General features: G+C 58.7%; 2 protein-coding genes across 3 annotated transcripts; one reads left to right on the top strand and one right to left on the bottom strand.

The window, feature by feature from the left end:
- Positions 1-17,698: 17,698 nt before the first annotated feature.
- Positions 17,699-102,578, top strand: TNRC18 (trinucleotide repeat containing 18). 2 transcript variants are annotated; one of them, XM_047089286.1, is made up of 29 exons: positions 17,699-18,042; positions 37,167-37,322; positions 39,410-39,535; positions 39,993-41,720; positions 47,620-47,722; positions 48,024-48,229; positions 48,650-48,796; positions 49,394-49,584; positions 50,816-51,245; positions 52,477-53,475; positions 58,248-58,423; positions 58,953-59,089; positions 59,327-59,455; positions 61,101-61,272; positions 62,891-63,251; positions 66,666-66,941; positions 71,845-72,093; positions 83,987-84,417; positions 88,616-88,771; positions 89,305-89,446; positions 91,237-91,354; positions 91,805-91,880; positions 91,971-92,079; positions 94,417-94,533; positions 95,237-95,401; positions 95,879-97,206; positions 100,489-100,725; positions 100,855-100,929; positions 101,259-102,578. In XM_047089286.1, exons 1-29 carry the CDS (start codon positions 17,856-17,858, stop codon positions 101,463-101,465), a joined length of 8,934 nt encoding a protein of 2,977 aa, XP_046945242.1. In that variant the 5' UTR covers positions 17,699-17,855; the 3' UTR covers positions 101,466-102,578. The 2 variants fall into 2 exon arrangements, with proteins under 2 accessions (XP_046945242.1, XP_046945243.1); XM_047089287.1 differs by lacking the exon at positions 17,699-18,042 and adding an exon at positions 35,461-35,569.
- Positions 102,579-104,059: 1,481 nt separating this feature from the next.
- Positions 104,060-116,460, bottom strand: SLC29A4 (solute carrier family 29 member 4). Its single transcript, XM_047089288.1, has 10 exons — positions 116,286-116,460; positions 113,151-113,282; positions 112,754-112,867; positions 112,155-112,283; positions 110,374-110,448; positions 108,749-108,996; positions 108,041-108,182; positions 107,639-107,826; positions 106,551-106,791; positions 104,060-105,337 (listed from the first exon to the last, which is right to left on the bottom strand). The coding sequence occupies exons 1-10, from the start codon at positions 116,458-116,460 to the stop codon at positions 105,198-105,200; spliced, it is 1,584 nt and encodes a 527-aa protein (XP_046945244.1). The 3' UTR covers positions 104,060-105,197.
- Positions 116,461-138,183: the final 21,723 nt, after the last annotated feature.

The following is a 138,183-nucleotide window of genomic DNA, read 5'->3' as shown; positions in this document are numbered from 1 at the left end:
GGTGGATACCCCACCTTTCTTTTCTCTTTAAGAGGGCTGCTGAACATCCTTGGGGTTTTTTTTTTTTTTTTTTTATGTTTATTTTTGAGAGAGAGAAAGAGAGACAGAGCACAAGACGGGGAGGGGCAGAGAGAGAGAGAGGAAGACACAGAATCCGAAGCAGGCTCCAGGCTGAGTCATCAGCACAGAGCCCGACGCGGGGCTCGAACTCATGAACCGTGAGGTCATGACCTGAGCCGAAGTCAGACGCTCAACAGACTGAGCCACCCAGGTGCCCTGGAAACCCCGCCTTTCAACGGGAGGGTGTCAAAGGTTCTCAGGGACATGTTCCCACATCACCACCCCCAGGAGGCCAGAGGAGCTGAAGCTGGCGCTTCTGTTTCCATTTCTCATTTCCTTCGGCACCCCTGCCCCTTCCTTAGGCCTCAAAGAGGGCCCCGGCGTGTCACATCGGCCAGGCGAGGGTGACAACACATGTGGAAAGCGACATGGATGGTTCCGTGTGCCAAACACTCACGTCAATACCCATTTTCAAATGGGAAGACTGAGGCCGATATGTTCCTGGGGGAAAGGGACGGAGGTGGGATTTTTTCCATGGTCATCCGCTTGTATCCCTGTCCCCAGTCCTTAGTGACTTTGGGGACTATGAGCCATTCAGGCCCCTGCTGCCTGCATCCAGGCTTGGCTTCTAGACACCGGAGCCTCCGTTGCCTGATGCTTGGGGGCGGCCTCCCATTGACGGTGAATCGAACTGACACATAATTTGTACCTTGCGTACAAAGATGCGGTCATTGCCAGAAGAGAACCGAAACCAGCCATGAATAATTCCTGTGCTTTCAACAAAAACACCCATAAAATACAAGTTTGAATAAGTACTACTCAACCTACCCAGGCGTGAAGGGGAAAAGAGATACCTGAACTCATCCAGGCTGGGCTCCTGTGGACGGAGGTGCTGGGGCCTTGCTCCTTGTGGAGGCTGATGGGTCTTGGCTCATGAGTGGGAGGCCAGTCACCTGGGATGGGGGGACCTTGCCTGGCTCTCCCCCTCCCCCGGGCCCAGCACGACACCTGGGAGCCAGGCAGGCCCTGCTGAGAAGTCTCTAGACCTCAACACAGGCTATTCTTTGGGCCTGGGATGTCTGTCTCTGCCTTCTCCGCCTAGCGAACTTCTATTCATCCTTGAAAACCCTACCCACGTTGCGTCACTTTATGTGTTCATTGGGTGGACGTTCGCTGAGCTCTGCTGGGTTGAACGTGGGGGAGAGAATGATAACAAGGCAGGGGGCCTCTGGTGTGGGCTGTGTTGTGGACTGAATGTGTCCCCCGAAGTTCATCTGTTGGGATCCTAACCCCCAATGTGATGATATCGGGAGGGGAGGCTTTGCGGAGGTGATTCATTCCTGAAGGCGGAGGCCTCAGGAGTGGGATTAGTGTCCTCAAAAAAGAGGCCCCAGAGAGGCCTCTTGTCCCTTCGGCCGTGTGACCACACAGTGAGAAAACAGCCGTCTGTGAACCATGAAGCTGATTCTCCCCAAACACTGAGTCTGCTGAGGCCTTGATCTTGGACTTTCAGCCTCCAGAGCTGTGAGAGATACATGCCTGGTTGGTTGAGTGCTCGGCCTTTGTCACAGCAGCCCGAGCGGACTGACACGGGCCTCTAGGCTCCAAGGGGCGACTGATGAGTAGCAGACAGTTGTAAGAGTGGGGAGGGGGTCCCTGGGAGGAAACAGCGCGGTCAGAAGGATCCGGGTTCGGGGCGCCTGGGTGGCTCAGTCGGTTGAGCGTCCAACTTCGGCTCAGGTCGTGATCTCAGGGTTCGTGGCTTTGAGCCCCGCATCGGGCTCTGTGCTGACAGCTCGGAGCCCAGAGCCTGCTTCGGATTCTGTGCCTCCCTCTCTCTCTGCCCCTCCCCACTTACGCTCTCTCTCTCTCAAAAATAAATAAACATTATAAAAAAAAAAGACCCTTCTCATCACTGTTTCGCCACATAACCTCGGACAAGTCACCTCTCCCTCCTGGGCCTCCGTGTCCGCGTCACGACAAGACCCTCCCGGTCTTGTTGCCCAGCTACCTCGTGGGCAACGGGGGCCCAGCTCTGCTCTGCCAGGGCCCTTGCAGAGTGTGGGACACTCAGGAGGAGGGTTGCTCCTCCTGGCTGAGGGTTGCCTGGGCCCCCCGTGCCTCGCTCGGGGGGGCCCCTGGAGTCACGGCGGCTCTGGGTTGCAACCCCTCAGGTCAGGGCACCCGGAAGGGAATGTGTGCCGAGGGGATGGGGTGGTTTGCCAGCGCTGCCCCTCCAGCACGAGCCCCAGTCTCCCCCTGGCCCCCTCTGCCTCCTGGGGCGCTGGAGGACCCCACTCCTTCTGAGGGAGCGGCCCCCCTTGTGTCCTGGTGATGGGATGGGGCAGGCGGGCAAGGGCCCAAGGTCGGTGCTGCGGGCTGAATCGTGTGCCCCGTGAAGACATCTGGAAGTGCTGACCTCTGGCAGCTCGGGATGTGGCCTTATTTGGAAATAGGGTCATTGCAGGTGTAATCAGTTAGATGCGGTCCCACTGGAGCACGGCAGGCCTTTAATCAAATATGACTGGTGTCCTTATAAGAGGAGAACGCCACGTGAGGACAGACCCAGAGGGAAGGCAGCCGTGTGACTGTGGCAGCAGTGGCTGGGGGGACCCGGACTCACGCCCAGGAGGGCCGAGGGGCTCCGGTCTCCCCCAGACGCGGGAGAGAGGCTTGGGGCAGACTGTCCACCACAGCCCCCAAGAAAGAATCAACCTTGTTGACACCTTGATTTTGAACTCCTGAACCGTAAGAGAATAAGCGTCTGGTGTCTAAAGCCACCCAGTGAGTAGCTATTGGTCGTGACAGCGACAGGAGAGCCGTGCAGCTGGCTTCGGTCCTGTCCTGCTCAAGAAGCATCGGGGCAGTGGCTTGGGGACTGGGCTGGCCACAGCCCAGCTGTGAAGCCATCCTTTCCTGAGCACCTGCTCGGTACCCAGCCATCACCAGCCTCCGGAGGGAGTGAGGTGGCGGTCACCCTGCCGCATGGGCTCCCAGGCCCCCTTGGCTATCAGAACACCTGCCGGTGTTCAGAAAGATGAGGGCATCGGTCACCATCTGCACGCTCAGCATAGGCATGCACCCGCCCTCCCCTCTGATCCCGGGAAAGGAGTACGTTAGCCCCATTTCACAGACAGGCAAACTGAGGCTCAGAGAGGGAAGCGCCTTTGCCAACATCGCAAATGGGTGGCTGGCTCCACAGTCCAGACCGTTTTCTCCTGTGGTCATTCAAGCACCCACCAAGGAGGGCGGCCGGGCGGCGGTGGGGGGGGGGGGGGAATAGAACTGAGTTCCAGTCCCAGCTCAGCCCCCCCGCGCGTGACCTGGGCGGTCACGGAGCTCCCAGGCCTCGCTCACGCAGCTCTGAGGAGGCTCCTTTCTGCTCACACGTGTCGGCAGTGGATGCTGGCTGTGGGCGTGCCCTGAGCAGAGCCTTCTGTCCCCTGGAGAGACTACTGGGGGCCTCAGCATGTGGGTGGAGCTTCCTAAGTGCCTGGTGGCCTCGGGCAGTCCAGCTTCTCACCTGCTGGCTCAGGGTTCCACGTGAGCCTGGTGTCTCCTCTTCTGACCTCGCTCGGAAGTCACGTTGTGTCACTTGCGCGCATCTTGTTAGAGGACCACGCACCGGGAATGGGAGGAATGTCAGGGTCGCGCTGGGGCAGGGAGACTCTGCGTGGCCATTGTCAGAGGTTATAGTGTGTCAGAACGGCCACTCGGGAAGGCCGGGCCCCGTGTCCCATAGTGTGGTATTTGATCATCCGGAACTGGAACGGTGGCCCGGGTGTGCTGGTGCGGGCAGGGTGTCGAGCGCCACAGAGAAAGCGGGGGAGGGGTCAACAGGCAAACTGAGGCTGAGACAGGGAAGTGACTTTGCAAATGTCACTCGTCAAGTAGGCGGCAGAGTCCGGACTTGAACCCAGGAGAGGGGGAGGGGAAGGGGAGGAGAAGGAGCACAAGGTCGGTGGCCGTTGCGAGCGCTGGGGCGACCTTCGGTGACGGTCTGCCTCCGGACCCAGGCCTTGGGATAAATCTGTGCATCGGCCATCCCTCAGGTCTGATTCGTCCTTGCCCCTGGAGGAGAGCTCGATGGGTAGAGGGGGCACTGCATTCTGCGTTCTGCCCGGCTCTAGTCCTGTTTCTGTCAACTCTCACCACATCCCTTTGGGGAACTGCCTCTTTCTTGCTGCAGATCTGAGGTTGGCCATATCCCACCCCACAGACAAAGCCGGTGCTCCAAGGAGAGAGTAAGGCCAATGGCAAGGGAAGGAAAATGGAGGCGTTGGGGGAGAGTGAGGGGAGAGGCAGGGAGGGAGAAGGGGGGGGCGCCTGGTCCATCCACCCCTGCCACTGTTCTATTTCTGGCCTTTCTAGCTGTGGACCCCAGTATTTTACTTAAGATGGTCGGATACTGGGCACCTGGGGATTCAGTTGTTAAGCATCTGTCTGGCTTGGGCTCAGGTCATGATCTCACGGTCCGTGAGTTCCACCCCGCGTCGGGCTCTGTGCTGACAGCTCGGAGCCTGGAGCCTGCTTCGGATTCTGTGTCTCCCTCTCTCTCTGCCCCTCTCCCCACTCACACTCTGTCTCTCTCCCTCTCTCAAAAAATAAATAAACATAAAAAAAAAAAAAAGGTTGGGTACCAAGTACTTACATCTGTTTCCTCCTCTAGACCGAGACCCTATCTGGTCTGGCCCCTGTGCTGCTCCGGGGCCCCCTGTTCCTCCTTGTCCTGTGCTCGCCACACTTAACGGTTCTTTGCTGACCAACTGTCCCACTCCCTGGACTGTGAGCTCCCTGAGGGCAGGACTCTGGGCCACCCTGTTTCCCACTTGACCGGGTGAGTACTTGTTAAACAAACTGGAGTGTGTGGCCCCAGGAAAACATTAACCACTAGAAGTGCAGGGACCGCGTGGGACAATCAGAGCACAATCTCCTTGACGCTGGCAAACCAGGGACCAGCGGGCGGCCTACCAGAGTGTTTCATTTTGGTCAGAACAGTGTTAAAAATAGTGCCAAGGACAGAAACAAAGCAAACAACGATTAAAAACATTTGAAACGGGGGTGGGGGCGGGGGTGGCGCCTGGGTGGCTCAGTCGGTTGAGCATATGACTTCCCCTCAGGTCAGGATCTCGAGGTTCCTGAGTTCGAACCCTGCGTCGGGCTCTGTGCTAACAGCATGGAGCCTGCTTGGGATTCTCTCCCCCCCCCCCCTTTCTCCTCCCCCGCTCGTGCTCTTTCTCGAAATTAATAAACTTTAAAAAAAAAACATTAAAAACAGGCAAACTTGCACGGACATTCCTCTGAAGATCTACAAATGGCTAATGAGCGCACAAAACGATGCTCACCACCCGTAATCATTAGGGAAATGCAAATCCAAACCACAGTGAGATACCACTGCACACCCGTTAGGATGGCGAGTTAAAAACCAAAAACACAACCTGCATATACGACGACAAGCGTTGGCGAGGACGCGAAGAACTCGGAACCCTGTGCGTTGTCGGTGGGAACGTAAGACGGTGCGTTTGCTATGGAAAACGGTACGGAGGTTCCTCCAAATAGCAAACATAAACATACCACATGATCCGTAATTCCTTTTCTGGGTTTACACCCCAAAGAACTAGAAGCGGGGACTCGAAGAGAAATTTGTTTGCAGCAGCACTGTTCGCAGGAGCCAAAAGGTGGAACCCACGTGTCCATCCGCAGATGAACGGATACACAAAATGTGGTCCTAGCCGTACAATGGGGATATTATTCGGCCTTAAAAAGGAAGGCAGTTCTGGGACACGGACGAACCTCGAAGACATTATACTAAGTGAAATAAGCCAGACGCACAGGGACAAATACCGTAGGATTCCGCTTACGTGGGGCATTCAGGGGCGTCAAGTTCACAGAGACACAAAGCCGGAGGGTGGGTGCCAGGGGGGCTGGGGGAGGGGGTGGGAACTGCTTCATGGGGATGGAGTTTCGGTTTGAGATGAAAAAGTTGCGGCGGTGGATGGTGGCGGCGGCTGCAGAGAACGGGAATGGACTTAATGCCACCGAGCTCTGCGCTCATAAATCGTTAAGGTGGCAAACTTCATGTCATGTATATTTTACCACACGTTTTGTGTATTTATTATTTTGAGAGAGAGAGAGACAGAGTAGGAGTGAGGGGGCAGAGAGAGAGGGAGATGCAGACTCCAAAGCAGGCTCCAGGCTCTGAGCTGTCAGCACAGAACCTGAGGCGGGGCTTGAACTCAGGAACTGCAAGCTTATGACCTGAGCCAAAGTTGGACGCCTAACCGACGGAGCCACCCAGGCGCCCCCAAAATAAAATCTTAAAAAAAAAAGTTAACAGATAGGGAGATGTCCCGTTCCAGCTGTGGTGGACATCACCTGTGCTCACCCGTCTTTGGTTTTCCTCTCCTTCCTGGGCACGGGGGACGGTGGAGCCACCTTCCGGCACCATTGAGTTGGGTGTGGTCACGTGGGTGGGAAGCAGCGTGTAACATTTCTGGGCTCTGGCAATAAAACCCCAGTGCGGTGACCCTCCCTTCCCTGTGATTGTCTCAGATCGAGGTGAATTGAATCTAAGTGCTTGGGGGCCACATGGAGGTCAGCTGCCCTGGAGCATCGCCTAGGCTCAGAGCAAACAACCCGTCAGGGAGAACAGATTTGTATGCGTTGCGCTCAGCCTTTGAGATGGTGGGGATTTTTGTCACTGCGGGATAACCTACCTCGTTCTAACGGACACACCGGCTTGCCCCGAACCGCGGAAGATCTGGTACCCTTGGGGACCACTGGCCGGGACTGTGACAGATTGCCCTCTCTAGATGCTTTCTGACTTTTGCTCATTTCTTTCCTGCCTGACTCCTGTGGGCACTTAAACGTGGGATGGTGTATAAGTGCGCTGGGGCCGCCGCGACAAAGGACCACAACGTGGGTGGCTGAAACAACCGAAATTCACGGTCTCTCAGTCCTGGAGGCCAGAAGCCCAAGGTCAAGGTGTGGGCAGAGTGGCTTCCTTTAGGGACTGTGAGGGCGTCTGGTTCAGGCCTCTCCCTTCGTCTCACGGATGGCCGGCCGTCTCTTGTCTTTTTAGCCTTCCCTCTGTATCTGTCTGTGACTCCTTTATATAAGGGCCCAGGGAATACTGGATTAGGGGCCCACCCTACTCCAGGACGACCTCACCTTAACCACTTATATCTGCAAGGACACTGTTTCCAAACAAGGTCACGCTTTGAGGTACTGGGGCTAGGACCCGAACATAGGAATTTGGGGGGTAATCAACCCACAGCAGATGGCCCCCAACAGGAGGGCTGGATGGAGCCGGGCCAGGTGAGCAGGGCTGGAAAGGGGAGTGTGAGGGAGCACCAGGAACTTCCGGCAGAAGGAACTGAGTGAGCAGGCCTTTCTGGCAGGGGTGGCTCTAGAAGATTCTTAAGAGACTCCCTGTGGCCACAGAAGGTGTGGGAGTGCACGCGTGTGTGTTGGGTGCTGCCTCCCACTCATCTCCAGGGTGGAGACAGGCCAAGACACGCGGAGAAAGTGGAGAGAGGCAGGAAGGGGGCGCCTGTCAAGTTTGATCTTCAGGGTTTGTTTTCGACTTTATGCTGACTCTAGAAATGGATCCACATGGGGGTGGGGGCGAGAGAAAGGCAGAGAGGAGAGGGAAGCTTTCAAAGCTGTAGCCATGGGAAATGTTTTTATTTTCTGCTTGAAAGAAAATGCCAAAGAAGAATAAAAAAAAAAAAAAAGGGAGGAGGGAGGTGAAGAGAGACCCAGTGTGTGTGTGTGTGTGTGTGTGTGTGTGCACGCAAGTGCGTGTAAAAAAGAGACAGAGATAGAGGTCCTGGGAGCCACTCCCAGGAGACCTGGGAAGAAGGTGCTGCTGTCCCCTCCCTGGAGATGCCACCAAGGGTCATGGAGCACCAGTGAGGAGCACGGAAGGCCGAGAGCTGGGCAGAAACCTGTCTGGCTTGCTTGTTGCTACCCAGACTGGGTGACCTTAGGAAGATCACCCCATATCTCTGGGTTGCAGGGACCCTTTGGACTAGTGTGTCTCTGACCCGGGCACAGACGCAGAGGACAGATGGCGTGTGCAAGCAGCAGCAAGAACACCTATTGGAGCACTCAGAGATTGGGGGTGTGTATGTGTGTGTCAGAAGCCAGAAGACTCCGAGGGAGATGGGAATGATTTCTCCAGGTGCGTCCTGAGCCAGAATCTACAGCAGGTATGGGGCACCCACGGCCAGCGGCTCTCCTGAACTCCCGACCCGGCCCCCTCCAACCCTGGAATGTGGAATGTGCTCCCTACCCCAGGTCAAAAGGACTCCCACCGACCTCTGACCTCTGTCGCCCGCCCCTGGGGGATTGATGAGGAAGGGCCGTAAAGGGGGCGGCAGGGTGGCTTAGCGTGGTTCCGTTGGTTCTCTGTCCTCGTAGCTGGTCAGTCAGGCCTTGGGCTCCCCATTTGTATCCCATCTCCTTGCCTGGCTTAGATGGCTGCCACTTCTTAGCTGTGGGAGCTCGTCCCTACTCCTTGGGGTTCTCATCTGTTAAATGGGCACTACGGTACCAAAGTCAGAGGGGCTGTCAAAGCTGGCATGACGCAGGGGCCAGTTTGCATCAAAAGAAATCTCCAAACTGGAAAAGAAGCAAACTGGGAGTTTTCTGCCACGGAAGGGGATGGGCGGGCCTGGGTCTGCAGGGGCAGAGCGGGTCAGGGTAGCAGGAGGGGACAGAGGTACCTCTGGGGTCAGGGCTGCGGTGGAAATTTGCTCCTGAGATCTGGACGCACACAGGCCCGCCGGGGAGGTGCCCGGGGCGGGCTTCAGAGGCCCCAACACAGCTGGAGACTGGCAACCGAAGTGAACCCCTAAAGACCAGGCAGGAGGCAGCCCCCCCCCCCCAGGGCTCTGACTCCCCTCCACACGCGCTGCCAAGCCCTCCATTAGTCACCCTGGCACTGACATACATAAATCCATTAGTCACACCCGCACAAACTTGCCTGCAGACTACACCCAGGCACACCCAGACAAAGGAGGCCCCCAAAGATGCCTTGTTCATCCTAGAACAGTGCCTAAAACAGTGTGGGCGCCCACGCAATTAATGGGCAGGCGGTCAGCCTCCCCCAAAGCAACCAGCACCCACAATAACCCCTGCCAACCAGGCGCTTCCAGCCCCCCCAGATAACCACCGCCCCCCAATTCCAAACCTTCCCCCTACCCTCTGAGCACACAAGTACCACAATAACCGCCCACAAATGCCCTTGGCCATCCCTCTTCCGCCTCTCTCTGGGGGGGGGGGGCGGCGCGGCTGCTCCCGTGGCCCTCTCCCCACCGCTGTCCTCGGAGGGGTCTGAGCAGGAAAACCACTCCCCAAGGTCAGCAGAGCTCTTCAGCAGGCGGCCCCGGGAGCTGATTTATTGGCGGTTTATTTGGAGAAACGCTATCGCTCTCGGATTCCGGAGGGGGGGAAAAACACGCTCGTGGTGGACTTTAACCTTGGGCTGAAACCGCAGAGCTTTGTTTTCGGAGACGCTTCCTGGGGCGCCGCGGCGGGGGCCGGGGCCGAGGCGGGGAGGCACGGCCGGAATGCGGCTGGGCAGCCTCATCCGCTCCCGGGCGGCGGGGAGAGCGCTCGCATTCCTCTGGGCCCTGCCGAAGCCCTTGCGATCCTTCCGAATGTGCTTCTAGAAATTCTAGGAAGGAGCGAAGCTCCCACAGTAAGATCGTTTTGGGCCGAGGTTTCCAAACCTTCCACCTCCGGCATCTGCCCCGGGGCCGTTGCAGTTGTGTCACTGGCACGGTGAGGGGGAGGTGCCTACGAGGGGGTGAAGGCCTCCCCCTTTCTCGGCTGTCCCCACTGAAGTCCTGAGCAAAGAGCAAAGACCATTTGGAGGTGATTGTCCCTGATCTGGCGCGCGGCCTGCTCTGCTCGGCTGATGCGAGGTACCCGCCAGAAGGCTTGTTCCCCGCCCCTCTGGCAAAGAGACAAACAATGCTGGTGACATTAAGTTATTATCGTAAATTCACCTTCTCTGGGTCTGCCCTCCGGGTGCTCCGTGACTGCTCAGGTAGAAAGACCACCACCCCTACCAGGCTGCCACCAGCGCTCCACCAATTCCTGCTTTCCCGATGGTTCGGCTATAGACGCCAAAGCTGGTGGCGGATAGGGGTGCCGACTGGGAGGCGAAAAGTCCAGGGTATCCCTCGCATAAAGGGAGAAATGGGCTGGCGCGGGGTGGGGAGGTACACGAGCCCCCCTCCGGGCCCGGCTACCGCAGACACCCTGCTTGGTCCTCATCCTGCGTGCACACACACACACACACACACAAGCCCACCTCCCCTAAATCGTGCGCCTGCAGAGGACTCTTGAGGGCAGAACGATGGCGTGGGATTAAAGCAGGGTCTTCGGAGAGGAGCAGCTGGCTGAGATCTGAAAAGGCACTCTGATCCTAACCCTGGCGTCACCCCTTAACGGTGCGGGAGTTGGGCTCAAGCAGGTGGCCGTGTGCCCATTCCAGCCTCAACGAACCTTCCTAGGAGTAAGTGCCTGGCCCCGGTACCCCTACCCCAGGCGGAGATCCAGTGAGGCCCGGGCAGCCTCAGGGTCCAGCAACCGCGGGGATGGAAGGCGGTGGCACAGAACGGGGCGAGGCTGTTCCCTCTCTTTGGCGAATGGGGACGCTCCGGCCTTGACTCCCCGCGCCGCTCCAGGGAACCCCAGGCCATGGCGGGGAAAGCAGGGCGCCCAGTGCAGCCCGGGATGCCAGGGCGGCCAGGAGCACCGGCGTGTGAGCGACGGGAAGGAGGTCCCGCATGAAGATTTATGGCCGTATCCGGCCCCCTGTGCACCGAGCACGTCTCCGACCTCTCCGAGACAAACAGTGGAATGGAAGACCCGACCCGGGCCGGGGAAAGCGGCCAGGGCCGGAGGCGGAGCCGAGACGCGCCGGGATCCTCCGGGCCGAGCCTGCTGCTTCAGCCCTGGCTCTGCCCACCCAGCGCTCTTGTCCCTGCCGCGTTCGGGCTTGGGCGCCGCGTCCTTGGTCTTCCTGGAGGGTCGGGACCCCTCTTGGCTGGGCTGGCTGAACCTCCGCTCGGCGCCGAATCGTGGCTGAGCCAGTCGCAGCACCAGAGGGATGGCGAGAATGGATGTCCCGGGCGCAGCCTCTCCGGGTTTTCGCGGTGCCCGGGCCGGGAGCTCCCTGGTTGCCAGACCCGGGACCTGGAAAACTGGCGCTTTTAAGCCCCAGATCCGGCCAGGGCTTCCCGAGCCGGTGGCAGAGGCCGGCGAACGCTCGAGGTCCCTTTCACCAAGAAGCTGGCACAGCGAGGGAACTGAGGTCCCCACCGGGAAGGCGGTTTGGGGAGACGGGTGGTGGTGGCTCATATGTCTTCGCCTACGAAAGCATGCCCATTTTCTTCCCGGGAAGGGTAAGGGGAGAATGTATTCAGGCGGCCAGCAACACCAGGGTTCCAGAAAGAGTCGGGTTCAGCCCTGAAAAGAACAGAGTTGACCAAGGCGCGGGGCTGTGCCTCCACGACAAAGGCGCGGCCGAGGAGACCCGGACTCTAAGTTGGCCTGTCCTTTGGTTTTAAAACAAAGGGGAATAATTTTGTCAGTGGGGCCTCGTGCACGGAGCCGGAGGCCTAGAACACACAAAAGGCCTCGGCTCCGGCGGCCCAGGCTGGCCGTGGACAAGAGCGCGGGCCTGGGCAGGCTCTCCGGGAACTGAGGTTCAAGTTGCGAGGAGGTCCCCCCTCCAGCCGATTTTCCGCCCAGTCAGTACAAAACACACACACACACACACACACACACACACACACACACACACACACACTGCGTCAACACACTTTTTGGCCAAGGATCCCGCCGGGTAAACACAAGTATGTGGCGGGGGGGTGGGGGGAGAAGGGGGAGGCGGAAGATGGCGGCCAGACCCGGGCGGACCGCGGACCGGGCGCCTCCTACCCGCCCCGCGCAGGGCGCCCGGCCGGGCTTTGACGTCTCAGTGTGGTCCGCCGGAGCGGGCAGGGTGCTTCCGCAGACCCCGAAGCTTGGCAAGGGATTCCCCAGAGGTGCCCGACGACCGGCGGCGGGGGGTCTGCGAAGGAGCCCGGCTGCGCCCACCCCTCGGCCTGGGATCCGTCCCCACCCCACCCCCCGCCCCAAGATGGCTCCCGGCCGCTGTTTACCCAGCGACTGCGGGGGCGCCGGGGCGCGGGGCCCGGCGGGCGGGGGCGAGGGGGCGGCAAAGACTAGGGCGCGCACTGATCGGCCGGGGCGGGCGGCTCCTCGGCGGGGCCCGCTGCGCCCCCACGAACGCCGCGCTCGGAGAGCCGGCGCTGGCAGGCCGTCCTGCGCACCCCGCGGCCAGGACCCGGGAGCAGCTGCCTCCGTGTCCCCAGGCCCGGCGCCCGGCCGGGCTCCGGAGGCGACCCGCGCGGCCGCGGGTGTGAGTGTGTGCCGGGAGGGCGGCGCGACGAGGGGGCTGGGGCCCACAAAGGCCCAGGAGGAGGGGGCAGGCGGAGGGGGGGGGGTCTCGCCTGCCCCGAACCTCGACCCTAATGAAATGCAGGCTCGGATCGCCACGCAGAGAAAGGCACATACTTGGAAAATGCAAACGCCATTGGCAAATGCAGGGCAAACAGGCAGAATTTTTATTAGCAACTAAATGATTTATGGCACACATACCCCGCCATCACAATTACGGCGTCTTGGAGCATCCAGGGGTGAAAACATTAAACATTTATAAAAATCGGCTTTGTTTTTTTCCGCCCCTCAAGTCCTTTGTATTCCCCACCTCAACTTTCTCAAGATATATTTTGCTTGAGCTCTACGAAGATTAAAACAAAACAAAACATTCCAGATCAAGGGCGGGGATAATGGGGTGGGGATCAAGGTCTGGGCTCCGAATATTGGAGGGCAACCAGGGGGGTGGGGAAACGATGGGGGCTCAGGCGTGGGAGGGCTTATTAGGGACCCACAAAGGCTTTCGGATAAGGTTCAAGGATGCTAGGCGCCTACCCGGGCTGCGCCCCCACGCACAGCCCCTTCCCCCTGCCTTGGCTTCTAGCAGCCCCGCGCAGCTCAACTGCATTTATTTCTGCAGTCAACCCCCTCCCCCAAGGCACACAAGACACAATACCTCCTTTCTCTAACCCCCCTCTCCTCTCCGTCTTTGCTCCTGGCCGTTCCGGGGCCGCACCGGGAACCTCCCGCCGCCCCGGCCGCCACTGAGACCTTCGCGCGGACACCGCCGCTGTTCCCCTCGGCTCCGGCTATTTTCGTTCCTTTCTTTACTTCTCACTCCTCCCTCCTCCCCCTGCGGAGCTCCAGCTTCCAAAAGAGGGCAGCCTCGAAACCAGCGCAGAGGCTCCTGCAGGGCAACTTGAAACTGCCCTCAAGAGGCTGAACTTTTTTCCTCAAATTTATACTGGAATTAAATTAGACACCCCCAGTTCGCTTTCTCCAAGCCTACCCCTCCCCGTCCGTTTTCTTCTAAAAGTGGAGAAAAGAAAATAGAACGGACGGGCGCCAACTAGCTCATTTTCCCCCCTCCAGAAAAGTTGCTTAAAAATGGATTAAAAAAAAAAAAAAAAAACCAGCGATGCGAAAACGCTGAGTCCGCAGCGCAGGGCGAAAGAGCGGGCTTCTCTTGTTTTAATTAAAATCTAATCACCGCGGTCGCTCTCCGAGGCAGGATCGGCAAGGATTTCTGCCCCTCCAAGCTTCCATTTGAGGGTACGTAATGCCCAGCCGGGCATGGGTCCCTGCGGGGCTGCAGAGAGAGGGTGCGGGGCCCCCAGGGCGGCCCCTCCGACCGCGTCCGCAGTCCTTGCGCCCGCAGCCAAGTAGGTTGCCGCGGGCAGCTCCCGGCGACTCCACTCAGAAAGGATTTTGCTGAAAGCGCAAAATAAAAGTACAAAGTCTGGGGGATTGGTGCTCCCCTCCCCCTTTAGCCGCCGCGGCCAGCCAAGCACTTTTTGGGCTTGGCTTCTGCTTCCTCTGAGCTCAACAGATTTTTTTTTTCCCGGTCTCGCCCTCCCTGGAGGGGGCGCGGCGGATGGAAGGCGAGAGAGGCCCCCAGCCAAGAGGTTTTTAATATTACACTTTAATAGGTTTCAGAAGGCCCCGTGGAGAAATGCTAATAGGCTGAAATGTCAGAATCGAGAGGGAGTCAGTTCGCGCTCAGCCGATCTAATCCTTTTTTCTGCTCTGATTTTTTTTGGGGGGGAGGGGTGGGGAGAGCCCACGCAAAGAAAGGCTTTGGGGAAGGGCGCGCGGTGCAAAGCGCCACAGCCCCGGCCGGGGCCGAGCGGGGGGTGCGCCCTGGCCCGCGTTTCTATAGGAACCCCTTTTAGAAGATTAGAGACTCACCCGCTACCCGCCGCCGCGGCCTCTCCAAAATATTAATCAGTAACCATCTGACACAGGGTTTCAGGGAGGGACCCGCAGGCCGGGGCTAGGAAAACGGCCTTCACGCCTGCCCATCCCACCCAACCGCGCTGCTGGGGGAAAAGGAATGAATCGCTGCTTTGTTTTAAAAGGGGGAGTAAAAAAGGGAAAAAGCAGCCCTTGTCTGTTTTGGCGTCTCCACCGCGCATTCTAGAAGGCGCGCCCCAGGGGAGGTAGGGGGCCGGGGCCCGGGCGCGGGGTGCTGCCCGCCGGGCCCCAGACCCTTCCCGGCTCGCTCGGCTTGTCACCTCCTCCTGCGAGCAGGAAGCTGACAGGCGGCCCATTAAACCGCGCCTTGCAAAGCCCTGGATTGCGGCGACAACCATCTTCCTCTATTTTGATCACTCAGCCTAGACGCCGGGGGAGGGGGTAGGAAGAGGGAGGAGAGGGAGGAAGGGGGGGTTCGAGCTGGTGGAGGGGGAGGGCTGCCTAGAAACGGCCGGGAAAAATTCTCACCACCAGTTTTGATCATTCAGCCCCGCCGTGGGGAGCCTGGAAACTGCTGGAGCCCCTAGGTCCGTAATTGGTTTTATAGGAATGGCTGAGGGCCAAGGTGTTTACATGCGTGTGATTGGCGGTACGCGCGGCCAATGGATGGCGGCCGGGGGCTGGCCTGGGGGGGGAGGCGGGCGCCCGGGAACAATGCGTGTTTCTTCGCTGGAGAGTACTCCCCTCCCCCAGCTGCCCCCTCCCCCTCCCCCCTCCCTCTGGCTTTTTTTTTTTTTTTTTTTTTTTTTTTTTTTTTTTTTTTAGATCCAGCGAGAGGAACTTGAAAGGGGGGTTGTGTAATGTACCTTTTCCAATCCCGGGCTGTATATGGAGATTTGGGATTCTTTAAACCGGCGCTACCTGGATTTTATTAAAAAGCGGGGAGCTCGGCGGGAGGAAAGCTGGCTTTTCCGGGGGCTGCGGGAGCCGGGCCGCGGGAGGGCGGAGGAGTTGGCGCGCCGAGCGCTCGGCCCGGGGAGCGGTTTTCTACCAAAAAAAGGAAAGGCGGGCAAAAAGTGTGAGGCGGCTGCGGGTGGCGAAGGGGAGCAGCAGCCGCGGGATGGCGGGCAGCACGGGCGCCTAGCCGCGCCGGGAGCCGGGGCCACCACCGGAGTCGCCGTCGCCGGAGCCCAGAGCCGGGAGCCCCGCCGCGCCAGGTACGCTGCCGGGCCGCCCGTCCGTCCCTGGCCGGGCGCGAAGGTCTCCAAACTTCTTCATCTGACCCCCCACCCCGCCTCACCCTCGGGGTGCTCGGGAGGATCCCCGCAGCTCTGCGGTCCCCGATTACGGGATCGGGGACCGGCATCGGCGAGGTGGGGGCGCCCTGGGATGGGTGGGGGCGGGTCGCTGTGCCTCGGGCGCCCACCTGAGCCCTCAGCCCCGTTCCAGCCCGCCCAGCCGGGCTGAGGGGCGTCGGTTCCCTTCTCGGTTCCCGGCAGGCGGCGGGGGAGCCAGGGACGCCGAGACGTTTTCGATTATAGGCTGTTTTTAATTAAAAGCCGGAATTCAGCCATTTTAACTGCATTTAAGTGGGGGAGAAAAGTAGAGAGAACGCAGCGGAGCCCACAGATGGCCGAGCCAGCTTCTTTACCAGAGCGACGGTGTTCCAGGGGCCTGCACCTCGACTTCCCCGAAGTGGGGCGTTGGGGCATGCTCCGAAGCTCTAGCTTTTAAAAGAAAGCTGCACAAAGAGCATTTAAAAAAAAAAAATCACGGAAAGCTCATCGCCTCCTTAAGACATGTATCCTCGGATGTGGCGATCTTAGATTTTTCCAAAGTAAACGCGGATCTGGTAACCAGAGCCTGATGGGAGTGAGCGAGGGAGGGAGGGAAGAGGGTGTTTGTAACCAAAACCGGGTTAAAATAAGCACCCTTAGCAAAGTTGGGGAGGGAGGCTGGAGAAGGAGGCCGGGAGGTCAGCGGCTGAGGGGGTCTGCAGTTCGGGGGGCTGGGCGCCGGTCGCAGGGCGGGCACCCGGGAGCCGGTGGCTTTGGCGTGGATCGGTGGCTCTAGGAAACGCCCGGGCCTCTCGGAATCAGGAATCCGAGCCGCTGCGGGCAGACGGAGAGCGAGGGCAGGGTTGGCTCCAAGACCCCCTCCCGCCCCCATGGGAATCGGCAAACGACAAATCTTTTAAACAAACAGCTTTAAACTGGAACTACAGGGGGATTTACCCAGCGCTGGGGGAGGCGCCCCTTGGTCGGCCCGCGCTGCAAAGGTTTTCTTTGTAGGTTATTTTTGGGTTGGGGGGGGAGCTAGGGTAGGAGCGAGACCCTTCAGCCCCCTGCTTACCCTCTGACCGCCCCCCTCCCCCCAAATCCCCCGCGCCAGGCCACGTCCTAGGGCCGCAGGATTCCCAGGCCAAGGCGCTGGAAAATGAAACCAAAGCTTGTTTTGAAGGATTCTTTCCAGTGCTCGGGCGAGAATGCCACGTCTCGGGTCCTCGGACTCAGACTCTGCGACTCACAGTCGCCCGAGGGGGGCGGCGGGAGGAGGCACGAGCCTCTTTAAAAATAAAAAACCAGCTTTGCATCCTCTCTCCTGGAAAAAAACGAAAAAAACCGAAAAAACAAAAGACAACACTAATTGGCGGCTCAGGGCGAATTTAGGGAAACCAGACTCAAAAAGGCAGGCCAGGGGCCAAAAAGGTTAAATATTAAACTTTCCGGATCAGATAGTGACCCAGTGTTTAGGGAGACATTTCGAACTGCTCATGGAAAGGTTTCACGGTTTGAAACCCCGGAGCATGTGACGCCCAGGAATCAGTCCCACTCGGGAGGTTTGTATTTATGCCGCCCGGGCGCGGCCGAGGGGCCTTCCCCGGTTTCGGGAGGACCCGTAAGCCGCCAAGCCAGTTTAGGCTGGGGCGCAGCGCTCCACCGGCCACTTTCCGAGCCGGGTCCCCGGGAACCGCGGCCGCCGGAGCAAGGAGCATGGATTTTTACTTTTTATGGAGGACGGGTTACCCCCGATTTTATTTCTGGCCACCAGATCCGCATTCCCCGACCCCGAACGGCAAGACGACTTTCTGAAACTTTGTTGTCTTTTTTCCCCCCCTCCCTTTTCCTTTTTCCCCCTTCTGTTTCTTCGGCGGCCCGTGTCCTTTCCCCGCCAAGACGCCGTGTGCGCCGCCTCGCGCAGCTCCGCCTGGCCGCCCGGAGGGGCCCCACCGCCGGCCGCCCGTGCGCCCCGGGCCGCGGGCCCGCAGCCGAGCGCAAACCCCGCTGGCCGCCGCCGCCATGCACGCCGCGGAGCCCCCGCCGCCCGAGGACTCTGGGACTACGCCGAGGCCGAACTTTTAGGTCCCACTGAGCGAGGCCCGCGGGCCGGGTGGGGGGCTGGCTGCGGCACTCCCGCGGAGGATGGATGGCCGAGACTTCGGGCCCCCGCGGTCCGTGCACGGCCCCCCGCCGCCGCTGCTGTCCGGCCTGGCTATGGACAGCCACCGCGTGGGCACTACTGCGGCCGGACGCCTGCCCGCTTCTGGCTTGCCCGGCCCGTTGCCGCCCGGGAAGTACATGGCTGGCCTCAATCTCCACCCGCACCCGGGTAAGTGCCTTGCGCCGTGGCCGCCCCCTCCTGCCCCCCCCTGCCCCCCCCCCCCCGGGATCTTGGGGAGGGAGGCCCGGGAAAAACTGTTCGGCCTGTTCCTTGGCGTTCTTGGGACGCGGCACGTCTCTTTCCCTGGGCGGGTCCACGGGGGTGCGGGCAGGCTCAGCTCCCAGGGCGGGGAGACCCCCGGGCCCGGGACGGAGGCCATTCCCGAGGCCCCGGCGGAGAGGGTGCGCGGCTCGGCTGCTTTCCCCCGTGCGCCATGCCCTCCCGAAGCATATGCGTCTGCCGAAACCGGAGCCTCCGGGGGCTATTCCGACTCCCGGGCCCCTGCTGCTCCGGGCCAGCCTGGGGTTTTCAAAACCTGGGCGAGAAAAGAACAAGCCCGCTCCACACCCTTTGAGACGTCCGTTCCCCGAGCTCGAATCCTTTTCTTGGCAAACGCCCTTGCCCGGCGTCCGTGGGCCGTTCTAGCCCCTCCACTCGCAGCGTGCGGGGTTTCCGTCCCGCCCCGGCGTCGGAGGCTGCGGGGAGAGCGGAGACCACGGCCTCGGGCGGGCGGGGACCGTCTCGCCACCTCTCGGCCCCCGGGAGGAGAGCGGCGGCCCCGGGACTCACACCCCGGTAGGAGGGCAGCGACTGCGGCCCCAGGAGCCCCTTGTTCTCCGGCGGGAAGGCGGGCGCGCGGCGCGGTGGGGCGCAGAGACTGGGCCGCCGCCATCCCGAAGCTCGGGGAAGGAAGCGGCGTGCGAGCGGATCTGGCCGGGCACGAGCGGCGGAGGGAAAACCTTGGGCCTGACATCGAACCTCGGGAGAAGGTGGCCGAGAGGGCCCCGGAGGCCTCTGCCGTTTCCCGAGAGGGGCCGCTGAGGCTCGGTGGGGACGGCCCCCGGGCGGGAGAAGCTCGTCCTGGGCGGGCCGCGGCCGCTGCAGTCCAGCCGGGTGGGAAGGGAGGCGAGGGGCACCTCCAGACCTGCCGCCGGCCGCCGAAGGACACCCGCTCCCTCCTCCCCGGCTGCCTCCAGCTGCTTTGCTTGGCGTCCTACGCTTCACTTGAAAAAAAAAGCCACCTCTCCCACTCCAGAGTGTAGTCTGGGACTCTTGCGATTTCTCGGGGAGCCGCCGACTCTCCCCTCGGCCTTGGAAGGGACTCCTCCGGCCGCAGTGGCCGCCTTGGCCCTGTCCCACCGACCCTGCCCGCTCGACCGAGGCCGCGCTGGCCGGTTTTGCCTGTGTCTTTGATTTTTTTTACGGAACTTTTCAGGAACCGGAGTCCCGGGGCTCAGAGGGACAAAGGGCCTTTGTGAGGCGCCGGGCAGGGGAGGGGCACACGCGGGGGCCGCGAGCCCGGGCATCCCTGCCCGCCGGTGTGCGAGGACTGGGTCTTGGCTTGGGGGCTCATGCCCGTGTCCCCCCTGGAGCTGAGGCCGCATTCTGCCCAGGGGGCCGTGACCAGGGCTATGGTTTTCTCTACCGTGGTGCCAGGATCCCAGGGAGGGGTTAGGGGCTGCCCGCGGTACAAAGGGCAGCGTGGCCATCCCCTTTTGCCCGCCCTGAGGCCAGGGTAATTTTTGTGTTTGCCTCTCTTTTGAGTTCATCCCTTCACTTAGTTCGCCCCAGGGTCGTGGCGGCATCCCTCGGCCTGGCAGTCAGACCCTGGGTCTTCCTGGCTGGGGGTGCCTTCCCTGGTCTCTGTGTCCCCTCCCCCCCCTCCCCCCCCCAGCCAGGGAGAAGGCGTCCCATCTCCAGCCTGGTTCCTGCCTGACAGAGCCATGTGAGAAGCAGTGAAAACAGCTACTACTCAAGGGGGTGCCTCTGGCAGCCTGCAGTGTGCCAGGGCCCAGCGGGCAGACTAGCGCCCATTAGCTAGATGGGGAGGCTGAGGCCGGATAGGTGAAGAACCTTCACAGCGGCAGGCAGGACAAGGAAGTCCAGCTGGAGGTGGCCGCAGAGGCCTGTCTTCTGAGCCTCCTGCTTTAGAAGCCGTCTGCCTCCTGCATGCTTGGCAGCTGAGGTCATGGAGGAAATAGCAAGCAGGCTTGGAAAGCGCTGCTGTGGCCATGCTCACCTGGGAAGGAAGGGTTGGGGTGGGGGGCAGGCTGGCGCTGTCCCTCGCCGCCTCCACCTTGAGTGGCCTCAGGGAGACCCTGGACCCTAGGCCAACGCCCAGAGCCCAACCCAGTGCTAATCCTGTTAGCCAGGAGGTAGAGAGCTGTTTCCCATTCACTGCTCGGGTGGGGTGGATTACAGATTCCTCAACCCAGCCCCCCTCCCCCTCTTTCTTTGCCGGGTGCAGGTGCTAAGTTTTCTCTTTCAGGCGCTTCTCCTACTTGGCTGTCCGCTTCTTAGGTCTGGCCAGCGTTATCAGCCCTATCTTTGTTTGTTTGTTTTTGTTCTGGGAAGCCAGGAGAGGCTGAGCCATTTGCCCTGGGTCACACAGCGAGGCAGTGTGAGACCGGATTACCTCCGACCCCTTCCTAGTCTGCTCTCCAGAGTGGGTAGGGGAGCCTGTGAATCTACCAGAGCTGCTCCTCTGGGAGACTCTGGGAGAACTCCTGGCCGGAGGGGGACCCTGGCTAGGGCTGGGCTGTGGCCACCCCATCAAGGCAGGTGTTGACAGGGCACTGTGGTGAGTGAGGATCCCCGGGGTGGGGGTGGGGGGGGATGCCTTTTTGCCTCCTCGGTCTAGGCTGAGGGCTTTGGCTCTTTCCTGTGCAGAAAAAGAGGCAAATAAAGAATAAATGGGGTTTGGTTGGCCATTACCTTGCGGGTAACCTTGAGTATTGTTATACAGAGTGAGCTCTCAAATGTTCTCAGCAGTCAGTGAAATGGACAAGTAAGTGACAAGCACCTGGTAGGCTCCCCTCTTCAGTTCTGGGGCTGGGAGCCCTGGACCCAGCCCTCCTCGGGCTGCAATTAAAGACCTATTAGCAGGATTTTGTACTGGGATGTTTATTCTCCCTGCCCCCACTCCCTGGGCTGGCTGGGCCCCGCAGGATACATGAATGGGGGGTGGAACCCAAGGATCAGGACCAGGAGGCCATGCACTTTGGACTGGCCAGTGGACAATAGGGGGCCACGGGCCTTCTCCAGGGTCCATCAGCTCTATCTCTGGAATCCAGCCCGTCGGCCTACTGGGATTGATTTAAAGAGATTAATCAGTGGGACTGGCCGGTGGAGCGATACGATCCACAGATAAAGGAGATTTGCTGGGTGCTTCCTCCTCTCTGAGGCCTGGGGCAGGTTCTGGACTCTGGATGGGGGGCGACCGGGGGCTCCTGGGCTCCCTGACTCTCCGAGCCTACTGGTTCCTTAGCTGTCAACCCAAACACTTTCTTTCTTCACTTGTTCATTTACTCGGCAAGCCATTTCCAAGCGTCTCTTGCGCGCCAGGCACTGCTCTGGCTCTGGGAATCCAGCGATGGCCAGACGCAAATCTTTGCCCTCATCGGAGTCCCATTGTAGTGTGGGGGCCAGGCAGTAGTCGCACACACACAGATCGTCGAAGGAAATCGTTTTAAATAGAGATACAGGCTGCGAAGGAAAGAGAATGCCCAGGGTCTGTTTGGGCTGGAGTGAGGGGCTCCCAGGAGTGAGGGACTAGGAGAGGGGAGAGTGACTGCAGCTGTGGGGAGGGGAGAGGGGGACCCTGCAGGTCCCTGAAGGCCAGTAATGAGGTCTTGGAATTTCACACTGAGGAATGAGAAGGCAGTGGAAGGTTTTAAACGGAGAGGGTGATTCAAAGTGAGGGACGTTTTACAGAACTGGTCTGGACTCTCTTTTTCTTTCTTTCTTCTTTTAAATGTTTTTATTTGTTTTTGAGAGAGAGACAGACACAGAAAATGAGAACAAGTTGGGGGGGGTGGTGCAGAGACAGAGGGAGACACAGAATCTGAAGCAGGCCCCAGGGTCTGAGCTGTCAGCACAGAGCTCCATGCAGGGCTCGAACTCATGAGCTTGAACTTCGAGATCATGACCTGAGCCCAAGTCAGAGGCTTAAAGGACTGAGCCACCCAGGTGTCCCGGAACTGGTGTGGACTCTTAAAAAATGTCAATGGCATGCCAAGACAGAGGAAGGCCGAGAACAGTTCCTGATTAAAAGGCTAAAAAAATGTGACCGCAGAAGGCGATGTATGGCCCGCGATTGGATCTTGGATTGGGGAAGAAATTGCTCTAAAGTACATCATGGGTGCAATTGATGAAATTGGAATATGGGCTGTAGATTAGCTGATAGTGTCAAATCAATATTAGGTTTCATGAAGCTGATAACTGGACCGTGGTTATGTAAGAGAATGCCCTTGTGCTTTGGAAGTAAGAACACTGAAATGTCTAGGGACAGGGGACATGATGGCCACAACTTACTCTCAGGAATGGCTCAGGAAGAGACAAATTTATAGACGTATGGGAGACACCCATAAATCGCTGAGCCCGAGTTACATACAGGGTGAGAAAGTTCACAATGGCTGGACCTGGGGAAGGTCATATGGCAGGTCATTGTACTATTTCAAACTTTTCCCCGAGTTTGAAATTATTTCAAAATAAGCATTTAGCAAAATTGGTCCGGGCTGCCAGCTGGAGACCGTGTGGTGGGTAGTCCGTGGCAAGGAGGCTGTTAGGGAGGTGATAGTGACCAGGGAGGGAGGCTGGAGGCGGCCAGGGTTTGGGGCTTTGGTGGAGGTCAGGCTACAACGAAGACGCGTGGAGGGGAAGAGAAGGAGGACGGAAGCTGGCTGGATTTTTGGGAGGTGCTGCTTGTGGAGGAATGGGGAGGAACAGATTTGGGGAGAGTGCGGTGATTGGGCATTCTTGATTTGGATGGGAGCAGCTTGGGGTGCTTTTGTTCCAGCGTGGACCAGTATGGTCTGAGCTGACTTATCTCCCTCCTGGTCATCGTCAGCCCTGGTCTCCACCCAGACTCCAGCCCCGTCACTGTGACCACCCTGTCCTCCGTTACGTCCCAGCCCAGCTTTTGAGGGGACCCATGGGAGCTGGTGTCCGGATAGGTCTTGGGGCTCCCCAGGGGCTCCTGGGAGCCCTGGCCAGCAGTCAGTCTTGGCCCCCAAGGTCAGGGTCCTGACCACACTAGCTGCCCACGGAGGCCTGGCATCCGACTCCGGAGGAGGTCAGGCTATTAGGTGGGAAACACCAAAGCTCTGTGCCACCTTTGCAGGCCCACAGATGCAGCCATCACCTGCATCCGAGTTTCCTTCGTGAGCTAATGAAAGCGAACAAAAAAACCCTCTTCATGCGCTCTCCCAATCTTGCACGTTCTGGGCCTTCACGAGCCAGCTGAAGATTCTACCCTTTGATCTCCGGATAAAGAACTGCTTTATCTGGAGGCAGGTTGGCCTCGGAGCTGAGGTTAGACTGCTGGAGTTTTGGGTCTTGCTCCTCCACTTACTGGGTGTGGGATGTTTCTCTAAGCCTTGATTTTCTCATCTGTAAAATGAGTCCATTAGTGATACTGAATTCATCCGGCTGTTGTGAAGTTCGAATGAGCAAGTGCCAGCCAGATGCCTAGCATAGGGATGGCCCTCGCAAAAGTTCGAGTAAAAGTGATTGCTGGAATTATAGTCATCATTAACCGATGACTCAACAAGTCATCAAGTTAACAAGCTAATCTCTTGTTCTAGTCCCGTCCTCTCCAGGGGACCTCTGGAATTGTGTATTAGGCCCCTCTGAATGGCCCATGGGCTTCTGGGACTCCAGGGTCCCACCCTGAACCCGTCAATTGAATCTCTCTCTTTTTTTTTTTTAATTTAAAAAAAATAAAAAAATTTTTTTTTTTAAATTTAATTTTTTTTTAATTAATTTGGTGTCACAGATATACCGTAAAATGCTTCAGTCGTGAGTGTTTAGAACATGGCATATTTACAACACGAACACGCCCGTCTAACTACCAACCAGCTCGAGATCAGGGCATTGCCAGCGTCCAGAGGGTGCCATCTTGTTCTCTCCTAACCACCCTCTACCCCACCTCCAACATCATTTCTTATTTCTGGTACCTTAGAATCGTTGTGCCTATTTTTGAACTTTCTATATATAAGTGGAATCATACAGCGTGCCCTCTTTTCTTTCTGCTTGCTTTCACTCAGTCGTATGTACGTGAGCTTTATCCGTATTGCAGTGTGAGGCGGTAATTTATTTCTTGGTGCTGTGTAGTATTATACAGAAAAATAGTACTACTTTATCCCCTCCTGTCGATGGACACTGAGGGTTTGCTATGGATAGTGGTGTTAGGAACATGGCTTTTGGTCTACATACGTACACAGTTGTTTGGATATAGTACCTAGGAGCAGACTGTTTGCTCACAGGGTATATGGAGGTTCAAGCTTTAACAGTTGTGCGTTCTCCAGTGGATGTTCCATTGTACCCTCCTGGCAATATCATTCCACCTCTTCCGCGTCTTCACCATTCCTATGAATATTGTCAGTTTCCTTAAATTCTGCTCATGCAGGTGAGTGTGCGTTAGTATCTAATTGTGTGCGCATCTTAAAATCCTTTCCCTCGTTTATTTTTTTTTTAAAGTTTTATTGAGGAATACTCTGCCCGCTGTGAAGTTCACCCTTTAAGAGTGTGCGGTTCTGCTTAATGCTGAATATAAACATTAGAGTAAAAGTTACACATCGTCTTAAAAGTCAGTTAGTGTTAGAAGAAGAATTATGAAGAAAACCAGCCATCCCCTGCTTCCTGTCTCCCTAGTCTTGATTCCTTTAGTTAACTCTTTTGGCTATTTCTTGAAGCCTTTTCATCCATATTTCTATGTAATAACCTGCTTCTCCTGCTAGTTATTTTTCAGTCTTTGCGATTCTCTGTTGACTTCTGTGGAAGATGAGCATTTTGTGTGGACTGTCTGAGTCTGAATCATGACTCTGCTACTTCTTAGTGTGAGACCGTGGGCAAGTTTCTTTACTTTTCTCTGTGCCTTGAAAATGTTTGTCATCTGTAAAACAGGGGAAAATAATAGCGACTGCTTCAGGAGATTATTGTGAGGATTAAATAGTTAATACATGTAAGACACTTAGAACAGTATCTGGAGTATAATAAGCTCTAGTAAGTATTTATTATTGTTGTTATATCATGCCCCATCATGTTTCTTTCCTCTATCCTCCCAATATATGTGAAATAAAGTCTTGTTTAAACCAGGTTTATTATTATGTGTTTGGCTTTGTAAATATTGCCTACATTTGAGCCAAGTAGTATAATAAAATTCCCTTCTTTATTTCCTGGAGTTATTCATTGCCTTTTTTTCCCCCTTTAATTTGCTGGAATTTCTTACAATCTCTGTCTTCCAGTCTCTTGGACTACTGTTTATTTGGTCATATCTACTGGATTCGTGCCTCTTTTCTTGCATATTTCTTTCCTAGAGTTTTCCATCTTTCTGGTCTAGTCTGGTTTGCCTGGTGCTTGGCCCTGTTTTAGAGCCATAATCCTTCAAACTCCCTTTATCTCTCTGCTGTGTTGGATTTCCTGTTTCCTCACTCCCTTGCTTTCCTTTTTTTTTTTTTTGTGCTTTACTTCCTTGTTTTGGTAGAACACATCCTGCTGCAGTTTTCTGTGAAAGAGTCCATGGAAGGCAAGTTTTTTTGAGGCCTAGTGTGCCTGAAAATGCCTCTGTTCTACTGTGATACTTGACAGGCATTTTGGAAATAATTTACCCCTGGTGTTTGAAGGAATTGTAACATCACCTTCCAAATTCCAGTGTTACTTTTGAGTAGTGTGATGCTCTTTTGTTTCTTGATCTTCATGTGTGAACCTTTTCTTTTTTTTTTTTTTTATCCTTTTCCAAATGCTTAACATGTTTTAGAACTACATCAAGAGCATTGGCTCCACAATTCATGCACAAACACGCTTCACCACTCTCTACCCATGTGGTCTCGGACATGCTTCAGTTTTCTTTTTTGTGAATTGAATAATAGTGCCTACCTTTTACCATTTCTATGAAGACTAAATGAGCTTATGTACATAAATGCCCAGGACATTGTTTGGCACAAAGTAAGCCTCGTGGATATTAATACTGTTACTATTCTTTTCATCACTTGTGGTCTGAAATTTCATATCGATGTGTCTTCCTGTGGATTCTTTTGCATTTCCTGTGTTGGGTGCTCCATAGGCCATGGTAATCTGGAAACTGAGGTCCTTCGGGCTGAATTATTATTATTGTTTTGAATTAATGTTAATTTTATTAGTATTTTGTAATCCCCTTCCCTCTAGTACTCCTATTCATTAGATATTGGATCTCCTGGACTGATCATCTACTTTTTTTTATACTTTATTTTTTATTTTCCATCTCTCTTTATTCAGCTTTCTAGGACATGTTCTTAACTGTCTTCTAACCTTTCAATTTCATGTTTGTAATTTCTAGGAGCTCTTATAATTGGATATTCTTCCTTTTTTTTTTTATTTTTAGGTTTATTTATTTATTTTGAGAGAGAGAGAGAGAGTGGGCATGTGTGCGTGCATGAGCAGGGGAGGGGCAGAGAGGGAGAGAAGAGAATCCCAAGCAGGCTCTGTGCTGTCTGCACAGAGCCTGATGGGGAGCTCAAACTCACAAACCCGTGATATCATGACCAAAATCAAAGAGTCGGACATGTAAGTGACTGAGCCACCCTGTTCTTGTTTCATGGATACATTAATTCTCATTACTTGGAGAATGTGTGTATATGTGTATATATATATATATATATATATATATATATATATGTATATATATAAATATATATATATATATATATATATATATATATATATATATTTATTTCTCACTTGTCTTTCACATTGGAGACTTCCATGGGTGTCTGGTGGTTGATTCTCTGGTGTCTCTTCATATTTAAGATGGGAGGCACAACAAAGCTAGGGGGACCCATTGACCCTTGTGGAACTCTCCTGAATGTCTCTATAGATCTTTCCCTTTTGAGTTTGCCAGACTCCCAGGCAGGAGTTCCAGTCTCCTGCCCACAGGGGAGCTAAAGCCTGGCTGTTCCCCTTCCAACAGCTGGAACAGTGGAAGAAGGTTTCTACTGAGATCCATTTTTCATTTCGGTCCCCACCCCAGCCCTGAGGATGTAGCCAAAGACCCTCAGTGGCTCCATCGGCCCCTAGTAAGTAAACAGAGGGCTTGTGGGGGGCTCTCCATTCTTTCTCTGCTCCTCTCTGCACCATGGCCTTTGCAGGTGCTGGGTCCAGGTTCTGCACCTCTCAGGAATTGCTTGTTTCTCGGTAACCTCTGAGGTTCAGTTGCAATTCTCCCAGCTCCCCACCCTGCCTCTTTGGTCCCTGCTTCCTGCTTCCAGAATGTTGTGAGTGTCGTTTCCTTTCCATTCCTGTATTTTGTCGTTTCTCTCCCTGTTAAGCTGCATTGCTGTTGTTGTCGTGGGGTTCTGGCGTTTGGGAAAGGATTTGGCAGGACAGATTCTATGCACCACTTCTGGGATCCAGCCCACTCTCCTTCCCCTGGCCCCTGTGCCTGGGAGGGGAGGCCTGGTTCCTGGGTCCCTGCCTGTCCCACTCACGGGCTTTCTAGCTTTCGGCCCAGGGCTTCTAGAAGGCCCTCCTCCCTCCCTCTCTGCTTCCTCCTCTAGACCTAGACCTAGGTTAGGGAGGAAAGAAAATCCACGGGCAAGTCCTCTAATTGCTTTAGAATTGAGAACGTCTGGAGCCCTGGGGCAAGGCTGGAGTGGAAGCATTTGCATGTCTTTGGCAGGGTTGAGGCCTTGACCCTCTGGGCTGCTGCGGGATTCCCTTTATTTGGACTTGAGCACCTACTTTGTGGGCTGGGCACCTGGTTGGGGCCAGGCAAAGTCCCAGCCCACAGGGGTCCCATATTCGGGGCTGGGAGTAGGACGGGGGTTAAAGCCCCATTGTCCTTCTGTGGTGGGGGTGGGGTCAGCTAAAAGATGTGCTTTGGGATCTGACCCCCTGGGGGGAGCCAGGGTTGCCTCTCAGCGGGAGGGGAGAGGCCTGGTAGCTAGCACGAGGCTGAGTGACGGAGCTGGAGGAACAAAACCCAGCGGCCGTAGCTGGAGAGGCGGGATGGGGAGGGGAGGCTGGGGCCGCCCAGCGGGTCTCCTCCCCTCCTGGCAGGGCAGGGCCGGGCAGGGCAGGGCAGCAGCTGGTCGATCTGGCCTGGTGGCTCCTCTCTGCTTGGCTTGGAGGAACCCCTGCAGCTCGACTCACCGCTGTCTCTGCCGCGCTGATGGGAGCTTGGGGACAGTGGCAGTGGCCACAGGTCCCGTGGCCCAGCCAGAGCACCAAGAATGTGCAGAGCACCAAGAAGGCCCCCCCGCCCCCCAACCCAGCCTGGAGCTCTGTCCCTCAGCCTTGCTTATCTGTCGTGTGGGACTTACCCCTAGCATAGGGGAGTGCTGTGGTCACGGCTTCGTTCCTTTCCTGCTGCCTTCACTTTACTTTAGAGGAAAGTAAGGCACAGAGAGGTGGTGTTACCTCCCCAAGGCCACACAGCTGGGAAGTGAGGGCCTCTAGAAGCAAGGCCTGAGCTATCTGCCAGAAAGCCAGGGGCTGGGGAGAGCTTGGTCATTGGTAGGAATTTCTCCTTCTCTTTCCTTTTTTCCTATCTTGGCTCATTTTAATTTATTCACTTGCTTCAGTTTTTGCAAATTTTGTCAAGGTGAGAGTTTGTAAAAATTACTCATAAAGATTACTTAAAATGTAATACTTATCATGTTAGTGTTCAGATTGGCCTCTCTTCACCCCCACTGACCTTTCCTTTCCTACAGATTTTTTTTTTTTTGAGAGAGAGAGAGAGAAGCGAACACACACACACACACACACACACACACACACACACACACAGGAGAGGGGCAGAGGAAGAGCAGAGAGAGAATCCCAAGCAGGCTCCACACTCAGCACAGAGTGCCTTGATCCCACAACTATGAGAACATGACCTGAGCCGAAATCAAGAGTTGGACACTTCACCCACTGAGCCACCCAGGTGCCCCATATGGGTATTTTTTTATTGGGGTTTAAGATGCACGGAGAAATGGGCATAGATCATTGACGTACAGTTGTATTATTTTTTCACAAACTGAACCCACTGCGCAACGGTCCCCCTGCTCTCTCCCCCCTCCCAAGAGGTGACCTTCTCAAACCACCCGAGATTTGAGTCGCTTGAGTCGCCTGTCCGCGCAGGTAGTACAAGGAAGCACGTGCTTTGTTGCCTTTTGGGTGAGGTGGTGAGATTCACCACGGCCCCGGTCTGGGTGGTGGCAGCTTCTCCTCGCTGGAGATGTTCGTGGTGCGGCCACGTCACGATTTGTTTATCCGGCTGTTGATGTACATTTGGGTCGTTTTCCGATTTTGACTACTATCGTGGTTAGACTCTGCGCGCGGAAGGCGTAGAAATGCCGACTTGCTGTGCGCGTTTCCACACCTTGCCCTCGGATGTATACCTGCGAGGGCACGGCTGGGTCACAAAGGTTGGCAGATTGTGCCCAACCTGTCTCGAGAGTGGTTGTACCAATTTACGCTTCCTCCAGCCGCGTATTAATATTTAATCCTGTCCATCTTGCCTTGTTGACATGAGCCCCTCTGGCGGGCCCCGTATGTGGTAGTTTAAATTCACGTTCCCTCCCTGGTTTTAGAGGCTGAGTAGCGGGGCGCCTGGCTGGCTCAGACAGAGGAGCGTGCAACTCTTCATCTCAGGGTTGTGAGTTCGAGCCCCATGTTGGGTGTAGAGAATACTTTAGAAAAAAAAAAAAGCTTAAAAAAAAGAAAAGAGAATGAGTGCCTTGTTATCAGTTTACTGGCCATTTGGATATCTTATCTGTGACCCTCCGGGTGCCCATTTCTACCTTCTCTTGTCTGACTTTCTCTCATTGAATTGCAGGAGTTCTTTATATATTCCGGATACAGACCCTTCCCTGGTGACGTAGGGCACAGATCTTTTTCCATGCGGTAGCTTCCCTTTTCTCCCTCCTAATGGTGTCCTGGGATGAATGGACATTTCTCATTTGAACGTAATCTCCGGTACATCATTCTTATCTCTTTGGTTCGTGCCGTTTATAAAATGGGCTTTGAGAAACCTTTGTTTGCCCTCGGGCTGTGAAGGTATTTTTTTTCGGCATGTTCTTCTAGAAGCTTTCCTGTTTTGCCTTTCACGTGGAGATCCACAGTCCACCTGGAATTGATTTTCGAAACCTTGTCCCCATTAAACAACAATTCCCTCCCCCCGCAGCCCCTGCCACCCACCCTTCTACTTTAGGTCTCTATGAACTTGGCGACTCCAGGGACCTTCCTAAAAGAGGGATCCTACTTTGATCTCTGCATTTGTCCTTCTGTGTCTGCTGGTCTCCCTGAGCATAATGTCCTCAAGATTCATCCATGTTGGAGCACATGTCAGAGTTTCCTTTTTTTTTAAATAAACTACTTTATTTATTTGTTTATTTTGAGAGAGAGAGAGAGAGAGAGAGAGAGAACCCAAGCAGGGGAGGGGCAGAGAGAGAGAGGGAGAGAGAGAATCCCAAGCAGGCTCCACACTGCCAACACAGAGCCCGATGCCGGGCTTGAACTCACGAACCGTGAGATCGTGGCCTGAGCCGAAACCCAAGAGTCGGACGCTTAACTGGCTGAGCCACCACCCAGGGGCGCCCCTCCTTTCCTTTCAAGGCTGAATCATGTTCCATTTTATGGATGGACCGAGTTCTGCTTATCCAGCCGGGCCTTGGGTAGCTCCTACCTTCGGCTGGTGGGAATAATTGCAAATGATGCCACTCCGAATACGGGTGTGCAGATACCTCCTCGGGAGTCTGCTTCCTATTTGGGGGTAACATTTAGAGACTGAACACGCACACACAACTGCCAGGATTTGGATGGGGATTGCATGGAATCCCTGGCTCAGTCTGACCAAAGTGAGCATCCTAGGAGGTACATCTGGTGATTTCCTTGGGAGGGACCCCCAGAGTGGGTCTGCATGCCTTTTCCAGGCCTTGAAGAGTTCTGCTGATTTGCGTTCTGAAAGCTGGGGATGGGCTGGCTCTCTACTCACCCTCCCTGGGTGGCTTCCCACCCCGCCTCCGCCCTCCCCGCAGCCAAACCCCAAATGTGCTCGTTGGAAAGACGAAAATGGCGTCATCCCCTTTTGATACTTCTTTGTAAATCCTAACGAGAAATTTCTTACTGGATTCAGCCATTTGCTGTTGTCGGTGATTTGCTTGGGATTCTTACTGAATGATCAGACTCTTTTTTTTATACGGCGAGGGCATTAACCCGCTCTCTGGCTTAGATAGTACAGAGGTCTGCGCGTCTCGGGATCAGTGGGAGTGAAGGTCATTTTATCTGGAGGGTCCTCACCCTATTTTCAGCTGCTGTCATAGAAACGCCTGAGTCACATGTCGGTGCTCTGGGCTGGAATGAGCTCTTTTCTGGGTGATAACCCTGATTTGATCATGCTGATGAGATGCTCTGATAGCCTTTGGTGACACTTTAAGGGATACAGCTCCTTTCTGAGGCCGGAACGTTTTAAATAGAAAGGGACGATAGATTTGTTCTGTTTTGGCTAGGGGGAGGCTTTGCTGGGAGTGAAACCAGGCAAATAGGGTCTGGCGTCCGGGTGGTGCGGCTGAGTGGAAAAGTGTAGAATTTGGAGTCGGAGCCTCAATTTCCTCATCTGCAGAAGAGTTAAGAATCCTCCCCTCCCAGGGTTGGGGGCGGGGGGGGGAGACAGAATGAAGCAAAGGCTCTTGAACGCCGAACGCCGGCTGTGAGGCCGGGTCTCAGGAAAGGCTCTGGTTGATCAAAACCTCGCCCATCCCTCTCCTCCGTAATTGAGCTCCTTCTGTGTGCAGCGTCGGGGGCACTTGGGGTGGAATAAACCCGCGCTGTAACGTAAGGGTCTGCGGACCCTAGCCAAATTAGGTGTACCTCCGGTTTTTTGTAAATAAAGTTTTATTGGCACAGAGCCCAACAGTTTATGTGTTGTCCGTGGCTGCTTTCCCTGCAGCGGGCAAGATAGGCCCACAGTGCCTGAATGATTTATTATCTGGCCCTTTCAAGAAAAAGCTTGCCGACTCCTGTGCCAGTGGGTGGAGAGGGACAATAAACAAGGGGCTACAATAAAGAAGGAACTCATGTGTGCTTGGTATGATAAATGGTGATAAGCGCTATGGAGAAAAATAGTTCAGGAAAGGGTGTAGGGTGGGGTGGGTCGCAGTCCGAAATAGCGCGGTTAGCAAAATAAATAAAATAGCATGGCTAGGGAAGGCCGTATTCATCGAGCGTCACTTGGGGTATAAGAGAAGGGAGCGAGGTCTATACGGATGGGAGTTTCCAGACCATTTGGCGTATCTGGAGGGAGGAAGGGATTCCAGGCTGAGGTGCAAAGGCCCCGGGGTGCAGCCTGTGAGGCTGTGCTGTTCCATGTTCCAGCCCAGCCCATTTGGGCATGATCTCGCCGAGTACCCCTCCCTGCTCCCACCAGAGCAGGACTGGAAGGGTCCCCAGTGACTTCCATCTGTTACAGAGGCAGGATTCCACTGGCCAGCTGAGGTGGCCTGTTACTCTGGCCGGGGGACGCTCGGAAGCTCTTCCTGTGTGTTCCAGGTGTGGGTGAGGGGGGTGGTGATGGCTGAAAACAGGCTGGCCAGTGTCCCCAAATCCATAGCTCACTGCTGTGATCCTGGGGTGCTTGTCCATGGCTGGCAGTGTGTGGGGTGGGAGGGGCTGGGATGGTGGTGGTCCCAGCTCGGGGAAGGCCTGTTAACTCAGTGCGTGAGGGGGCACAGAGTGGGGAGCTAAGGCCGACCTTGCCCAGCTCTCTGCTGCTTATGCTCCTGGAGGGACCCTGAATCTTTCCCCCGGAGAGCTGGGCCTCAGTGCCTCCTTCCTCGGCCCCCCTGGGGCATCCTTGCCCTCTCCCTGGGCAGTGAGGACCAGAGAAGGAGAAGACCACTTTCCAAGCACCTCCTAGGGTGGCGGTGGGGGAGGGGGGTGGGGGAGGGGCTTCCTTCACTTTCCCCTCACTTTCCCTCACTTTCCCTCTCTCAGGGCCCAGGACTGGACTAGAGGCAGGGGTCCGCCATGTGGGCTTCCCAAGCTGAGGGCTTGGTGTGACAGTGTGTCTGTAGCAGCGTCCCAGCAACTTGGTCCCCCCGGGCAAGCGCTGAGCCTCAGTTTCTTTGTCTGTAAAATGAGGAGAACCAAGTTCCCGCGCTCCCAGGCCCGTGGGAGGGTGAGTCAAGTGGGCCTTGGAGCCAGGGTCTTGTCTCTTTGTCGTCCCTGGGGACCCTTCTGTTACCTCCCTTCCTGTGGTGGAGGACGGGCTTGTCAGAGGTCTCGTCCCTGGCCCCAGTCTAGTTTCCAGCAAGGAGAGGCCCTCACAGACTGAAGCTAAATTAAGTATAAACTAATTTAAAATTAAAACACGGTAAAAAAAAATTTTTTTTTAATGTTCTTATTTATTTTTGAGACAGAGAGACAGAGCACGAGCGGGGGGAGGGGCAGAGAGAGAGGGAGACACAGAATCGGAAGCAGGCTCCAGGCTCCGAGCGGGCAGCCCAGAGCCCGACGCGGGGCTCGAACCCACGGACCGCGAGATCGTGACCTGAGCTGAAATCAAGAGTTGGACGCTGAACTAAGCCACCCAGGTGCCCCTAGACTCATGAAAATTTCAGAAAATTAAAGATGTGTTAACTCACCGGCCACATTTACGTGCTCAGTAGCCACAAGTGGCTGCTGTAGGTAGCCTCAGCACAGGCACAGAGCATGTGTCCAACGCTGTTGGTTACGGGGCCGTGTCATTTATTCACCTGGCCTGCTCGGAACGGCAAGCGGGGCAGCGGGAACACTCTTCTATGGGTGACTGCCCCGCAGGGCTGCACAGCCGATTGCTGGGCTCTGGGGTCAGCCCCAGCTCCGCGCCCCGCCCAGCGCCCTGTGCCTTGCCATCGTTGCTTGTCCTCATGCCGTCGAGAAGAGTCCACAAATGACCACGTGTGAACCTGAAGTGGTTTCGGCGTGAGTGGTGCCAGGTGGCCCAGCCTGTTTGTTTAGCGTTCGCCGTTATTATTCTGGATGACGGTAATTTGTTGTGGTTACACGTGTGTTTTAGGTCATTGGTGTTGGCTTCCAAGGCGGCCAGTGAGCAGGCGGCACCTCTTGCCACCAGGGGGCAGCCTGGGACCAGGGTGGGGGCCGGGCCTCGCGCTCAGCCCGCGGTGGGTGGCAGGGAGAGCCCCTCCCACCTCGGGCCCTGCGGGAGGATTTCCAGCAAAGTCTAGGGAGAGACCATTGGGCTCTGGCCTGACTGTCGCTGTCCCCCCGGAGCCCTGAGACCCACATCTGGGGAGCTAGGAGGCCGTCACCGGGTCCCCAGGGGTGGGTGCGAGGAGCAGGGGTGTGTACCTGGACTTTGAGAGGAGCACCAGGGATGCCGGAGCACGGGCCGGGGCCTCGGACGGCAGCCTGGAGGCTCTGGCGATGCGGGGCGGGGGTCAGCTGCCTGTCCTCCACGCCAGGGAGACCCGGCAGGATGGCCTGGGATGGCGCCTGGTGGGTGTCCTCAGGGGTCGGGGGCCGCCCCTGCCCTTAGTATCTGCGCTGCCGAAGGGAGCACTACCCTGTCTCCTAATCCTGACGCGGGTCTATCTGCTTTTGCCATCGGAGGATGAGAAATGGCGCTCGCGTAGCCAGTCCACGAGTTGACACCTGCTGTGTGCCGGGTCCCGGGTGGCAGCAAGTGAGGCTGGCGGTTCTCGCCTGCAGGGAGGGGACCCGCTTGTGGGGAGGGATCCGCATTACCAAGTGTGTTTGGCAGGGGCTTGGGTGCAGTGGCCAGAGGGGCTTCGGTGAGGCGCCGGGAAGGCCCCACCTAAGGGGGAAACGGGCCGGGTCTGGGGGGGTCGACAAGGACACCTGGGGGCTGGTGCCCGAGCGGCTGGGTGGAACGGAGGCAGCCACCGGCATTCGGAAGCGTGTTCGGTTTGCATCCGAGATCCGTCGCTCAGCGGCTTCAGGAGAATAGTTCGGGGAGAGCACGGGGGGGGCAGGGTATATGTGCAAACGAACGCCCCTGTCGTGTGTAACCGTCCTTGTGACTGGCGGTGGGGTGGCGACGGTGTGCCCGTTCCACGGAGTCGCACACCTCTGGTCTGGGAGGGGCACACGTTGGCCCGCGTGGTCTTGCCAGGGCACCAGAATTCCCGCCGGACCCGGGGAAGGGAGTTTGGGCGCCGTTGAGCCCCTGTGGCGGGCGGGAGCCGTTGGTGGCATCCGGGCACCAACGCCCCACCGGGCCTTGGGTGCTGCTGGGCGGGTTTCACAAGCCTGGGCAGGGGCAGGCCTGGGCCACCGGGCTTCCGCGCGGCCCGAGGCAGGAAGAGCTGGTGGCTGATGTAAGCCCTTGCGCAAACCTCTGGCTGCTGGCTTCCGGAGCCTTCTACCCGCCTGCCTGCCAAGGAGGAAGCCTGGGGCCTGGCGGGGCCCAGAGGCCCTGCTGCCCGGGCTCGGGCCACATGGGTGTCCTGACCGGCCGCCATGGCCCTGGGTCCCGAAGGCTTGGCGCTGGAGTCTGGTGAGGGGGCTGGGTGAGGCCGGGCTGGAGGACGGGGACTCCGCAGACACGGGGTCTGGTGATGGCACATGTGGCCAGAAGGTGTCCTCCTGCCGTTTCCCTGCATGTACCCCCCAAAGGGACCGGGTGGACTTTGTGGCATCCTGTGCCCCCGGGAGGTAGTAAGCGAGCACCTGTCGTATACAGACTGCCTACGGCGCTGCTGGGGACCCTGAGGTGGGACGGGGCTCTGGGAGCCCCCCCCGTGGGCTGGGGCCGCCGATGGTGTCTCGTCTGGGTCATTGCAGACAGTGCCCGCCTCACAGGGACGTGGGGAGGTTACCCGAGGGGGCACACGGGCAGCCCTTAGCTCGGGCTGGCCAGAGCTGGCTCCTGCTGGCTGCTTGGGCATCCCCGCCACGCTCGGTTCCGTGTGCAGGCCTCCGCCCCTCCTCCTGGGGGCGTTGGCGGGAGGATTCAGTCCCCAGACTGGTGCTCGTCAGTGACTGGGCGAGGCTGCCGTTTGTTGTTACTGTTCTCCTGCGGTGCGTGCTTTCCTCTTCACTGTGGTTCTTAAGGGAGGCCTTAGTATTTCCATTTTGCTGACGAGCGACCTGAGGCCAGGGAAGGGCACCCCCCCCCCCCGCCCAAGTCTCCCAGGCCTCCCCCTGGCCTGTGACCCGGAGGCCTGCCGGGATCTTCCCCTGAAGGGTGGGGTGTATGGATCCTGAGGGCCAGCGCCCCTGGCCGGTGGCAGCGAGGGGGCATCCCTTCTGGGGTGGGCCTGGCCAGGTGAGGCGTGGCTGGGGTAGGCGACGTCCGGCCAGGCCCCGGCACGCCGCTCCACCCAGTAGCAGTTGGCCAGCACACCCCCATCCGAGGGACCTTGGGTGGGATGCTCTGCTCTCTGGAAGGATGGCCCGTTGCTCTCGGTCTTTCGCTGCTTCCTCTCGCTAATCCGCTGTGGTTGTGGGGTGCTTGCGGGGTGTGTATTCCGGGTCAGGGCTCCCTGGCTGTGCGACCGGGCACTGCCCACCTCCGAACAGCAGCTTCCTGGTGCCTTAAATGGGCACGTGGTTCTTCCGGCACCGGGCTGGCCGATGCTGGCCGAGAACGCCTCAGGTCTGACCAGGGCTGCCTTGGGGTCGCTCTCCGACTCGTGGGGTCCCCCCTGACCCAGGAGCTCCACGTGAGCAGGGGTTTAGGCCACGGGCCCCCCACCCCCTACCCCCTCGCTCTGTGGCCTCGGGAGGGCCCTGTCCCCCGCCGCACCTCAGCTCTTATCTGCGGGTGGGGAGACCGTCCCGCTTGGGTCTGGGGTTGGGAGAGCCCTCTTGCTAATTGCCGGGTGCCCCGGAGGTGAGGGTCTTTGGTGGCGGGCGTCCTTCTGGCTGCTTCTCTGGGGCCACACTTGCAGCCTTTTCAAGTCCCAGGGGATCTGGTCGAGGTGACCAGACCCATCCTGAGCCGGAGGGTCAAGGGCGGGGCGGAAAGGCTTCTCTGGTGTCCCTGCCAGTGGTAGCTCCAAGAAGTGGGGGAGACATGGGGATTCCGGGGTGCTGGGCCGGGCAGTGGGGGCCTGGTGGGTGCCTGACAGTCCCCCCCCTTCTCTCTGCAGGCGAGGCCTTCTTGGGCAGCTTTGTGGCCGGCGGGATGGGGCCCTCAGCCTCGTCCCATGGGAGCCCCGTGCCCCTGCCCTCTGACCTCTCCTTCCGCTCCCCTACCCCCAGCAACCTGCCTATGGTGCAGCTGTGGGCCGCTCATGCCCATGAAGGTAAGGAGTGTGCCGGGTGGGCGGGGCTGAGGGCTGTGGGCCACTGTCCTTGGCACCTCTGCATCCTGCCCACTCCCTTCCACCTCCGGGCCTCTCTCCTGCCGTGGCTGGGGGGTGGGGGGACAAGGCCCGGTCATCCAGCTGCCCTGCCGTTCCTCAGATACTCAGTGCTTCCTCTGGTCTCTGTCACGGGGCCTTTGCCCAAGCTGTTCCCGCCGCCGTGGGCCCTCACCCACTGTTCATCCCTTAGGGCTCAGCTACCCGCATCCCCACCCCCCCTGCCCTGGCCCACCTCTCACCTGAAGGACAGGTTTATCTGTTTATTTGTGAGACATCTGTTTTCCCGCCAGAGTGAGCTCTGAGGGCAGGGCCTAGTTCTGGTCACCGCAGTCTCCCTGGGGACCCTCGATAAGCAGTGTTGGAGCAGTGGGACCAGGGTCATCGGGTCCTCCTGTTGCAGTTCTGCAGTGAGGGCCACGGTCCCCTCTGCCGGGGAAGGGATGGGCCTGAGGGACCCTGAGCTCTTCCCCGCCTCTGGCGGATTTTGGATGCTGGGTCCTGGGAGCGTCCGCTGCAGACCCGAGGGCTTTCCGGGGTCTTTCGCAGCGCACTGTCTCCCCACTTTCTCCTCGGTGCCAGGGGCTCACCAGGAGGGGGTGGTCCTGCCTCTCTAGGCCTGGGAAGGTGGGCAGTCTTTTGGGGCTGGGGTCCCACCTGAGCCTCCCTCTTCAGTCAGCCAGGGTGGGGCTGGAGGGACCTGAAGAGCTAAGACTGTGCCTCTGGCGCCTGCGTGCCACCAGCTTGCTCCTCTGCCCCTCCCGACTCCCTTTTCTTCCGTGTCACAAGTGCTATGCAGTAACGCATATGCAGTAACGGCTCCAAGCACGTAGGGTGCTTATTACTATGTACATTGCGTTGCACATCTGAACTCATCTTATACGCCCAGCAAGCTGTGAGGTAAGGACCGCCGGGTCCACTCTACAGCCGAGAAAGCAGAGGGATCCGATGCGACGTTTCAGTGCTTGAAAGAGCTCATGTGTATCAGGTGCTCCTGATTTTTCTGGGGTTGTGGTTAATATCTTTAGCAGGTGGCGCCGTGGGAGAAACGTGGGCCCCCGGTGTGGCCAGGGACAGGTCCTGCATCTCTGGCCTCGGAGGGAACAACTGGGAGCACGTGGGACCCGAGTCTCAGGTGTCTCCGATTGGCCTTTGGTCCCGTAGGACCCCCCCCAGCCCAGGCAGAGCATCAGGACCCTCCCCCGGTGCTCGGCAACCTGCCTGCTTGCCAGTTGGCCTGACTTTCTGGGCCCTGCTCAGGGGCTCTTGGGCCTCCGTTGTGTGCCCTCTTAGATGTTTCCTTTCTTTTCTCTGTGGCTACCCTCTCCTGTCTTCTCTGTCCCACAAAGCCCCAATTCTGGGCATCCCTGGTGGGAAGGCCTCACCGGAAGGATCCTCACCAGGAGGAATTCTTTCCCGGCGGCACCTTCCTGGGAGACCTGACAGTTGGAGATGCTGGGCAGGCTTGAGTTCAGAGGTGATCGACCTGCTCTGGGTCACACAGCAGAAGGGACTCATTAAATCAGTAAACCACCCGACGTGGTCTGTGTGGGGCTGAGGTTAACTGTCCCAGTGACCTCCGTTCACAGTCGGGCTCCTCTGCTGTGTGACTTTGGGCCAGTGGTCCTCCCTGAGCCTGTTTTCTCATCTGTAAAGTGAGGATGTTAAGAGTATCCGCCTCGCAGAGTTTTGTGCTGCTGAAGTTTAAATGAGAATAACAAAGGCAAAACAGTTGGCAGCGCTTGGCCTGTGATTAGAGCCCCCATCATCATCATCATCGTCCGCTGCTTAGTTGGAGCCATTCGGATCCTCTTCCGGTGGGGATTTGAGAGCTTAAGCGGCTGGGGGCTGGCTGGGCCTAGAGGGAAGCAAGCCTGCTCTACGGAGCTGGTCGTAGATCTCAGGGCTCCCGGAACCAGGGGCTCCCTCCACAGCTAAAAGATTTTATTTTCAAGAAAAAGAGCGGGATGGAAGGAAGTTCCTGTTGGGGGGCCATGCCTTGGGCCAATCCGACTTTTTCTCTCTTCCAGGCTTCTCCCATCTGCCCAGCGGGCTGTACCCATCCTACCTCCACCTGAACCACCTGGAGCCCCCCAGCAGCGGGAGCCCCCTCCTCAGCCAGCTGGGCCAGCCCAGCATTTTCGATACCCAGAAAGGTATCGGGGTGGGAGTGGGGAGATGGGTTGGAGGGTACCTTCTGAGGGGCTTCTCTGGGGGTCCCCACCACTGCCCAGTATGCCAGGCAGCACCCCTTCTGTTTTCCAAGACCCCTGCTCCTGAGGGCCTCCCCAGCCCTCCACCCCCCAGCCTTCTGGTGCCTGCTAGTTGTGCTGTACTCGCCTGACCCTCTCTCTGTAGGCTCGAAAGACAACCCTGGCCTCTACCCCTTTCCCAGATGAGGAGACTGAGGCCCAGAGAGGTTAGTCAGTGGCCAAGGCGAGATTATGACCTCCAGACCCTCCATTTCCGGAGCCTGCCCTCCAAGGGCTGCGCTGTGCAGGACCGTCCTTCCTCACCCTGGGGTTGCAGGGCGCCCCTGAGGGGCCCTCCGCTTCTGCGTCGGCGGGGTGAGGGGGCACTCGCTCACGCCTGCACTCTCTCTCTTCTCCGCAGACGGCTTCTACCTGCCCGCCCCAGGGGCTCCGGGCGCCCTGCACCCTCACGCGCCCTCCTCCAGGACCCCGGGCGGCCACTCCTCCAGCGCCCCGGCCAAAGGCTCTTCGCGGGAAGGTGCGGCCAAGGAGCGGGCGGGCCGCGGCGGGGAGCCGCCCCCGCTGTTCGGCAAGAAGGACCCGAGGGCCCGCGAGGAGGCTGCGGGGCCACGCGGCGTGGTGGACCTGACCCAGGAGGCGCGGGCGGAGGGCCGCCAGGACCGCGGGCCCCCGCGCCTCGCCGAGCGCCTGTCGCCCTTCCTGGCCGAACTGGGGCCGCCGCGCGCGCCGGGCGCCGCCGCCGCCGCCGAGTGCAAGGGCAAGAACCCACCCCCGCCGCCGGCGCTGAGCCTCTGCAACGGCGCGGGCGACGCGGGGCTCCCCGCGCTGGTGGCCAAGGAGGCGGCGCGCCAGGACGAGAGCGCGCGGCTGCGGCGCGCAGAGGCCCTGCTGCCCGGGCCCTGCCCCTGCCCGTCGCCCCTCCCGCCGCCGCCGCCGCCCAAGGGCCCGCCCCCGCCCCCCGCCGCCCCGGCCGGGGCCTTCGCCGCGCCGCAGCCGGCGCCCGCCGGCGTCTACACCATCTTCCCCGCGGCGGCCGCGGCGGCCGCGGCCGCGGCGGCGGCGCGCGAGTCGGGCCGCGAGCACCGCGTGGTGGCGCCCACCTTCGTGCCTTCCGTGGAGGCCTTCGACGAGCGCCCGGGGCCCATCCAGATCGCATCGCAGGCGCGCGACGCCCGCGCCCGGGAGCGCGAGGCGGGCAGGCCCGGCGTCCTGCAGGCGCCGCCCGGGTCGCCACGGCCGCCCCCCGACCGGCCCGAAGCGCTGCGCGAGAAGAACTCGGTCATCCGCTCGCTCAAGCGGCCGCCGCCCCCCGAAGCCCCGCCGACGCGGGCCGCGCGCGCCTCCCCAGACGCCCGGGCTTACCTCCCCGCCAAGGAGCTGCTCAAGCCCGAGGCCGAGCCGCGGGCCTGCGAGCGCGCGTCCCGCGGGCCGGCCGCCGCCCCCCAGCAGGCCGCCAAGCTCTTCGGCCTGGAGCCGGCGCGGCCGCCCCCGCCCGCCGGCCCTGAGCCCAAGTGGAAGCCTTTCGAGCTGGGCAACTTCGCCACCACGCAGATGGCCGTGCTGGCCGCGCAGCATCATCACGCCAGCCGCGCCGAGGAGGAGGCGGCGGCCGCCTCCAAGAAGGCCTACCTGGACCCCGGGGGCGCGCTGCCCCGCGCGGCGGCCGCCTGCGCCAGGCCGGGCACCGACGTGCACGCCGCGGCCCACGGGCCGGGGGAGGCCTCGGCCATGCAGAGCCTCATCAAGTACAGCGGCAGCTTCGCGCGCGAGGCCGTGGCCGTGCGCCCCGGAGGCTGCGGCAAGAAGAGCCCCTTCGGAGGCCTGGGCACCATGAAACCCGAGCCTGCCCCCACCTCCACGGGCGCCCCGCGCGCCCAGGCCCGCCTGCCACACCCCGCGGGCCCTGCGGCGGGCGGAGGCCGGCAGCTGAAGCGGGACCCGGAGAGGCCCGAGAGCGCCAAGGCCTTCGGGCGCGAGGGCACTGGTGCCCAGGGGGAGGCAGAAGTGCGACACCCACCCGTGGGCATTGCGGTGGCCGTGGCCCGGCAGAAGGACAGTGGCGGCAGTGGCCGGCTGGGGCCTGGGCTAGCCGACCAGGAGCGCTCCCTGTCACTGAGCAACGTTAAAGGTGGGTCTTGGGTCCCACCTGTCACCTTCTCCCTGCCTTCCTGGTATTGTGATTGTGAGATCTTTGTATGATTAAAATTTTTTTAATGTTATTAATTTTTGAGAGAGACGGAGCTAGAGTGGGGGAGGGGCAGAGAGAGGGAGACCCAGAAGCTGAAGCAGGCTCTGGGCTCCGAGCTGTCAGCACAGAGCCCGACTCGGGGCTCGAACCCACGAACCGTGAGATCACGACCTGAGGCCAGGTCGGATGCTTAACCTACTGAGCCACTCAGGTGCGCCTCTGTGTATAATCTTTTAATGGCTTTTGTTATTGTGTCTAGAGCACACAGCATAGCTCAGCTGACCGTTCCTCTCATGGGCATTCTCGTTTTTCCTTCTCTGATGTGTTCGTGTTTAGAATGTTGCATTGCATATTTTTGTGCATCGCATTTTCCTGATATTTTGAGTCATTTCCTAAGATAGGTTCCTAGGAACAGGCCAGCTGGAGGCCTTCAATCCTAAGTCCTTGAGGGGGGTGACTGCCTTGCCTCGTTCATCATCCCAGTGCTTAGTGTGGGACCTGGTGCCACAGTAGGTGTTTGATAAATGAATGAATGACCGAGTGCGATGGACAGAAACTGGGTCCTAGTGGTCTCGTGGGATATTCGGTGCCTTAGTGCCTAAAAAATGCTTGCTGATTTCGGTAGGGAAGAATGGTCCGTTTCTTTCAATTATTGGTGAAGTTGAATATCTTCCCAGAACTTGGTTGATGGTGTTTTTTGTGTCCCTTGCATATCGTGCTGTTAGAATCCTTCATGGGATCGGGGAGGGTTGGTATTTGCCGCATTTTTATCAGAACTCTGGCCTTGGTCTGCCCATCGTTGAGCCAAGGACCCTTCGACAGTTGGGTACTAGGCCGTACCCTCTGCCTGGACGGTGTAAAGCGTGTTGTGGTGTGGGGTTGTTGGACTGGGGTAACGGCCCGGGAATCTCTTCTCCCACTGGCCTTGCTCTCGTGACTTCTCAATGGTCGGCCTGGATTTTTTTCCCTGCGTCTCTGTCCCCAGTGTCCAGCCAGCTTCCTGTACGTCCCAGCTGTGAGCTTAGGCTTTGGTCACATTGTGGGCCCCTGTCTGTGGCACCCACGTGGCCCCCTTCCCTGCACCTCTCAGACTTTACCCCATAGGCCACCTGGGTATCTTGGATGTCTGACTCCTGGGTCCCCATCACTTCCTTTGTCTGGCCCACCCGTGCTGACTTCTGGGCTTTATCCTCCGTCCGTGGTCACTCTCCTGTCCCAGATGCCTCTAGACGGCTCAGCCCTGCTCTCCTGGATGCCCTGGATGAAGCCCGCAAGGCACGGGCCGCCCTGGGACTCCTGCCGGTCCTCGCCCCACCCGTTGGCATGCAGGCTAGCGGCCGAGGGTCTTTATCCGGCTTAGGTGACTCAGAGTGAGTGACGCTTCCTGGATGTTTGTTGAATGAGCCCGTGGTTCTTTGTGGAGCCTCCCTCGTCCCCTCCTCCCTGAGCCAGGAAGGCCCATCCTCCGACCCGGGGAGCTGGCCCCAGGCCCTGCCTTATACTGGGATTGGAGGGGGATTGGGCAGCAACCCTCGGCCAGGGGGTGGCTGGTTCGGTGCTGGACGGGTCCTCTTGCTGGGACAGAGGTTTGCCCCCAGGGACCCCCCTGCGAGGTCAGAGCTCTTTGGGTCCTTGCCCGAGAGGATGCTCACGTGACACGGCACGGCACCCCTCTCGGGGGCTCCCAGTTCCCTGAGCTCGTGTCAGAGCCCAGAGTACCTGCTCGTGCCCGAGGGCCCTGTGTCCATGGGGTCCTAGGAGAGCGAGAGAGAGAGAGAGAGAGAACGTGTGAGAGAAAACATACGTGCGTGAGAGAAGGTCTGTGAGGGAATGCACGTGCATGTGTGTGAGAGCACGTGTGTGTGACGCTGCGACAGAACGTGGGGAGGAGGGAGGGCCTGGCGGTTTGGGGTGAGATGTTTGGGGATTGGTCTGGAGCAGGCTTGGTCTGGTGCCGCCGCCCGTCGAAAAGTAGGCAGCGGGTTCTTCTCTTTAAAACCGTTCCCATAGGACGTGGTGGCTTTTCCCCAGTGCTGGGCGCCCTCGTGGGAGGGCAGGAGTGGGGGGCGCCCCCGGCCGAGTGGGTGGCCGTCAGCCCGGGTCTCCCGGTCTCGTCCCGTCTTCCCTGTCGTCTCAGAGTTTCAGAGTGAGCCTTCTGCCTGTCGGTGGGTTCATGTCCCGTCTGTCCGTCAGCTCCGTGACCTTGAACAAGAGGCCTGAGCTTTCTGGGCCCCAGTGTCCACGTGAACCACGTGGCTGCCGGACACATAGTAGGTGCTTCACGAACAGGCCTGCCTTTTCTTGGCTTGCATTTAGCGTGTTGAGGTCTGGGAGCTTCTGACAGTGCCTGTGAGTCCTAGATCCTCCCGGAGTAACGTCCCCGTGGGCCCTCAGGGGCCCTGAGATGGACCAAGGAGGGGCGTGACCTACGCCTGTGAGTCCCAGCGATCCGTGGCCTCTGCCCCGAAGCGCGGCACAGCCGTGGGAGAACTCGGTCGTTAGGTAGAACCAGCCCAGGCTCTGGTACCCTCCCAGCTTCACCCCTGGGGAGAGCGGGCGAGGAGGCAAAGTGGCTTGGCCAGGGTCCCAGGGCTCAGGCTCGAAGAGGCAGACTGAGCTTGAAGCCTCGGCCCAGGCCTGTGTCTCCTCCCTCTTCGTCTCGCCTGTTGGCATCAGCTCTGTGATGGAGTCACGTTAGGGGTAGATCTGGGGGGAGGGGTCGTGAGGACGCGCCCGCATCGTTCCAGGCAGAGCCAGGGTCGCCTGAGTGTAAGCCCCGGCCATGGCCCCCGACCCCGGAGCCGGTGGCAGCCACATCTGCCGACAGGTTCACGGAGGCCAGGGCACCAGGCCTCGGTCCCAGCCTCAGCCCCGCTTGGAGAGGCTGTGGCCGCGTAGCTGTGGGCCCCGGGAGCAAGGCTGCGTTTCCCTGGCACCCATCCCGTGCCCGCTCTCCGTGGGAAGCGCAGGAGGCGCACTGATCTGGAAGACCCGCTCAGACTCCGATCCCAGCCAGGAGGCCTCCTTGTCAGTCGGTGCTGTGACCTGGGCAGGTGGCTCTGTCTTCTTGTGCCTCAGTTCCCTGACCTAGAGCGGGAAGACGGCTGGGGCTTACCTCCTGGGTTGATGACTCCCGAATGAGTGAATGCCCGGAGAAGATCCGGGGGCCTCCTGCGCGTAGAAGTGGCCTTGAGGTGTGGGTCGTTTCCACAACTCATGTCTGGAGGGCCGGGATGGGGTCTTGTGCCTCTGGGACATTGGAGGGGGCCCCGCGCCTGCCCCGCACGTCTGCCTCGTGCAGGAGCTGGCCTCCCACCACCCTGGAACTCGGCACGGAGAGGTGATGGGCCCTCTGGTTTCCCTTCTCACTTTGAACAAAACCTGAACCACATTCCCTTCCACAGCCTACAAGGCCCTACAGTCTATACTCACCCCTTCTGTGGTCTCCCCTCCTGCGCCCTTCTTTTGATTCTCTCTGGCCCCCATGGCCTCCCTGATGTTCTTTGGCAGACTTCTGTCTGAGGGCCTTTGCCCTTGCCTTCGCTTATCTCGCTCTTCCTGGATATCTTCTCGTGACTCTGTCGGTTCATTTATCCGTTAACTCGTTCTCCGCGTGTTTATCGAGTAGCTTCCCTTTGGCCAGGTATTGGGTAGGGAAGGAGGCACACAGGCGGGAGTGGGACTCCTTAAACCAGAGCAGTACAGAATCTGATGGAGAAGACAGATGGCGAACAGTCAGCGAGCAGAACAGCAATCCGTTGCGATCAGTGCGGGGAGGGAGAGAAACGAGAGCTTGATGGAGAGGTGGTCAGGGAGGGCTTCGTGGGGGAGGTGGCATTTCAGCTAAACTCTGACAGGAAAGGCTGAATAGTCTAGGGGAAGGGCACTCTGGGTGTGGGGAACAGCGTGTGTGGCCCTGAGTGTGGTGAATACAGAGAGCTATGGTGACCGGGGCATGGTTCTGTGGGGCTGGGGTTCTGCAGGAGGGACAGGCGTGTACAGGGGATGGGAAGCCACTGGCACCCTGAATGGTGACAGGGCAACAGACATCGGACAAGGGGGCTCGGGGCTAGGTGACCCTCTAGGCACTTGTCCCTTCTGGGGACTCCAGGAGTCACTGCTAAGTCCTGTCCCCGGATGCAGGGTGGGCCGCTGGGCAGGAGGGCCCTTGGGGTTTCTATGGGCTTGGGAGGCCATCTCCGCCTGGAGAAGGGAGCTGGGGCGCATGCTCTAATTTCCCAGCCCGGCCCTGGGACTCTGGGGGGTCCTCCACACCTCGGCCTTGTCTGAAGCCTGGGCTGCCCTTCCGGACCTGACCACCCCGGGGGATTCCCTAAAGGGACCCCCTACTCCGTCACGTAGCAGGTGGGTGGTCTCAGGATCCCTGTGGTTACAGGAACCGCACTGACACTCCCCCCAGGCTGGCTGTGGCACTGCTCTCCCACTGAGGGCCCCTCCCCTGCTTGCCCCGGGCCGGGCCGGGCCGGGTGAGACCACAGCAACTCTGAGCCGGCGTAAGTGAAGTTGGCTCAGCGACTTTGCCGACTGCAGCCCGCGTGGATAGTCGACGTAGCAGGGAGGCACCTCGGTGTCCCGCAGGGGCCAGGTTGTGAAGACACGTGCTCCCTCGCCCGCCCTCACTCCTGCCTGGCCTCTGGATGCCCCCGTTGTTGGCCTGTCTCAGCTTAGATGCTCACTGCACTTCCTGTCATCCTGGCCCGCCTCTGGGACTTCCAGGCTGTCCTCCCAGGTGGTCCCCCGGCCCAGTGTCCCCTCCTGCCTCTGGGGTGCGCCCCTCCCCAGCGCTGCTGTCTGTCTCCTCGTGTGCTTGGTCCGCGGGCGTGTGCCTCTCTCCGGGCTCCTGTCCTTTGTCCTGGGGCTGTCAGGCTCCCGCCTTCCTGAAGGCTTGGGGGGGAAACACCGCGCACCCTGCCGAGCCTCTCCTGGGGGCTCTGTTCTTTGCTCGCTCCCAGTTTTGGGTGGGCAGAGGGGAGACATGAAGGGGAGATGGCTGATGGCAGCATTTCCCTGAGTGCGGGGGCCGCTGCCGGACCCCTGGTCTGGCGCAGAGCACCTGTGCTGGCGCCTCGGCGAGGCGAGGCCTCCTCCCTGCGCGCCCCTCCCAGGTCCGCCGGGCCTCTCGAGATGTAGCGGGGTGGGCGCCAGCCCCAGTGCATTTCTCTCTCGAGCAGCGTCTCAGCTGCTTTCTGTGAGGCCACTGCCGCCAGCGACCGTGCCCTAGCCTGCCCGGGGCTGCCACACGTGCACCGGGTTCTGGCTTGTGCGGAAAACACCCCGAGAGAGGGCCCGGGGCAGGAGCTGGAGCTGGTGGAAGGTGGCAGGGGCAGGAGGGACGGACCAGACGGCTGTGTGCCAGGCCGGACTTGGGGACCCGCCTTCTCTGCTCTGAGGGCTCTCTGGGGGTCGGGCAGCTCATGGAAGGTATAGCCGAAGGGGCAGCTCACACGTTTTTCCGTCCTCCCCCCTTCCCCCTGACGTGGATCGTGTTCTCGAGTTTTACTTTACTGTCCTGATTTGAGAAGGCTTAGCCACGTGTCTGCAACAGCCAGAACCACGACGGGACCGCAGTGGGGCTTGAGCGTGGCAGGTGCTTCCCTGGGACCTGGGTCTGGCTGTGCTGCTTTCTCGGGTTGTGGTTTCCCCTCCGTCTTGACCCGCCCCGCCCCCAGAACCCGCCTTCGCCTTCGAGGCACAGCAGTGGTGAAGCGGCACCACCCGCACTTGCCCGGGCGAGGTCCACACCGGCACTCAGGGGCGGGTGCAGGTGCGCCGGCAGGGGGTGCTCGCTGGGGGCTCACCGCCTGCCTGCTCCCCTCAGGACACGGTCGAGCTGATGACGACTGTGGGGACGAAAGGGCCAGGCACCGGGAGGAGCGGCTGCTGGGGGCGCGGCTGGACCGAGACCAGGAGAAGCTGCTTAGGTGAGGGCTTGGGGGGGAGGGGCGAGGGGCCAGGGAGGGCGACCTTAAGTGGGTGGGGCCCCCTGTCCTGAGAGCCCGAGCTGCCCTGGCCCCTGATCCTAGGCCAGGTGGCCCCACAGCCGCTCTCTACAGTGAGTGTGGGTCCCCCTCCTGGGGGAAAGCCCCGGGGGCCCTCCTGTTCTGAGGCTGAGCCCGCCCCTCTTTACGCTGGGTGTCCCCTGGGTACTTGGGGCGACACCCCATCTCTCCCACGTCCCCCTGGCCAGCTGGGCGGTTGCCAATGCCTCTGTTCTCCTTCCAGAGAAAGTAAGGAGCTGGCCGACCTGGCTCGCTTGCACCCCACCGGCTGTGCTGCTAATGGCCTGAACCCCAACCTCATGGTGACCGGGGGCCCGTCGCTGGCAGGCTCGGGGCGCTGGTCCGCCGACCCCGCAGCCCACCTGGCCGCTCCCCCCTGGTTGCCCCGCTCGGGCAGCGCGTCCATGTGGCTCACCGGACACCCCTACGGTAGGTGTGGGGCGGGCGACTTCCCCCTTGTCTGGCGGTTGAGGACGGAGCGGGCCTGACGTGGTTCTTACTGGAACAGGGGGCTGGGGCAGGACTGTGGGTGGAGGGGAGTCTCGCGTGGGACCCGCGCCCCGAGCCGGCTCCTGTCTTCCTGTCGCTGGGGCCCGGGCCTTTCCCCTCTGCAGACGCTTTGGCTCCCTCACGTGTCTGAAGAGGACAGTTGCTAGGACACCGGCCTCGTGGGGGTCCCTCTGTGGAGCCCATTTGGAGGTGGTACCCAGGGGTGGTTGGCTTGCGGCCTGTCACCCCTCAGCTTCCTGCACGGAGACCCCAGGAAGGGGGCGTCTCGGGAATGGACAGAACTGGGGTCGTCCTGGGCCCCCAGCCCCTAGCATTGACTCGGGCCTGGGTCTCTCCTAGGTTTGGGCCCCCCACCTCTGCACCAGGGCATGGCACCTGCCTTCCCGCCTGGCCTGGGGGGCTCCCTGCCGTCGGCCTACCAGTTCGTCAGGGACCCCCAGTCAGGCCAGCTCGTGGTCATTCCCAGCGATCACCTGCCTCACTTTGGTAAGTGGTGGCCTTGGGGTGGGGGGCAGTGGCTGTGGTAGCTTTGCCTGGAGAGCCTGACGCAGATGCCAAGGGCCTTCTTGGGGGATAGGCGTCTGCCCGGAACAACGGGGTGGGAGTTAGACCAGGGCTCCTAGGGGATGTTCTGATGTCTGGGGTTTCCCCGGGTAATAACGCTATGGTGGTCCCTGTTTTGATGGGCTCCTACTCAGAACCAAAGCAGGCTGCCCCCATCTGGGGCCTGGCCCCCCTGCCCTGGCCCCCCTGCCCTGGCCCCCCTGCCCTGGCGCCTCCCATTCCATGGGAGTCCACTTGGTAGACCATCGGGTGTGGTGGGAGGAAGAGCTTGGGGTCCCCGCGTGTGGGCGCGGTCCCCCCTGGGCTGGGGACAGGGCCCGTGTCCCCTGGGCTGGGGACAGGGCCCGTGTCCCCTGGGCTGGGGACAGGGCCCGTGTCCCGTGTCCCGTGTCCCGTGTCCCGTGTCCCGTGGGCTGGGGACAGGGAAGGGGGTACAGAGGCTCCGCTGCCGGGGGCCTCAGCCTCCCCCTGTGTAGAGGGGGGCGGCGGGCACGGCCTCACTGTCCGCCCTGTCCCCAGCGGAGCTGATGGAGCGGGCCGCGGCGCCCCCGCTCTGGGCCGCCCTGTACCCGCCGGGCCGCGGCGCCCTGCACCACGCCCAGCAGCTACAGCTCTTCTCCCAGCAGCGCCTCCTGCGGCAGCACGAGCTCCTGTACCTACAGCAGCAGGCCGCCCAGGCCCTGGAGCTGCAGAGGAGCGCCCAGCTGGTGGTGAGTTGCTGGTGGGGGGGGGGGGATGAGGGATGCCCCTCCGAGCCCCCCGCAGAGGGAGAGGCAGACGGGTCCGCAGGCAGAGACGAAGGATGGCGGGGGCTGGTGGTCAGGGAGGGCCGCCCGGAGGGGGGAGCGGGCGTCTGCCCCCAGACCTGGAGGAGTTGACCGTGGGCAAGGCCCAGAGGTGTGCGGAGCCGTGCGGGGGCAGGGTGCAGGGAGCAACGGGGAAACCGAGGCAGGAGAGGCAGCCTGCTGGACTGGGCAAGTTTGCGTTGGCTGCTGAGGAGGTCCCGGGGCCTCCTGCGGATTCCTAAGCCGGGCCTGACCTCCTCCTCGAGCAGCTGGGCTGGGCCAGGGCTGGCCTCTAACACGCACGTTAACTGGTCCCGTGCAGGAGGAGCCACGAGGGGCTAGTTCCCCGCGTGGGCGGGCTCCCTGGAGCCAGCGGCGCTCCTGCGTACTTGCAGGTGCTCCGGGACGTCTGTCCTCTCGGCCTCGCTGCTTTCCCTTCGTGCAGCGGCCACCGCAGAGGCCACGGTGGTGGCTTGTGCGGCAGACGGGGCCTGGGTTTGACCCTTAGCTCTGGCGTGCCTGGCTCTGTGCCCTTGGGCCAGTGACTTCACGTCTCTGGGCCTCAGATCTCCTCCTTGGGAAAGTGGCCGGTGATCCTATGTCCTCGGGATCGTTCGGTGAGATTCGATAATCGTGGGAGTAGCTGGTGCCAGTGTGTTCTATGTGCTGACCGCCTGGTCCCCCTGGCTCCCTGCCCCCCAGCGAGCACTGGCTCTTCTCGAGCAGCTCCCTGCCATTTCCTCGAAAGCCATGAAATGTAGGAAGAGACCGCCACCCTATCTCCGTGAAGATAGCTATGCTAAAGCCATATGAGTGTGGGGAGTGGGGCGCCTCCTTCATCGTCAGGAGCCTCATGCCTCTGCCCTGTCCCCCTTGTGCCAACTGAGGCTCCCGGCGGGGCCGGAGTCTGGACTGGAGGCCCCCTCCAGCCCCGGTGGCCCCCCAGACAGCCCCCCCCCCACCCCGCCCAGCCCCGTCTGGGGTTCCACAAGGAATGCTGTGCTTGTTACACGTGAGCCACGACGGAATGTCCGTAGCAGGCTGGGAGGGCGGGCAGCCTGCATGCTGGGCCCTGCTTGAGGCGACCCCAGGGCCTGGGCAGGTGCCCGGCGATGGCTCGTGCTGTGCTCACCCTGCCTGCCGGCCCCCTCCCCAGCAGGAGCGGCTGAAGGCCCAGGAGCATCGGGTGGAGATGGAGGAGAAGGTGAGCAAGCGGAGCCTGGAGGCTGCAGGCAAGGCCGGCCTGGCCGCCCCGGGCCCTGGGCTGCTGCCCCGGAAGCCCCCCGGCCTGGCCGCCGGCCCCACGGGCACCTACGGCAAGGCCGTGAGCCCGCCGCCATCTCCCCGCGCTTCCCCTGTGGCTGCCCTGAAGGCCAAGGTCATCCAGAAGCTGGAGGATGTGTCCAAGGCGCCCACCTACGCCTACCCCGCCACGCCCAGCTCCCACCCCAGCAGCCCGCCGCCCGCCTCCCCGCCGCCCACTCCCGGTGTCACCCGCAAGGAGGAGGCGCCCGAGAATGTCGTCGAGAAGAAGGACTTGGAGTTGGAGAAGGAAGCCCCCAGCCCCTTCCAGGCCTTGTTCTCGGGTAGGAGTGTGGCTGAGACCCTGGGGTGGGGGTGGGGGTGGGGGGCACGTGTCGCCCAGACCGGAGTCGGGTCTGGCTCTGGTCGAACCAATCGCCGCCGGTTCATTGACCGTCCGGTTCTCCAGCCCTTCCTTCCTCTGTCTCTGCGGGGCGCCGGCTGCGTACTGGGCCTGCCGCCAGGCTCTGGAGTGAATGCATGAGTGCGTGGGTTGGCCACAGCCTCTCTCCAGCCCCACCTCGGTAGTAAAGTCAGGGAAATGGGCGGGACGTTAGAATCTCCTTCAGAAGGACTCGTTCTGAGGGTTAACCAAACCGAATCGAGAACGGTAAAGGGAGCGCTCCTGGCACGTGGCACTTGCAGGGTTGTGACGATGATCACGCCTTTTCTGGACCCCGACCCCACCCTCTGCCGTGTGCTTCGAGCACAGGTGCTCATCCCCTGCCCTGCGCCAGTGGGGACGTGCAGCAGGTGGCCTTAATGGCGTCCCTCTGCCCCGGCAGCTGTTACAGAGTGTGAGAGCGTCCTCGGGAGGATTTGAGTTCCGATTCAGATTCTGCTACCACCAGAATCTTGGGGCAAGTGACTGCTCCTCTCTGGGGAGATTCGATGCCGTGCTAAAGGCCGGCACTAAGCCTGGCCCCGGGGGCTGCTCCAGGCACCCGTCTTCCCCCTGGTCTGGCTCCCGTGGAGCACCCGGAGCTTGCGCAGAAGCGCCGCAAACATCTGGCCACGCGCCACCCTGCTCTTGGGCGGCTACACTCGGGGGCGGGGGTTCAGAGTAGAAACGAGGAGGGCAGCACCGTGTTGCCGTTATTTTTGAACAGTTGGGCTGCCCCGACTCCACTTGAATGGGGTGAGGCGGGAACGGAGGCCAAAGGAGGCCCCGCCGGGTCAAGACCATTGGTGGCCTACGGAGCATTTGCTTCTGGGCCAGCCTCGTGCCGGGCGCAGAGGCGTTGGGGGCCAGAGAAAGAAAGAGCCGACCGTGGTTTCTGCCTTTGAGTCCTGAGGCCCCCTCGGGACGGGGTGGCGGCTGACTTGTGTCTCTGTGGCCTGGACGTGCGGAAAGGCAGCAGGGGTCCTCCGATGCCGCCTGGTGTAGGACCGCCGGGTGCAGAGGGTGGCCACGGGGCTCCGTCCCGGCTGGCGGGTGGGTGTTGACGGGGGACGCGGGGGATGTCAGACGCGACGGGTGAAGGGGCCTCCGCTGACTGTCCGTGTCTTTGGCAGATCTCCCGCCCAGGTACCCGTTTCAGGCCCTGCCGCCGCACTACGGGAGGCCCTACCCGTTCCTGCTGCAGCCCACGGCGGCGGCCGACGCCGACGGCCTGGCCCCCGACGTGCCGCTCCCGGCCGACGGGCCCGAGCGCCTGGCGCTCTCGCCTGAAGACAAGCCCATCCGCCTGTCCCCCTCCAAGATCCCGGAGCCGCTGCGGGAGGGCCCGGACGGAGAGGCGCTGGCAGAGCGGGAGGTGAAGGCGGAGGTGGAGGACATGGACGAGGGTCCTGCCGAGCTGCCCTCGCTGGAGTCGCCTCTGGCGCTGCCCCCCGAGGAAGCGCTGGCGGCCCCGAGCCCTGCGGCCGGCTGTGGAGGCGGCCTGCTGGAGGCCCAGGCCCTGAGCGCCGGCGGGCAGGGGGTCGCGGAGGCCCCCGGGTGCCCGGACTTCGCGGAGGGGGCCGAAGCGCGGGTCGACTCACCCGGCCGGACGGAATCGTGCGCGGCCGCCCCGGACCTGGGGGCGCGACTGACCCCGGAGACGCTGGTGGAGGCCAAGGAGGAGCCGGTGGAGGTGCCCGTCGACGTGCCCATGGCTGTGCCCGTGGTAGAGGCGGTGCCCGAGGAAGGCCTAGCCCAGGCGCCCCCAAGCGAGCCCCGGCCCGGCCTGGATTTGGCAGACTGTGACGTGCCCCCTGGGGACGGAGAGCACCTGAGTCTGGAGGCCCGGGAGGCCGCGCCTGTGCCCAGCGGCACCTGCTTCCTGGAGGAGGAAGGCTCCGACCAGTTTCTGCCTGGCCCGGAGGACCCGCTGGCTGGCATGAATGCCCTGGCGGCGGCTGCTGAGCTGCCCCAGGCCAGGCCTCTGCCCTCCCCGGGCGCCGGAGCCCAGGCCCTGGAGAAGCTGGAGGCGGCGCAGAGCCTGGTCCTGGAGCAGAGTTTCCTGCACGGCATCACCCTGCTGAGCGAGATCGCTGGGCTGGAGCTGGAGAAGAGGAGCCAGGACGTGGGAGGTGAGTCGCCATGGGCGGTCGGTTTCTATGGCATTTTTGGTGGTTTTAATTTTCCTAAGGATTTAAACATTTTGAAAATCCCCAGGATGGGGTTTACCCGTACCCATTTTTGAAAAGTTGAGGCAGAAATACACGGGGCAGAATTTGTCATCTCTGCCGTTGACAGGTTAGTAGCGTTCACGTGCGTTTGTGTTGCTGCGCGCTCGGTGTGCGGGCTTCTCTGTGAAGTTTCTCCTCGTTCTGTCAGTGCCGCGTTTTGCATCAGCATGATTCTTTGGGTCGCGGGGGACAGAAAGGCTCATTTGAACTGGTTTAGAAAAAGGGGAGGGAAATCGATGGGCTCTCGGCAGCCAGGTACAGCGGTAATTAGGTAATAAGTTTCGGGTATGGTTGGATCCGGGCACTCCGTCATCGGGAGTTTCTTGTCCTGTGTACCCCTTCCCCGTCTCTCCCTCTCCACCTGCTCCACTTTTCTGTCTGTTGTCCTCATTCACGGCAGGCCCACTGTCCTCTTGGGGTCACCCAATACTTCTCGCAGGCCCACGGGCCTGCCCAATTCAGCAGACTCCCAAAAGAGGCCACCTCTTTCCTGGTGGCTCCGGCAAAGGTATTTGATTCATTCTCGTTAGCTCCCTGGGGGGTCATGCTTTGTGCAGAAGCAAACTCTCTGGGCTGGGAGATGGGATGCAACGGGCTGATTGTGCATCCTCCCCAACTCCCCCCTCCCCTCCCCCCCCCCATGGGGCTGTCACCACCGGGCTGCAGGGAATGGGTGCTTTCAGCAGAAGGGCAGCGAATTCTGGGCTGGACACAAAAAACACGGGTGTTCAGCACAGAAACTCAGGGCGCTCCAAGAAATGTGTACAGGAGGAGCCGTGGGCCAGGCAAGCCTCGCCACCCCACGCTCGGCCCAGAATCAGCACAGAGGAGGGAGGGGCCCAGGCGACAGCTGTCAGAGAGATAATAATAGCGTTGCCAGTGTTTTGGTGCATTTTTTCTAGAACTTTTTCTACACACATACGCTTCTAAAATTAAGATCATTTTGTAAACAATGCTGTGTAAGCTGCTCTCTTCACTTAGCATATTTTTTATTAAATATTTCCTACAGCTATGTGTCTTTATTTTCTTCTTTTTTTTTAAGTTTGTTTTGAGAGAGACGGTGCCTGAGCAGGGGAGGAGAGACAGACACGGGGAGAGAGAGAATCCCAAGCAGGCTCTGTGCTGCCCATCGTGGGGCTCGGACTCATAAACTTCAAGATGATGACCTGAGCCCAAGTTGGATGCTTGACCACTGAGTCACCTAGGCACCCCAAAGCTCTGCGTCTTTAAACATTTTCTTAGGGGACAGTCGAGTTTTCCACCTAGTGGAGGCCCCAGTCTTCAATGCCTTAGCTGGCCCTAGGTTGTTAGGCATCTGAGTTTGCCTTTGGTTTTGTTTTATTGTTGTAACTAACGTGACGAATCTTTGTCCCCACCGCTGATGTTCCTGGGGGTATATTCTCAGGGGTGGAATTGCTAGGACTGAACAAAATCACATTTTCAAGGCTTTTTCATCGCCATGGTCACATGGTCCCCCGGAAGCTTGGACAAGTGATGCCCACTCCCCCACACCCCACAGCTGTCTGTTGTTTGGTTCTTGTTCTCCAGTTCATTACTTCTCTTCACTCATTTAAATAGTTTGGCACCAAAAATTACTTTTTGGAAAGAGACAAATCCCCCCTTTATCCTACCAACAGGTGGTGGGCTTTCCGTGAGGGCCACAGAGCATAGCCCTTGGCCCTGTCAGGTGGTGATAGGTGGTAGGTGGAGACACTGGGAGGGGGACAGGATGGAGGAGGGAAGGGTGGTCTCTTACAGAGGGAGGTGCTTCTGGGTGAAGTGACCCGAGGAAGGCCAGGGAGGAACTCTTTTGGGGGATTTGCTGATGGAACAGCACCTGCAAAGGCCCTGAGGTCAACAGTACGTGTGGCACGTTGGAACCAGAGCAAGGAGGCTGGGGCTGGGGTGGAGTGGGAGGAGGAGAGTGGTGGCCGCCGGGGGGTTGGTGGGAGGGGGCGGGCATGGGGCCCTGGGCACCCACTGGAGGAGGGCTTGGAGTTAGAGTGATAGGATCGGACTTAAATAGTGTCATTTTGGGGGGCTGTGTAGATGCTTGACGCAGAGGCAAGGGGGATGCAGGAAGGCCCAGGCCCTGGGGTGGTGGGTAGAGGTGAGGAGCAAGAGGATTCTGGGTAGAAGTTAAGGTGGGAGCTGGTGTAAGAGCGACTCCGAGGTTTCTAGCCTGAGCCGCTGGAAGGGCAGACTTTGCAGGAAGCAGCGGGAGGAGGTTTTGGGACCCACAGCTGGTTTCTGCATTGGAGGTGTGGCCCGCGGCTGGATCTGTGACCCTGGGCTGGAAAGCACACTTGGAGGTGCCGGTGTGCAGGGGTGTGTACATAGCAAGGGTGAGGGAGAGGCTGGCGGCCCTCTGCTCTACCCAGCAGGCAGCTGCCGATGGAACGCTGAAGAGGCCCCTGGTCGCCCGTCGAGCTTCCCGCGGCCCACAGGTCACCCCTGCATTGGTACAGCCATGAGGCTGTGTGTCAGCCAGGCCTTCTGTCACAAGTACCACAGACTGGGGGGCGTCTGGATGTTCTAGACCACTGTGTGGGCAGGGCTGGGACCTGCTGAGGCCTCTTTCTTGGCGCGTGGACGCCGTCTTCTCCCCTTGTCCTCGTCCGGTTGCCTCCGTGCTTGTCTCCAGCTTTCCCCTTTCTATAGAGAAATGGTCCTACTGGATTAGGGCTCATCTGGTCACTTGAACTTGGTGTCCTCTGTAGAGACTGCAAATAAGATCACTTTCTGAAATACTAGGGTCAGGACTTAAACGTGTGGATGGCGGGGGCGGGGGGGGGGGCACGATACATCCCGTAGCAGAGGGCCTAGAGTCACCAGGCTCCCTGGCCTCAGTTGTGAGAGCCTCAGCCAGACTGGTTTGGAAGGTGAAGGAGGTGACAGAAGCTGCACCTCGGTCCCCTCCTCTGTGATGGAGCGGTGCTCTCCTGCCTTACCCAACCACTGAGAATCTCCCGGTTCGGACGACCTTGAGGGGTGGTCTGGTGCAGAGGCGTCACCTCGGGGTGGGCCCTCGTGAGCTGATGGGGTTCACTGCTGTGCAGCCTCCGTGCCCGTAAGAGCAAAACCGCTGTTTCTCGACTGGCAGTGACCCGGTTGGTTGTCGCAGCTTGGGGGAGTACTGCTGACATCTAGTGGGGAAAGGCAGGGGATGCTGTTGAACCTCCTACAGCGCATGCCCAGGGTGGCTGCCCCCATTGCAGAGGATGAGCTGACCAAAACGTGGATAGCGCCAAGGTCGAGAAGCCCTGATCTATGCGAGACCATCAGTGATGTCTGTTTTATGGAACTGCACGCGTCGGTAGTAAAGAATATGCTTTGAGGGCGCCTGGGTGGCTCGGTCGGTTAAGCATCCGACTTCAGCTCAGATCGTGATCTCGAGGTTTGGGAGGTCGAGCCCCGCGTCGGGCCCTTTGCTGACATCTCGGAGCCGGAAGCCTGCTTCGGATCCTGTGTCCCTTTTCTCTACGCACCCCCCTGCTCGTGCTCCATCCTTCTCTCTCGAAAATTAATGAACACTAAAAAAAATTTTTTTTAAATATTTTTTTTTCTCAGGCATGTGTGGAACATTCATAAAAACTGATCACATATTAGATCACAAAGACAACGCCAATTAAAAAAAAATTGTTACTCTGGGAGAGATTGGAGGGGAGATGGGTGGCGTGCCCTTTCTGAAGGGTAGTGGGAATACTTATTAGATAAATGCACATACCTTAATCGTGTTAATCACAGAGAGGAATTTTCCTGAAACACGTGTCCTTGCTGTGTGCCTATGCCTCCACTACCCCCCCCCCCCACAAAACAAAAAGAAAAAAAAGAAATGCCGTTTAATGGGGGATTATTTAGATTAATTAAAACTGAGCAATGCAAGAGAACTCTAGGCAGTTGTTACTGGGTTTGGCCACATAAAAGTTGCTGACCTGTAGAAATGGCAGTTATAACTCATAAGGTCCAAGCTAACGACACGTGGTAGATTGCTGTCATGCGCTACCGTGAAAAGAGGGTAGGTGGAAAAAGGTGTGATACCATATGTATGCGTTGATGCCGTTCCCATATTTACGAAGGATGCCCACGGATGTTGCGTGTGTTCGAGTGGGGGTCGGTATTTTTGGAGCCCTCTACCAGAATGTGGTAGGGTTAGGGTTGCCTCTGGTGGCGGGGCCAGCTTCGTGCTGGGGTGGGGAAGGTTTTCGTTTCTTCGCACCTTTCTGCTTGGTTTGTCTTTTTTGTGTTCTCCTACTGCTTTTGCAGTTCATGAAACTTAATTTGGGCCCTTTTCTTCCTGAATATGAAAACCATGCATATTCCCTGTGGCAAGTTTAAAGGACAGATGAGCAGAAAGAGGCACAGCCCAGAACGCACCTCTGTGGGCGCTTGGCCGCCCGTGGTCATCTTCTCTGTGCGGCAGTGGACGTTTGGAACAGAGCCGTGCCGCGTGCCCCGGCTTCTGCCTGTTCTCTTCACTTAGCACCATTTCTTGGCTCTCGGCAAGGCCGGGGTCCCGTCAGCATCGTGGGGGCCATGTGGCCTCGGGCAGGCCCTGAGCTGGTCCTGGGCTCGTTCTTCTCCCTGTTTGGGGTCTGAGTGGGGTGGGCTGCCCCCAGGGAGCACGGCGGGGCGGGCACAGAGGCGTGGGCTCACCTGCCTCCTGTGTGCAGGTGCAGAGCGGGGCCCGGTGGTGCGGCCCTCGCTGGAGAGCCTGCTGGCGGCCAGCAGCCACATGCTGAAGGAGGTGCTGGACAGTCCCTTCGTGGACCCGCTCAAGAACCTGCGGCTTCCGCGGGAGCTGAACCCCAACAAGAAGTATAGCTGGATGCAGAAGAAGGAGGAGCGGGTGAGGTGTCCCGGGCCTGTCTTTGCCTGCCTGTGGCCCGTGGGGTGGGAGCAGAGATGGGTCCCCCAGAGACTCCATCTTGCTGGGGACATGGCTGGCTTTGGAGTTGAAAGGGCCTGATCTGAGTCCAGGTTCCACCGCTGACTTGCCGTGCGTCCTGGGCAAGCCGTATCCCCTTTCTGGGTCTCAGTTTATCCACGTGTTAACGGGCGACCGCCTGGCGGGTCAGGAAGAGCAGGCCTGGCTGTGCCCCTTGGTGCCTGTGGGCCTCTGTAAGCGATGGATAACACGATGGCCCACACTGTTGGGAGCGGCTGTCTCGGGCCGCTTCGGCCTGGACGCGGCCCTGCAGAGTTGAGTTTTGGTCCCCGTCCCGCGTTCTGCCCCCGGCCAGGGCTAGCGAAGGGGCAGGTGAGGCGTGAGCTGGGCCCCGGTCACCATCGGGCCTCGCCATTCCCATCTGAGCGGATGCCTGGCCGGGTGGTGGGAGCCGGTGGGCGTTGGCATCCTTACCCCGCTCTCCCCGCAGATGTATGCCATGAAGTCCTCCTTGGAAAGCATGGATGCCATGGAGCTGGACTTCCGGATGCGGCTGGCTGAGGTCCAGCGGCGGTACAAGGAGAAGCAGCGAGAGCTGGTGAAGCTGCAGAGACGCCGCGACTCCGAGTGAGTGTGCACCCCGGCCGCACCCCAGCCGTATCCCGCGGCCCCGGCCGGCCGGGCGACGAGGCCGCGGCAGGCGGCGCCCTGGTTGGGCTCTCGTAGGCGCTGGCGCTCAGTAGGTTGGCTGTGGTAGGCCATTAGAGGCGTGTGTGGACCCGAGTGACGTGTGTGCATCGTATGTCCTTCTCCGCGCCCCCCCCACCCCCCAGGTTCACAGCCGAGCGTGTGATTCTTTTTAAGGGACAGGCGCGAGGAACCCCATAGAAGCTTGGCACGCAGAGGCCCTGGCAGGCCGAGGAAACGGACCCACGCCCTGAGCACCCTGTCGCCCCCCCGCAAGAGAGGGAAGAGCCGCAACAGTAGCGGAAAGTAAGGCTGGCCCCTCGGTGGGTCGGGAACTGGCACAGAGCTCGGAGGGGAGGAGCACAGGCCCACGCAGGGCCTGCGTCTGGGCACCGGGGACCTCGAGTCCCTCGGGCTCCGACCCACCTGGTTTGGTAGCTCTCAGGGAGCACGGTGCGCGCCGCCCGGGCCAGGAGAGTGGCGGAACAGACAGGCAGACTCATCCACCCGGCACTGAGTGGGCAGGTGACCCCAGTGAGAGAGGTTTCTGTGCCATGAGCTAAGTGCCTCGCCCGTCTTCCCGCCACACCTGCCTTCTCCACGGTTAGGGACGAATTCCTGCTCTTCTCCGTACACCTCTTCCCTGCAGAGGGATCCGCCGAGCCTCCAGCCCCCTGGGACGGGTTCTGACTTGTGCCGTCACTTACTTCCCTCCGTGACTGACAGCGTCACTCTTGTCCTCCTGGCCTGACCTGTTGGCTTGTCGTGCCCGAGCCTGTGACCCGGGGCCGCTCCTTTGCACACTCCTTGAGCGGCAGCAGGAGCGACGCGTGGCGTCTCTGGAGGTTTTCTTGAACGGTGGCTGGGATGAGAGCTCTTCCTCCAGGCTGAGCGTGGGTAGGAATGATGCTGCGGTCTTCCCTGGGTGTCGTGGAGGAGCAGGAGCTGAATGAGGCCCATCAAAAGAGCAGGGTTGGAGTGTGCCCCAGCCTGGGACGTCGGAGCAGGGCAGACAGTAGGTGGCCTGGTGCTTGGCTTGAGGAAGCAGAGGGGCCACAGGGTGCCCCTAAAAGGCGCAGGAGAGGCAGCGGATCGGCCACAGGGCTTGTCAGATCACCCCAAGCGTCCCCACGACTTGGATTTGTCCTCCTTGGATGTTCCTGTTTGAGGAGAGGATGGAAAGAGGAAGAAATCCCCTAAAACCAGCCAAAGGAGGGTAGAGAAGCAGTTCCCGAGACCACAGGGGCTGGGCTGCCAGCACACAGCCGCTGGTTAGGAGCAAAGCCTCTGGAGGTGGGCGTCTGTTCCTACTTGTGAGTCCCAGCTCCATCCAGTGTTTGTTGTGACCTTGGGCTGGGTGTTAGCTTTTTGGAGCCTCAGTTTCCCCACGTGTAAAAACAGGATGTGGAACGTTGTTTTGTGGCTAAAGTATCAAACGCTAACACGGAACAGAACACATAGTAAGCACCAAGTAAAAATTAGCTGCTTTTGTTACTCGTGAGGGTTTAGCTTAAAGCAGGCAAGGGAAGCCTTCAACCTAGGACCGTGTCCCGACTGTCTTAATCCCAGGGGTGCAGGAGACCAGCCAGTGGCTCTTACTCCCCTTCCAATCTTGGGGGATTTCTTGGACATTTCTGATCTTCACTCTTGGCATGTTTTGATAAGGTGTGTGTGTGAGTGTATGTGTGAAGAAGCACAAGAAAGAGGCCAGCAGAGCATACTGCCTTGGAGAAGTGTTTCTTCTTTCTGGTTAAACGCTCATTCTGCCCCACTCACAAATAGAATCCCAGCACCATAGTTTTACAGGATCCGTCTCCCCAGATTCGTCACTCTGCCATCCCTGTCTGTGCTTCGACATCCAGAGCCCACCCTTCAGGGCTGTGAGGGCGGACCCCCAACCCTTGAGTCTTTCCTGGCCAGCGTGCTGACCGGCAGTGCATCTGGGTTTCAGGCTGAGCAGCAAGCCCCTGCTGACGTCGGATGAGTACGAGCTTGGAGCAGGGATGAGGAAGAGACACAAGGGACCCGAGGAGGAACACGATGCCCTGGTCGGAACAGGGAAAGCTAGGGGCAGGAACCAGCCTTGGGACGAGCACGAAGCCTCGTCGGACTTCATGAGTCAGGTCAGTGACCCTGTGTTCCAGAGACGCTGCCATCTTAGAGTGGAAGGTCTGGAGGGTGTGCCAGAGTTCACGCTCCCTTTGCAGGTCTGTTGGCCCCACCTGCTGCACAGACACTGTAGAAATGATTGTCTTGGGGCGCCTGGGTGGCGCAGTCGGTTAAGCGTCCGACTTCGGCTCAGGTCACGATCTCGCGGTCCGTGAGTTCGAGCCCCGCGTCGGGCTCTGGGCTGATGGCTCGGAGCCTGGAGCCTGTTTCCGATTCTGTGTCTCCCTCTCTCTCTGCCCCTCCCCCGTTCATGCTTTGTCTCTCTGTGTCCCAAAAAAAAAAAAAAAAGAAAAAGAAATGATTGTCTTAGTGCCAGAAGGACTGTCCTCTAGTCTTCCTTATTGCACAGAGGAGAAAATCCAGGCCCAGAGAAGGTCAGAGACTTAACCAGAGTAGCGCAGCCTCAGGTAGAGCGGAGACGGAAAGCCACTTCCCCCCACCCCCCATGCATGCTCGGTGACCCTTTGCTGAAGCCAGGAAGAGAGATTGCAAGTTCTTAACCAGATAACACAGTTACTGTTGTTTAACAGTGTAATCGTTCAACGAGCAGCTTCACCATCCTGTAGTTCTCAGAAGCAAGGGCTCGATCCCATCGTAATTTCCTTGTGAACTCTCCAGAGGTAATGGGGTGAGAGCCAGCTCCTTGATTTTTCTGATTTCTGCAGAGCATTGAAATCGGCCACTTAAGGCCCTTGTCTCTAAATGCTAATGTACCTTGTCATCTTTCCCCATAAGGCCCCATGCAAGGGGCTGTATGTTGATTTGGCCATCAGAGTGAAATCACACACATAAGGGGGATTGCATCCAGGAGGAGGGAATAGAGCCAGTTTGTAGATCAGCATCCTTTATTCACAAATTGTGAAGGATACTTTTGTTGTTTAAATGGCCCTATCCCAACTATCCCCCGCCTTACAACAGATTACCTGATTCAAGAAAAGTAGAGACAAAAGGTTCAAATGAGGGGCATTAACGGCTTTGAAACTGCACATTTCCCTTTGACAATGAGTGACTACAGCAGACTTGGAACCAGGAATTTAATCTGTGAAATCTTGAGTCGCGCTTTCTGCTTCAGGCATCCAGGGCACGCTCGTAGGGTGTTCTCTTGTCGGCTAGGCCCATTTAGTTGGATGGGCTGCTTTAGGTGGGAATCCATGGTATGACCTGGGTTTTCCATCTCGGTTCCATGCCTCTGACCTAATCCAGCTGCCTTCTGCTCATGGGCTGTGCTGCCTGCTTGAAGGGCTTCCCTAGGAGGCACCAGACAGCGCCAGGCAAAGCCAGTGGAAATGCCAGTGTTCATGAGAACCGTAACCGCAGTAACAGCTCTGTGATAAAAGCTTTGTGGGCCTGATCTTGTTCATCTTCAGAAAAACCCCCAAGATGCCCATACATAATTATCGCCGATTTACAGAGCAGAAGAATTGAGGCTAAGAGGAGGTGAGCAGCTTGCTAGAAGCCACAGAGGCAGGAGGAAAGGACCGGAGCCCAGCTTCGGCACAGCCTGGGCACCGAAACACACGATCCTGTTTTGCCAAACGTCTTAACCCGTGACTCCCCAACTTCCCTCTCCAGCTAAAGATTAAAAAGAAGAAGATGGCCAGTGACCAGGAGCAGCTGGCAAGCAAGCTGGACAAGGCCCTCTCCCTCACGAAGCAGGACAAGTTGAAGTCGCCCTTCAAGTTCTCGGACAGTTCTGGAGGGAAGTCCAAAGCGAGCGGGGGCTGCGGCAGGTACTTGACGCCCTATGACAGCCTGCTGGGCAAGGACCGGAAGGCGCTGGCCAAAGGCCTCAGCCTGTCTCTCAAAGCCTCCAGAGAAGGTAAACACAAAAGGGCCGCCAAAGCCAGGAAGATGGAGGTGGGCTTCAAGGCCAGAGGCCAGCCCAAGTCGGCCCACTCCCCGTTCGCCTCGGAAGTGAGCAGCTACTCCTACAGTAAGTAGCGGACGCCGCGCCGCCTCGGGGCATTTCCTCTCCTCAGTCTCCTCTCTCCGCATCTCGTGGGCGCTCGAACGACTCCTGCTTTTGCGCGGGCTCCAGGCCGGAAGTGCGTGCGTGGGGTGGGGGTGGGTGCCTAAAGCAGAAGTGCCTGTGATTGGCGGGCGCCCGTGATTGGCGGGTGGGAGCGGAAGTCCGCCTGCCCTCGTGTACCGGCCTTCCGCTTGTTCGAGGGGAAGCCGCCAGTGTGGGAGGCTTTGCGCCACCGAGTTGGCGGCCGCTGGGCCTAGAGCGGTCGCTCGCGACGACCATAGAGAGGAGTCCGTCTCCCCTGCCCACAGGCGGCTTTCTGCCCTGGGGCCGGAGATTCAGAGGAACGGTGTCCGTGGAGCGGGCGCCGTGCTGGTCGGTGCACCGAGGGCTGTGCGGGCCGTGTTTCGCTTTGTTTCCGACAAAGACAGTCCTCCAGGTGGCTGCCCCGCGTTGTTCTCGAGGGTGGAGGCCGAGGCCGGGCGAGGTTGACCGCCAGGGGTGGGGAGTTGGCGGGGCCCGGATGGCTCGGCTCCCAGGACGGGAGCTGTGGAGCCTGGGAGCGCAGCCGCGGAGGGGCTGAGCGGTCTCGCACTGGCCCGGAGCCTGCCGCATCGGAGTTCCTTACCTGGGCGGTGGGCCTTGGGCTTTGGGCCTTGGGCCCACCCGCCCGGCTCTCCAGGGGCCCCGGGGCCGCTGCGTGGTGCGTGTGTGGGCCGAGCCCCTAGTGCCCAGGACCGATGCGCACCAAGCGTGTGGCCGCCGCAGGAGAGCCAGGCGGGGCTGCGGGGCTTCGTGGCTCCTGGCAGTTGTCCGCGGGGTTTGTTTTGGGAGTCCCCAGGCTCCGACTGGGGTGGGCGGCTTTTTCCCTTGACGACTGCCTGGCTGTGTGCGTCTAGGCTTTTGATTGACTCTGCGTGGTTCATGAGATGTCGGAGGGCAGCGGTTGAACGTCACGTGCAAGAAAGCGGACACTTGTAATGTTATTAGAAAGTTTGTTTTCTTTTTTTTTTTTTTTTTCAACGTTTATTTATTTTTGGGACAGAGAGAGACAGAGCATGAACGGGGGAGGGGCAGAGAGAGAGGGAGACACAGAATCAGAAACAGGCTCCAGGCTCTGAGCCATCAGCCCAGAGCCTGACGCGGGGCTCGAACTCCCGGACCGCGAGATCGTGACTTGGGTGAAGTCGGACGCTTAACCGACTGCGCCACCCAGGCGCCCCTAGAAAGTTTGTTTTCTTAAGGAAAGGAAATAAAGTTTTGTGGACGTGGGGTTATCATCGTCTGCTTCCCACGGCTGTCCTGAACTTTAAGTGAGGTCACGTCGGTGAAGAGCTTGACGCGCGCGCCTGCGTGTGCGTACGTGTGTGTATGTTTTAATGTTCGTGGTTTTGGTTGCTGTGGACTGAAGGGTCTCTAGGGCTGATGCAGAGACGTGTGTGAAGTAAACAGCGCCTTTGTGGCTTATGTGCCCGGGACATGCTTGATTGGTATAGCTTTGATGGCCCTCCGGTCCTAATGGGTATGATCCGAGCAGGAGTGCCCAGGCCCATGGCCACCGTGAGCTCATACCAGAAACTCCTACCTCTGGAGGAAGAGGGAAGAAGGGTTTTCCTCTGCTGTTTGTATCTCTGCTGGTTTTGGAACGAGGGAGGGAGTGGGGAGCATTGCTGCGGCTCTTATGTTTCAAGGGTGAGTGGCCGCTGGGTGTCGCCTGGCTGGTTGCCAGGTAAGAATCCTGTACCTTCCCACTTCTAGGTGGTTGGGGTACATTTAGAGACCGGAGATCGGTTCGGCCGCTGAGATGTTTGGCGTGCTCTGAGCCAGTGAGTCTGCCGTGCGCACGTGTGTGCGTGCCCAAAGCGATGTTCAGATTGCTAGTCTAGCTGTTGGGTCTGTGCCTAAATTCCATCGTCCAGGTGAGAAGTGAGTAAACGTTGCAACATACAGGTCTAAAGGTCTGATTCCAACTAGATGCTGGCTCTGATACGCGGCTGGATCTGGAGAGGGCCCTCGTTTGTATTTTTTACGTTGGCTTTTCCGCGGTTCTAGGTAAGCGAGAGTACACGGTCACAAAGAGGACAAGAGTGTTTTCTAGCACAGGGATGGCTGGCAGGAGATGGGAGGAGAGAACAGAACGTCCTTCTCTTTTTCGCTTTGGGGTTTTACAACTCTTGGGTTGTAGGGGTCGGGGACATGCCCGGTGGGAAGCCGATTCGGTTGTCGTCACCCACGAGTGGCTCCGGCCTGGGATGCGGCCTTGGGAACGATGGGCAGGGGCCTGGTGGGGCTTGTCTTTGTCCTAGCTCTGCCTGGAGTTTGGAGGCCATCCTGCCGTTGGGGTCTTGACGTGGAAAGCCCAGGTAGAGGAGGAGGCAGCCAGCGGACGCTGCGTCCCCCTCGCCTCCTGCGCCCGACGCGTATAGTTTTCTCGTGGACTTGCAGGTGGCAGGTGCTGCCAGAGCTGTGTCTCTTGTTCCGAGTGGATTTTATCAGATCAAGGGGTTATAGTTTCTGGCTGCAGAGCCCTTTCTTCCAATGAATTCTTGCTCGACAGCACCATACGCAAAACGGATCAAGATGGTGTGAGGATGTTTGGGATGGGCTTCGAAGGGGCCAGAGCTGTGCCTGCTTGACCGTGGCACCCCCCCTCCCCAAAGCTGGGGGATCCTCCCCCGGGAGAGCTTGGAAACCCTGACCTCACCTGCACGGTGAGGCCGGAGACAGGGAAGCCAGCAGCAGTGTGCTGGCAGCCCGGCCCTTCGATAGGAAAAAGTTGGGGGGAAGCCTTGAGTTGTCCCGTCATTTGCCAGTTTCCTTGGCGCAACCGCTTTCACGATGGCCCATCTCGACGCGCCTTTGGGATGCTGCTGGGCGGGGAGTTGGGGTGCGCGTGCGTGATTGTCGTCGTGAGCCTGCCCGTGCCACCCTGTGCCGGGGCAAACGGGTATTCTGGGGGAGAAGAGGTTTACCGGGGCCCTTCCTTTCTTGGGCCTTGTCCCTCCCCGTGTCCCCACGTGCTGGGTGCAGTGACCTCCATGACCACGGGCGAGACCCTCACGAGTGTGGGGCTCCTGCCTCCCCCCCCAGGGCCCGGAAAGGCCTTGGCAGAAGTGGCTGTCTGGTGGGCGGGGCCGGCAGTGGCCAGCCCGGACAGGACAAGCTCTGTGATGCCTGCGGCTTGGAGGCCTCCCGGGCGAGAGGCGAGAGGTGAGAGGTCCAGGCGGTGGGGCACGGCTTGTTCCGCAGCCAGTGGGCATTTGGACCTCTCTGCTCTAGCACGCGCCAGGGCCTTCTCGAAACCGCTAGTAGCGAGAGACGCCAGCCCTTCCCCGCCCAGCACCCCATGACTTACTGTGTCAAAAACTACTTTGACCGCAGATACGGACTCAGAGGAAGACGAAGGATTCCTGAAGGACGAGTGGTCTGCCCAAGGCCCGTCCAGCTCCAAACTGACGTCCTCCATCCTGTGTGGCATGGTGGCAAAGAACGGCAAGCCGGCCGGGGGCCCCAAGCTGAGCGAGCGGGGCCTGGCGGCCGCCCGGACTCTCAAACCCAAGCCGGCCGCCGGCAGGAAGCAGCCCTTTTGTTTGCTGCTTCGAGAGGTCGAGGCCCGATCCTCCTTCAGCGATTCCTCGGAGGACTCGTTTGACCAAGGTTACTAGCTCCAAACACAAAATACCTTCCGTGTTTCCTAGCGAGAGAGTGAGTGAGAGAGAGCGCGAGAGAGCGAGCGCGAGCGAGCGAGCACGCAGGAGATGGCAGGAGATGGCGGGCAGAGGTGGCCCGTCTGGGACGCCTCGGGAAGGGCGGCCGTCTTGGTTCTTGGCAGCGTAGCCTGCTGTATCCGCCTGAGTCTTTATTTTTGTTCTTACCTGTACCTGTATCATTGTGATAATGCCACGGCCTGGCTCTTTTTGAGCTCTTATATGGACTGTTTTTAGTCTCCACCCCTGTCCATTCTCCCCCTCTGCCCTCCTCCTCGCCTCCTCTGCCCCCTAGACCGCAGGCCTGGGTTGGGCGCTCTCGGGCGCGGACCCGGAGGAGGCCTCCGAGGGACATTTTGTAAATGGAATTCTGTCGTGTGGGCGTGTGACTTGATGTTTGTACCGCGATTTTGGTAATACCAAGCTTTATTAAACATACCGAGTTCATTTTTAACTAAACCCGTGTGCCTTGTCTCTCTTGCTGTGTCCTTACTAGACCGTTAGGTTGCTGCTCCCCCCATTTTGTCCCTCCTTCCCCTCCCCCCCCCGCCCCTCCCCCCCCCCACCAAGGGGCAGAGCTGGGGTGTGCAGTCTGCCGCTCTTTTCTATTGTTCAGATGTCCCCGGTAGCTCTTGGCATGCGTTTCATTCTTCAGATCGAAAGTCAGCTGCGTTCACCTCCAGCTTCATCTTTCTTCCTTTTTTTTATTTTATTTTTTTTTTAGCTGCTCGTTTGTTTTTTTATTTTCTGAAAGCTCTGTTCCTGCGTAACAGCGGTTTAAAAATACGAACGCTCGTTTCCTAACACATATTTCTGTTTTAAAGGGCATGTAGGCAGTGCAGGGTCAAGACCATTTGCTGCCCCGAGTTTTGTTGTGAGATGTGAAAGCGTGGGCCTCGTTGCCGTGTTGAGCGGCGGGGCACAGGCTTCGGCGAGAGCACTGGCCTAGGAGCCCACAGGCCTGGTCTGCTGGCACCCCGGCCCAGCCCGGGGAACCTCGTTCGCCTCACTTGTGAAGAGAGGGTGGGGTTCAGTGACCCCTGCGAACACCCTGGCTCTGACTTTGCCCGGGTTAGGTGCGTCCCAGGGGCGGCGGGGGAGTCAGAGGATCCCTAAGTGTTTCCTCACCCTACTTTAGCATTTGCCTCAGGGTGGACCCCCCCTTCAGGGATTCCCAGAGCCCGGACCCCACGCTCCCTGAGTGAGGCCCCGACACCTAGAGGCCAACCTGGACGGGAACTGGCTTGGGCCCTGGGGCTGGACTCTGCCCTGATTTCGCTCCTGGTCCGCCTTCTCCCTGCCCACGCCCCTCGTCCTGATTGGCCCACATCCGTTTTGGGCGACCAGGAGACGGCACGTAGGGGGCCAGGTGCCCTCGGGACTCTGATTCTCCTGTGCTGCTGCCGTCCGTCTGGGCCTCGGGGGGAGGCCACTAACCAATCAGCCAGCCTCCTTTGCCGGGCCTCCCTCAGCCCTGGCCTCTGCAGACCAGTCTGGCTGGTTCATCATTCTCCCTCCTTCCCTGACCCCTTCCTTTCCTCCCCGGGCTCCTCCCCTTTAAAGCCAAAGCCAAAGTTCCAGCTTCCATGTTTTTAAGCTCTCCTGCCCCAGCTCAGATCCTGTAGAGAAGCAGGCAGCCCCTCCCGATCCGATTTCTTCTTCGCAAGGGGCCATTGGCCCAGAGTGGGCAGAGGGAGCCAGGGGCCCTCAGACCAGGCCGGAAGCAGCCGTGGAGAGAGCCCAGATAGGGGGAGGGGAGGGGCCTTGCTGCGCACACCAGCTGGTGAGGTCTTGACAGGGATATTTGGGTAATAGGGACTTCTGACATCCGGTACTAAAACACCTGACTGCTTGGCTTTCTAGTGTCTGCTCTCTCCTCCCAGCAGCTTGACCATACCTTCACCCTTGATCCCTACCCATGATGCTTTGAATGTCTGTTTTGGTCTCTTGCATTTGCTCTCACGCTGCACTCTGGACGCAAAGCGAAGGCTGGGAGTAGGGCAGACGGCGCAGCGGGTCACTGAGCTTGGGTGCGAGCCTGGCTCGTTGCTCCGTAGGTAGGCAAAACCCTTTTCTTTGTGTCCCCTCTGCACCCCCCCTCCTCGGGGTTTGCCCCCATCGGCTATGGCAGCAGCGGATTGCTTTGGCATTTATCAATCGGGTTTTGGAAACCGAACCAAGTTAACAACAGACAACCCCACTGTACTGAGCCAAGAGATTTTTGTTGGTGGTGTTTTTTGTTTCTTTTTGTAAAAAAAAGTTTTTCTCTATTTCCTTGGGCTTCTTTGTTGGGACTTTTTCTACCCTCTGCCCTTGGCAAGCCCTGTGACCTCAGGTGTGGAGAGCTCTAGAAAGGCTTTCTTGGTCCGGAGACCCCCTCTACTCCCCCTGCCCCGCAGACCCCAGCCTGAGTAGACCGGCCACCATGGGAAACAGCCAGTGGGGGCTTGTCACGCTCCCAGCAGCCGGAGGTGGGGAGCGTCTCGGGAGACCAAGATCATCTGTGTCTCCGCTTTGGGGGAAGCACGCCCTGGTTTTGACTTTTCCCTTCCAAGCACTCTGCCGTCTCAGGGTGCTGGGATTGGGCCGCTGCTGGCCGACTGGTGTCCAACATAGACATCCCGGGCACCCGGAAACCCAGAGCCAGCCCTCCCCCACCGGACGTTGCCGATGGGGACTCCTGGATGGGAGAGAGTTCTGGAGTCTCCACACCTGAGCAGCCAGGGGAGGCCTTCTCTACAAGGGAAAACCGGCCACACGTCTGACCCCGTGCCCCCACCCCAGCCAGCCCCCCGCCCGCCACCCTGCTCAAATTGGCCCACCCCAGGGAGGCCCGCTGTGGGGGACCCAGGCGCTGTCGAAAGTCTGCCTACACTTAGCCTGCTTTGCCGCTGGGGCCCGCTGGGGCGGAGACAGAACCATGTGATGTCTGCAATGTGAATGGACCGCAAGTGCGCACTGCCTGCCTGCTTGCCCCGCTGGCCTCCATCCTGCTTCATCCATTGCTCCGGGGGGGCGGGTCTCCTCCTCCTGCTCCTCCTCCTCCTCCCGCTCCTCCTCCTTTCACCCTCCTCCCCCTCCTCGCCCTCCCCCTCCTCCTCCTGACAAACCTCTGTCTCTGCCTCCTGCCTTTCTCAACTCCCTTCAGGGATTCCTTGAGCTCATCTCCACCTTCCTCACCGAGGGGTCGCTCGGCACAGACCGAGGCTCCCTCGGTAAAGGGTTAGAAGACAGAACCCCTGCCTCCATTGGCACACCCAGGGCCGCCACTTTGGGCTGTTAGTTGCACGCAAGCAGGCAGGTGGCTTGGGGCGTGGTGCGAGAACGTGGACTTGGCCAGCTGTCTCTGTCCCTCTCCATCCCCTGAGCCCAGGTGCTTCCCAAGGTTGAGTAGGGGGGATCTGGGCCACCTCCGTATTTCCCTTTCCCCTTCCTGCTGCAGAGGGGCTCCTCCGGCCTCGCCTGGCCCTGCCCTTGGTCAGCAGCCCCCAGAGCCACCTTCACACTCCCAGCGGTCTGGGCAGACCCCACCCTTGGGCAGATGTCCCTTGGGCATCTCGTGGGCAGTTGGCTTCTGATGCTCTCGTGCCTGCCTGCCCTTGTGGTGTTAGGCTGTCTCTTGGGGAAGGTCGGAAGCAAGCTCGCTACCTGCCTACGGTCTCTTGGAGGGCTTGGTTCATGTGCAGGGAGCACTGCCTTTCCTGCCCTGCCTGCCAGCCTGCCACCTGCCCCGCCTTTGTTCCCATGGCCCGAGCTGGGCTCAGGGCTGCAGGTTCCCAGGCGGGTGGCCGGTTCCCATGGAGAAGTACATCTCTGTTCACCAGCTGGAGACACAGGCTGAAGCTCCTTTAGATTCTTTCCAGGAGATTCTGGGTGGCAAGACAGCCAGGCAGCCCTGGGTTTGAGTCCTGCCTGAGCACTTGGCCGCACCGAGTCTCCGTCTCCTGGTGTAGAGTGGGCTGACCTGGGTGCTTCTCCCTTCCCCGCTCCCCATGGGTCGTGAGGCATAGCCAGCTTGTGGCTCCCTTGGCCTTGGGGACAGTGGCTTCTTTCTGCTCAACAGGCTTGCCCTGTTTGTTTGATGCTTGTTGAGCCTGCGAAGTGCTTTCTCCTACATATCGGGAGCCTCCCCTTACCTTGGGGAGGGGGGGCGCTGGGGAGACCATCCCTTGCCACAGATGAGACAATAGGTGCTCACGGAGGGCTGAGATTTGCCCCAGGCTTCTTGGCTCAGGGGGATCCTTGGAAGTCAAGTTTGGATCCCAGTGTCTGCTCAGGGCTACAACCCAGGGGGTTTCCACTCCCCCAAGAGGAGATCAAACTCCACGTTCTCACCACCAGCCCCAGACCTCCAGGCGCCTGAGTCCCCGGGGCCCTCTCCCGCCTCCTTTCTGTCCCTCCCTGGCCTCCTCTTTCCTTCTCTCCTGCCTCCTTCCTCAGCCTCCATGTTGTATGTCGGGGCGTGTGTGTGTGTGTGTGTGTGTGTGTGTGTGCGCGCGCGCGCGTGCGTGAGACGGTGGAGAGAGCTGTCTCCAGTCCTTGTCCGTGTGTCTGTCCCCCTCCCCACAGCACAGGTGCATGTGGTGTTCCCCGTACAGAAACCCTCCGATTCCCAAGGCCGCTGCCCACCTCTGGGCTGTCCGGGATGCCCATGTCTTGGGCTTGCTGTGATGGGGTCACTGGGCCATCGGGGGGACTTGTGGGCTGGTATTGGACCACCCCCGGCCGGTGAGGAGTGAGGAGCTAGGCTGGAGCTGTGGCATCCCTCGCTGGTGCCCCGGCCGAGCAGGGGCGGTGGGGGGTGGTACCCACCCAGGCCAAGGCTCTGACTCGCCCCCTGTTTTCTGCACCAGATGAGAGCTCCGAGGAGGAGGACGAGGAGGATGAGCTGGAGGAGGAGGAGGACGAGGCTGCCGGCGGCTATAGGCTGGGGCCCCGGGAACGGGCCCTGTCGCCAGGCCTGGAGGAGAGCGGGCTGGGCCTGCTGGCCCGCTTTGCAGCCAGTGCCCTCCCCAGCCCCACAGTGGGGCCGTCCCTCTCGGTGGTGCAGCTGGAGGCCAAGCAGAAGGCCCGGAAGAAGGAAGAGCGGCAGAACCTGATGGGTAAGTACCGGCAGGTGGACTTGCAGGGACGCCGCTGCCCCATCCTTCGGACAGGAAACCAAGGCTCGGAGGAGGCTAGAAGCAGAGCTGGGGGGCCAGTGGAGCCCTGCCTCGTGGGCCCCCATCCTGAGCAGAGTGGTCCTGGTGATGTGGGCCCGGCCCGCCCCAGGAGGGGTCGCCAGAGCTCTGCAGGTGACCTTCACTGTATGTGCACCTGACGGATGTATGTAGCTTGGCCCCGTGCGCTTCAGGCGTCCGGGGACGGGCCGTTCCGGGAAGCTCAGAGGCCTCGGATCTGCGCCCTGGGGGGCTGGAGCAGCCCAGGGGAGGCTACTCCAGGTAGGTGACACCCAGGCTGAAGCACGACAGAGAGGAGGCGCTAGGCTAAGTGTCATAGGAGAAACACAGGTACAGGTAGAGGCACAGGCCGGCCACGCAGAGGTTTGGAGGAAGAGGAAGCCCCTTCTGTCTGGGCATTAGAGGCGGTTCAGTCGGCGAGATGGCCATGCAGCCCGGGGTGGGGGCCCGGAGGAGGTCATCCCTAGGGGGTTGCCGGGCGCCGTGTGCCTGTTAGCCGGGATCACCGTCCAGCTGCCCCGACGGGCAAATGGAGACGGCCGGGAGCTCCGGCGGGAGACGAGGCCTTGTCCTGGGCCCACTTCTTCCTCTCTGCCTGTCCGGTGGTAGCCGTGCCATCTTGGGACAAACAGGGGACCTTCTCCTGGGCCCGCCTGCATTCTCACTAGGCCAAGTGTCCCCACACGGACCTGGCTTACCTGCATCCGGGGCGTTGGAGACTGAGATGGTCCCACGTGTGTGCGCTGACCTGGGCCTGGCCCGCCCTCCCGGCCCCTCCCTGGGTCTCGGAGGTCCACGGGAGTCCCTCCTGGCAGGGGCCGGGACAGGGAACATGGGCACAGTACTGCCACCCTGCTCTCCCCCCAGGTCTCCCCCAGCTGCCCCTGGCTTCATTTCTTGCAGGCTCCAGGACGAAGGCTCATTCCTGCGGCCTGTACCGCCCCCTGGGACCCCATCTCTGGGGCAGCCTCGCAGTCTCCTTCCTCCTCCTTCTCACTCCCTCTCACCTCACGTCCTGCCGTTGTTCCCTGGGAACTTAGGGCCTGGTTCCCCCGGACAGTGGCGCTGGCCTCCCTTCCGGCTTGCCTTGCTCAGGTTTTCTTTATGGTGAAGCCGCTGGAGGGCTTTTCCTCAAAGGTCGCACTTGACCAGACCACTTCTCTGCTGAGAACCTCTCGCTGGTCCCCCATTGCCCTCTGGTCACATTCTACCTATCTGCTCCCCCACCCTCAGGCTGTGGCTGCTCAGACACCCATCATCCTGTCCACAGCCCCCAGCCTCACCCCCAATTGCACCAGCCGTCCTGGAACCTGCAGGCTTCTGCATTTCACCCAGGTTGTCAAATGTATTGGCAGAGTTCACATCATCCACCCGCTGCCCCCACCCCATTTTTTTTTTTTTAAACTCTGAGGGGTCTGTAGTGGTGTTTTCTTCTTCATTGCTGATACAAATAACTTATTTCTGCTCTATTTCTTGGTCAGTGTGGCCAGAAGTTATCAATTTTATTAATTTCTGCCCTTTATCTCCTTCCTTCCTGTTCACTCTCGGTATAATTGCCAACCACTTCCTATTTTTTAAGGTGCAAGCTTAGGTTATCAACTTGGGACCTTCTTTTTTTTTTGTGGAGACTTGTAAAGCTCTCTCTCAACACTGTTTTAGCTGCATCTCATGCATTTTATGTTGCCCTGTTTTTAGTATGACTCAGTTCAACACATTTCTTTTTTTGTTAATTTTATTTTTTTAAATTTACATGCAAATTAGTTGGCATTGAGCGCAACAATGATTTCAGGAGTAGATTCCTTAAAGCCCCTTACCCAGTTGGCCCATCCCCACTCCCACAGCCCCTTCAGTAACCCTCAGTTTGTTCTCCATATTTATGAGTCTCTTCTGTTTTGTCCCCTCCCTGGTTTTATATTATTTTTGCTTCCCCGCCCATATGTTCATCTGTTCTGTGTCTTAAAGTCCTCATATGAGTGAAGTCATATGATTTTTGTCTTTCTCTGACTGACTGATTTCACTTAGCATAATACCCTCCGGTTCCATCCACATCGTCGCAGATGGCAAGATTTCATTCTTTTTGATGGCCGAGTAATACTCCATTGTATATATAGACCACATTTTCTTTATCCGTTCATCCATCGATGGACATTTGGGCTCTTTCCATCCTTTGGCTATTGTCGATAGTGCTGCCATAAACACTGGGGTGCATGTGCCCTTTTGAAACAGCACACCTATATCCCTTGGATAAATACCAAGTAGTACAATTGCTGGGTCATAGGGTAGTTCTGTTTTTAGTCCTTTTGAGGAACCTCCATGCTGTTTTTCCAGTTTGCATTCCCACCAGCAGTCAAAAGAGATCCTCTCTCTCCGCATCCTCGCCAACGTCTGTTGTTGCCTGAGTTGTTCATATTAGCCATTCTGACAGGTGTGAGGTGGTATCTCATTGTGGTTTTGACTTGTATTTCCCTGATGATGAGTGATGTTGAGCAGTTTTTCACGTGTCAGTTGGCCATCTGGATGTCTTCCTTGGAGAAGTGTCTATTCATGTCTTTTGCCCATTTCTTCACTGGATTATTTGTTTTTTGGGTGTTGAGCTTGGTAAGTTCTTTATAGATTTTGGATACTAACCCTTTATCTGATATGTCGTTTGCAAATATCTTCTCCTTTTAGTTTTGCTGATTGTTTCTTCAGCTGTGCAGAAGATTTTTATTTTGATGAGGTCCCAATAGTTCATTTTTACTTTTGTTTCCCTTGCCTCTGGAGACGTGTTGAGTAAGAAGTTGCTGTGGCCAAGGGACAAAGAGGTTTTTGCCTGCTTTCTCCTCAAGGGTTCTGATGTCTTACATTGAGGTCTTTCACCCATTTTGAGTTTATTTTTTGTGTCTGATGTAAGAAAGTGGTCCAGGCTCATTCTTCTGCATGTCGCTGTCCAGTTTTCCCAGCACCACTTGCTGAAGAGACTGTCTTTCTTCCATTGGATATTCCTTCCTGCTTTGTCAAAGACCAGTTGGCCATACGTTTGTGGGTCCATTTCTGGGTTCTCTATTCTATTCCACTGGTCTCAGTGTCTGTTTTTGTGCCAAGTTCAACACTTTTCTTAATTTATCTTGTGATTTCTACTTTTATCCAATGATTATTTACAAGTATTATTTGTTTTCCAAATATGGTGGGCATTACCTTGTTATTTACTTGTTACTGGTTTCTAACATAATTCCATCTTGGTCAGAAAAAGTATATAATTTCAATCTTTATTGTTTATTTATTTATCTTTTGAGAGAGAGAGAGAGAGAGAGAGAGCGCGCGCACGCACGTGCGTGTGTGTGAGCACGAGCAGGGGAGGGGCAGAGAGAGAGGGAGACACAGAATCTGAAGCAGGCTCCAGGCTCTGAGCTGTCAGCACAGAGCCCGATGCAGGGCTCGAACTCACAAACTGTGAGATCATGACTTGAGCCAAAGTCGGAGGCCCAAGCAACTGAGCCACCCAGGCGCCCCTATCATTTCAATCTTTTAAAATTTGAGGATATATGGTATTTCCTAGTAAATGTATTGTGTGCACTTAAAGAATGTGATTCTGGCGTCATTATACACAGTGTTCTGTAAGTCATTCCGTTCTATCAGGCAAGTCAATGTGATTGAAAGTATTAAGATCTTGTGTGTCTTTACTAGTTGTCTAGTTTTATCAGTTGCTTACAGATACATATAAAACCTCCGGCTATGGATTGCAGGATTTTCTTTCTCCTTATAATTTAACTCTGGACGTTTGCTTCATGTATTTGAAGCTCTGTTATTGGGTGCATATGTACGTTTATGAGTTCCTGTTTTCCTCTTAAAGTGATCCTTTTATTATTACCAAGTGTTCTATCTCTTGATATATTTTGTTTTGAAATCCCTCTTATCTGATATTAAACTGTCACTACCCTTTTTTTTTTTTAATTTTGAGAGAGAGAGAGCACACCCATGAGTGTGTGCAGACGATGGGAGGGCGGAGGAAGAGGGAGAGAAAGAGGGAGAATCTTAAGCAGGCTGCACGCCCATCGTGGAACCAGATGTGGGTGGGGCTTGGTTCTATCTCATGACCATGAAATCAAGACCTGAGCTGAAATCAAGAGTCGGATGCTTAACCTACTGAGCCACCCAGGCGCCCCACACTCCACCTTTGTTAATGCTTCCTCTTTGCGTGGTATGTCTTTTTCCACTCATGTAGTCACTTTACCTTTGTCTTAATATGTAAAGTCTCTTTTAGACAGCTTATAGTTGGGTCCTTTTCGATCTGTTTTGTAATCTCTGTCTTTTCATTGGAGAGCTTAATTTTTAAACATCTAATGTAATTATTGACATTCTCAGGTTTGAATCTACCCTGAAATCACAACTTTGTGGAGCTATAATTCACATCACATAAAATTCATCCTTTATTTTTTTTTATATATTTTTTTAAACGTTTATTTATTTTTGAGACAGAGAGAGACAGAGCATGAACGGGGGAGGGGCAGAGAGAGACGGAGACACAGAATCTGAAACAGGCTCCAGGCTCTGAGCTGTCAGCACAGAGCCCGACGCGGGGCTCGAACTCACGTACCGCGAGATCGTGACCTGAGCTGAAGTCGGATGCTCAACCGACTGAGCCACCCAGGCGCCCCTAAAATTCATCCTTTAAAGTGTACAATTTGATGGGGTTTTTTTTTTTTTGTATTCACAGAGCTGTGCAACCATTATCACTGTCTAATTTCAGAACATTTTTATCCCCTCGTCCCCGACAAGAAACCCCATACCTGTTCATATCACTCCCCCTATTCCCTGAACCACTATTCTCTGTCTTCTATGGATTTCTCTCTCCTGGACATTTCATATAAATGAAATCCTACCACATGTGGCTTTTCGTATCTGGCTGCTTTCAGTTGTTGTAATTGTCTGAAGGTTCATCCATGGTATATGTCAGTACTTACTCCTTTTTTTTTTTTTTTTTTTAGAGCAGTTTTAAGTTCGTAGCAAAATTGAGAGGAAGGTACAGAGATATCCTCTCTCCGTGCTATGCACCCCCCCACCCCCGCCCCACGCACAGCCTCCCCCCCAATCATCGGCATTCCCCACCAAAGTGGTGCATTTGTTACCATTGATGAACCTACACTGACCCATCACTGTCACCCAGAATTCATAGTTTACATTAGGATTCACTCCTGGTGTTGTACATTCTGTGGGTTTGGGCAAATGTGTAATGGTGTAAATACACCATTAGAGTGTCATACAGAGTAGTTTCACTGCCTAAAAATTCTCTGGATTCATCCCTCTCCTCCCCTCGCACCCTGGCAATCCCTGACACTCTTAATGTCTGCACAGTTTTGCCTTCTCTAGAACGTCACATACTGTGCACTTAAAGGTGTCTCCGTGTCTTTTCATGACTTGACAGCTTGTTTCTTTTTAGCTTTTACCTTTGAATAATATTCCATTGTCTGGACGGGCCACCGTTTACTTATTCATTCACCTGTTCAAGGACATCTTGGTGGCCTCCAGGGTTTGGCGCCTTTGACTAAAGCTGCTGTAATCATCTGTGTGTAGTTTCGTGTGTGTGGACACAAGTTTTTAACCCCTTTGGGTAAATACCAAGGAGCGTGATTGCTGGATCGTATGGTAGGAACACGTTCGGTTTTGTAAGACATTGCCAGAATGTCTTACAAAGTGGCTGTGCCGTTTTGCCTTCCCAGCAGCGGTGAACAGGATTTGTCAACCCTTGCCAGCATTTAGCGTTAGTGTTTTGGATTTTGGACATTCTAATAGGTGTGTAGTGGTGTTTTGTTGTTTTAATTTGCATTCCTAGTGACATGAGGCGGAACATCTTTTCGAGTGCTTCTTTGCCATCTCTGTATCTTTGGTGACATGTCTATTCCAATTTTTGACCCATTTTTTCAATCGGGGTCTTTTCTTAATGTTGAATTTTAAGAGTTCTTTATCTGTTTTGGAGAACGGACCTTTATCCGGTGTGTCTTTGGCAGATATTTTCTCCTAGTCTCTGGCTTGTCTTTTCATTCTCTTTATGGTGTCTTTCACAAACCAGAAATTTCTACTTTTGGGGAAGCCCAGCTTTCGTGGATTGTCCTTTGGGCGTCGTATCTGAAAATTCACTGCCAAACCCAGGGGCATCTGGATTTCTCTTACCTTTTCTTTTAGGGGTTTTGAGTTTTGCGTTTTACATTTAGTCCTATGGTCCATTTTGAGTTAATTTTTGTAAAGATGTTAGTTCTGTGTCTAGGTTCACTTTTTTTGCGTGTGGATCTCCAGTGGTTCCCATACCATTTGTTGAAAGAACATCTTCTTTCTCCATTGTATTGCCTTTACTCCGTGTCAAAGATTATGTGATTAAATTTATGGGAGTCTGTTTTGGGGTTCTATTCTGTGCCATTGATCTGTTTGTTCTTTTGTCAGTATCTCGTTGGATTACTGTGGCTTTATACTAGGTCTCGCAGTCACGTACTGTCAGTCTTCATACTTTGTCCTTCTTCCATATTGAGTTGGTCATTCTGGGTTTCTTGCCTCTCCATATAAACTTTGGCATTAGTATGTTGATGTCCACTTCTGGGGGGGATTGTATCGAATCTATAGATCAAAATGGGAAGAATTGGCATCTTGACAATATCAAGTCTTCCTATCCATGAACACGGAAAGTCTTCTTTGATTTCTTTCATAAGAGTTTTGTAGTTTTCATCCCATAGCTCTTGTACATATTTTGTTAGATTTAACCTAGGTATTTCATTTTGGGGAGTGCTAATGTAGACAGTATTGTGTTTTAAATTTCTAATTACTTGTTCATTGCTAGTATGTAGGAAAGTGATGGACTTTGGTATGTGAAGGTTGTAAAATGCAGCCTTGCTATGATTGCTTATTAATTCCAGGAGATTTTTTGGGTTTATTCTTTCAGATTTTCTACATAGATACTCACTCATGGCATCTGTGAACAAAGATAGTTCTATTTCTTCTTTCCCAATCAGTATACCTTTTTTTTTTATTGCATTAGCAAGGACTTCTATGATCTTGAAAAGGAGTGGGGAGAGGGGACAACCTTGCCTTGTTCCTGATCGTAGTGGAAAAGCCTCTGTAGTTTCTTACCCGTAAATATGATGCTAGTTGTAAGGTTTTTGTAGATGTTGAGGAAGTTCTCCTCTGTGCTTACTTTACTGAGAGTTTTTATGATGAATGCGTGTTGAATTTTGTCACGTGCTTTTCCTGCATCTGTTAATATCATGAGATTTTTCTTTAGCCTGTTGATGTGATGGACTTCATTAATTGTTTTTGATTTCTGAATGTTGAACAAGCCCTGCATACCTGGGATAAATCTCACTTGATTGTGGCGTATAATTTTTTTCATACATTGCTGGATTTGATTTGCTAATATTTTGTTGATATTTCGCATTTATGTTTATGGGAGATATTGATGTGTAGTTTTCTTTGTCTGGCTTTGGTATTAGGATAATTCTGCCCTCATAGAATGAGTTAGGAAGTATTCCTTCTGCCTCTGTCCTCTGGAAGAGATGGTAGAGAATTGGTATAATTTCTTCCTTAAATGTTTCGTTGAATTCAACAGTGACCACATTCGGGCTTGGCATTTTCTGTTTTAGAAGGTCATTAATTGTTGATTCAACTCCTTTAATAGATAAAGACCCTTCATAAAGACCTGTTTCTTCTTACGTGACTTCAAACCTTTTTATGTCTATATAATACTCCATTTTATGAGTATACCACATTTTGTTTATCTACTCTTTTGTTTTCACTTGGGGGCTATCGTGAATAATGCAGCTCTGAATATTTATGTACACGTTTTTGTGTGGACATGTTTTCAGTTCTGGCTGCATTGTTTTTCAATGTTGATTCTTTTTTTTTTTTTAACGTTTATTTATTTTTGAGACAGAGAGAGACAGAGCATGAACGGGGGAGGGTCAGAGAGAGGGAGACACAGAATCTGAAACAGGCTCCAGGCTCCGAGCTGTCAGCACAGAGCCCGACGCGGGGCTCGAACTCACACCGTGAGATCATGACCCGAGCTGAAGTCGGATGCGTAACCAACTGAGCCACCCAGGCGCCCCTGTTCTGGCTACAAATCTAAGGCTAAAATCACTGGGTTATTTGGTAACTTAATGTTTTAACCTTTTGAGAACCTGCCCAACCGTTTTCGAAAGTGGTCTCACCATTTTATATTCCCACCAACAGCCTTTGAGAGTTCCAGTTTCTTCACATCCCCCTTCTTGTCGTTACGTTGTTTTGTGGTTTTGATATGCATTTCTCCCGATGACGGTGAGCAGCCTTTCATGTTGCTCAGCCGTCCGTATGTCTGGAGAGGTGCCTATTTAAATCCCTATTTCTTAATTGGGTTGTCATTTTGTTGTTACGAGCTCTTTGTACATTCTGGCTGTAACTCCGACTGTGCTTCGCAAGTGTCTTCTCCCATTCTGTAAGTTGTCTGTTTATTCTCTTGGGTTATTTGAAATAACAGTTTCCAGTTTGCATGAAGTCCAGAGAGATCACTTGCACTTCGGGCGTTTATGCAAACAAGTATTGCCTAACCCAAGGTCACAGAGATTTAGTCCTGTTTTCACTGAAGAGTTTTATGGTTTGTGACTTACATTTAGGTCTGTGATCCGTTTTGAGTTGATTTTTTGTGTATGGAGTGATGGAGGGGCCTTTGCACGTGAAGATCCATTTTGCCCAGTATCCTATGTGTTGAGAAATCCGTTCTTTTCCCATTGCACACTCTTGGTGCCCTTGTGAAAAATCAGCGGAACCTAAATATGAAGGATTATTTCTGGACCCTCAGTTCTAGTCCATTGATCTCTATGTCTGTTCTTAGCCCAGTAGCATCCTGTCTTGATTACTGGAGGAATTATTGTAGGAAGCTTTGAAATTGGGAAGTAGGAGTCCTCCATATTTGTTCTCCTTTTTCAGGATTGTCTTGGTGCCTCAGAGTCCTTTGCATTCCATAGGGATTTTGGGATTAGCTTGTGAATTGCTGCAAAAAAGCCACCTGGGATTCTGATTAGGAATGGTGCTAAATCGGGGAGTGTTGGCATCTTGACAATGGAAGTTTTTTAATCCAGGAACGTGGGATGTCTTTCCACTTATTTGTGTCTTTAATTTTTGTCAACAACATTTCATAATTTTCACTGTACAACTCTAGGACTCCTTTTGTTAAACTTAGTTTTAAGTATTTGTTTTTCTGATGCTATTGTAAATGGATTCTTTTCATTTTTGGAGTGTTCACTGCCAGTGTATAGAAATGCAAGTGGTTTTTGTGTATTGATTTTGTATCTTGTGACCTCGCTGAACTCATTTGTTCGTTCGAATAGGTTTTTAGTAGATTCCTTAGTGTTTTCTATAATACAAGATCATGTCATCTGCAAATAGAGCGGCGGATGGGTATACCTTTTCTTTCTTTTTGTAGCCTAATTGCCTTGGCTACAATATTCTGTACAATGTTGAACGGAAGTGGCAAGAACAGGTATCTTTGTCTTCTGATCATAGGGGTTGATAATATTCATTCTGCCACCATTAGGTATGATGTTACTGGTGGCTTTTTTATGGCTGTCTTTGTCAGGTGGAAGGAATTTCCTTCTTTTCCCAGTTTGAGTGATTTTATCACGAAAGGGTGTTAGGTTAGGTTCTGCGTCTATGGAGGTATTCCTGTGGTTTTTGTCCTTTATTACGGTATATTACACTGATTTTTTGAAAATATTTATTTTTGAGAGAGCGAGAGGGTGAGTGAGCAGGGGAGGGGACAGAGGGATAGAGGGAGAGACAGATTCCCAAGCAGGCTTCACACTGTCAGCACAGAGCTGGTCGTGGGGCTTGAACCTGTGAACCGTGAGAGCATGACGTGAGCCGTAACCAAGCGTCAGACGCTCAACTGACTGAGCCACCCAGGCACCCTCACGTTAATTTTCTTACACGTCGAACCAACCTTGTATTCCTGGAATAAATCCCCCTTGGTCATAGCGTATAATCTTTTTTTACCTATTTCTGGATTATGCTCATGTATGTTTGTGAATTGTTATATCTTCCTAGTGAGTTGGCCATTTATTATGTAAATATATCCTTTGTCTCTAGTAACAAGTTTTGTCTTAAGGAAGGTCAGTTTTGTCTGATGTTGATATTTATGCTTATTCGGCTCTTTTTGGTTAGTGTTTGGATGGGTTATCTTTTCCATCCTTTGACTTGCAATCTCTTTGGGTCTCACCCTTCTGTTTTATATTTTTTGTGCTTTTTGTTGTCTGTTCCTCCTTTGTTACCGTATTTCTTGGGGGCGGAGGCAGGAGCACAGGACACTGGGTGGGCATCACAGACAGGGACTCTGCTCCCTGCCGCGGCCCTGTGGGCGGTGAGGGCTCGGCACGTCCTCCCCTCTCTCTGGGCTTCCTGCGTGTCCCCGCTCGAGGACAGGCCCGTCCCCTCACAGAGCCCGTTTCCTGTGTCCCAGGCACCATTCATGCTGCCCCACTGGCTTCATAAGTATTTGTCCCCCGGGCCGACCTTACTCCACACTTGCAAGTGTCCGCTGCCCGTCGCTGCTCTGTCCGTTCTCTGGCGCTGCTCCCTACGCGGCTCACCTGCAGCGTTTCGCTGCCCGGGGGTTTCCTTCCGGCTTTCTGCAGGGGGCTGTCATCAGGTGGGTCAAACCCGGCAGCAGAACCCCAGCCTTTTATGGCCTGCACCCTGATCAGCCATGAGAGCCCCCAGCTGCCTCCCTGTGCGGTGGGAGGTCCGTTAACAAAAGCTTAATTAATGGGATCATTAAGCTTTGCGAGTGGGTCCCTCCCACGGAGCGTGCCCCCTCCCAGCCTGGCTGCATCTGTTGGGCGATGGGACCCGGCCTCCCCGAGGAGGCCTGGTGGGCAGGCTGTCGGCTTCCCAGGGGTCCTCAGGCCTGCGGTAGTAAAACTGGGGATCTGCGTCCGGGGCACAGGGCCGGACCGGATAGACAGACATGGATGGGAGCCCCCTCCAGTGGGGTGTGTGCCTGCGGTGATGGAGGTGTGGACAGAGGATCTTCCCGGGTGCTCAGTGTGTCTTCTCCACTAGGAGGCCGCGGATTTCCAGGTCGAGGTCAGGGGAGAAACGGTGCCCCAGGTAGAGGGACCAGCAGCAGCAAAGGCCCGGAGGTCGGAAGGGACAGAGCACAGCGGGGTGTCGGGGAGAGGGTCTGTGTTCAGGGAGCCCAGGGGCTCGAGGGTTGGGATCAAGGCTGGCCTCGTGTCTGCTGGAAGGGAGAGCCTCGGCTGACAGGAGGCAGCTGGGCCCCAGGGCTTTGAGTTTGGTGAGGCCTGCCCTCTAGAAGACGAGCGGGTGCCAGGGACCTTCCAGCTCTTGAGAAGAGGCACCAGGAAGTAGAGGAGAGGCCCCACCCGGCTTGGGGATTTCACACGGCCTTTCCGCATGCCTCCCGTGGACCTGCTGCCCCTGCAGGGCCTCGGGCCCTCCCCGGCCTGCCCTGGCTTCTGGGATTCCCACCGGGCACGCAGGAGGCAGCGGGGAAGCTCGTGGGGGCCCCGGGCAGGGACTGTCACATTCCCAGGGAGTTGAGTCTGGGCAGCCAAGGGGGGTTTGGGACAGCAGCGGGGCCAGCAGGACCTGCCACTCACAGGTGTGTGGCAGGTGAGTCTTCCTCCTCTGGGCCTCTGTTCCTCTCCTGGATACAAGAAGCCTCCCGTGGGCAGCGAGGTGCCCTGGAGGAAGGGTGGGACGGTGGCCTTCTGCTGGTGGCCAGGGCATCTGGGTGGGTGGGAAGCAAGGGTCCCAGGAGCCCCCGTCCACAGCCCCTGCCCTTGTTCGCATCCAGGCACGGAGTTTGAGTACACGGACTCGGAGAGTGAGGTCAAGGTGCGGAAGCGGTCGCCTGCCGGGCTGCTGCGGCCCAAGAAGGGACTGGGGGAGCCGGGCCCCTCCCTGGCCGTGCCCGCACCCAGCGCCCGGGGCCCCGGCCCCGCCGGCCCCGACAAGGCCAAGCTGGCGGCAGAGAAAGGGCGCAAGGCCCGCAGGCTACGGGGCGCCAAGGAGCCTGGCTTCGAGGCGGGGCCCGAGGCCAGCGATGACGACCTGTGGACAAGGCGGCGCAGCGAGCGCATCTTCCTGCACGACGCCTCGGCCGCGGCTCCGGCGCCCAGCAGCGCGGCCCCCGCGGCCACCAAGCCCAGCCGCTGCGGCAAGGGTGGCCCGCTGAGCCCTCGAAAGGACACCGGCCGCGCCAAGGACAGGAAGGACCCCAGAAAGGTAGGGCCCTCAGTGCGGGGGGGTGGGAGCAGCGGGAGGGGGCCCCGAAGGCGGGCCTGACTCCTCCCAGCCACGGGCCCCTGGAGCCCTGCCAGCAGTGGGCGTTCAGACCCGGCCTCAGAGGGGCTCTTACTTCCCGTCTCAGGCGCAGTCCTCACGTGTGAGTGAGGTGCAGGGACCCCTGAGTGCAGTTATCAAAACACCGGACACCTCCATTTTTTTTTTTTTAACGTTTATTTTTTGGGAGGACATAAGTGACAGGGGAGGGGCAGAGAGAGAGGAACGGAGGATCTGAACCTGGCTCTGCGCTTACAGGCTGACCTCAGCGAGCCTGATGCAGAGCTCGAACCCATGAACCTTGAGATCATGACCAAGCCAAAGTCGGCCACTCAGCTGACTGAGCCACCCAGGCGCCCCTTAAATTTTTAAATGTTTATTTATTTTTGAGAGAGAGAGAGACAGACAGACAGAGTGGGAGCAGAGGAGGGGCAGGAGAGAAGGAGACACAGAATAGGAAACAAGCTCTGAGTCAGCACAGAGCCTGACGCAAGGCTCGAACTCACGAACCATGAGATCGTGACCTGAGCCAAAGCTGGACGCTCAACCGACCGAGCCACCCAGGCGCCCCTATTCAGTTTTGAGAGAGAGCGTGCGCACAGGTTGGGGAGGGGTAGAGAGAGGAGGAAGAATCCCGAGCAGGCTCCGTGCTATCAGCATGGACCCTGATACGGAGCTTAATCCCATGATCCATGAGATCATGACCTGAGCCTTAGTTGGGTACTTAACCGACTGAGCCACCCAGGCGCCCCTAAAATGCTTGCTTTCTAAGAACCGCAGGACAGTCAGACCCTTCTTGCACTGGCTGCTAGGAAGCCACCCCCTTTGGTTGTTGCATTCAGACCTCCCCATCCCCGTCCCCGATGGAGGACGATCTCTCAAATACCGGTGATGTTCTATGTAGGAGGTCGAGAAGAGGGATGAGGGTTGGCACTGATTTCCCGGTGACGGGGCTAGTGAGGAAGTGGCTGTCTTCCGGTGTCGTCCACGGTGATTGGCGCCCACCTGTCTGCCCACAGCTGAAGCCCTCTCAGGTTTCTCCGGGCCTCGGAGGGAAGGTGCTGGAATAGTATGTACAGCTCATGGTGATCACACCAGATGGTCTGAGGCAGGGCCCAGGCCAGGTCCCACCCCTTGAGCACCTCTGCTACTTCGACTGGTGAAGGACAACTCCTTTTCTCCACTCACGACACTTCTGGCCCCGACTCCCCGGGCTTGGCACAGACCCCACAGGCAGAGGGCCCGGCCCCCACTCTGCGCGCCAGTTCCAAGTTCAGGGTGTCACCTGTGCTTCTGGCGGACGCACCAGCTGTGTACTGGGGGTTCCCAGGACCCGCTTCTCAGGGTCTGTAACTCGCCAGGGGGCCTCCCAGAACCCCTGGGAGGCACTTCACTTACTATTACTGTTTACTAGAAAGGATACGGTTCAGCAACAGCCGGATAGAAGACATGCCCAGGGCAAGGGATGGGGCAAGGGTGTGGGCGCCCGTGCCCTTTCCCGGTGCGCCGCCTCTCCAGCACCGTCACCGACCTGGAAGCTCCCCAAACCCCGTCGTTCAGGGTTTTATGGAGGCTTCGTCACGTTGGCAGGATCGGTTATTAACTCCATCTCTGGACCCTCTCCCTGCCCCGGAGGATGGGGGACATTGGAACTCAGAGTTCCTGGCTTCTCCTGGCTTGGTGTTTCTCGTGAGCCGCCCCCCGTTCCGAGGCCAGCTAGGGACTTACCCACAGTCGCCTCATTAGGACAAAAGACTCTCCTGTGATCCAGGAAATTCCAAGGGGTTCAGGAGCTCTTTGTCAGGAACCAGGGGCAGAGACCAAGTAGGTATTTCTTACTGTGTCCCAACAGAGTGCTCACAAAACCCTGCGAGGTAGGTTACTCATGTTAACTGCACAGGTGGCCTTGTAACTTGCCCAAGGTCACGGCAGCTACTGAGCGTCCCAGCTAAGCTTTGAACACCCGCCCCGGGCCATGCTGCCCCCTGGGCCCTTTGCCAAGATATGGTACCTTCTGCTGGGGAGAAGATCGGGGGCTCACCCAATCCCAGCCTTCTGATGACACAGTAAGAGACTAGAACAGGAGAGACTAATTGTCAACAAAACAAATCAGATGCCAGTGAAGTCACCACAGGAGCAACCACTGTTCATAGTGTTTTGAGACCCGCTTTGGTATCCTGCTTTTTTAGACTTGGATATTCCCACTTGCCATCAGCCTTATTTTACTTTTTTTTTTTTTAATCAGTATTTCTAAATGGCTGAATAACATCCCTCCATCTGCACCCACCCCTTGGTTTTCATTCTCCGCTGCCATCAACCATGCGGTGATTGGGTTGAGGATGGTATTTTCCTGCCATAATGACCATGGCAGTGACCATGTCTGTTCTGGGTAAAGAGCTTGTTGGAGTTCTTTTCTTACTCGAATAATAATAATAAGTTTCCCAGAAAAGGGCTCTCTCATCAGTGGGAAAGAAAGAGGTCTCAATTATACCTGATGATAACACTGCCTTGGAAGATACAGAAAAGGAAGCAAATACAAGTCCACTCAGAACTTTGCTTGCTGTCCTCTGCTGGCCCCACGTGCACAACTGCGAAGGTAGACGCCCATTCAGTGAGCTGTCCGTTTTCAGCAGGTGTTTGTGGAGAAAGGGTGTTCCTTCGACCCCCTGGATGCCTTCCGATTTCAGAAATGTGAACAGGATTAAGGCATGATGCATCAGAAACAAGAAAATATAATCATATGTGTATTTCCCTCTCCCAAACGGGGATCCAGACTGAATACCTTCTATCCCTGTAACACTGTCTGTTTTGACCCTTATAATGCTGTTTGCTGTGAATGTCACTTGTCTGATAGGAAGTTGTGACTTCCGCTGTGGTCTTGGTAACATTTGTCCAGTGTTTTTTTTACTATTTCTTAATTTCCCACATCCTCCGGTCCTTTGACTTGGTTGTTTTGTTTCAGGAATGTGTCTTTTAAAAAGCATAAAGTTACCTCTTGCCCCCTGCCGCCCACCTCTCCTGGGTCACGGAGATTATAGTCTGAGCTTCCTTCTGGCGCCAGGTATCCCCACTTTGTTGTCCTGGCCACGGCGCCCCCTGCCTCTTCCTGGAGCAGGACTCTCAGACGCTGTAGCAAAGCTTGTAACTGTATCTGTAGATGCCCCAGTGTTTCCCTGACAGGCCGCAGGACAGACAGGTTGTTTCCAGTGCTTTGCTCTGATAAACGAAGCCACGCCCGTGGGGTTGGACTGGTTTCGAGGCTGCGGGGACGAGTAGCGGCCCCTTCACCCCACCGTGGGGGGCGGGGCTGAGTGCAGAGAATCCGCGGAGCCTCCACCCGGCCCTGTGGTGGGGGCAGGGAGCAGCGAGGCTGGGGTGGGCGTGGCTGAATGCGGACCAATACGCAGCGAGCGGCCCCTTGCCCCTTACCGCCTGGGGGCGGGGCTTGGAGCTGGGGTGGGCGTGGCTGAGCTCAGAGTTACTCAGGCACGCCCCAAGTGACCCGCCGCAGCCGAAAGGGTCTTCGTCCTTCTTCCAGGAACGTGCCTGTGGGACCACCCGGCACCATCCTGGTTTTTTGTGGCTTCATTTGGAAGCGTGTTAAAATGGAGGCAGCCGATGCATCCATCACCGGGTTGTGGGAGGGCGGTTGAATGAATGGCGCCCCCTCCCACAGCTGCACATTGAGCAGCTGTTAAAAACAAAGCGAAGCAGTCTCTATATCAGACATACTTGGGAGGGAAAGCTGCAAAGCAGGACATTTGGCAAATTCCCATTTGTGTTAAAAAAAAATACCGATTGTGCACAAATGTATCTTCATAGCCTGTGTATTTACTCCGTTGTATGTGCTTTTGGAAAGCTCTGGAAGGGTACACCACACAGCCACTAGTGACTCTAGTTAGCGCTGTGCACTTGACAGGATTCATTGGAGAAGAAGTTGCACCTATATGCACTTTGGTAATTTTTTTTTTTTTTTTTTTTTTTTTTTTACAATAAGCAACATATAGTAGTAATGAAGCAGTTAAGATGAAGAAAAGATGAAAAACAAACGTATTTGGGGGAGGGGAGGGAAGGGGTTTCGTTCCTTTCCCGGGATGGCGAGGACGGCCTGTGATGGCACCTCTGTTGCTTCCTCCCCCAGAAGAAGAAGGGGAAGGAGGCCAGCTCAGGAGGGGCAGCGCTGCCCCCGCCCCGTGTTCCCGCCCTGCCCCCAGAGGCCCGGGCGCCCCACACCAGCTCTCCGGCCACTGCCAAGAGGAGCAAGGCCAAGGCCAAAGGGAAGGAGGTGAAAAAGGAGGTGAGGCTCGCGGTGCCCCAGGAGCCAGGTCCTCATAGGTCCCTCTCAGATGGGGCATGCTGGGCGTGCCCACCCCCCATACCACCTTGTCCCCAGCAGGCTGCTTTTTTTTTTTTTTTTTTTTAATGTTTGAGAGAGAGAAACAGAGCATGAGAGGGGGAGGGGCAGAGAGAGGGGAGACAATTCGAAGCAGGCTCCAGGCTCTGAGCTGTGAGCACAGAGCCCCATGCGGGATTAGAAACCACAAGCCATGATCATGACCTGAGGCGAAGTTGGACATGCAAGTGACTGAGACCCCAGGCTCCGCCCCCCCCCCCCCATGTGTGTCCGGAAGTGCTGCCTCAGCCCACGCAGGCCCTGGCCACTCGGGTTGCTTGCCGATCTCACGGACACCACCCCCTCGGCCCCGCACCACTCACGTGGCAGATGCCCCTGCAGCCTGACCGAGACTCCGGGGTTTCCAGGGAGGGTCCTAAGCAGCGGGCCTTGCACGGCGTGCCCCGAGCCGTGGGTCTGCTGTGCTCTGTCCCCAGAACCGGGGGAAGGGGGGAGCCGTGAGCAAGCTGATGGAGAGCATGGCTGCAGAGGAGGACTTTGAGCCCAATCAGGACTCGAGCTTCTCTGAGGATGAGCACCTGCCACGTGGTGGGGCTGCGGAGCGGCCACTGACTCCAGGTAAGTGCCCTCGATGCCCTGTCGGCTCAGGCCCAGAGCGTGGGGGGGGGGGGTGGCTGGAGGTCCCCCTGGGGAAGCAGTGGGCAGGGGCTGAGCTACCCCAGGGAGTGGGCATGTGCAGGGGCCCTGAGGTTGGGTGGGGGCATGGTATCTGTGGTAAACCGAGAGAGGCCGGCTTGGCTCTGGTTTAGTAAGCTGGGTGGGGGAGGAGGGAGAGGCAGGCGGCCCCATCTCTGGGCTGTGGTCACAGTTTGCCCTAATGAAAATAAGAAGCTGTCCGCGGCTGGAAGTAGATGAGGACAGTCGGACTGGTTTTGGAAAGTGCTTTCTGACTGCTTTGTATAGAATGACTTGGGGGTGGCCCTGAGGGGGACAGGAGTCCAGGTAGGGAGGCCCTTGTGGGGATCCGGTGAGCGATGGTGGCAGGGGCAGCACGGAGGGATATGTGGTGGGTTTGAGCACGTCGCGAGGGAGAGAGGGGCTGTGTGAGCAGACCAGAACGAGTGAGTATGGGTGGCGGTGGGGTGGGCGTGTAGGGGGAGCAGGGAGAGATCACGTGGCACACTTTGCTGGCTGGAGTCTGGGGTGCCTGGAGAACATCCGGGTAAATGACATACAGCTGGCACCTGGACCCAGGGGTGTGGAGCTCTGAGGAGAGACTGAGGATGTGAATTGGGTGGGGCGGGTGTGGAACAAGAGGATGTGCAGGGCTGGGGAACTTAATCACCTGATTGGGAGTGTATCAGTCAGCTGTTGCCGTGTAACAAAGAGTTACCCAGTGGTAGCTGGTAGTAGGTATCCATTATGGGTCTCAGTGGTCTGTAAGGCAGCCGGGCTGACCTCGCCTGGGCTTGTTGCCACAACAGCAGGACAGCTGGAGGTCCACAGACGCAGGGTCAGCTCCACTCCGGGGTCGTTCACCCCCTAGGCCTGTGGGTGAGCCCGGGCGTGCTTTTCCTGGGGCCGTACTGCCAGAGGCTCACGAGGGAAAGTGGGAGCTGACCAGACCTCTGGAGGCCTAGATTCAGAATCAGTATTTGATCACTCCCACCCTCGTGCCATTGGCCGGAGGAAGTCTCACGGCCACACTCAGCGACAAGGGGTGGGTGTCCACTCTGCCCATGGTGAGGCTGTGGCAGGGGTGTGCGTGCAGGCAGGAATGAAGAAACAAGCGGGCCAGCCAGCGAGCCGTGTGGGTCGTGACAAGGTGGGGCCGGATTCAAGGTCTCACAGGGCAGGAGGAGGGAGCCCTGGAATCCAGAGCAGTGTGGTCAGTGTGGAAAAGGAAAATGGGGAACATCTGGTGTGGGGGTTCCGGAGGGGGTGGCCTCTAAGCCGGGGGGGGGGGGGGAGAGGCAGCTTTCAGCTGAGGACAGGTGAGGAACGCGGAGAGCCTGGCCTGGAAGTTGGGCCAAGGCGGGGATTGGTTTCCACCACGACACATAGCATTCCAGGAAAACACCAGTGGAAAGTCCTGGAGGTCTGGTGGGAGAGGCAGCGGTGGACGGGCTGACGACCTGGGGCCTCAAGCCCAGGTCCCAAGGGTGGTGGTCTTTGGGTGGAGGAGGGGTGGCTTGTGTAGGCGATCACACTTGGTTCACGCCTGCCTGGGATCTCTGCAGGGGCCTGGGCCAGGAGGGGAGGGGCTGTGCACGGCCCCCCCACATGTCCCTGCAGGGGGGCATCCCTGCCACCCGGCAGGCCTGGGGGAAGGGAGGCGCTGGGCGCGGAAGGAGGGTCTCTCGGCTGCCCCCGACTCCAGCCCTGCCTCCCTGCGTGTCCCCCTGCAGCCCCGCGCTCCTGCGTCATCGACAAGGACGAGCTGAAAGACGGCTTACGTGTGCTTATCCCCATGGATGATAAGCTGCTGTATGCCGGGCACGTGCAGACGGTGCACTCGCCAGACATGTGAGTGGGGGCCTGGGCGGGGGGTGGCACCGGCCTCAGAGCCTGCGGACCCTCCCCCAGTCCAGGGTCCAGGGGGCCTTGCTGGGCCTCTAAGGGCGGGTTGCTTTGCTTCTCTGAGCTGCGACTGCTTCTCCCTAGAACCAGGTGAACGGTGCCCGGGAGGGCGGTGCCCGCTGAGGGAGGCCCCAGTGGGCGTGGCCAGCCGGTCTGTGCTGGCCTCTCTTGGATCTGAACCCCCTAGCTGTACAGATGAGGAAACCGAGGCCCAGAAGGGGAGAGCCTCGCCCCAGGTTCAGACCGCACGCCAGCAGCTCCCCAGGCTCTGACGTGCCATCGAGCGGTCTGGGAGGCAGAGCTGGCGCCGCTGGGGCCGGTGGTGGGGGTGCAGGGTTCCTCCGGGAGGGGCCGCCGTCTCCGTCAGCTCACACCGCGCCTGCCGTGGCCTTGCAGATACCGCGTGGTGGTGGAGGGCGAGCGTGGGAACCGGCCCCACATCTACTGTCTGGAGCAGCTGCTGCAGGAGGCGGTGAGGGGGGCAGGGGAGGCGGGGCTGCCGGGCGGTTGGGGGCCGGGCTGTTCCCGGTCACCCCTGGCACTCAATCCTTCGCCCTCGCAGATCAACGACGTGAGGCCGGCCTCCACGCGCTTCTTGCCACAAGGGACCAGGATCGCAGCCTACTGGAGCCAGCAGTACCGCTGCCTCTACCCGGGCACCGTGGTCCGAGGTGAGGCATCCTCGGCATCCCCCCCCCACCCAGATCCTCCCCCTCATCCCCCCATTTCCTCGCGTGGCTTCCGGCAGGGCCGGCCCGGCGCTCAGGCCCTCGGTCTGCTCTCGGCTGCGCCGGCTTCACACCCAGCTCCTCGGGGACGGTGCTGCACCAGATTAACAGATCCTGCCGTCGGGGGAATTGCTCTCATTTCCCATATGGGGACACGTAGGACGGGGCCCCCGAAACTGGCTTGGGTCACGTGGATTTCGTCGGCTGCTGTGAGTCTCGTCCTTGAGCCTGGGTCACGTGCTCGTTCCCGACACCAGCAAGTGAGGTTGGCTTTCTGATTCCACTTGTGACCCGGGAGAGGAGACGGTGGCCACCCCGGGAAAACCGGGGTGTTGTTAGCCGAGCAAGAGATGGGAAGCAAGGCTGACATAAATAACAGGTGCCCCAGAAGCTGCAGGTGTTGGACAGAAACCGCAGATCCTCACACGGTGCAAAACTGACGTTTCCAGGAGCTGAGCTCTGGAACACGGATGCGGGGCAGGAAGTCTCCCCTGCCCCCTGCCCCAGAGAGACCATGGCAGGGTCACTCTTGGTCCGTCCCCTGGGGATCACTCAGAATTCCATTTCTCCAGCTCCTGTGTTTCGTCCGCGTCTTTCTCTTCCTTGTTCCGTTCCCTCGTTTCCATGGAGAATCTTTCTGTAGCTTTCTGAGAGAGGATCCTAGGAGGTAAATCCCTCTAGTACACGCATGCTTGAGATGGCTTTATTTTGGCATGTTCTTAAAAGATAGTTGAGCTGGGGATAAAGTCAAGGTTGGAAATAATTTTCAAAGTCACTGTGCCTTCCGTTTTTATCTGGCTGTCGACGTCTAAATTTGATGTCATTGTTAAAACTACATCTTTGTAGGAGCCCTGCTTTCTCTCTGGAAGCTTTGAGGGTGTTCTCATTATTCCTAGATCTGGAATTTCATGTGGGTTTGTGTATGTCTGTACATGTGTGAATGAATATGTGTGCGTCTGTCTTTGTGTATATCTGTTTTTGTGCATGTCTCTATGCACGGCTGTGTGTGTCTATGTGTCTGTGTGTTTGTGTGTATCTGTGTGTGTGTGTGTGTGTGTCTGATGTGTGTCTGTGTATGTGTCTCTGAGTGTCTCTGTGTGTGTGTTGCTGGGTGTTTGGGGCCTGAGGGCTTTGTGAAGCAAATTTCCTTTGTTCTGGAAACTCCGTGTGTGGCTCTCCAGGAGCCACTCCCTGTCCCCTGCAGCCCTCCCTGGGACCGCGTGCTGGCCTGCAGTGCCTGTTATCTTTATTCCTATCGTCTGTTTCTTCACCTTTTTGTTCAACCTCTCGGGAGGTTTCCTCAACTAACCCCGACCTTCTGGCCCTTCCATCTACTGAAGTTTTGAAATTCCTGCTGTCGTGTAAGAAATTCCTAGAGTTTTTTCTTATTCTCTGCATGTTTTTTTTTCCCCCAACTTTTTGTGTCCCGTCTTCTTGTTTTTATCTGATTTTGTTTCTTACCACATTTGCTGGTATCCGTGTTCTCTTTTCATAAACTTCGCGGAGAAAGGACTGTTTCCACGTTTGGGTTTCTGCAGCTCCCTTTTCTCCTGACTTGCCCTTGCCGTCTCTTCGGGGGTTCTGTGCTCTTCAGCCCCCTAACCTCTCTGGTCCGTGTCTGTCTCGTTGAGAGGCTGGCCTCTCGGGTCAGGTGGTCTGTACTAAGCAGATGGGAAGGCCTGTGCATCGACAGGCACGTTTTGTGGCGACCCCTGGTCCCCATTACCCATGGCTTCCTGCCACCGGCCGGCAGACAGTCCTTGGGGTTTGGGGACCCACCTAACTCTCCTGTGCCCCAGGAGTAAATCCTCTGCCTGTCCGGTGTTGGGGTCCCCCGACCCCTGCCTACAGAGGCGCTTGGCGCCTCTTGGGCCTGAGCCTGGCAGGGCTCCCTTGTGAAGCAGGCCCCCTCCCAGGCCCCCAGCAGCAGGGGAAGCCCTTCACCGTGCACTTGGTGGTCTGGGAAATGCCCCGCTCCCGCAGTCGGCCGCTGACCCACCAGGTCCGGCCTGCAGGCTTCCCGCCCCTGCTCTTGCTTCCCTGTGCTCTCGGGAGGGTCTTGGGAGCGAGTCAGGACACACGCTCGGTGGAATGGCAGGTGCCAGTGCTCCTGCTAGACCACAAGACTCTAAGACTCACATTCTGTACCATTGGATGCGTGCCGCTACACATCGCAGGCCCAGAGCTGCTCACCGGCTGGTTTCTGCTCCCCTTTTGCCCTTGTGGGCACCGGAGAGCAGGGGTCCGCTGGCGTCCTTGACCCTGCCCCTCTGCCAACAGGCTTGCTAGGCCTCGAGGACGACGGGGACCTGATCACAGTGGAGTTCGATGACGGGGACACGGGCAGGATCCCCCTCTCCCACATCCGCCTTCTGCCTCCCGACTATAAGATCCAGTGTGAGTGGCGGTCCTGTTGCCCTGGTAGGGGTGACCCCCACGTCCACACCGGCTCCCCTGCGGGCCCAGCCCTGGGCTCTGGCCACCGTTCCGACCGTTTGCACCCGTGGGACGGAAATGGCAGGAGCCACGGGTGGGGCTCCCACAGTGGGCTCGGGGGAGGGGCTCCCGGGCTCCCCAGGTCCGCGTCCCCGAGCAGTCCAAGCCGTCGAGGCTGGTCAGGCACCGTTCCCAATGGTTCCAGGCTTCACATGTCCACGAGAGCACGGAGTTCCTGGCTTCGTCCTGCGCATCCAGAGATCCCATTCCCCGTGACTGACCAATACGAAGCTCAGCGTCAAGGAGGGAAATGACTCTTCCTGGGGTCCTACATCTAGTTAGAGGCAGAGCCAGGACTTGGACCTCCGGGGGTCTGTGGTTTTGAGCATCCTCCAAGTGGGTTATAGAACCCACGAGAGTGGATCTTTGCTCACTCCCACCCAGTCCATTCATTCGGGGACCCCTGTGGAGCTTTTTGTGCCTGCAGACCCCTGAGCTGCGTCCCTGCAGAGGGAGTCCCCCTCTCCAGCTGCACAGCCCCTCCAGGCAGGCCGAGCGGATTCAGCCGCAGGGCCTTCTGGTCCCTGTCCCCCGCGATGGATGATGCTCTGGTGGCTGGGAGAGCAGAGACCCAGGCCTGAGCCACCGTGTCCCTCTCCCGCAGGTGCGGAGCCGTCCCCAGCCCTCCTGGTGCCAAGTGCCAAGCGCCGCAGCCGGAAGACCAGCAAAGACACCGGGGACAGCAAAGACGGGGGCACGCCGGGGTCCGAGGAGCCGGGCACCAAGGCACGAGGGCGTGGGCGGAAACCCAGCACCAAAGCCAAGAGTGGTACGTTAGCCCCAGCTCTGCCTCGGCCGAGGCACAGGGGCAGGTGCAGGCATGGGGGGGACTTGCTGCGGACGCGGGATGCCGTGGGGTCTGCGCGCAGAGACTGCGCCCCCCCCTCTGTGGGAACTCAGCCGCAGGGCCGCTCGGACCCTTTGATAGAGTGGGACACTGAGGCTCAGGGAGTCAGCGTTCATCTGCCTCGGGCAGAGCTGACTCCTGGGCAGCCGAGTTGTTCACGCCAGAATCCAGAGACAGGTGCTAAGAGCCGAGGCTGCCAAGGACCGCTTGGGGGTCACCACACGTGGGATGACAGCGATGTGAGAGTTGCTCATCCTGGGCCCAGAGCGGGCAGCGTCCAGGCCCAGCACCCGGTCACCGCAGAGGAAGCAGCAGGGCCAGCGCAGAAACCGGGCTTTTGGGCTCGGGAAGCCCCTCGCTGCCCTGACCTCACGTAAGCTTGTTCCTTCTCTCTTCTAGACAGAGCCACCGTCCTGGAAGAGGGGGGCCCGACAGAGGAGGTCCCCAGTACCCCGTTGGCCCTGGAGCCCATCAGCACCCCAGGCTCCAAGAAGAGCCCCCCAGAACCCGCGGACAAGCGAGCCAAAGCCCCCAAGGCTCGCCCGGCAGCCCCGCAGGCCAGCCCCGCCCCGTCCACCTTCACCAGCTGCCCGGCTCCTGAGCCCTTTGGGGAGCTGCCGGCCCCCGCTGCGGTCCTGGCCCCCACCCCCCTCGTCGCCATGCCCATCGCCATGCCCGCCACCCGCCCCAAGCCCAAGAAGGCCCGGGCCGCGGAAGAGGCGGCCGCCAAGGGCGCCCGGAGGCCCGGGGAGGAGGCCGAGCCGCTCGTCAAGCTGGACCACGAGGGTGTGACGTCGCCCAAAAGCAAGAAGGCCAAAGAGGCCCTGCTTCTGCGGGATGACCCCGGAGCCGGGGGCTGGCAGGAGCCCAAGGGCCTCCTGGGCCTGGGCGGCTACCCGCCGGCCACAGGCAGTGGCGAGCCCAAGGCCGCCCGGCCCAAGTCCGGGGACGGCGACCTGACCCAGGAGCCCGGGGCCGGGCTCGAGTTCGAGGACTCGGGTGAGCCCAAGAGCCCGGACAAGGGCCAGGCGGAGCAGGACGGGGCCGAGGAGTCGGAGAGCGGCGGTAGCAGCAGCGACAGTGGCAGCAGCAGCAGCAGCTCAGAGACCGAGGGGGAGGAGGAGGGCCAGGGCGGCGGCGGCGGCCGGAACTGTAGCGCCTCCAGCTCCAGGGCGTCCTCCTCCTCGTCCTCGTCGTCCTCCTCCTCGTCCTCGTCCTCTTCCTCCTCGTCCTCCTCCTCGTCCTCGTCGTCCTCCTCCTCGTCCTCGTCCTCCTCCTCGTCCTCGTCTTCCTCCTCGTCCTCCTCCTCCTCCTCGTCTTCCTCGTCCTCCTCGTCCTCCTCGTCCTCCTCCTCCACCACGGACGATTCTTCCTGCAGCTCAGACGACGAGGCGGCGCCTCCCGCCGCGGCCGGCCCCTCGGCGCCGCCGGCCCTGCCCGGCAAGGCGCCCAAGCAGGCGGGCAAGGCTCGCTCCTCTGCCCCCTCTCCGGGCAAGAAGGCCCCGGCGCCCCCGCCCCAGGCGCCCCCGCCGCAGCCCGCGCAGCCTCTGCAGCCCAAGGCTCAGGCCGCGGCCAAGAGCCGACCCAAGAAGAGGGAGGGCGTCCACCTCCCCACCACCAAGGAGCTGGCCAAGCGGCAGCGCCTGCCGTCCGTGGAGAACCGGCCCAAGATCGCCGCCTTCCTGCCGGCGCGGCAGCTCTGGAAGTGGTTCGGCAAGCCCACCCAGGTAGCGGAGGGCGGAGGGTCCGGACGTGGTGTTCTCCGGCGGGCCGGCCCCCCCCCCCATGTGCTCCCCCTTTGGGCCCCCCACGGGGCGGGTTGGGGTGAGACCGGGGACCCCGTCTCACACCCGGGTCCCCCGAGTCTCGGGGCGCCCGAGCGCACCCCCTCTGCCGGCTCCTCCGCGGAGTAGTGCCGCCCTCGGTCTCGGGCCCAGCGAGAGAACACGCGGGGACGGATGCCGTCCCCTCCAGCAGGCGCCCGGTCGCCCCGCAGGGGGTCTCAGAACCCCGTGGCCCCACAGCCTGTCTCGGTGGGGGCGTCGTGTGTAGCGGCACAAGGGCTCCGGGCCTCGGGCGGACCGTGTGGCGACCCCGGCAAGAGGCACTTGCTCCTCTCTGATGGCAGCGGAGGGCTGGGGTGGTCTCCCTGCCTGGCTGGCTCGGGTGTCCCCTCACCCACAAGTTAGCCAAAGGGAGAAGGTTCCGGTTGGGTCCCGTGGCCACCTCTGTAGACAGAACAGTTCTCCAGAAGGAGCCCTGCCAGCTCACCCGTGTGCACCCGCGGCCGCGCACCACACACGTACCTGTACGCGCACACAGGCACCGTGAGGCTCCCGCGTGCAGGTGGGGAATAGCCCCGTGGTCACCGGTCCACCCCGTGCCCCTTGTCCACGGGTACGGCTCACAGGTTCGCCTGCGGTGCCTGTCTCCCTGGCTCAGGCCCCCTGAGGCCACACCTGAGGTGGGCTTGGCGTGATGCCCCCCGGGTCTGTTCCCCCTCCAGAGCCGTTTCCCGCCAGGGCAGGTGTGGGGAATTGGGGGTCGACAGTGATGAGCTTGGGGGGGGCGTCTGACCGTGCACCTCTCGGGACCTCGGGAAGCTGCTGGTGTATTCGTGTTGTGTTAGCTCCCTGGGTTCAACGAGGCCGGAAAAATTGAGGGGAGCTCTGAAGACCCCAGCTCGGGGGTTTCCATCTTCGTGTTTTTTGGGGCCCCCTGTGCCAGTGACACCAGGGGCAGTTAGAGTCCCCCAGAGGGGTCCTCAGAATGGGGGTGCAGAGCAGGGCATCTGGAAGCAGTCGGCACTCTCCTGAGGGCGTCCCTGCTTTTGAGGCACTAACTTGAACCTGGGGCAGACAGCCTGCGTCTCTGACGCTGCGGGGCATAGGTCGTCTGATGTTAAGCCCACCTGGATTGCTGGCCCCGGATGAGAGCTCCTCTCTCAGCAGGGCCACCGCCGGGGACGGCAGAGTTGAACATGTAGAACCTTCCCTGACTCTCCTGACCAGGCCCCCTGGAGCTCTGATCCCAGCAGGTGCTTTATTGGGACGTATTGAGGAGTGACAGCTTCTGAGCTGAAGGCGGCACATCCTTGCCGTCTCGCCTTCACCGTGACCGACTCGTTCCGTATTTTAGCATCTGCCACTTGCAGATTTACTAGTAATGCCGAGGTTCTTACTGCTGCAGCGGACGGAGCACAGGGCGGAGCTTAGTGGCCACTTTAACAGAAAATTCCAGGCTTCAGGTACAGCTGGAGCCCAGGTGTTTGAAGGGCCATCTTCAGACCTCCCTGTGGGTCCACAGTCCAGGCTTCCGTTTCCCCTTCCTGCCTTTGCGCTGGTCTCCTGCTCAGACAGCCCTTCCCTCCTGGCAGCAAGCAGCCTCAGTGGCTCCCGGCTCGGAAGTGGCACTAGAGGGGAAGTGTCTTTTTGCAAGGGGCTCAAGCGAAAGCTGATAGAACGCTCTTGGCTCGTGTGCCGAGCCCGCTTCTGAGCCAGTCATAACACCAGCGGGAGGGCAGGACGTTCAGGGCGTCCACACCGAGTCCTGTGCTCACTGCAAGGGCGGGATCAGCCCCCCGGGGGGACCGCATGGAGTGAGGCGGCTCTGTGAGAAGGGAGTAGTAGCCGGCGGGTGCCGGGCGTGTCACGGCGGCCAAAGAGGAGTTGGTGTAGAAATCTTAGCCGTCCTCCTCGCCTCGAGTTTATTTTCAGCCTTGAGCTGAAAAGTGAAAAGCATTTGAGCAGTTCACAGGACATAGCAGAAATCAGTGACAAGGACCTCTGAAAATCCATCACCACCAGGGATCCAATGAATTAAAAGTGGAAAAAGCGCCTGTTGGAGGACGTTCGAAATTGGCACGTAGTTTTCTCCCGTTGGGGCAAATTGGCTTTGAGTCATCTGGCAGCCGATGTGAAAATGGCATAGTGATTTCAGATCTTGGTTTGAAGAGAGGATACGCCGGGTCACCAGAGGGCAGAGCTTTGCAGAGGCCTGGATCCTGGAGGTTTGGCCCTAGGGACGGTGACAGGCCCCAGAGCTGCCTGGGGCTCTGATGGGTTTGGGGTCCTGATGACAGGCAGGTCTCTTCCCTCCTCGGAACCCGCGTGTCTGTCCCCATGCTGGCCCAGGCCGGGGCACTGAGCAGGCTTCAGGAAATGTTTGTCAAGTGACTAAGAAAAGCCCGGCACGCGATGGGCCTGGCAGACGCGAGTCTGGTGCTGGCTCCTGCGGGCCCCGGACGGACTTCAGGGGCTTCCCCTGGGGTCTGGCACCGTCCCCGTGACGGCCCTCAGCCCACGTCCCCTACTCCGTCGCCCCTGGTTCGGGCCACTTAGGTGGCCGACTCCCAGCCCCACGCTGCCTGCGGGGACGTAGAACGAGGCTGTGCAGCAAGTGCCCTGTGGCCCCGGGGCCCGAATGGCGTGTGCCGGCTGTGGGGGGTGGAGCCATGCCCTCTGTCCAGAGGCCAAGCTGCGAGCCCCTGGGCTTCCCTGTCCTGTCCCCCACCGGCACTGTCTGGAAACTGCCAGTCCACAGGGGGCTGCTGGGCCCAGGGCACGGCCACCGCGAGCCCCGTGGACCGCAGGTGCGGGTCCGCCAGGCGTGTGCCCGCACTACTCCAGGACGGGGAGGTGCAGGTCCCGAAGTTTTTTTGTTTTTTTTAATGCTTTTCTTTTTGAGGGAGGGGGCGGGCAGAGAGACAGTCACAGAATCCGAAGCAGGCTCCAGGTTCTGAGCTCTCAGCACAGAGCCCGACGCGGGGCTCGAACCCATTAATGGGGGGGGGGGGAGATCGTGACTTGAGCCACCCAGACGGTCCTGGAGGTCCCTCTTAGCTGAGGTCCTTGGTGTTGGTAAACCCCTCTTGGACACCCAGCATGGAGAGGGGAAGGGGTCCCCCCCAGTTAGAGCAAGCAAGGGGCCTCCTCCCTCCCACCCCACCCTCTGCAGAGCCCCAGGGTTTGGGGACCGGCCCGGGCCTCCCTGACACGCGTGTCCCACAGCGCCGCGGCATGAAGGGCAAGGCCCGCAAGCTGTTCTACAAGGCCATCGTGCGCGGCAAAGAAATGATCCGCATCGGGGACTGCGCTGTGTTCCTGTCGGCCGGCCGCCCCAACCTGCCCTACATCGGTCGCATCCAGAGCATGTGGGAGTCGTGGGGCAGCAACATGGTGGTCCGCGTCAAGTGGTTCTACCACCCCGAGGAGACCAGCCCGGGCAAGCGCCTCCATGAGGGCCAGGTGAGGCCGGGGCCGTGCGCGTCACGCCGGGGAGCAGTGGCCCCACCGGCTCCGAGGCTGAGGCCGGGGTGCTCGGCTCTGGGGCCTGGGGCCGGGCTCACCGCCGCCCCGTGTTTGTCACACACACAGCACTGGGATCAGAAGTCCGGCCGTGGCCTCCCCGCGGCGCTGCGGGCCTCCAGCCAGAGGAAGGACTTCATGGAGGTAGGGGGTGTGGGCTGGAGGGCGGGCCGCCTCAAACCCTCTGCACGCAGCCCGGTGGGGGCTGGGCCTCCGACCCCCCACCCCACGTCCGACCCTGAACCCCATGTTTGCCGCGCTTGGTCTCCCCCGTCGCTTCTGGGCCCTAATCCTTCAGGGCTCCCTCTTGGTCTCGGAATCCCAGCCTCTGTCTCTCCGCCCCCCTGGGGGGGGCGTCTCTCTCTGTCTTGGCCCTCGGTGCTTTCCCTGATCCTGTGGGTCCTGGATGGGGGGAGGGCGTCTTCCCTGTCTTCCCGGGCCACCTGCCCTGAGCCCGCCTGCCACGCCCGCAGCGCGCCCTGTACCAGTCCTCGCACGTGGACGAGAACGACGTGCAGACCGTGTCGCACAAGTGCCTGGTGGTGGGCCTGGAGCAGTACGAGCAGATGCTCAAGACCAAGAAGTACCAGGACAGCGAGGGCCTGTACTACCTCGCGGGCACCTACGAGCCCACCACCGGCATGATCTTCTCCACCGACGGCGTGCCTGTGCTCTGCTGAGCGCCCGCGCCCTGCCCGCTGCCTCGGGCCCCGAGGGCCGGCCCGTCGGGGGCCCCTCGCCATCACTGCCACGTCTCGGGGGCTGCGTGCACGCAAGTGTGCCCTGGGATGCCCTGGCGTGCGTGTGTACATGTGTGTGCCCGTATGCATGCACGTGTGTGCGCACATGTGCACACGTCTCCGGCCCCCTTCACGACCCCCTCGGTGCCCCCCAAGACGGGGTTCCTCTCAGCTATCAGGGTATGGCTCTGCCGGGCCCCCCTCAGGGGCTCCCCTCCAGCACCTTGTAAGCACTTGGCCAGGCGAGCCCCCTCCCCCCGCCCCCAGGCGCCTTCGTCCGAGGCCCAGCGGGGATTCGGCGGGGAGGGGGTTTCCAGGGAACCGAACTGACATGCGTTCTGGGGTTCCCGCTGCTCGTGGGTCCGGCTCCTCGTGCCAGACCCCTCCCTCGGCACGGAGCCCACTCCGAGCCTCCCGCCGTGAGACGGGGGGCGGGGGGCGGGGGGCCCGATGCCCGCCAGCCTCACCAATCAGGCCAGGCCTGCTCTGGGCACCGGCCGGGGTCGGGGGGGGGGTGTGTGCGGGGGGGCCCAGCCTCCGCCCACTCAGGACGGCCTGGACGGGGCGAGACAGCCAGGTGCCAGGCGGGGGGGTGGGGGGGCTGCCCTGAGGGCCCTTCCTCCTGGTCCAGCCCCTCACACTACAGACAACCCCAATGGTGCTGACATCCTCGTCCCGGCCACACCCGGCCCTCCTGCCCAGGCCTCGGCCAGCCCAGAGGGCGGCGGTAGTGGGTCACCTGTACAGTTTTATTGTACCAAGAGACTCTCCTCGCCCCTGTATCATACGCCTTTAAATGGAGTCCACTTTTTAATTATATATATAAAGATAAATATATATAAATATATATAAATATAAACTTTTTAAAACTGTGAAAAAATAGCTATGAAATTATAAAAAAAAAAAGCAAACATTCTGACGTGCAGAATATTATTTTTTATTTCCTATTAGATTGTGTCTAGCACCCAGCTTCACGCCCCCCCCCCTTTGTCCCAAGCACACCCCACCTGCCCACCCTGCCCGGCCCAGGTGTACTGTACTCGCCCCCAGAACGGAGAAGCGGTTAGGGAGAGCAGAGGCCGAGGGAGGGAGGGAGGGAGGGGGCCGGCAGGGCGCAGTGACCCTGCTCCCGCGGTCGGCCCCGGCCCCGGAAAGCACTTACCAGCCCCCGCGCCTTCCAGGGGGACGGGAGGCCTCGTCCAGACAATCTTAAGGGAAGGAAAAGCCAGACTTCGGTTTTGTTTTTTGGGGGAATTATTGGTTGTTTTTTTTTTTTAAGTTTCTTTTGGAATTTTGTTTGTTGGCGAATTCTGTGTGATCTTTTTCATAAAAAAAGGAAAAAAGAAAAAGCTATAATCGGAGAAATACCGTTGTCTGGAGTGGTTCATTTCAAGGGCCGTGGGGGTGGGCGCAGGGTGCTGGGTGGCGGTGCTGACCTTTCAGGGCCGCGAGCTGCGTGTCCCCCTGTACAACGGCCACTGGGCACGTGGGGCTGTTTACATCCACGCTAATTGAAATGAAGGGAAATGAAAAGTTTCTTGGTTGCCCCGGCTGCATTTCCAGTGGTCAACAGCCAGAAGTGGCCAGTGGCTACCGCGGGGTGGCTGGGATACAGAACGTGTCCATCAGGGCGGAAAGTTCTCTAGGCCGGTGAGAGGCTAGAGGGCTTGCACCGCCTGTTTCTTCCTTAAAAATGCCAAGATGAGCACTCCCGGCCGCACCCCTACCTGAAGACCACAGAACGAGGACGACGCTGAGGGTCTGAGTGGCCCTGAGCAGGTGTGGAGACGCAGGCACGGCAGGGGCAGGGGGGGAGGCTGGGCCCTGGTGCTGCCACCCACTCCTGCCCTGAGGTGAACTTTCAGCCTGACCCCACGGGTACCTGCCCAACCACCCACCAGAGGAAAGGTTCTGATGGTTCTCCCGCTTCAGAGAAACGGAGTCCCACAACCACAGGAGGAACAGTGAACTGGCGCCACCTGGCGGTCCCTGTGGTATCGCCTGGGGTCTCGGCTCTCCCCACAGCTGCCCAGGACGCCCGCCGGGTTCCCAGAGTGACGGCTGCCCACTGGGCCCAGCGGGTGGGTCCCGGAGGCTGCAGGGCTGGAGCACAGCCCCTCGGAAAGCCAGCTCCCCTGCCCCAACCCTCCTCCAAGGGACCTGCATCAAAGAGCGGACCAGCTCCACTCCTTGGGGGAAACTAAGGCACCAAACGGTACAGGAAGTGGTTCACATCACACGGATCGGCTGCACGGCTGGGACTTCGGCCCAGAACACGCAGCCCCCAGGTCCCAACTCTGAGTCCCTGCAGGCAGGGGGCAAGCTGCCCCCCCGCCCCTGCCATGCAAATGGGTGGGATGCCGCCTTTTTCCCTGACCTGACCACCAAGCCGTCAAAGCCCAAATGCTTCCGGGTCCCGTGCCGCCGTTCACCCCTACCAGGTGCATGGAGACCCGGCTACGAGACTGACCCACCCCCATCCACCCCCTACGATCTCCCCCCCAGCCCAGGCGGACAGGGCCACTTTCCAGGTAAGAAGAGGGACGTCCCAGCCGCCAGGACCCCTTCCCCCACGATGGACGAGCAAGGTCGGGGGGCAGCCCCCACCCACACAGACACTACTCTGAGGCAGCAGCTGGGGAGTTTCTGCCTTCATCTTTTAATGGCCAGTGCGGTACAGTTAGTGGACAGACGGGGGGGGGTGAGGGGGAGACAGGACACAGGAGCGGGTGGTCACAGCTGTGCCGTGGGGGTGGCAGGGCAGACTCCTCTCCCCTGAGAAGCCTGACTTTGTCAAGACACTCCAGAAATTCCTCCGCTCAGGGCACCGGGCCAGCCTGGGGCTTGAGGGTCCCGGCTGAGGAGGGACCCCCACACCTCCCTACTTGCCAGGGACTCACGTCCCTCCTTGGGCCTCCCTGGGTGAGGATCAGTGTCTGAGAGACAGACTTCAACCAGAGCGTGCCCCCTTCCGGCGTCACAGACAGACGGGGTGACCAGAGAAGCAGACGGGGTCTCGGGGCAGGCACAGACTGCCAGGCCTGTGGCATCAGGTGGGCGCCAGGGTGCACAGAGGGGGATTTCGGCGTGGGGCGGGTGCGCCCAGACCGGTGCGGAAGCTGTGGTCATAGACCCGCGTAGACCGTGGCCTGAAACCATTCAGACCCAGGGCTACGATTCCCTCCCGGCAGATGCGTTTTGTTCGAAAGAAGCAGTGTTTACGAACAGACGGAGGGGGACAGGCCCTCTCCGCTGAGGACCTCTCGTGTTCATGAGGAGGGCCCCTGGGGAGGAGGGCTGAGACCCGGGTCCGTGGGTAAGGGTCACCAGGAGGGGATACCGGCTGGCAGTCTGCTCTCCTGGCCGGGAACGGCTGCGACCCCAGAGAGGGCACTCGTCTGGCGACAGCTGGGGCCACCGGACACAGACAGAGGGTGAAGGACAGGCCGGAGACGCGACGCAGAGCACAGTGCTGGGTGGCTCTGGGGGGCCGGAGGGCTCGGCAGAACCCTGGGGCCGGCGTGACGGCTGGCCGGACCCGGAGGGTGGCGTTACTGGCACAGGGGGGGAGGCCGGGGCCCCGCAGGCACTGCAGGCAGGGGCGGGGAGGGGGCCTCGGGCCTCGGGGCCCCTAGTCCAGGCCAGAGTGGGGGGGGGGGGCCCGGGCCCGGCTCAGAGGCCGGCGGGGGCGGAGGTGTTGGCGGAGGGGCGGAAGCAAGTACTGTAGGCGTCCCGGGTGAGGCTGTAGGTGCAGTAGGCCACGGCGGAGCCCAGCGTCAGCCCCGTCATGTAGGACACGGTCATGGTGTTCCCTGCGGACGAGACTGGACCTGAGGGAGCAGGTGGGGGCGGGGCAGCAAGGGGCGCTCAGAGGACCGCGGTGGCCAAACCCATGCGGACCAACCCGGTGGTCTCGACAAAGGGCTGCTGGGCAGCAGCCCTGGCTTCTTGGGTCCGAGGCAGAGACCGGCACCCGCTCCCGAAGAGGCGGCCGTCTCAGGGCTGTGAGACACCCCGATGGGAGCACGTCGGGTGCCCGGGGCCTTGCCTGCTTCTCCACCTCCAGCCCCCCGTCTCCACGTGCTTCCTGGTCACGGACCGCCCAGGGCGTCTAACGGGGTTTCTGGGACCACTGTGCACGGAACAGACTCCAGGGCCCCTTCCCCCACAAGCCCCCACCGTCTCAAGAGACGGCAACCCAAGCTTCTTGCAACAGCCCCAAAGCGGGGGCTCCTCCTGGACTCCCGTCCCCTTCTCACACCCGCTCTCCCAATCCATCAGCTGGCCCCGTGGGCTCTACCATCCAAACAGATCCAGAAACCACCATTTTCCTCCGGAGACAAGGCAACCTCCCCTTATTGTCAGGGTCCCCGCCCCTTACGCTGTCGGCGGACGGGTGCGGGACCCGTCACTCCTTTCCTGCCCCCGTCTGTTCCCTCCCCGCTGTCCAAGCAGCACCAGAGGGGTCTTAAGACACATGAAGGTCCAGTCCGTCCTCGGGCCTCCCACTGCCTGCCCTGGCGGCACCCTCCCCCCGGCCAGCTCTGCCTCTGGGCTTTCCCACCGGCTAGTCCCTAGCACTGTCACATGTCCCTCACCACTCTCTCCAGGTCGGCTGTCAAAAGTCACCTCCTCAGGGAGCCTTCCCAGACTGCTCTGCTTACATCGCAAGCTCCCATCCCAACTCCCACATCCCGCTTCTCTGGTTTACTTTTCTCCGTCGTACTTACCACTCAACGTATTACATGCCCTGTCACCCGTCACCTCTGCACTGTCAGCCCCACGAGCGCAGGAAGCGCTGTTTCGTGGCCGCCGAGTCCCCAGCACCTAGAATGGCGCCTGGCCCACGGTAGGGGCTCACCACGTAGTTGTGGAACGGAGGAACAAACGACCGACAAACACGCTCGCACTACAAACTCCCTGAGATGGATCTGATCCCGGAGCCCAAATGCACCTTCTTGCCGCGTGGCAGGGATTTCCGCGGGCCTCGATTTCCCTGCCGGGCAGAGGGGTGCCGGGCCTTACCCGCCAGCTCCCGCTGCTTGGGGCTCACTTTGCCCGCCGCCAGGATCATGGGCACGCTGCCAAAGTAGCCGTTGCTGATGCCCATGAGCAGAGAGAAGACGCAGGGCCAGGCCGGGTGGCGCAGGGCGGGCGTGCCGCTGGGGTAGACGCACAGGATGAAGAGGGGGATGAAGACCACACGCAGGCAGGAGCAGGCCAGCAGGTGGGTGCCCCTCCAGTCCACGGGCAGAGCTGCCAGGATCTGCGGGGAGCGAAGCACGTCGGCCCCCTCCCTCCACTGACGCCACCACCCCGCCGTCTCCACCGCGGCCCCCACACGCGGCCCCTGTCTCCACACGCTCCGGCTCAGGGTGCGTCCCTGTCCTCACCCAGCCGGGACCACCAAATCCACAAATCCCGTGTCACAGTGACACGCGGTCCTCGCCGTGTGTCCAGAATCCTTCCAAACACCGCACAGATCCCTCCTGCTCAATCCTCACCGTACCCTCGCAGGACGGGCTCTTGACCCCGCTTGAAAACGACACCTGAGGCGCCGAGGGTCACCTGCCACGACTCCCACAGCAGGAAGTCGCAAGATCTGGAGCTGAGCCCGCTAACTAAACCTCGTTCCCTCAAGAACCAGACTCCCTGCTGTGTGACCTCGAGCAAACGGCTTTCCCTCTCTGAGCCTCCGGTTCCCCCACGTCAGGCCTGTCCCAGAAACGGGAGCCTTCATCTTACTCCAGCCCTGACCCCCCAACCCTGTCCTGCACCCGCAGCACAGAGCACTCTGCCCAGATTCTCCTGGCCCCTTCCGGGCGCTCCTGCCCCCGGAAGTACTTCCTGTGCCGTCTTTGGAGGCCTGCCCCCGGGGCCCCGCGGGCTGAGCACAGACACAGAACGACGGCGCCGGACTTTGTGCGCACGGCCGACAGGCAGTTCGGAGCCGCCCTGCAAGGTCGCGGGGCCGCGTCATTGCTTGGCCACCGCCCTCCCCGCTCGGGAGACACGGGCGTGCTCGGCTCGGGGCCTGCCCCTCCCCCGGGCCTCCCGGATCTCGCGCCCCCACCGCCTCTCCCCCAGACGCAGGGAAGGGGCTGCGGGCCTACCTTGCCCACGAAGTCGGAGAGGTTGAACACGGCCATGATGAGGATGGGCAGCCACTCGCCCAAGACGCAGTGGCGGACCTCGGACTCGAGACCCGGGAACAGGCACAGCGTGATGAAGTAGGTGACGGCGATGGACAGCATGTCGGCCCAGATGGCGCGGGCCACGGCGTAGCGGTGCAGCAGCAGGGCTGCGGGGGACGGGCCAGGGGTCAGGGCGCAGCGTCCGCGCGGGCACCGCACGTGCGCGCAATGAGGCCCACGGCGCCGGGGCGTCACCGGACATGCGCAGAGCACGGCCCGACCGCCCCCGCCCCGCCCCCACGGAGCCGCGCGCCAGGCCCACGGGGCCGGGACATGCGCGGAGCACCGCCCTGGCCGCCCCTGCCCCGCCCCCGCCCCCACCTCTGAAGGAGGGCCAGCTGCGCGCGACTCCCAGCTGAGGCACATCGAAGCGCGTGTAGGCCCCCCCGCCGTGGCTGGTCACCTCGTGGGCCGGGCTGTCCTTCGGGGACCCGCTGTTGGCCAGGCCTGGGCCTTGGTGCTCCTGGAGGGAGGACGAAGCAGCGGCCGGTGGGGTTTGGGTGGGGGGCCCCTCGAACACACCGAGCCCCATCCGCCTCTGAGCCCCCGCAGATGCATTTCCCTCTGTCCCCAATGCCCTTCCTGTGGGTCTTCCCGTCTCCCCTCCCCCACGGGCCAGGTTTCAGCCCAGAAGCCACTTCTTGGGGAACCTCCTTGGCCACCGGGGGGCCTCGTTCCCACTGTGGGCCTTATCCCAGCACCGTGACACGGCATGTGGCCTGGTGGTCCCCATCCTGAGCTCACGGCAGCGATTCCCATGCAGAGCCGGGGTGACCCTCTGCACCGTCTTGGGGGACTCCGCGCCTCCGCCCCACCGGCCCCGCTGCCGCCACCAGAGGGCGCCCCGCCCCCCCCCAGCATGGCTCCGGGCGGCCTGCCCGCGGGGACTCAGGCCACAGACACGCGGTGCCCCGGAGGGACGCAACCTGGGTCCGCAGAACGAAGGATCCCCGCGGGACGCAGCCCGAGGCCACGGCGTGGCGGAGACCGCAAGCGGGACTGGGCGGGGGCGGCGCCCGGCAGACTCACGAAGCGGACGTCCCCCGCCGCGACGTCGTGGTGCGCCCGGTAGCCGGCCCTGCAGCCGGGGCGGCTGTCGCGGGGCCGCGCCGTGTGGTAGAGCACGAAGCGGCTACGCCGCACCAGCAGGTGCAGCAGGAAGCAGAGCAGCTCCAGGCCCGCGGACACCAGGAAGAAGATGAGCGTGCTGGCCCGCTCGTCCGGCAGCAGCAGCTTGGTGAGGATGCGGCTCAGGGACACCATGACGCCCGCCGTGCCTGGAGCCGAGAGGGCGCCGTGCTGGGCCCAGGCCTCCGCCCCCGCTCAGCGCCCCCAGCTCTGCCCTGGCCCCGCCCGGCCCGGCCCTGGCCCGCTCTGCCCCTAGCCACGCACCTGCCCCGGCCCTGCCTGGCCCTGCCCCCACTCTGCCCCTGGCCCTGCCCCCGCGCCTGCCCCCCGGCCCTGGGCCTGGCCCCGCCCGGTCTTCAGACGTGCAGGTAGCGGCCACTCGGAACATCCCTCCCTGGCACTGCATAGTCACACGCAGGGGCATTTCTAGAACGCCTGCTGTGGATCTGGCACCATCCCGCCCTGAGGACACGGTGGGGACAGAGGGGACATAGGCCTGGCCTTCCCGGGGCTCGGTGGGGAAGGCGGCAGAGAAGTCGCAGAAAAATGCCAACACCCGCGCACGATTCTGCAGGTAGGCCACGACAGCCGGGGGCGGTGTCCCCGGCAGTGTGGCTGTGCTCGTGAGGTCATGAGGGAGGGCAACGGGGTCATGGCAGGCAGGAGGCCTCAGGCAGGATGTGGGTGTGGGCTGCTCCCAGAGTGTGGGGCTCCTGACTGCGTAAACCACCCCAAATCCGCACCGCTCCGGCAGGTGCCTTGCTCATCTCCGCGGCAAAATATACAGAAGTGATCTGCTTGTCCAGTGCTTCCTGGAACCAAACCCCGCAGGCCTGGCGCCCTGGGGCCATGTGGTCACCACACGGAGGGGGCGCAGAGTACCTCGAAGACGAGAAGTGGGCCCAGCTTCCTGCCTGGACCTCGGCCCGTCCAGGTGCAGAAGGAAGATTGGGAGCATCTGGAGGAAGGTGCTTCAAAGGGGGTCCTGACGTGTGGGCAGGGGCGGCAGGGCAAGAGGGGAGCTGGCCCCCCCGGACCAGGGCTGGAGTGCGGGGCAAGTCTAGGTGCTGGGTAAGTGTCCGGTGTGAGCAAGGGGGGTGCCATTCACTGACCAGGGGCGGGAGGACAGGGCAGATGGGCTTGGGAAAGCGGGTCTGAGAAGCCAAGTGGGGGTGTCGGGCAGGGGTTAGCTCAGGGGTCTGGGGCTCCGAGGACGGCATGATGTTGGACGTCACGGTTTGGACAGGCTTACCCCCGCACATACACCCACACACAGACACACAAAACGCACAGACACACGGGCACTCCAAGCCACCACAGACCCCCACTAGGAGACGTGTACGCTTCTCGCGCAAAGGACTGCATGCTTGGAGAGATGTGCACACATCAAAGCCACGTCCCTTCCCGCCAGGAGTCCCTGCCCCCCACCAGCCAGGCGCGGGGAGACGGCGGTCACGGTCCCCAGCGCCGGGTCCATGGCATGTCGTGGGGGGGGGGTCCCCTCCAGGGGGCCTGCCGCTACTTACTCTCCCCGGTCATCACGCCCTGCGTGTACCTCTTGGGCAGCATCCCCGTGTAGCCATAGAAGCTGGATTGCTGCACTTGGGGGGACAGACAGAGGAGTAACTGTGAGATGCCACCCATCACCTGTCAGCTTGGAACCAAATTCACAAGTCCGAGAGCACGCGTTGGTGAGGGTGCGGGGAAACAGACGTGAACATCGCGGGCAGCACAGAGATTTGGTCCCAGCGCCCTGTCCACCAAACCGAGCGTGCGCGGCCAGCCGGACCCCGTGACTGGCTCCGGCCAATGAAACACGTGCAGCGACAACGTGCCCCGCGTCTGGCCGAGGCAGTGAAAAGCCCACGTGGACTGGGGGTGTGTCTTTCCCCCAGCAGCAGTGACCACAGGGAACCCGTGTTACCGTTACCGCTGCGGCCCGACTCCCAGTGACTGTGGAGCACCGCCCCCATCCACGTGTCGAACGCGTGGCAAGAACCAGAAATAAGTCTCGCTCTACAAAGGCACCGAGATCTCGGAGCCAGCTGGTTTCTAGAGCCTCACTGCTCTCGTCCCAACCAGCACCGGGTCTAAGGGGGTTAAAGACTCACTGGCTCGGACCCTGCAGGTTGGCGCATCCGTGGTCTACACGGACACCCTGGAGCGGTCACACTGGGAAAACATCTGCTTTTTAACCAAATGGAACAGAACAAAACAGACCCGAGGACACGGCCTGGAATGAGAACACTGTTTCCAGAAGCCTTGATTTCACTGATAAACAGGTAACTCACACTGGCTTGTAACAGGAAGTGTGTTTCTTCCCGCTCAAGAAGAACTTAAAGAGTACAAAACAACAGGCCCGGACCTTTCCAAACATCATGGCCGGCCGTGGAAACCTGAGGACCCTTGGGGATTAAAGGGGATTAACGACGAACGCAGGACACGATCCTGGATCGGATCCTGGATCAGAAAAAGAAAACGCTAAAGACGTTCCCAAGGCGATTGGTAATACGTGCATATGGGTTGTAGATAAGGTACCGTGGGGGTCAGTGTTCAGTTCTCGGACGTGGGCAGCGTTCAATTCCCAGACTCGGGCAGTTGTAACCCGGTTACAGATGAAACGTCTCAGCTTTTAGAAAATACACCCTCCGGTGATAGTACGTAGGCAAGACATGTAATGATGTCTGCGTGTAACCCCCGAACGGTTTCAAGGGAAAACATAGCGTATTTTATGTTGATATGCATTCAGGGGCAAAATTTATACGCACCTATGTACGTAAACGGGGGGGACAGAGGGAAAGCCTATCCGACAAAACATTAGCAACTGGGGGTCGGTGTATGGGAATTTATTATACTATTTTTGCAACCTTCCATGGGTTTGAAATAGTTTTAAAATTAAAAGTCAGAAATACAACTTTGAAAGCCAGTCTCCAAGAGAAACACAGTGGCGTGGTCACACGGGCAAGATAGTTCCTGAAGTGCAGTCTCTATCTGAGAAAGCCAGGGAACTGCCTCCACGTCCACAGGGCATGCAGGGGTGTGCAAACGTGTGCCCAGCATGTGTGTGCGTGTGCGGAGCGTGCACGGGGATGTGGCAGGCGCTGTGCGTGTGCACTGTGTGAGCACGCACATGGGGCACGCACGGGGGTAGGGGCCAGCAATGAGTCCTTGTCACCTCGTGTCGTTACGCTCCCAGCAGGCGGATGGGGTGGGGGTGGCATGGCCAGCAGTGGGTACTAAGGGGCTCGGCCCCGGCCCCCGCCCTGCCCGCCTCCCCCCCCCCCCCCCCCCGGGCCCGGGCTCCTACCTGTGCAGCCTAAGGCCACGGTGCCCACAGCGGCCAGGTTGATGGCGTAAGCCTGGTCGTGAGAGAAGAGCTGCAGCCACACGTCACAGATGCTGATAAAGAGGAGGGGGCCCAAGGCCAAGAGGTAGCCTGAGGGATGAGAGGCCAGAGACGTGGGCACATGAGGCTGCGGGCTGCCCCCGTGCCACCCCTCCTGCAGAGCCAGGTCAGAGGTGCCCTCTCTGTCTGCCTTTTCCCCTTTATGCTGGGAGGGCCGAGGGCACCTTAGAGGGCTCAGGAGGGGTGCCTGGAAGGCTTCCTGGAGGAGGCCCCATTTGAGCTGGGCCTTGACACCGGATGTTGCCATGAAGAGGAAAGGGACAGGAAGAGGAGATTAGGCCCCAGGACGCAATGTGGGCGCACAGAGCCTCCCCAGGTGCAGGTGTCACGCTAGCACGTGGTGCACCCGCCACAGGCCTGACCCTACTTTCATACGCTGAACTCTGTAACAGTCCTAGGACATGTGCCCATTTCATAGATGGGGAGAGTGAGTCGCAGGGAAACTGGGGTGAGTGGCAGGCCGGATGCGTGAGAGCTGGGAGCCCCGGGGGGCAGCGTACCCGCGGTAATCCTGGTGTGAAGGTTCAGTCTCTCCACCAGCACGTTGTTCAGGAGCACGGCCACCAGCGCCACCAGGATGTAGGTGAGGCTCATGTCGAACACGATTGAGGTCCCTGCAGGGGGCCGGCCAGCAGCAGGTGCTCGGGGGGGAACCCCGCTCCCTGCACCCACCCTCCCCAGGGGCCGCTTCCTTGCGCCGCCCGAGACTGGCTGACAGCCCAGAGAGGGTGAGCGGGCGCTTGGAGTCACTCCGCGTTCGGCAGCCGAGTGAGGATCTGAATAAAACGGGCTTCCCCGAAACCGAGGCCCGCTTGCGGGGTCTCCGGAGGGTGGCGGGCCAGAGCTGAGTGCGCCGGCCGGCCTGTGGCGGGCGGGACACGACCGTGGGGGACCCACCTGGGTACTTGTGGTGCAGGTAATCCACGTCGGTGATGAAGCTGTTGTAGGGCAGCAGGAAGCCCACGCCGGCCAGCAGCATCGCAAAGTAGATGGCGTGGTAGCGGTCGTCGGGCACGGGCTCCCCTACCGCTAAACCCAGAGGCGGCAGGTTAGAGGCGGACAAGCCCCTCGGAGCCATGGCCGCCGTGCCAGGACCACAGTCTACCGTAGCACCGCCACCCCCACATCCACGGGCCATCGACACCGTGGTCACCGCCCCCACATCCACCAGCATCGCGGCCACCATCCACCTTCGTGGCCAGAGCTGCCCCAGTCATGGCAACCACCCACGGCCATCACCATCACGGCCACCAAGCAGCTGGCTTGACGGGATGGAGGAAGGGCCGTCGGAAGACTCAGCCAAGGTGGAACCCTCCAGAAGGCTGTGTATACTCTAACTCGGTGTCTAACACATGGGGTGATCTCCCCTTCGGCACCCAGGTGTCCGCAGAGCACGGGCGGCCGTGGGAGTAGCACCACTCACGATGAACTTCAAAAGCCCGCGAGCAACATGCCTGCTCCCACCCCTCGAGGCTGCCGGCCCAAGGGGACGGTCCTGGTTGCGACAGGAGAAGTGCTTCTCCGCAGAGACACAATGATCCCATTGACCTGGGAGCGAGACGGCCACCAGGCACTCTGGACACCTCCCGGCCCTGAATCAACGGGCAGAGGAGAGGGCTGCCTTCCTGGCTGGGGTGGGTCAACCCGACTACCAAGGGGAAATCAGCTTGCTGCTGCCCATGGGGACAGAACAGAATAGAACGGAAGATGACAATGTCCGGATTGCAAGAGGTTCCTTATGGCATCTCTTAGGACTTCCAGTCCCCGGGACTGAAGTCAACGGAAAACAACAACAATCCAATTGTAGCCTTTAGAAGTGAAGGTCTGGGGGCGCCTGGGTGGCTTGGTCGGTTAAGCGTCCGACTTCGGCTCAGGTCATGATCGCGCGGTCTGTGGGTTCGAGCCCCGCGTCGGGCTCTGTGCTGACAGCTCGGAGCCTGGAGCCTGCTTCGGATTCTGTGTCTCCCTCTCTCTCTGACCCTCCCCTGTTCATGCTCTTGTCTCTCTCTGTCTCAAAAATAAATAAACGTTAAAAAAAAAAAAGTGAAGGTCTGGGTCAGCCCACCAAGCAAAGAACCAAGGCCAGCTAGGTGCTGAGGGTGAAGAGCACGAGGAATGGGTAGCGTGGAAAGAGGGTCATAAGTGCCAGCTAGGACCACGTGGCCCGCCTCAGAACCGACAAATGCCGTTGTCACGTGTGTTTCTTCCTTGTCTTGACATGAATGTTTGCATATGTGTATTAACCGGGAACTCGTGTTTTGTCTGCTTTGTGACCTTAGTGTCGAACCTAAGACACGTTCACGTGTTAACGTCCCATCTCAGTATTTATGTTACGAGCTGTCAAAGGAGAGGTGGGAACGTGGGAACGTGGACTTTGCATCTTCCTGGGAAAGGATCAGCGTGTTTTTGGTTAGCTGTGTCACCCCAAGCAGCGGTATGACTTTGTTGGTGTCTTTATTTGGAGATTAACTGTGGTTTACAGAGCCGTGTATGGGAGCCAAGTGGGCAAGGGGTGGACTGTGGTGGTCAATTTTATGGGCCAATTTGGCAGGCTAAAACAGTCCCTCGTTGTTCAATCAGACACTGACTGAGGTGCTGTTGTGAAGGGATTTTGTGGATTAAAGTCCCTCCTGAGTGGACTCTAAGTTAATCAAAAAAAATTACCCTGGGTGGGCCTGGCCGAATCAGGCAAGACATGTAGGTCTTCCCAGAGCTGAGACCCTAAACAGCTCATGCCCCTGGGGTTTCCTGAGCACCTGCCTTATGGACTTCAGACTGCTGTAGCCAGGCTCCACTGTGGATGCTTATTTCCTGTAATAAATCCATACACGTGTGTATATATCTACACCTACATACCTACATCTCTCTCTGTCTGCTCTCTATGTGTCTCCTACTGGCTCTGTTTCTTGGCTGAACCCTGACTGACCCAGCCACCGTCACCAAAGCTACTATAGTCATTTTTTTTAACGTTTATTTATTTTTGAGAGAGAGAGAGAGACACAGCAGGGGAGGGGCAGAAAGAGAGGAAGACACAGAATCCAAAGCAGGCTCCAGGCTCCGAGCCGTCAGCACAGAGCCTGGGCCGCCATCCACGTCTCTGGCCACATGCTATCTAGTGCCACACCCGGCTGGGGGAAGTCTGGCACCTGGGGGGTGGGCCGGGAGCTGGCCCTGCCTAGGCACAGGGGAGCAGCGAGGTTACTCCAACCCACTGCAGGGCTCGGCCAGCAGGACCTCTGCTTCCCATCTGCACACAGAGCGGACGGAACCAGAGAATAAGCCCCTATTTCCGAGCCTGCGCTGGTGCCAGCATAAACTACAGCCACCCCAAACGAACTATCAGAGGGGGCCTCCTGAGCGCGGGGACAGCCCTAAGCGATGTTCTGGGGCTTCCACTGCAGCCACACGGAGGGTGGTACCAGTCCCCTTCCTCTTTCCTAGAGGACATAACCCAAGCGCAGACGATGGTAACTTGCCCACGGTCCCCCAGCTGGCAGAGAGATGGGGGGCTGGGGCTGAACCCAAACCTGTCCAGGGGCAGCCCTCTACCCTGCAAGTCTGATCTCAGAGGCAGCCTGCCTGGTTCCTCCATGTGGGGAAACAAGCTCAGAGAGGTTTAGGCCCTTGCCCAAGGTCACACGGCCAGGATGAAAATCAAGTCTTCGGACCTCACATCAGTCCTTCTTCCAGGCTCTTTCCCATCTCCACTGAAGGGAGGCCACTGAACATGACCCAGGCGACCCATGTCACTTCCAGGCGGAAGCCCTACGGGGCAGACTCACCGTGCGCCCCCTGCAGCCGCCCAGGGGTCAGGAAAGCCCATGTTAAGACGAAGCCTCCTCAGCCTGGCTCCCTGACCTGCGCTGGACGCAGCGTCTGGGCGTGGGCCCTGCGACCGCGGGCTTGCGTGTCCCCGTGGCAGGCGTGACCCATCCCGACACCCCCTGGGGCCTGCGCTCGGAGACCCCCCCCCAAGGCGCCCCTCCCCCAGGGCTCCGGTCCCCGCGGGGCCAGGCTCGCACCCTCACTCACCAGAGTCCGTGAAAACCGGGGCGCCCCCGGGCCCGCCGTCCTGGCCCCCAGCTGTCCGCACGGCCACCTCCTCCTCCAGCTGGCAGCCGTCGAAGCCGAAGCTGGTCACCACGGCCCTGTCCGGCGTGCCCGTCACGCTGGGCTCCTTGAGGCGCTGGCTGCCCACGGAGCCCATGGCAGCCGCGCTGCGGGGAGAGGCGGGGAGGCCGGCTGAGCCAGGGGGGCGCCCCCGCCCCCGCCGCGCCCCTGGGTCCTCGCTGCCACTCTCCCAGCCGCTCTGCAGCAGCACGGCGGGGCCCGCGCCCCTGCGCGCCTCGGGGAGCCCGGGACAGGGGCCCGAGCGCAGCTGGCGGCAGCGCGACGGGAGGGGAATCGACGGCGAAGCAACGGTCCGGGGCTGGGGCGCCGGGGGGAACAGCCAACGCGGCCCAACGCTGCGCCCCGTGTCCCACGCACCGCTTCCCTCCGCGAGGGGGTGCCCGACGCAACTCATCCAGGGCGCTGTGCGTCAGAGGGGGACACCTGCCCCACCCCCACTTGCACTCTGTTTCTCTCAAAAGTAAATAAACCTTTAAAAGTTAAAAAAAAAAAAAAATGGCTCAGTCGGTTAAGCGTCTGACTCCGGCTCAGGTCATGATCTCTCAGTTCGTGGGTTCCAGCCCCGCGTTGGGCTCTGTGCTGACAGCTCGGAGCCTGGAGCCTGTTTCGGATCCTGTGTCTCCCTCTCTCCCTGCCCCTCCCCTGCTCGAGTTCTGTCTCTGTCTCTCAAATCAAGGATTAGAAAAAATTTTTCAAAAATGAATAAACATTAAAAAAATTCTACAAGAAAGGAAGAAGCCAGTTGACCCATGACGGAGAGGCACCCCATGTGTAAGTAACGCTGTGTGTGCAGCTGGGTGGGGGGAGTCTTGTTTTCTTTCCCTAAGAGAGTTACCAAGTTTTCCTTCTTTTTCATTTTTAAGATTTTTTTTTTTTTTAAAGTAATCGCTACACCCAGCGAGGGGCCCGAACTCACAACCCTGAGATCAAGGCTTTCATCCTCCACCGACGGAGCCAGCCAGGCGCCCCAGCAATTTGGTTTTGTAACAACTGTTACTCATTTATCTGATCACAAGCTCGCCTCAGAGAATCTGACACGGAGGTGGGACCGGAGCCTCCGGCACTGAGCGCGGCATCTCGGCCCGCACGAGCGTGTGGGAGAGCCCCCAGAAGCAGCCAGGGGAAGGCCCCCTTCCCGAGGGATCCCATGTGCCGGGGATTACTCCAGGCTTCTCTGAGGTTGGCCTGTCACCACCCTCCACCTCTGCCTGCTCTCGTTTCGTCTCGCTTCCTCCCGCTCTCCCGCCTCAGTTTACCAGCTCCCAGCCTCCAGTCACCGGGCGCCTCCTGCTGGCCCCATGTTTCCACCTTTCCCAGCTCTCCGTAGAGTTTCTACTGGGGCCTTGGAGCCCGGAGCCATCCTGCCTCCAGGCTGCTCTGGGGACTGGGGAAACTGCCGGGCTGATGGGCACCCAGGAGTATGGAGGAGAGGGTCACCGGCTTCTCCGTCCGGAGGCCAGAAGCAGGTATAACCTCCCTACAGGCTCGGTGCTTTTCCTGAGTGCCCCCCAGTCCCGGGCCTCTGGCCACATCCGGAGCCGGGAAGCCCAGTAAGATTTAGGACAGAGTTGGGCCCGGTGTGAATGACCATGGCCTTGCTCCGTGGCCTTGGGCAGGATTCTGCACAGGAGGCTAGAGACCCTGGGCTCCGCCTTCCCAGCCTCCCTGGATAGGGAGGCCAGGGAAGGGGCCAGCGGCAGAGCGATGGAACACTCAGGATGGGAGCCCATCCCCAGAGGACACCCGAACCCCGAACTCCTGACCTGTGTTCTGCAAAGCTTCCCAAGACGCAGCGCCCTGGCCACGCCTGGCCACGCCACCCGGGAGGGCGGACGTGCTCAGCATCAAGCCGGGAGGCGGCCCCACTGCTCCCTCTGGCTCCTTGGTGAGGCAGGCAGCTGCCACCCACGATGCCTGCCTCAGCCACCGTCCCCATGTGCTCCTCCAGGCCCCTCTTGTGGGATCCCCCTGTGGCGGCCCCATGGCCCCTGGGCATGACCTCACCGGCCTGGGCACGGGCCAGGCCTCACCGGGTGTCACCGGGTGACAGAGTGGGGGGGGGTGCACTGAGATGGCTCATCTCCACCTCTCCTGGCCTACGTCTCCAACTCGTCCCTCCCTGGCCCCCTCACCCACACCAACAGCCTTGGAGCCTCGGATCGTCTCCGACCCATCCCTCCTCTTCTCCTGTTCCTCTTTAGTTAAAATTTAAGGACACGCATGTGGGTTTAAAAATCTGAGACTGCCCGGGTTCTTCTCTGCTCCCACCGCCCCCCCCCCCCACTCCTGCCAACCCTGGGGAGTTGAGAAGACACGGTTCATTTCTTTGGCCATCAGGTCACTAGTCCCTGCTCAGTGGGCCACCCCTGGGCCTCAGTTTCCCTACCTCCCTATTGTGGATGAGGATGGGGAGAAAGAACTTCATAAACTGGTTGGGGGGGGGCTGGATCGTCAAAGGCTTGGTGGCACACGGGAGGTGCTCAGAAATCACACAAGCCCCCGCATCAGGACACTGCGGCAGGCTGGAGAGGGCCCTTGACCCTAGCGGTCCAGAAAGCCTGGCTCATGCCCCCGCTTGGCACAGAGAGCCAAGGCCAGAGGCCACGAGGGTCGCATCGGAGCCCCGGCAGGGCTGACCACCTTTGGCGCCCTCATTTCAGCTGTGACTGAGCGGACACGGGTTCTGAGTGGGCTCCCCGGGTGCTGTGAGGCACTGGGTGTCTGGACCCCAGGGCCAGGCTGACCCTTCCCTCCCAGGGGCTGTGCTCGGCCTCCAGAGGCGACGAGGAACCTAAATTCTATTGGGAAAGCCAGCCTGCTGGCCCTCTCAGGCCTCACGCTGGTCTGGGCCAGAAGCCCCAGCTGGCTGGCCACCCTCGGACGGCCCCGGCCCCCTGTGCCCGGGCCCGCTTGAGTTCTCTGCTGCTCCTCCACAGGCTTCCAGACTGCCCCAACTCCTCCCTGTTGGTTCTGCCCACAGAAAAGTGGGCTTCAAGGCTCCCCGGCCGCCCCCTTCCTACAGCGGCTGTTGGAGAGGTGAAGGCACTGGCCGCGGCGCTGGCTGGTGACTCGCTCAAGCCCAGACCCACCTTCTCCTCCCTGGCCTTGGTTTCTGCAGGTCTCAGGGCTGACAGCACCCTGCACCCCCCAGGCTCCTTCTGCCAGGCCAGCCCTATCAGCAACAAAGTTGGCTCCCAGGCCTGTGCCCCCCAGGCAAAGGGCAGACTCCGCAGGCTACCACGAGGTGACCCCCCCGGCTCAGGCCCTGCCTCTTACAGCAGCTTTTCCAAGAACTAGGAGGCAGCTGGCTGGGGGAAGAGGTGTGATGGGGCAGAGGGGGTCCAGGGAGGAACTTCAGGTGGAGGGACCCTTTGGGCCTGCAGGGGAGGCAGGGAGGTGGCTCCCAGATCTGGGCACGGCCTGGGGCCACCGAACACTCTCCCCTTTCCCGGGTCTGGGTCCTACGCTCGCGGCGGGGGAGCCGGCCCGGTCCAGACGCTGGATGGGGCAGGGCAGGAGTACCCTCTTCCTAGGATGAGGGTGGGGGGGTGGGAGATTCGGGGTCCCCAGCGCCACGTGCCCCCGCCCCTGGACTCAGCCGCCCGAGCGGCGCGGAGGGGGAGGGGGCGCGGAGTGGGGCCGCGCGCGCCGCAGACAAAGGCTCCGACAGGTCTCTGCGCCCCAGCCCATCGCCGTCCCCGTCCCCGCCCGCCACCTCCGCGGTGACCGCTTACCTCGGCACTGCCCCGGCCCGGGGGTCCTCGGCGCGCCCGGCCCCGCCTGTGCCCGCCGCCCCCGCGCCGGGACCCCTGGGCGCCCGCGCCCCACGCCCCGCGCTTCGGGCCCGGCGCAGCCGGCGTCCTCCGCGGGTCCGCGGTCCGCGGGCCCCGGGTCGGCGAGCGCGTCCGGGGGGCGCAGCGGCGGCGGCGGCGGCGAGCGCGGCGGGGGCCACCGCGCTCCGCCCCGGCCCGCCCCCCTCTCCCCCCTCCCTCTCGGAGCCCCGCCCTCCCCTCCCCCTGCCTGTCTGCCCCGCCCCCGCCCTCCCCAACCCACGGCGCCCGCAGAGGCGGGGGCGGGGCCGAGGCTGAGGTCGTCTCCCCGGACACCCCGGGGAGGGGCGTGGTGGCACCGGGCCACACCCCGGGTGACCTGAGGTTGACCTAGCCCGCCACCCCCAAGCCCACCTCCCCGCGTGGATGCCCAGGCTCGCTCATCCCCTTCCCCGCTCCTCTGCCCTGAGTCGGCCGGGGAGGAGAGGGGGGGGGCAGGCCTAAGGTGCCCAGGTCAGTGGGTGGGCCAGCTCACGGGGTGGCCAGACTCAAAGTTTTGTAGGATGAGTAGGAGCCCGTGGGCTGGAGACCTTGAGGTGCGCGGATTCCAGCCAGGTCTAAGGATGGCCGCTGCCCCCTGTGTTGCTCCCTGGCTGCGTCCCCACCTCGGTCCCGTCTCTCCTCCCCCCCAGCTTGGGAGCAACCCCTGACTAGGTAGATGGAATTATAACCTTCTCTCAGGGCTGAGGGCCCCAGCTTCTGTGCCTCTGTCTGAGCCTCGGTTTATTCTTCCGTAACGTGGTTTTAAGAGAGACCGTGGAAGCTCAGGGGGCCTTACAGAGGGGAGCCCCCTGGGGCCCTGGCACAGGAAATGAGCCAGCGATGGGGCGGTTCCACATGCAGGGAAAGGGGTCCTGCCTCAAGGTGACAACAGGAACCGGCTGGGAGGTGGTCCTTCCAGGGCTGGGATCTGTGTCCTCGGGAAGTAGGTGACCCCCTCCCCACCCGGGAACCAGCCACCAGGATGGGATCAGAATACAGCACCTGCCAGAGCACCAGCCACGCCCCTACCTGGATGCCTCCTGTCCCTTTCCACCGGACTCGCTGCTCCTCCCCCTGCCCTGAGACCCACCTCTGCCGTCCGACAGGAAGCCCAGAGCCCACACTGTGGTTGGCACCTGTTCTCAAAGCCTCGTCCCCCTCTAAAAGACTAGAAGTCCCCTGGGAGAAGGCCCTGCTTGATTTCTGCTTGGATCGTCAGTGCCCGGAAGGGGTGCATGGCGTGCGGCAAGAACCAGATATTTGTTTGAAGGGTGGACTGAACTGAGCGCTGAATAAGGCTGCACCGAGTGAAGTGACAGCGTGCGCTGAGGGTGGACGCTCCCCCTGCCCTTCGTCTGGTGCTGTTTGGACCAGGGGAGATGGCCAGCTGCTCTAAGAAACGGACCTTAGAGGAAATGAGCCTCGTACTTCCCATGGGTCTGGAGCTTTGAAAGCTCTCCTCCTGGGGGGAAATAAAACTTATTCGGGGTGGGGGGCACCTGGGCGGCTCAGTCGGTAAAGTGTCCGAATCTTGGTTTCGGCTTGGGGCATGATCTCACAGTCCGTGAGTGCGAGCCCCATATCAGGCTCTGTGCTGACAGCACGGAGCCGGCCTGGAATTCTCTCTCTCCCTCTCTCTCCGCCCCTCCCCTGCTCTCTCTCTCTCTCTCTCTCTCTCTCTCAAAATAAATAAATACACTTTAAAAAATTTTTACAAAATTACTCGGTGTGTGTGAGATGCTGTTCTAGATACAGAGGACACATCAGGGTCCCTGCCCCCGTGGGGTGTCAGTCCCCAGCAAGCAAGCAGTCACTTCAGGAAGTGTCAAATGCCTGCAAGACAACAGGACAGAAGGATGGAATAGCGTGTGACTGCAGGGATGGGGTGGGCATCATCGTCTAGTGGTCAGGGAGGGCCATTCTGGGAAGGTGACGCTTGAATTGACTGATGGGAAGGAGCCCATGTGGGGAGGTTTGTGGTTAAGGGTGTTTTGGACAGAGGGAACAGCAAAGTCCCGGAGCCAGAAAAAGCTCGTTATATTCAAGACCAGAAAGAAGGTCAGTGTAGCGGGAACAGGGGAGGAAGAACCTTCCGGTGGGAGATGGGAGGTGAGGTCAGGGCAGAAACCAGCCTGAGGGGGGCCTTGTTGGCAGGGGGAAGGTGGGGGAGCCCCAGGGGTGTTTCGGTTGGAGGAAAAAGCGTGAGGTGATCTATGTTTTTAAAATCCTCCGTCGCTGGTGGGAGTGCAGATTGGAACACCCTTCTGGAAAGTAAATGGGCCCCCAAAACGTGCCTACCCTTTGGTCCGGAAAACCGAGCCCAAGGCAGTCATTCTAAATACAGAAAAGGCTTGTAGAGGAAGAGGTGCATTGCACCATTGTTACACTTGAAAAACTCAGAAAGGCCAGTGAAGGACCACGTAACCACACAGAGAAATCCTGTCACCACTAGACGGTACGGTTCTGGGGTACTTCCAATATCATGGAACCGCCAAGGTCAAAGTGGTAAGTGACACAGAAACAGGAAACGGGAAGGAATACAGAAGGCACTTTGCATCGAGGCCCCAACGTTAAAAAGACAAAACAAACCCAGAAAACGGGTAAAATGATTCTCTGGGAACCTATAAATGAGCAGACCACCTGCTATCAGAAGAGAAAGGAATCTAAATAGAACAATCACTCGACGGAAGATAGAGGGTTCCTGGGTTTGTTCGTTTTTTTAATGTTTTATTTATTTTTGAGAGAGAGAGAGCCAGAACACGAGTGGGGGAGGAGCAGACAGAGAGGGAGACACAGAATCCGAAGGGAGACACAGAATCCGAAGGGAGACACAGAATCTCCCAGCACAGAGCCAGACACGGGGCTCGAACTCACAAGCTGTGAGATCATGACCTAAGCTGAAGTCGGACGCTTAACCAACTGAGCCACCCGGGTGCCCCAAGGGATCCTGTTAAAGAACGATATATTACCCCTGCGCTCAAAAACCCAGGCTTGGTTGGGCAGGTTCACAGAATTTCAGAATTTTACCAAACTTATATAGAAGTTACTTACAGTAAACTTCACTGTTCCGGGGCACAGGAAAAAAATACAGAAAGAAAGAGCTTCCTAAACCTGACAGATTTCTCTAAGAAAAGAACACATCAGTCTCACCTCTGAGTATCAATATAAAATCCTCAATAAAATAGTAGCCAACGAAATCCAGCAGCACATTGAAATCAGCAAGCTCTACAACAGGGGATACAGGGCAGGTCTGATGGAAACTATGCTATTAACACCATGGCTCGTAGTAACAGCTCAAAGAGAAAAACACGGCCATTGATACAGATACGAAAATGGCAAAATAGGGGCACCTGATTGGCTCGGTTGGTTGGGTGTTAAACTCTTGATTTCGGCTTGAGTCGTGATCTCGCGGTTTGTGGGTTCAAGCCCCATGTCAGGCTCTGTGCTGCCAGCACGGATTCTCTCTCACCCGTCCCCCCCCTCCGCCCCTCCCCTGCTTATGTGCTCTCCCTCTCTTAAAATATATAAATACAAAATTAAAAAAAAAATAATAAAATGGGTGAAATACATTTGGTTGGCACTTGGTAAAATGCAACCTCTGTTCCCAATGACTTGCAAAGTTTAATAAAATAGGAATCAGTGGATTTTTATGTGGACAGCAAGTCGAAGGCACATCTCTTTATTTTTTTTTTAATTTTTAAATGTTTATTATTTTTTTGAGAGAGACCACAAGCAAGTAAGGGGCAGAGAGAGAATGAGACAGAATCCAAAGCAGGCTCCAGGCTCTGAGCTGTTAGCACAGAGCCCGACGTGGGGCTCGAATTCACAAACTGGGAGATCGTGACCTGAGATGAAGTCAGACACTTAACGGACTGAGCCATCCGGGCGCCGCAAGGCACATCTCTTGCAACACAAAAGCAAGATTTGGATGCCTATTCTCACCTCTAGTATTTGCCCTCTGCCTCCCCTACTTTGGAGTCCTTGTTGACATTGTTAGGAAAAATAGGTACAAGATATTTAAAAATCAGAAAAGGGAAATAAAACTATTGTTATTTATAGGTGACGGGACTATATAGCCGGAAGATCCAAGAGACTCCAATTTTAAGAGATTTCCACAGCTCTCCCATCTGTGAAGTACAACAGACAATCAGAGAAAAGGCAATGAAGGAAAAGCTACTTTGATATTGGAAACCAAATAGATAAAAATCCCTGGAATAATCTTCTTTTTTGAGTTTTTAAAAATTATTTATTTTTTTTAACGTTTATTTATTTTTGAGAGAGAGAGAGGCAGAGCATGAGTGGGGGAGGGGGGAGAGAGAGAGAGGGAGACACAGAATCCGAAGCAGGCTCCCGGCTCTGAGCTGTCAGCACAGAGCCTGATGTGGGGCTCGAACTCACAAGCTGTGACATCATGACCCGAGCTGAAGTCGGACGCTTACGTGACTGACCCTTACATTTTTAACATTTATTTATTTATCTTGGGGGGCGGGGAGGGGCAGAGGATCTGAAGCAGGCTCTGCCCTGACAGCAGAGACCCGGATGCCGGCTGGAAACCACGAGCCCTGAGGTCACGACCTGAGCCAAAGTCAGATGCTTAACCCACTGAGCCACCCAGGTGTCCCTCTGGAATAATCTTAATTAGAAATGTTCAACACCTACACAAAAAACTTGTAAAGGCGACATTAAAAAAAGAAGAAGAAAGAAAAGAAAGGAAAATCTTTGCGAGGAAGATAAATAACCCAGAGGAAGATAAATAAACAGAAGGAAGATAAATAAACAGAAAGGCCTGCCCCGTTCTTCGGCAGGAAGACTAAAAGTGTGACCAAGATGTCATTTCTCTAAATCGATCCTCTGATCTCACATCCTCCCAGTAGAAATAACAACAAGATGTCCCTCCTCTGGAATCAGACAAACTGATTCTGCAATTCATACGGGCAAATGTAGTCGCGAGAAGGATCCCAGAAAAGACCGAAGGAGAAGGAGAAGGAGTCGAGACGAACTTGCCAGACACCAAGGCTGAAACCAAGCTCCTGTACCGAGAGCGGTGTGGGCTAGACTTTGATGAGAGGAACCAATCATGGGGACAGAGCGTAGTTCCGGAAGTCACCCGAATGTGTGCACCGATGAAGGTAGCCTGACGTGTCGACGGGAGGAAGATAGATTATTGTGTAAGTGTTGCTTGCGCTGGGGGGGGAGGCAATCTGAAGACAAAATAAAATAAAATAAAATTGGGTTCCTATCTCATGCCTTATACCCAAGCGGAAACCAAACCCTACCACCAACAGAATAACAAGAAAAAACTCCAGATTTTTGGTTTTTAATCATCTTATAGGAAGAATGTTCTAAGGAAGGCCCAAAACTCAGAAGCCATTAATGAAAAGACCACTAAAAATAAAATGTGTGCATGGAAAAACCCATTACAAAAAAATGGAACAGTGGGGGAAATATTTGCGACACATATGACAGGTATTACTTCCTTAATATATAAAAAGCACGTGCAAATCAAAGTGGAAAAGATCAAATAACCAATAGAAAAGATGGGTAAAGTCCATGAACTGACAATTTACAAAAGAAAAAAAAAACAACAAAACCAAAACCACAGTGGCTCCGACATATGAAAAATGGCCCCAGTCTACACCTACTAAAAGAAACACAAATTAAAGCTATAATGAGAGGCTGTTTTTCTCTTATCAAATAGGCCAAAACCAAAGTTTGAGGCAAGAGGCCCTCACACCCAGGGGGGGTAGACCGTAGACTTGTACGTCTCTGGAAGGAAATTCTGCACCTCGGTCAAAATCTTTAATGCAGAAACCATCTGTTTCATTAACTATTTTTTAAGAATGTGTACGTGATACTTGCATATCTGTTCAAAGCTATGTATTCAAATGATATTTGTTGCTTTTTCCTAACACCAGAAGATTAGAAGCAACCTAAATGCACAGCAATATGATGGTATACTATGCAATCGCTAAGAAGAATGAGGCAGGTCTACTTGCATTGATGTGGATCCGTTTACAAGATACACTGTTTAGTTAGGCAAAAACAACACCAACCAACCGGACAAAAAGCTGCCGAAAACTACGATGGCTAATCGTATGCGTCAACTTTAGGCTGGCCCGTGGTGCCCAGGTATGGGTCAAACATTGTTCTGTATATTTCTGTGAGAGTGGTTTTGGATGAGGTTTGCATTTCAATCGGTGGACTCTGAGGGAAGCAGATTGCCCTCCGTGGTGTGGGTGGGCCCCGTCCAATCAGTTGAAGGCTGAATGGAACGGGAAACTGATCGGCCTTGAGCAAGAGGGAGTTCTGCCAGCAGACAGCCTTTGGACTTCAGCCACGACGTCAGCTCTTCCTGGGTCTCCAGGGAGCCGACCCACCCTGCAGATTCGGGGCTTGCCGGCCTCCGTAATTGTGTGTCAATTCCTTAAACTAAATCCCTGCGCACGCACACGCACACGCATCCTGTTTCTCGGGAGACCCTGACTAATACAGTGTGCAGAATATGAAACCGTTTGTGTTAAAAAGGGAGAGCATAGGGGCCCCTGGGTGGCTCAGTCGGTTGGGCATCTGACTTCGGCTCAGGTCATGATCTCAGGGTTTGTGACTTCAAGCCCCACATCGGGCTCTGTGCTGACAGCTCAGAGCCTGGAGCCTGCTTCAGGTTCTGCGTCTCCCTCTCTCTCTCTCTCTGCCCTCTCTCCCTTGCTTGCACTCTGTCTCTGTCTCTCTCGAAAATAAATAAACATTAAAAATAAAAGAAAAAGAAAAAAAGGGAGAGCATAGCTGGGAGTGCTCACCGGCACATAGGTTGTTCTGGAAGGATGCACCATAGGCAGGTGATAGTGATTGCCTTGGAGAAAGGAGCCTGTGGGGCTGGGGTCAGAGAAGGGACACTTATTTCTACTGTGGCCTTTTGCACAAGTGGAATTTTTAAAGGGGCGCACGCAAGATACACAATTGTGCACACGGTATATCCACTCCACACAGAGAAATGATTATAACGAAAACAACATTGGTCGTCACTGAATATTCCTCTGTGCGTCTCCACCTTTTCCACAGTAAGCCACGGTCATCTGTAACGCTTTTTGCCACGCACATGCTTATCATGGAAAACAAAACGTGTTGATGTGCAGGGACGCGTGGGTGACTCAGTCGGTTAAGCGCCTGACTGCGGCTCGGGTCCTGGCCTCACCACTCGTGGGTTCGAGCCCCGCGTGGGGCCCTGTGCTGACAGCTCGGAGCCTGGACCCTGCTTCGGATTCTGTGTCTCCTTCGACGCACGGCCTGCCCCCCAGAGGTGCCCGCTCGCGGGAGGTGAACGCCGGGCCCCGTCCCGTCTTCGGCGCAGCATCTCCCGCGAAGGGCCGGCAGACTCCCCACCGCGGCACTCTGCACGTGTACCGGGGACTCGGTGACTCACGCTGGCCACGGGGATGTCGCTGGTGGTACGGAAGCGTTTTCACCTCAGCACCGCCGCGGTGACACGGCCGGCCGGTCCCCCTAGAGACAGGAGACGTGTGACGCGCAGCCACGCGGCCGAGGCCGCCCCCGGAGCCCCCGACAGCCTGTGGGCAAGCCGGTCAGGGCGAGCAGAGCCACCTGGCCCGCCACCCTGTTGCGTGCCGCTGGCCTGTCCGTCACGTGGCAGCGTTGCGGCCGTGGAGAGCGGAGACGTCGACTCATCGACGTTAGCCGTGGCTTTGAGGGCTACGCTGTCCTGTGCCCCGGGGACCTCGTGACAGATGCGTGCGCCCCGCCTTGCCCCATGCCGGGGGAGGGACTTAACTGCACTCCTGTTCCGTCACCTGGGCCCGGGCAGTGTATCCGGCTTGGTGCAGGGGGAGGCCGTGGCGGGGTCCACCTTGTGGACAGAGTGAGCGGGAGCCTCGCTTGGCGAGTTCCAAGTGCTGTTGTAAATGGCCTCAGATGCTCCCCCCCCCAAAAAAAAAACAGGTCATCTTTCAGTAGGACGGCTACCAAGGCCTCCTCCTTGGCCTCTCGGCTTTTGACTCTGCCCTCAGCCCACCTTCCCCGACACAGCGAGCTTTCAAAAAGGCGTCCTTCTGGGGCGCCTGGGTGGCGCAGTCGGTTAGGCGTCCGACTTCAGCCAGGTCACGATCTCGCGGTCCGTGAGTTCGAGCCCCGCGTCAGGCTCTGGGCTGATGGCTCGGAGCCTGGAGCCTGTTTCCGATTCTGTGTCTCCCTCTCTCTCTGCCCCTCCCCCGTTCATGCTCTGTCTCTCTCTGTCCCAAAAATAAATAAACGTTGAAAAAAAAAATTAAAAAAAAAAAAACAAAAAAAAAACCAAAAAGGCGTCCTTCTGCTAATTCTCTCCCATGCTTCCTCAGCGCGGCAGGGATTGAAACCCAAAGCCCGAAGTGTGTTCTGACCCGGCTGACCGCTTCCGACTGTTTCCTTCCACTTGCGGACCGTCAAGGAGAGGCTGAGAAGGGGGCGTGGGCTCCGGGTGGGCTCGCTGTGCCTCGGGCCCCACCGGCAGGGGGGTTCCGCTCAGCTCCGCTCAGTCCAAGCCGATGTGATTCCTTTGCAAACTTTGTGGGCTTCCTGCGTACCTGACTGCGCTAGGCTCCGTCGGGCAAAAGCCACACACGCGTGTCTGTCGGAGACATCTGTTTGGGGCCATGCGACAGGCACTTCAGAGTTTGAGGAGCCTGCTCGTCGAGCAGAGAGAGGCTAAGTCTCCAGATTCCCAGAAGCCTTTCCATCTAGCGAGAGTTTCAAGAGTTTCAAGCATGGCCTGGAGTGTTTCTTAGCCACGACTTTTACTGTGGACAGTGGCACCTTTGAGATTTTGCTCGACCTGACACTGTGTTACGTCAGCAATACTCTACATTTGATCTTTGCCTCAGGTGAATCCTTTCCCTGGGGCCCTGGGGTCTTTCTTTCTTTCTTTTTTTTAAAATTTGTTTAATGTTTATTTCTGAGAGAGAGAGAGAGAGAGAGAGCAGGGGAGGGGCAGAGAGAGAGGGAGACACAGAATCCAAAGCAGCTCAGGCTCTGAGCTGTCAGCACAGAGCCCGATGTGGGGCTTGAACCCACGAACTGCGAGATCATGACCTGAGCTGGAGTCAGATGCTTCACCGACTGAGCCGTCCAGGCGCCCTGGGTCCGTCATTTCCAGTGGCCCATCCAACCCACCCTCCAGGTGCGAGTCCTTGTGCAGGAACCTCGAGGGAGACACTGGCCCAAGCTAGACTTTCTAGAATAACTCTCACTGTTGCAGTGACGACAGCCTCCAGCCTGGCCATCCATCGTCCATCCTTCCCAAGGGGCAGGGGCCGCCGCAGACCTGACACTCAGTCTGGGTGATGCGCCTCACCAAAGACCAGCGGGCGACTCAAAGCATCATCCTACCTCCTCCAGCCACAGAGTGGGCTTGTCTCGTTTTGGGGGAGAGAGGGACTCAGGATGAGCTTTAAAATAAACTTAACGTCCGGGTGCCCGAGTGGCTCAGTCGGTTAAGTGTCCGACTCTTGATTTTGGCTCAGGTCACGATCTCACGGTGCATGAGTTTGAGCCCCGTGTTGGGCTCCCCGCTGACAGCATGAAGCCTGCTTGGGATTCTCTCTCTTTCCTTCTCTCTCTCTGGGCCTCGCCTGCTCGCATTCTCTCTCTCTCTCTCAAGATAAATAAATAAATGAACAAACTAACTTAATGTCCGCAAAAAGACCCATAAGACTTGTATTCATAAGGGTAAAAACCCGGCCACAGCCCAGGCATCCATCCATCCAGCAGGAGACGAGTCAACAGACCGGCTCCTTCCGCGCCACGGCGATCTACGCGGCAATAGAAAGGAACATACCACTGATACCCCAGTAACTGTGAGGAACGTCAAGGGCGTTGCACCCACCGTGAAAAAGGCCGACCCCAGAGGGACTCCTATCCACTCGCACGAAGTTCTAGTCTAGGCAACACGGATCTAAGGTAATTAATATGGTGACCACCGTCGGGGAGGGCGGGGGCACAGGGCACTCTCCGGGGCCAGCGCGAAGCTATCTCGGCGGAGCTCCGGCTGCTTCCGCAACATGTGCATCTGTCACAACTCCCCAGGTGTCCGTTTTAGATTTGTGCCTTTCCCTGTGAGTTTTGCCTAAAAACAAAAACCAAATAGCAAAACAAAAACAACCCCTCCCCCCAAAAAAGAACAAACAACAACAACAAAAAAAAAAAAACAAAAAAACAGAAAACAAAGCCAAACCCGATACTGACCTCTAGCTAATGACCTGCATGTTGAGGGGTGAAGTTCACTGATGTCTGCCACCGACTCTGAACGCACTAAAAACAACGTGACGGGTTGGTGGCTGGCGAGGGGGACGCGGGGACGGGCAGCTGTCCCAGAAAGCCAACAGAGCAAATACAGACAGTGAGCATATGGGTGATCGCTGCACAATTCCTTCGGATCTCCTTTATGTTGAAAACTTTCATAATAAAATGTTGGAGGAGAGAGAAGGATCGAGAGAGCCCAGCGGCGCCCCCCGCCTGGCCGTCGCTGCTCCGCGGGGGCTGTTTCAGGCCACGGTGGCTGTGCCATCTGCTTCCTACGGAGCTCAAACCTAATTTAGTCCCAACTTATTAACTTAAAGCCCATTAGAATCTTCCCATCAACTGGTATTTGCAGCCAACAGCCAGACAGAGAGAGAAGCGCGGGGCCTGCCCAGGACACACGCGGCCAGGGAGGGAGAGGGAGCCTCCCGGGGGCAGAGGGAGGGACGCCGCCCGGGCTGCCGTCCAGGGCCAGCCAGCTGGACGCGCCGGGCACGGCCGGGCTCCGCAGATCGCCGAGGGGCGGGGGTCTCCACCCCTCAGTATCGCCCCTGGTGCAGGGACGGCCTTCACCTCTGTCGCCTTCTCTAATTCTTGCGGGGACTGGGGCACCCCCCCCCCCCCGCCGAGCCCCTTTTAGGGATGAAGAAGCCAGCAGGTGTGTGGTGGGGTGGGAATCCCCCAGGGATGCTGGGTCGTAGTCATACATGCACCGTTCTTCGCGCTCACAGCCACCCCCGGGGACGCAGGGATCATTGAGTCACCTTAGGGCAGGTCCCAGGGACCAAGGCATCAAAGCCTGTTTCTGACCGTGGGCAGAAAAGGCCCCTGGGACTGCCAGGCCCAGAGAGGAGAAGGCCCTTGCCCGGCGTGGCCCGCCAGGACGCAGAGTCAGCCCCGTCTCTGCCCCCCCCCCCCCCGCCAACCCCACAGTGACTCCGGGAGGGGAGGCTGAGGCTCGGAGAGGCGGGAGGGCTTGGCCCAGCCACACAGCGGGGCCAGGCAGACACTGGTCCCTCGCTTGTCCCTCCCTCGTCCGCCTGCCCTGGGTTACGCCACGCCCTGGAATGCCACACCCTTAGACCTGGAGATCAAAGGAGTGGCCCCGGCCAGGGCTGTAAGTGGCCTCCTGGGTCTCCCCGACTCGACGCCCCAGGCCAGCCGGCAGGGTCTCAGGGCTCCCAGGGCCGCTGCGGTCTGGCCCCGCTCCAGGAGCTTTTAGTAGGAAGAGCTCTTTATTACGGCTGCTGTGGATGAGGCTGGGGGGGAGCCTTGGAGGGAGCCCTGACTCCCCCTTCCCTGCCATCCCCGCCCGCCTAGACCCCGCACAGCCTCTGCGACTCCCCAGCCACACCCAGCCTCGTGTGGCTCCCCCTCCCCCACAGTCCGTCCCAATCTCCTACCCACGTGGTTCCCTCCACCTGCAGGGACCGCCCGTCCACACACACTCGCCACTACCCTTCGGCTTCTATTCCTCTGTCCGCGAAGCCTCGGGGCCCACAGTCCCCTTCTCCGGGGAGCCTCCCCTGACTTTGGCGAGGTAGGAATGACCCTGAGCATTCGCTGGGTTGTCAGGCATCGGGGAATCCTTACCTGGACCACAGCCCGAGTTACAGAGGGGGCTGAGGCCCAGAGACGTGAAGGCACTCGTCCAGCACCACACAGCTCAGAACCTTGAGGACTTAGCTCCTCCCTGGGTCTCAGGGCAGGGCTGGGTCTCGAGGAGGGCTCCGTCAGTGAAAGGGAGGATTACCGTCAGGGGGGTGGGGGGGCGCAGAGTGATGCCAGCCCAGCGTCACCAGATGAAGGTGACCAGATTCTCGTAGACACCTCCGTTCCCAGAGCACCTACACGATGTCTCACGTTCTGCTCTGGAATCAGCACGCCCATTTCACAGATGAGAGGATGCCAGGGAGTCACAGAGGCTGGCCCAGGCTCTCCCGGCAGCCTCCGCGGGAGGGGAGGGGCAGGTCCGGGACGGGAGCGGGTGTCCCGCCGGAGATCGGCCGGCCGCACCTGAGCCGCACCTGAGCCGCACCTGAGCTGCACCTGAACCGAACCTGAGCCGAACCTGAGCCGCACCTGGGCCTTACCTGGGGCTTGTCTTGCTCGGTCGGAAGCCTTACCGGTGCAGCTAGAAATTGCTCGTCAGACACGCTGTTCGCCGGAGGCTTTGTACTCTCTATTTACAAGAGGAGGCTTGTGAGCAAATTAGCAGGGTAACCAGGGAAAATGTTTGGCTTCCGTGGGTGGGAGTTGGAGCCATCTGTTCCCGAGTGCTGAGCAAACACTGGAGCCGTCGCGGGAGCCGGAGCGCCCGGCAGAGCCGCGGAGAGAGCTACCTGGCCCCGGTGGGCTGTGTGACCCAGGGCAGGGTGCTCACCCTCTCTGGACCTCAGGGTCTGCCTCGGTGGGGCCGAGGGGCTGCGGCTCCACGACGCGCCCTGCCTGCCTCCCTTCTCCTCCTGCACACCCCCCCACCCACTGTGGTGTAGACGAAGCCCCTCCCAGGCGGAGGAAGCCTGCCAACACACAGCTCTCTGGGCCTTCCCAGCACCGGCCTTTGAGGTTTTAGTTGCCACTGGATTTGTTTTGTTCCCAAGCTGCCGAAAATAGCTTTATTGTTTCCTCTGAATATAACGACGATATTTCGCCAGCCCAGAAATGTAGGACATAAACCAAGCGAGAGCCCCCCCCCCCCCCCCGGACGGACACATCCGTTGAGCAGAACATCTCTGTGAGCAGTCCGGGGTCCACGTGTGCGGTGAGATCGCTGGCGAGAGATTGCAGAGACCTGGACAGAGGACGGCCACCCCCGGCCCGCACCCTTTCGTCCTCCCCTCCCCCCGTCAAGGTCCCTGGAGCCCGCCTCCCCTCCCCTGGTCCTTTCCCCGACTGGAGAGAGCAGAAAGGTGGCGTCGGAGCCTGGCCGCCGGGCAAACCTGAGCTCCCCCCGAGCCTCTGCCTCTGAGCTGTGTGCTGCTGACTGAGCTCACTTGTCTCATCTGTAGAAATGGGGTCACAATGGTAGCAACGGTGTCACGGGATGGCCGCTAATTAACATCAACAGCGTGTGACGATCGCCGGGCCCGCGGGCACCGAATCGGTGCCCAGCGGCTGTCAGCGGCCATCAGCAGGATCAACAATCAAGTGTCCGGGGCGTCTTGCCAGTCGGTGACAGTCGATCCCGCAGGGTCCCCGCCAGGTATGCAAGGCTTTGTGGTGAGGCTGGACCGTCCAGGCCGCTTCCTGCCGGCTGCCTGGTGGAAGGGACCAGCTCGGGCTGCAGAGGGGCCTGGATGCCGGGCCAGCGCCTAGGAAAGTCTCGGCCAGGGACGCACCCTCAGCCCCCTCACGACCAGCGCGTCTGCGGGCGTGGTCGGCATCTGGGGGTCAGGCTGTCCCTCAGGCTGGGAAGGGGGTTGGATGTGGCCCTTGGGGTGGGGGGCAGTGGGCACCGTCCTCATCTCCCTCCACCCCGTGGGATTTAATGAGGGAACGTTCTAGATGCCTCAGCTCTGCCTTCCTAGGGCTGTGCCGGAGGACACAGCTACCTCTGGAGAGCTGGTTATTACATTCTGAGGAAATTCTGCAAGACGGGAACTCAGCCATTATGAAAAATTAAATGAACATACAAGTCTGCTTGGGATTCTCCCTCTTTCTCTCTGCCCCTCCCCTGCTCATGCTCCCTCCCTCTCTCTCAAAATAAATAAACCTAAAGAAAATTGAATGAACATACAAAAACAATACATTTAAAAACTCATCGCTTCTAGGGGTGCCTGGGGGGCTCCTTCGGTTAAGAGTCCGGCTCTTGATTTCAGCTCAGGTCTTGATCTGCTGGTGGGGGATCGAGCCCTGTGTCGGGCTGTGCACTGGGAGTGGAACCTGCTTGGGATCCTCTCTCTCCCTCTCCTTCCGCCCTCCCCTGCGTGTGCTTGCTCTCCCCCTCTCTCAAGAAAACCAAAACACAGGGGCGCCTGGGTGGCTCAGTCAGTTAAGCATCCGACTTTGGCTCAGGTCACCATCTCACAGTTTGCGAGTTCAAGCCCCACGTCGGGTTCTGTGCTGACAGCTCAGGGCCTGGAGCGTGTTTTGGATTCTGTGTCTCCCTCTCTCTCTGCCCCTTCCCTGCTCTCTCCCTCTCTCTCAAAAATAAATAAATACTAAAATTAAAAAAAAAAAACCAGAAAACAAAAAGAAAAAACTCATCGGTTCCTGATTACCTTGCTTTTTTAATCTCTGCTCTGGAGGTTGTGTCCGCTCTATCCAGCTGGTGCCACGTGGTGATGTGCTACGGCATTTCTCTTCCCGACTCTGTTCCTGACATCCTGTTGGCATCTGGACATCGGCTACAGTGGGAATATTTACACCATGGAAACTGGTCACTGCTTCAAATCAGGGCTTTTCCCACGTGAGAGCCGGTGGTTACAGCACTTACCCCCGCACACTGCCGCTCTTCCTCACCCCTGTTCCACACGGAGCGGGGGCAATCCTCCCCTCTGGGGGGTCCCTCAAACGCATCCCAGACAGTCCGTGCCCTGGACTCCAGCCTGGGGACACCGCTGTCTCGGATCCTGCTTGGCCACTCAGCACGTCTGTGCCCCCTCAACTGCCTGCCCGCGGCATCCGGAGCCCCGTCTCCCAGCACAGAGCTGCCCGTGTGCCCGCGGCACCCAGTCCCCTCAAGGCACCACCCCCGAGCTTCCCAGCCAGGTTGTGAGGGTCCTGTGGGACTGGCCAGCTCTGTCTACTTCACCGATCACCCCCACGTCCTGCCAAACGCACCGCGGCCTGGGGACCCTCTGGTCCCCTGTCGGAGCAGCCCTGACCCCCTTCTGGGGTCTCTGGGGACTTTTCTCCTGATGTGTGGATTAGTGTGTGCGTGGCCCTAGACCAAAGGTGACCAAGGGGAGTGTCAAGGGTGCATGTGTGGGGAGTGAACCCACGGCAGGTGGGCCTTTGGCCATTGGACCCTTGCCCCAGGCTCTGCAATTTTAGGGGCAGGGCTGACCCCAAGGCCCAGCCTCGACACCTTCACTCGTGTGGCTTCATCCACCCAGAACACCCATCTGTGCCTTTGGAAGGCTTCCTGAGCTGTGAGACGACACCAGTGTTTGTGGTCATTACGATCAGGGGCTGCAGTGCTATGAGGTGGGGAGGGGTCCTGAGGCCCGAGGGCGTTTGCCGAAGGGGCTGCTGTCTGCCCTCCAGGGGCTGCTGCGGGCTCAGGAGAAGCACAGTGCTGGGGGCAGGCGGCTGTTTCGTCCCGGGAAGGAGCTTAGCTCGGCTGCATTTTCCTAATCCCCATGGAGGATTATGGAAACTCAGTGCATGTCCCTTGATAATGCCATTTAAGGATTTAATAGGCTTCCGGCTCTCTGAGAGAAAGCCCAGACGGCTTTGTTCCCGACTCACTGGGTGACCTTGATCTATGGCTCTGTTCCTCTTTCTGTAAAGGAAAGAGGTTGGCGGTGGTCAGCGGTCCCTGAAATGTCATGTGTCCAAGGGCGTGGACTGTGGTCACCACAGTTAGTGTTGGTTTGAAAAGCTTCCTCACCCAATCTCCCTCTCCCATGGGGGAGGTGGGGCTGCCAGTCGCCGAGCAGGAGGCCAGCCACGAGACAGGACCCACGGGGACACAAGTGGTTGGTGAGGGATGGGCGTGTGGCTCACGCGTGTCCCCCCCTCCAGAACTTTCCTCAGAACCTCCGCTGGGTGTAGCCGGTGGGTTTCTTCCTTGAGGCTTCCTAACTTGGGGGGATAAGCTCAGGCTGCTGTAGCCAAGCACTGACGCGTTGAGACGACAAGCAGAACACAGAGACGGAGAGAGAGCCAACCCCCGGCGGTGTTGGGACCCTGGATCTACCCTTACCTGACACCCGCTCTGTGAGACGGTCAGTTCCCTTTCTGGCAGAAAGCTGTTTCAAGTGGTGTTTGTGCTGCTGGGAACTGGAGGCGATGGGAGCTGGAGGAACAGGGGTTCCTCCCCGATTGCTGCGAGGAAACCCTGGATTTTATCAGATCTTCGGTGGGGCCCCCGCTTCCTCCCAAAGACTAAGAAGCCTCGGGGGAGGTTTCTTCCAGCCCTAGATGCCCAGATATCTCAGCAGCCGCTGACAGGATGACCTTGGCGGGTTCATCGTCAGACTCCCCTGGACGTCTCCCCGGGCTTGTCCTTCTGCCCCTCCTGTCTGCGTCGCGCCCTGGGAGCTGCCCCGTACGGGCCACATCCGTGGGGTCTCTGCCTCTGGCTCCCGGTTGGGTTGGCTGGATGGAAGGCCCCGATTCTCTCTCTCTCCGCCCCTCCCCTGCTGGTGCTCGTTCTCTCTCAAAATAAATAAATAAGCCTGAAAAAAATGTCGCGCGTGGTAACGCTCAGTCGATGCGGAGGGTGAGGCAGGACGGAAGAGGCGACCCCGGACTTGGCCGGGGGGACGGACAGCCGGTGGCCTTTGTGGAGAGCGGGACACGGCGTGCGTTACCCGGTGCCCCCCAAACCGGTGGTTCGCGCAACAGCGTGGCTCCTTCTGCTTGCGGGTCTGGAGGTGAAGCGGGCTCCGCTGGCAGTTCCCGTGCCGCGTGTCGAGCGCGGTCACGAGCGCGGTCACGGGCGGGTGGTGGCTCCTCCCCCCGCCCCGCCCCGTCCGTCTGCTGCCTGGGCCAAGGCTCCAAGTGCGGCGGATAGAGCTGCCGGGCCTCTCCCCCACGTGGCGGCCTCACGGGAGCCGGACTACGTGGGTGGCGGCATGGTGTGGCTTCGACGGTGTCCAGAGGCCCAAGCCCCAGTACCTGTGAACATGACCTTGTTTGGAAATAGGGTCTCCGCACAGGTTCAGAGGAGGTCCGAATGGATTCCAGGGGGTCCTAGCCCAATGGCCGGTGTCCTTAGAAGCAGAAGGAGAGCTGGACAAGGACACATCATGTGACAATGGAGGCAGAGACTGGGGACATGTGTCTACAAGCCCAGGAATGCCCGGGGTTGCGGTCATTCAGCAGAAGGCGGGAGAGTGGCCCGGGACAGAACCCCCCACCCCCGGCCCCGCTCACCCCTGCTCCTGCAGAGGGAGCCAGGAACAAGGTGTGGGCAGGGCCGTCTTGTCCTGTGTCCACCCCCATGTGGTCGTTCCTCTGTGAGTGTCTGTGCCCTGAAATCCTCCTCTTAGAAGGACCCCAGGCCTCTTGGATTGGGGCCCACCCTCGTGACCTCATTTTACCATAATTACCCCCTTAAAGACCCTGTCACATTTTGAGACGCTGGGGTTCAGAACACAAGGTTAATTTTGGGGTCACAATTCAGCCCACATGACGATGCTCTGAGTTACCCGGTTGTGGACTTTGTTGCAGTGGCCACGGGAGACGGGGACATAACTCAGGGTTCATGGAGCAGTTTTCCCAAGAGACACGTGGCCTTTCTTGACACGGTCACTGCGTCCTCGTCCGCCCGTGGTGGTGGTCACGAAGGTCCGCCCGGGCAGAGCAGCTGAGGGTTTGCAGACGCCCACCGAGGGGGGCCTGGGCTGGGAGGAAAGGTGGGTGGTGAGAAAGAAAAGAGGGACAAGGGAAGTTACTAGAAATAAAGATTGTAGTCAGTTGAACCATATGCACAATATGACGCTCGGGGGGGACGCGCAGGATGTGCGTTGCTGGTAAAATGCACGCGGGCAGGTTTCTAGGGGGTAACATGTTCATGGGGAGAAAAGAGC

Source organism: Lynx rufus, unplaced genomic scaffold (assembly GCF_022079265.1).
Source record: "Lynx rufus isolate CCGP_SWC_20201006 ecotype Redwood Valley unplaced genomic scaffold, mLynRuf1.p SCAF_27, whole genome shotgun sequence".
NCBI classification, from domain to species: domain Eukaryota; kingdom Metazoa; phylum Chordata; class Mammalia; order Carnivora; family Felidae; genus Lynx; species Lynx rufus.
This window is presented reverse-complemented; position numbering and strand designations above follow the sequence as displayed.

Excerpts from the sequence above, each read along its gene's own strand:
- TNRC18 (XM_047089286.1), top strand. The coding sequence starts at position 17,856 with ATGGATGGCCGAGACTTCGGGCCCCCGCGGTCCGTGCACGGCCCCCCG. Across the intron at positions 53,476-58,247 it reads GAGGAGCCAGGACGTGGGAG|GTGCAGAGCGGGGCCCGGTG; the intron begins GTGAGTCGCCAT and ends TCCTGTGTGCAG. Across the intron at positions 97,207-100,488 it reads GGTTCGGCAAGCCCACCCAG|CGCCGCGGCATGAAGGGCAA; the intron begins GTAGCGGAGGGC and ends CGTGTCCCACAG.
- SLC29A4 (XM_047089288.1), bottom strand. The coding sequence starts at position 116,460 with ATGGGCTCCGTGGGCAGCCAGCGCCTCAAGGAGCCCAGCGTGACGGGC. Across the intron at positions 113,283-116,285 it reads CCCGGTTTTCACGGACTCTG|CGGTAGGGGAGCCCGTGCCC; the intron begins GTGAGTGAGGGT and ends CTCTGGGTTTAG. Across the intron at positions 107,827-108,040 it reads CAGCTGGCCCTCCTTCAGAG|CCCTGCTGCTGCACCGCTAC; the intron begins GTGGGGGCGGGG and ends CGTCCCCCGCAG.